The 105,916-nt window shown below is 45.4% G+C and overlaps 4 protein-coding genes across 18 annotated transcripts; 1 reads left to right on the forward strand and 3 right to left on the reverse strand.

Moving 5' to 3' along the window:
* Positions 1-3,312: 3,312 nt before the first annotated feature.
* PERCC1 (proline and glutamate rich with coiled coil 1) lies at positions 3,313-8,347 on the reverse strand. Of its 3 annotated transcripts, none has more exons than XM_083414269.1 (2): positions 8,304-8,347; positions 3,313-4,547 (listed from the first exon to the last, which is right to left on the reverse strand). In XM_083414269.1, the coding sequence occupies exons 1-2, from the start codon at positions 8,319-8,321 to the stop codon at positions 3,636-3,638; spliced, it is 930 nt and encodes a 309-aa protein (XP_083270395.1). In that variant the 5' UTR covers positions 8,322-8,347; the 3' UTR covers positions 3,313-3,635. The 3 variants fall into 3 exon arrangements, with proteins under 3 accessions (XP_083270395.1, XP_083270397.1, XP_083270396.1); XM_083414271.1 differs by lacking the exon at positions 8,304-8,347 and adding an exon at positions 7,386-7,457; XM_083414270.1 differs by lacking the exon at positions 8,304-8,347 and adding an exon at positions 7,161-7,341.
* Positions 8,348-15,709: 7,362 nt separating this feature from the next.
* LUC7L (LUC7 like) lies at positions 15,710-32,974 on the forward strand. Of its 11 annotated transcripts, XM_083414247.1 has the most exons (13): positions 15,785-16,019; positions 17,669-17,739; positions 17,999-18,083; positions 18,745-18,839; positions 19,754-19,852; positions 21,077-21,187; positions 22,580-22,723; positions 23,501-23,677; positions 23,953-24,041; positions 24,573-24,602; positions 26,044-26,214; positions 27,537-27,598; positions 31,027-32,974. In XM_083414247.1, the coding sequence occupies exons 3-12, from the start codon at positions 18,080-18,082 to the stop codon at positions 27,562-27,564; spliced, it is 948 nt and encodes a 315-aa protein (XP_083270373.1). In that variant the 5' UTR covers positions 15,785-16,019; positions 17,669-17,739; positions 17,999-18,079; the 3' UTR covers positions 27,565-27,598; positions 31,027-32,974. The 11 variants fall into 11 exon arrangements, 10 of the variants coding, with proteins under 10 accessions (XP_083270379.1, XP_083270377.1, XP_083270380.1 ...); XM_083414252.1 differs by lacking the exon at positions 27,537-27,598; XM_083414253.1 differs by lacking the exons at positions 17,669-17,739; positions 17,999-18,083 and having other exon boundaries at positions 15,710-16,019.
* A 3,364-nt stretch (positions 32,975-36,338) lies between these two features.
* LOC310664743 (nucleoside diphosphate kinase A-like) lies at positions 36,339-42,563 on the reverse strand. 2 transcript variants are annotated; one of them, XR_014505042.1, is made up of 5 exons: positions 42,407-42,563; positions 39,553-39,683; positions 39,045-39,146; positions 37,821-38,157; positions 36,339-37,780 (listed from the first exon to the last, which is right to left on the reverse strand). XR_014505042.1 is itself a non-coding variant. In XM_083414300.1 (5 exons), exons 1-5 carry the CDS (start codon positions 42,540-42,542, stop codon positions 36,647-36,649), a joined length of 603 nt encoding a protein of 200 aa, XP_083270426.1. In that variant the 5' UTR covers positions 42,543-42,562; the 3' UTR covers positions 36,339-36,646. The 2 variants fall into 2 exon arrangements, 1 of the variants encoding a protein (XP_083270426.1); XM_083414300.1 differs by having other exon boundaries at positions 36,339-36,767; positions 38,045-38,157; positions 42,407-42,562.
* Positions 42,564-47,491: 4,928 nt separating this feature from the next.
* XPO6 (exportin 6) lies at positions 47,492-91,001 on the reverse strand. Of its 2 annotated transcripts, XM_083414104.1 has the most exons (26): positions 90,084-91,001; positions 80,193-80,283; positions 78,277-78,389; positions 77,225-77,422; positions 76,019-76,178; positions 75,627-75,704; positions 73,717-73,778; positions 73,574-73,604; positions 71,255-71,288; positions 70,980-71,106; positions 69,913-70,022; positions 66,684-66,792; positions 66,151-66,243; positions 63,667-63,736; positions 61,681-61,840; positions 59,809-59,901; positions 58,860-59,004; positions 57,937-58,083; positions 56,979-57,168; positions 55,557-55,712; positions 52,825-52,939; positions 52,430-52,601; positions 51,644-51,805; positions 50,069-50,167; positions 49,018-49,248; positions 47,492-48,207 (listed from the first exon to the last, which is right to left on the reverse strand). In XM_083414104.1, exons 1-26 carry the CDS (start codon positions 90,084-90,086, stop codon positions 48,106-48,108), a joined length of 3,051 nt encoding a protein of 1,016 aa, XP_083270230.1. In that variant the 5' UTR covers positions 90,087-91,001; the 3' UTR covers positions 47,492-48,105. The 2 variants fall into 2 exon arrangements, with proteins under 2 accessions (XP_083270230.1, XP_083270229.1); XM_083414103.1 differs by lacking the exons at positions 71,255-71,288; positions 73,574-73,604 and having other exon boundaries at positions 73,717-74,170.
* Between the last annotated feature and the right edge of the window lie 14,915 nt (positions 91,002-105,916).

The raw sequence follows: 105,916 nt of genomic DNA on the forward strand, positions 1-105,916 counted from the left end.
TTCTATGGTCCTCCTTGTTGGAGAGGCGCTGCTGGCGGGATGCAGCGAATCCGGTGGCGGTCAGCAAGGCTAGGAGGATTTTAGAGCGCTCGGTGGCTCGCAGAGTGGCTGCGATGGGGGGTTGGGTCATTACGCACCCAGGCATCAAGTTCAGCAATGAGGCCCTTTACCGTGGGGATGGCGTGCACCTTTCCGATGCCGGCAATGACTTATGGTTAGGGGATATCTTTCAGGGGATCAGGGATTGGTTACAGGTCTGAGGGTATTGGCGGCGAGCTTCAGCTCGTTGGCGGGTAGGCATTGGCAAGGGGTATTGTTATGCAGATGAGGACGGGGGGGAGGAGCGCCATCACCTCCCCCACATCACGAAGGGTAGTTCGTTAAAGGACTCCGGGGGGTGTCGCCTCGTCCGAAACCTACGGAGGCTAGGGCCTAAAGCGCGCCCCCGAGCGGTAACCCCGGGGGGGGGGCACCTACGGATGTTCATCTCGGGGGGCTCCCCCTGTTGGTGCTTAACCCTTCCCGGTTAGACCGGTTTATATGCTAGGGCCAATGCCTACAGCCAATACCTCTCTTACCTGTAATCAATAAAGTTGTGGCCATTTACGCCCATTAACCTTAATTCTTGTGTCTGTCTCATTATTTCTACACTGTGGGAGGGGGCGGGTATTGCCACGCAAAGCCACTCCCGATATCAAGAGGGGGTGGGGTTGCGGGCACTCGTCCCGCGACTGCAGTCTCGCGGGGCTGGGAAGCCCCGCGGGAGTCAGGGGATTCCCTAGGCTCATTAGTATGTACCTCCCCCGGGGCCAGCCAATCAGCTGGCGTGAGGGGCGGGCCTGCCAGGGGTAATTTAAGGTCAGGGCACCCCCGGCTCGCCCCTTTTCTCCTCTCACCTGGCACCAGGTAGTTTTTCCCGCCCACCCTCCCTTTAGGCTTGCCCTTGGACTTTGCTATGGGCTTCGGCTGGTCGCCGCAAGGGGCCTGGTAGGAATTTTTCCATTTGGCTAATTGGCTGTGTTTGGAGCCACTTGGTTTTTTCGCCTACCTCGTAGCAAAACGTCACAACTTCCGGGTTTTGGCGGGTAGGCATTGGCAAGGGGTATTGTTATGCAGATGAGGACGGGGGGGAGGAGCGCCATCACCTCCCCCACATCACGAAGGGTAGTTCGTTAAAGGACTCCGGGGGGTGTCGCCTCGTCCGAAACCTACGGAGGCTAGGGCCTAAAGCGCGCCCCCGAGCGGTAACCCCGGGGGGGGCACCTACGGATGTTCATCTCGGGGGGCTCCCCCTGTTGGTGCTTAACCCTTCCCGGTTAGACCGGTTTATATGCTAGGGCCAATGCCTACAGCCAATACCTCTCTTACCTGTAATCAATAAAGTTGTGGCCATTTACGCCCATTAACCTTAATTCTTGTGTCTGTCTCATTATTTCTACACTGTGGGAGGGGGCGGGTATTGCCACGCAACCGTCTCTTTTTGTATGCAATTTTGCTCAATATACCAATTTTTGCTCATTATCCCCAATGTGTTGCGTTTTTGTATTTCATTTTTACTAATGTACACCGGTACCTCGGGTTACATATGCTTCAGGTTACATACGCTTCAGGTTACAGACTCCGCTAACCCAGAAATAGTACCTCAGGTTAAGAACTTTGCTTCAGGATAAGAACAGAAATTGTGCTCTGGCGGCGCGGCGGCAGCAGGAGGCCACATTAGCTAAAGTGGTGCTTCAGGTTAAGAACAGTTTCAGGTTAAGAACGGACCTCCGGAACAAATTAAGTACTTAACCCGAGGTACCACTGTATTGCATTTCTATGTACACTTTGCCCTATATTGTATGCATTTTTGTGCACATTACTTGGCTGGAGAACTGCATTGCAAAATGTGGAAAAGTGAAGCTTTCAAAGGGTGGCTGAGGTTTGGTTTGTGTATTGTCTTGGAAAGTGCAAATTAGGTGGGTGAGGGCAGGCAGGTTGGTGGGGGCATTGCCCCATTTGCCCTAATGGGTTGGCCTCCACTGAACATGCTGGGCACTTAAATAGATGTGAAGATCGATCAGGTTGCCTCCTTTTCTAGTAAAAGAATTGATTGATTGGCCTAAAAAGAAGGCATGGAAGAAGCAGATAAGAGTCTCTTTTTGTGCAGACAGGACAGGTTTGCTTAGCAGAAGACAAATGACTTTGCTCTCCAGACACTGCTATCATTGCACCATTTATTGCACACACGCATACAGACACCCTTCCTGATGTCATCTGGATTTCAAAATCACTGCTTCACATAGTCCTCTTCATTGCACATATGGAAACTGGATTATTATTATTATTAAAAACCAATGTTCATCCTCCTCAGAGTAGGTCCGTTGAAATTAATGGATATGACCAAATTAGAACTATAGAAGTGTACAGTTGGATAGGGTTCCTTCAAAAGGTAAAAACCAGGACACCCTGAATAAAGCCCAGAAGACCCCAAAATTGTTGTTGCGCTTTAAGGAAACCCCCAAAGTTGTTGAGCTTCTTAAAACAAAAACACTACCAAAGGGTGATTTTCCTCTTGACTTGTTTAAGATCAAGGACAAAGCGCCACATTTCACCCCGGACATCAATTCCACCTTTGAAATCCCAGTGTGGCAGTCCTAGAGTTAGAAGGGCACCAAGCGTCATGTAGTTCAATCCCCTAAACCCATTGATTTCAGGACTTAGTTGGATTCAGCCCTTAGAATTGATGAAATACATCAGTATTTCACGGATTCTCCGTATCTTCTTTCATACCTTTTTATAACAACCCTGTAAAACAGGCCAGTATTGCTTTATGCATTTATTTATTATTACTTTTACAAAACACCTTCCCTACAAAGTGTTCAAGGCGGCACACATAGCTCTCAACTCCCATCCTTACACCTCCACCCGCTAGAGCTGGCACACCTGGTACAAATGGACTTGAGATGAAGCCTGTGCCCTTGCAGATAGTGAGGGACTCCAACTCCCAGCAGCCAGGGATGATGGGTATTGTAGTCCAGCAACATCTGGAGGGCCACAAGTTCCCCATTGCTGCATTCAATCCATCCCAAAAGGCTTCTGCCTCCAGAGCCACCACAGATTGGGTCCGCTTGTGAGCCTGCCGGGGTAACTGGTTCTGACCTCTGGCTCTACCCCTCCTCCCCTAGACCCAAAACGGACAGCAAATGTGAGGGGAAAGTATTGGAGGAGAGTCACATCCCCCCCCCCAGCAATATTTATTTACAGTTATACAAGTTGAGCAAGAGAAAAGGGAGACTCCCAGGTCTCCAATGGGTCAGGGATTGGTGGCACTTTGGGGGACAGCGGAAAGATAATGACATTTTGAGATAGTGCTGGGGGTGGGTGGCATAACACAAAATGGCGGCGGGTGTGTGTGGCATGAGAGAAAATGGCTGAAACAGGGGGCATGGCATAAAAGAAAATGGCTGCCGCAGTTGAAAAAGTAGAAAAAGAGACAGGAACACAAAATGGTGCAGACATTGCTCCCACCCCCAATCTTGTGCATTGTCAATTTTTGAGGGGATATTCATGGGAGCCATGGTGGGCACAGGGCTAATGTGAAAGGGCCGGAGCCCATGTGAGAAGAATTCAGATGTTGCAACCCTTCTGAACCCTCATAGACCACCAAAATGGTCAGTGTCCACCACCCTCCGGTTTGCTTCGCTAGGATGCTCTCGGCTGGGATTCAGGTCCTCCTGGCAGGTTTCGGAAGTCCAGTTGGCCAGCAGGTCACTGAAATCTGGAGGGTTGCCATTGAGTATACAGACAGGGCTGAGGGACGGCTCTTTCCAGAAGGACTGGGGCAACTTCCTGCCATGCATGGGGGCAATGTGGCCATACTTCCTCTCCAGCCTCAGCTTCCTGTTCTCAGAGGAGGCTTGCTGCTTGACGCACCTGACCAGAGCATATTCAAAGAGCTCGGCCAGAGGACCCATCTTCTCTGCATCCTCTTTGCTGCAGAAAGATCTCCACAGCTGCCTCTCCAGCTGTGCTGGGGGCTTTGAGGGGTCAGGGAGGTCACTGCTGTCGTCTTCTTCCCCAATCTGGGAAATCCTGACTAGGTCAGCATAGTACAGAACCTGCCCTGACAGCTGAGGGGAGCGGCGGTCCTCGTAGATGTTGCAGGACTCTGAGCCTTCCTCTTTGCTCTTCCGGCCAAAATATCTCTGGATGTCATCGCTGATCTGCTCTGCGAACCGAAGGAGCTGCAGCGTCACCGCTGTGTTGCTCAAGCTGGAGTCGGCAGAGCCTCTGTCTGGACTGCAACCTGCAGAATTGCCTACAGTTTCCATATCCTCCCTCTCTTCTTCCTCCTCCTCCTCCTCTTCTTCTTCCTCTTCCGCCTCCATTTCCTCCTCCTCCTCATCCTCCGATAAGTCTTGGAAAATCATTTCCTGGCAGGTTGTGGTGGATAGGAACGAATTCCGGAATGCTGTGGGCAGCTTAAATTTGCTTAGGCTTTGTATTACCCCAGCAGCCATTTCCCCCGCTCCTATCTCCACGCTGTACAAGTGGTTGAATCTGGACTAAATAAACAGCGAGGAGAACAAAGCGTCAGGTGTCTGCCAAGGAGAGGGAATGCACAGCATAGCTATCTTTTGTGGTTATTATCATCCTCTAGCAGGGAACTTGAGTGGTGAGTGCTGACAGAACTGCACCCACTGAGAAATTAGGAGGAGGTATTAACATATTCCTGGAGTACCCACTAGTCATAATTAGTACACTGTAATTTAAAAAGGGATGTGGGGGGGTCCAAAAACCAAAAACAAATCAGAACTCCCCTCCCCTCCCCGCAACAGCCCAGGGACTACTGGGTTTGCTCTGTGGCTTCCAAAAACCATAAAACAGGGGTTGGGGTAAACCTTCCAGTCTGAGGGCCACATTCCCTTCTAGGCAATCTTCTCGGGCTCCCATGCTAGTGGTGGGCAAGGCCAGAGGCAAAAGCCACAAATGTACACTCATTCATTCATTCATTCATTCATTATATTTATGTCCCACCATTTTTCCCCTCGGACATGGCTCTCTCCCTCCCTGTTTAATCTCCACAGCAGCCCTGTGAGGTAGGTTAGGCTGAGAGGCAGTGACTGGCCCAAGGTCACGCAGTGAGCTTCGTGGATGAGTGGGGATTGTGAACCCTGGTCTCCAAGGTCCAACACTTTAACCACTACACCACACTGGCTAATTTCTTCATGCACTGGCACAGTCCTTTACATCTTCCACACAAACGAGGCATTATCAGACTTCCAGGGCACATTCCAGCCAGGCAAAAGGAGCTGGTTTGAGTGTTTGTGAAACTGGGCCAGCCGGGGAGGGGTGTATTGAATTAACAGGAAATAATAATAATAATAATAATAATAATAATAATAATAATAATAGAAAATTGACTTCAAAGTTGTTGTTCTTTTTAATGATAAAAGGAAACGGAGGAGGAGCTTAAACTCATCTGCCAACAATGAGCATCTGGACAGCAGACCAGAGCAAGCAAATAGGCCACCTGGTCACAGTTGTCCCTTCCTTGCTGAGGTGATACCTATTCTAATTCTCTTTAAATCACCACCTTCTTCCACTTATCTGCCCCTTTCACATGGGTGGGGTTCTTGGTCCCCAATGGCATCTTAGAAGTGTGGAACTTATTCCAAACTGACTGTTTTACTTCAAACTGCATGTAGGGTGTATGCCGTTTTTATTTAAAACTCCCCCACATCAAAAGCTCCATGCATGCAGAAAGCTCACCTGTTAGGGAAAGGATAGATGAAGGACAGGGAACTTGCAGCCCTTGCTGCTGCACTCGCATCACCCCGAGCCAGGATGGCCAATGGTTGCGGTGTGAGCAGTTGTAATCCAAGAATACTGGAAGTTTTTGTCCCTGAGTGACCCTTCCCCCCTGGTCTGCTAGCGTGCTTCATGCAGGGAGCTTTAGATGTGGGAGAGCTTTCGAAAATAGGACATCATCTGTACACACTCTAGACAACAAGTATGTGTGGCTGAGTGGTATCACCTCAGAATTCTACCATTATGCTTAATGTCCTCATTCTAATGCCTGGCTTATGTGCTCCAAAATAAGAACATAAGAGAAGCTTGCTGGATCAGGCCAGTTACCTGTCTAGTCTACCAGATACCTGTGGGAAACCCTCAAGCAACACTATCCCCTCCTGTGGTTTCCTGCAACTGGTATTCAGAAGATTTGCTGCCTCCACCCATGCAGGCAGAACATAGTCTTTATAGAATCATAGAATTATATTGATTGATAGCCTCCAGAAATTGGTGGCCTTCCCTGCCTCCTGGGGCTCCTTCTGGACTAGGATAGGGGAAACCCAGGTTCAAATCCCTATCTAGCCATGAAACTTGGTGGGTAACCTTGAGCCAATCGGTATTTATTGGGCTAGCCTACCCCACAGGGTTGTGGTGAAGATAAAATGCAGGTGAGAGGAGGGTATTACCAGGTATGTGCCTTGAGCTTCTCAGATAAAAGACAGGCCACAGGTGCAATAAGTCGCAAAATAGTCTCATTCTTGTGCATGTGCAGACCAGGTACACAGATGGCTTCATAGTTTGTGGCAGTTGAAAAGGGGGCGTAGGAAACCACTTTATATTAAATCGCACAGTTGGTCCATCTAGCTCAGTAATGGCTACACTGACCAGCAGCAGCTCTCCAGCGATTCAGGCAGGTGTCTCCCCCCGCCTTACCTGGAGATGCTGGAAACTGAATCTGCCACTGAGCTACTGCTGTTTCCCCAAACACGGAGAGCTATCTTATACTGAGACTGAGTCAAATCACTGGTCCATCTATCTCAGTTGTGTCTACACTGATCGGCAGCAGCTCTCCAGAGTTTCGGGCTTTCTTAGCCCTACCTGGGACCTTCTGTATGCAAAGCAGATGCCCTACCACTGACTTACAGCTCTTCCTTAAAACTTAGAAAGTTTCCTTATACTAAGTCAGACCATCTAACCCTGTATGGCCTTACACTGGGGGTCAGCAGCAGCAGATCTCTAGTGTTTCAGAGAGGAAGTCTTTCCCCCAGCCCTACCTGGAGATACTGGAGACTGGACCTGGGACCTACACGCAAAGCAGGTGCTTTACGCCTGAGCAACAGCCATTCCCCTTGCAAGGGCTTCTTTCCCCAAGTCTCTCCACTTACCTGTCCACTGCAGCTCAGTCCCCTACTTCTCCTCTGCCAACTCTCAGCCCTTCCACCTGGGGCTGAAGTATTTATAGTGGCACTGCGAAACTGGTGACTAGCAAATATTTGGCGGCTGTATTGTAATCGTAGACTCGGTAAATAAAACTCTGGTTTGCTTTAATGCCCGGCAACCGGAGAACACTGTAGACAAGGAGCCTGGGAGGACGGGGAGATAGGGCTCACCTTAATGGTTGACTTCCTGGGGGATTTTCGAGTGTTATTCCTGCCGGTCCCCCTATTAGGTCTGCTGCCACAGCTGCCAAACCTCACCTCTCCCCCCCCCCCTCACCCCCAGCGCACGTTGACAGAGGACTTCTTATCTCCAGTGTTGATTTGGAGACGAAATCGAGCCTCGTCAAATAGGCATAAAATTAAATTTCATGGTATTTTGACTCCAGGAGTAGGCATCATCTCCAGAAGAAAGTAACGCTTATCCGACAACGCCTGTGCAAATAGTTAGATGCCAAGCCAGAAGAGGAAGGTAACTAACTGGCGACCGGGGCAAATCAGTCAGATTCATTTTTCTGAGCTTACTGTAGGTTGATTTCCACATCAGTTTGAATCCCTCTTGGCATTCCTTGAAGACCTGCCTACAGTATTTAGGCAAGCTTTCCACTGAGCTTGAACTTCCTGACCCCACAACTGTTTCTGCTGCTCTTTTAACGGCTTGAAGTATTGTGCTTTCCAACGGGCTTCTTTTATCGTATACAGTGGTACCTCAGGTTACATACACTTCAGGTTACATACGCTTCAGGTTACAGACTCTGCTAACTCAGAAATAGTACCTCGGGTTAAGAACTTTGCTTCAGGATGAGAACAGAAATTGTGCTCTGGTGGCGCGGCGGCAGCAGGAGGCCCCATTAGCTAAAGTGGTGTTTCAGGTTAAGAACAGTTTCAGGTTAAGAATGGACCTCCGGAACGAATTAAGTACTTAACCTGAGGTACCACTGTAGTTCTAATTATGGGTTTTTAAAAATAGTTTTCTTTGAATTTTTTTATTGGGCACTTTGTATGGACTTCATAGCTGGTTTCATACTTGTAAAATATAAATAAAATAATAATTATAGTTACCATTAAACCAATAGTTGTAACTATACATACCTGTACCTTCTTTTTCATGGTTTGGGGTGCATTTTCTCATTTATTGATGAGGCCTAAATGCCCTCCCTCCAGTCAGCACCTCTCCTACCCACCCCCCTCAGTTGCAAGGCTATTCTGCAGCAAACACCTCCTAAGGGCTTCATAAATCAAATTATTACGTTGCTTCCTGTGATTTACCATACAAATTGGTGCCCATAAATCAATTAGAACGGGAGGTGAGGCAGGCTGTCGAAGCCATTATCTTCAACCCATTAGGGATGGGCTTCATTAGGGTGAAGAAGAGGCCAGGGCTCCTTTAAGAAACAAAAACAATTCTAACATATGTCCCTTTTTTATACAGTGGTACCTCGGGTTAAGTACTTAATTCGTTCCGGAGCTCCGTACTTAACCTGAAACTGTTCTTAATCTGAAGCACCACTTTAGCTAATGGGGCCTCCTGCTGCCGCTGCACCGCCGGAGCACGATTTCTGTTCTCATCCTGAAACAAAGTTCTTAACCTGAAGCACTATTTCTGGGTTAGCAGAGTCTGTAACCTGAAGTGTATGTAACCCGAGGTACCACTGTACTCCTTTTCTAACAGCAAAATGTCTGGGGCTACTCCTGGCTGTAGGTGGCCTCAGGGCTGCCTGGTGGGCAAAATATATAAACCCACAGAAGCACTCCTTACACTGATCTGCAGACCCTTCTAAGCCAGGGGTTCCCAGACTGTGGTTTGTGGATCATTGGTGGCACACACACTTCATTCAGAGGGTCTGCTGCATGTTCGCATTAGAAATACACATTGGTTTGTCACTGTATCTTTTATTGCTTTCTTTAATTGCCGAGTTAAACTGTGGAACTCACTCCCACAGGAGGCAGGATGGCTTTAAAAGACGATTAGACAAATTCATGCAGGAGAGGGCTATCAGTGGCTACCAGCTGTGATGGCTATGGGCTGCTTCCACAGCTGGAGGCAGTGATGCTTCTGTGTACTAGTTGCTGGAAGCCATGGGAGAAGAAAGGGCTCTGGTTTCGAATCCTGCTTGCTGGTTTCCCACAGGCATCCGGTTGGCCACTGTGAGAGCAGAATGCTGAACCAGATGGACCTCTGGCCTGATCCAGCAGACACTTATCTTGAGTTTTATTGTATTACAGATCGGAACTCTATGGAACGCAAACTGCAACACCACAAAAGAAGCAAATTCAAAAATAGAGTTAAAGAGCATACATGAACTACACCTTACAATCGCTACAACAGTGTTATGAGTTTGTGGGTACCAGACTTCCAATCCCTGAACCCAGGAAGTGTTAAAAGCTATTTGAGCCTCCTGGGTGATGGGCTATTAAGAGAACAGAGGAAAGGGGGCTCTGTGTTAGATGCCAAATGGGTGGGACACCTCCTCCAGCCCTCAAGATAGAAGGAAAAGCCTGAGTTTGAGAGCAGAGTTACGTGAGCTAGAAGTTGGAGGCAAAAGCTGCAGGCTGCTAAGGCAGAGGGAGAGAACCTTGGCTGATTTGCGTTCGAATCCAAAGCTGTGGCTATGGGAGAAGCAAGATCCTTTTGGGATGCTAGCTCCATGAAGCCCTCCATCACAGGCTCAGGTTGTGTATATGTGTAAATGAACCATATATCCTAAAGATACCACAGTCTCCACTGTGCCTCATTTCCAAAAGGAAACACGAACCCCTGGAATTTTGCAACGCTCACAGACTGGGGTGGCATGCAACAGCAGGTAGGGAAATAATGAAAGCCACGACCCTCTGCAATGGTCAAGTGGTCCGGAGGGCAGAATTTGGGGGCCACTGCTTTATATAGTTTGTGTCTTGCAAAGCCACACTCTTACTATGGATGGATGGATGGATGGATGGATTGTTCATCATCATTGTCTTCATGTTTGTTTGTTTGTTTGTTTGTTTGTTTACAGACACTGCTCCTACACTGAAATCTGAACCCTAACGGCAGGGTATAAGAAGATGCAACATTTTAAAATCCAGGTGTTCTTTTGCCGCACAGACTGGAGGGTGGCTCCCCCTACCTTTTCTCTTCCCTTGCTGGTCTCTTGTGCCTGGAACTTGTGCCCTTTGCACAAGAGACGTGCAAGGACCCAGACCCACATGGGAGCACTTAGACTTCTCCAAACATTCGCGCTGGCAGCCCTCCTGCCTCAATAGCCACTATCTAGCCCATTTGCTGGCTTGACAAACATGTTTAGATACACAGACAGATCGGAGCGGCAACTGATAAGCCAAGCCAGTCATCACCCCTTCAATATGCTCCTCTGACGTCACTGTGGCTGCCTCCTCCTCCTCCTCCTCCTCCTCCTCTTAGGACAAATGTGGAGAGAACTACAGCTAGCTTTGGGACACTTGGGTGGGGTGTATGGTAGGGACATAATTGCATCCTGCGTCCATCACCTGAAACAGCTGCCTTGTGTGACTTCGTGGCAGGGCTGTACTGGACACCTTGCTCCATTCACTTGTATGGAACATAGAAAAAGGCCCGCAATTGAGAAAACCTGGTTAGGGGCAGTGCAAGAGACAGACGGACAAGCTGGCAGGCAGGCAGGCAGGCAGGCAGAGAGACAGACATACATCTGAAGCAGAATACGCACCATACTTTAAACCACATTTAACGGACATGGCTACCTCCTGGAAGAATCCTGGGAGCTGCAGATTATCTCTCCAAAGAACTACACTTCCCAGCACCCTTAACAAACTGTGCTTAGATTCCAGTGCCTCAAGAGGACTAGGATAATAATAAAATCATATGTGGTGGGAATGTAAAGAAATTTAAAAATTTTGGGAAATGATATATAATGAATTGAAGAAAATGTTTAAAATGACATTTGTAAAAAAACAACCCAGAAGCATTTTTGTTAGGGATTGTAGGATAAGACCTGCCAAAGAAAACAAAGAATTTATTTATGTATGCAACAACAACGGCAAGAGTCTTGATAGCACAAGGATGGAAGAATGAGGAAACCCTGACAAAAGAACAGTGGCAAGAGAAATTTGATGAACTATGCAGAAATGGCTAAATTGACATACAAACTGAGAGATAAAGACAACTGTGACTTTAAAGAAGAATGGGAACTTTTCACATATTATTTAAAAAGACAGCAAAACGAACTGGACTCCTTGGCAGGTTTTGAGTAAACATACACAAATCTTTTGATTGATAATGTAGTGGATAGATAATATGAGGATTTATACAATTTTACAGTATGCAGAGAACAATATGAGTTGAGAAATCAGAGAGAGGAGCTGAGGGAATTCTTGTGGGGGAGGGTTTGATGGGGAGGTGGGGGGGAAATGGGGGGAATGATGGATATGAGATGTCAGTGTGGTGTAGTGGTTAAGAGCGGTAGTCTCGTAATCTGGGGAACCGGGTTCGCGTCTCCGCTCCTCCACATGCAGCTGCTGGGTGACCTTGGGCCAGTCACACTTCTCTGAAGTCTCTCAGTCCCACTCACCTCACAGAGTGTTTGTTGTGGGGGAGGAAGGGAAAGGAGAATGTTAGCCGCTTTGAGACTCCTTAAAGGGAGTGAAAGGCGGGATATCAAATCCAAACTCTTCTTCTTCTTCTTTTGATATGTTGTTATGTTGAAATTGTTAATATATATATATTTTTAAGAGGACTAGGATGATGGGGAATCATGCTCCCCTTTTTGAAAGGGCACCTGCCTTCACCATCTTGGGCTTTGCCGCCCTTGGGGAGCTGTAGTCCCACTCTTGGTGGGTGGGTTGGCTGGCAAACGGCAAAGGGGAAGGTGGCAAGAGAGGCAGCTGTGTACCCAACTCACTGAGAACAGCTTCTCTCCTTCCCCCTGTTAAGAGACAGCCACTCCGCGCCACCATTCCCCCAACTAATAAAGAGAGTTTTGACAGCGCAATATGGGGCCACAGAGCATCTGTCTGGGCATATGCTTCCGCAGCGAGGCCTCGGGTTTTCTCATTATAAAAAACAACAACCATAAACACCGTTCACCTTTCTGTGAAGCCAGCTTCTGCCTTATCACACCGCAGTGGCTTCTGGAAAGCAGCAGCAGCCAGGGTGGCTGTGGGTCAGGGGCTGCAACTCCCTGATCCCTATAGGAGGATTCTGGGCCCTCTTCTTGGTCTCCATGCAAAGTGGAGGAAAAATCAATAGCTCCAATATGTCAGCACTCCAAACGAGCTGCAATAATATAACACCCACCATTAACCCCACAAGCACTCCAGCACAACTCTGCCCATTAGAAGGAGCAGTAGGTGGAAAACGTTTGGCGTGCCTGTATTCACCGGGACCGTAAGAGCAAAGAGATAGTGCGCTGGTCTCTGGGATGGGTGCCTGAGGATGTGGCGGAGCTTGCTTAGAGAATCACAGAATTGTAGAGATGGAAGGGACCAACGCTGCAGGTCATTTAGTCCAACCCCCTGCAATACAGTGGTACCTCGGGTTACATACGCTTCAGGTTACAGACTCCGCTAACCCAGAAATAGTACCTCGGGTTAAGAACTTTGCTTCAGGATGAGAACAGAAATTGTGCTCCAGCGGCGCAGCAGCAGCAGGAGGCCCCCATTAGCTATAGTGGTGCTTCAGGTTAAGAACAGTTTCAGGTATAAGAACGGACCTCCGGAACGAATTAAGTTCTTAACCCGAGGTACCACTGTACAGGAATCTCGGCTAAAGCATTCATGACAGAGACCCACCCAATCTCTATTCTATTCTATTCAGAGACCCACCCAATCTCTGCTTAAAAACCTCCAAGGACTCCAAGGTGAGTCCACAAGCTACTGCAGGTGTCTGTTCCACTGTCAAACTGCTCTTACTATCAGAAAATTCAGGATCGGGTGTTTTGCTCTCCCTGTTTCCCTGAGCATTTCATGGGGATCCCTTTTACTCTGGAAAATATGGTTTGTTTCAGATCCATACCATACATTTCTGTAGAGGTAGGGCCACAGCTTAATGGTAGAGCAACTGCTTTGCGTACAGAAGGCCCCAGGTTCAATCCTTGGTGTCTCCAGGTAGAGGTGGGACTCCTCCCTGAATTTCTGGACAGCCACTGCCAGTCAGTGCGGGCAACACTGAGCTAAATGCACCTGTTGCCTGATTCAACGTAGGCAGCTTCCTATGTTCCCTTATGCACCATCCTGATCACTGACAGCTTTTGGTGGAGAATTGCTGGCGGCTTCCCACTTGCCCCTGTGTTTTGGCTGGCCCCGACCAAGCCTTTATTGTGGCAGGTCCTGCCCTGTGGAACTCCCTGCCTCTAGAGGTTTGGCAGGAATTGTACCTGCCATCTCTCAGGTGTCATCTGAAAACTGTACTGCTTAGGCAGGCCTTCACAATACAATCATTTTTCTTTTTAACCCATCAGTATTTACTGAAGTTTTATTGACGTTTTTACTGTTGTTGGGGTTTTTTTAACAGATACTTTTACTGGTTTTTTATTATAATCTTGTATGTTGTAAACCACCGTGATATATTTTTATGAAAGTGTGGATTACAGGTACATATATATATATATATATATATATATATATATATATGATTGAAAGTGCTCTTGTAGAAAAAGAAAAGTTTTTGTATATCGCTTAGTAGTGGGTTTTTTAAATTAATTGGTTAAAGAAATGCTTTTAAACAGACAAAGAAATAAAATTTCATTGCCTGTCAACAAGACCTTTTAGCTGTGTGTAAGACAAACATGCCATTTACTGTGCAATAAAATCAATTGACATAAATCCAGTACTAAAAATGGCAAGATGGAGAAATCCTTGGCAGAATATGTTGGTCCCCAGGCCACTCAAAGCCACCATAACAGTAAGATTTCAAAGGAGATAGATAGGTAGACAGACAAATGGAAGCCAACTGAGGATTGCACTTCTGTTTGGTGAAGTGGGCTCTCTAGGCCGCAAAAGCTTGTGCTGTAATAAAACTCCAAGGTGCTGCATGGAAGCTTGTGCCATCCTTAGTCTTTAAGATGCTACAAGTCACTCTGTTCTTTCTTCTGTTCATTTTTCTTTTGCAGAAAGAGGCTGTTGACGTGTCCAGAATAGAATATGGGCGTCAATGCCCTCTGCTGTCTAGAAGCAGAAATGCACATTCTGGATTACTGTCACCTGTGCTGTCTGAGATGCTGCTACAGCTTGATGCAGTTCATCAAGCCCAGGTTAAGGGGGGTGGAGTGGTGAAGAGAGAAGGGGAATGAAGCATGCCCCAAATTCAATTACAATCTTTTAAAATACTCACAAGATTTGGCACATCTGGAAGCTTTTTGCTACCTGCTTTTCACAAGTAGGGAGACCACTTTTGCATTGAAGAGAAACGAGAAAACGCTTCATCAAAAAAGAGGATGCCGATTTGCAAGTGCATGTCTTGATTTACCATATATGTACAGATGCATCTTTAGGTACAATTACTATAGAGGCAATGTAACTAGATATACAATACGCCTTGCCATAGTGGGGACCCTATAGCCACCTATGAGACCATGGTGCTTATTCAGTCAATTGCCCAGGAGCTTGCAAATTCAAGATGCCTCCTGCTCTCCCTTCAAGTGGTTCTTTTATCTTATTCATAGAGGATGCCTTCAAGTAGACCAGTAGTCCTTTTCAGACTGTCTCACACTTAATCCAAACGTGAATTGCAGGATCCATTTCTCTCTCTGTTGCCTTGTGCTGTATGGTGTACTAACCCACCAGAGGGTTGTCCTCCGATTCCCCCTTCAAATAAAGTGACTGTCTTCTGTTAAGTAGGAGACGTCTCCTGTTACAGAGAGGAGGTGGGCAGGGGAAGTCCTGGTAAGATGTCCAGGCTGAAATGAAACCCCGGCAGAATGAATGCATGATAAGTCTTGTAAGCCGCTAAAAGTATCCGTGCTAGTCACATAAAAGACAACGCTATAGATTGTGCGGGGGATTAATTTGATTTATTGCAAATGGTTATTTCTGGATCTTTCGTAATATATTTTATTGGACTTGCTGGTTCTGAAACTAGATTTGCAATTGCTTTTAGTCAAATACAATAAATGATTGATTGATTGTCTTACACAGGGACTTTCCTTCAAGTCGACAAGGTGCAACGAGGCCTTGTGTTCAAATATCGGAGTGCACTGCCCTGCATGTTTAAAATGAACATTATTTATTTTACTCGGACCAGGTTTGTATGCAGGTTAATCATAAAAAAATATCTAAGAAGTCTGCACAAAACAGTCCTTTGGGAAGAAGGCCAGGATATAAATTTTAAAAATAAATACACACAAATATAAATATAACATGTTCATATTAAAAATACCAACAAAAATCAAAAACATTGAAGATATAAAAAAAACCAACGAGCTGGCGGCGAGTCCAGGCTCCGCTCAGAACCGAACTGCAGCAACCAGCGTGCACTTGCGGGCTCCGGCTCGGCTCGGGACTACAACCCCCAGAGTGCCTTTCGCTCTGGCGGTTGGAGGAGGAAAGCGAATAAGACGGCGGCCGCCTCCGCCTCCCCCTTCCCCTACTTCCCATCGTGCCCCGCGCAGGCTGTAGCGAGTGAGAGGCCTCGCTAGGTCGGTCTCCGCGGCCTGGGCTCGCGCCGTTGTTCCACCCCCCCCACCCCGCCGCACTCCCCTGGTTTCCAAGGAGACGCCAACCCCCCCTTCCCCTCCGCCGCGCTCTCCGCTCGCCTCGTAGCTGCCGCCGCCGCCGCCATGTCGGCCCAGGCCCAGATGCGGGCGCTGCTCGACCAGCTGATGGGCACGGCCCGGGACGGTGAGTAGGGGCGGGCGAGGCGGGGGCCTGCAGGAAGGAAGCGAGCGAGCGAGCGCCTCGGGCCTGGCGCGGACAGAGCCCTTGGGGGCCCCTGCAGTGGCGGGGCGCCGCCGTGGCTGAGGAGGCGACCCATCTCTCGCCGCCGCAGCCGCCTCCGGTGTCCATCGGCGAGGCCTCGCCTCAGAGGCCCACCCACAGCAGGGCCTCGCTTCCCCTGCAAACTGAGGCTTTCCATCCCCTGAAAGAGGCAGCGGCTCTTTCTCTTCTTAATAAATCCATAAGGTTTGAGGGGGTTCCGTTTCTGGGAGGCCAGGGGTGAGTGAGCGCTTAGCATATGCTCAGAGGCGCTCTTGCCCGACCGCCCCGCCCAATCGCCTCGCGCGTTTTATTTCACACGTCCTTGGCTTTGCGTTGAACCCTGCTAGGAAAAGCCCCTCCCTGCTCATATTTGTAAGAGAGGGGCTTTGGGATTATCCTAGGATTATATATGATAAGGGGATAAGAAGGGCGTTTTTGGCTGATGGGCATCTAAAATGCGGAGCAACTTTGAATTGCTTCTTTCAGTTAGCCAGGATAGGTAAGTGGAGCTTCCAAGTCCAGCAGAAGTCTACCTCTTAAAAGCAGAAGTGCTTGTGTATGTTTCAGGGTGGGGTGAGGGCTCCCTGCCTTTGTGGCCTCCTTGTAGGTTTGCCAAGGGGCAGTTTGGAAACTGGATGTTTGAAGGAGTAGATGGAACATTGGCCTGAGCCAATGTTGCTGCTGAGCCATATGGAGAGTTTATAGCAAAAGATAGCTGGGTGCTAGCTGGCCGGAAGTCAAACCTGTCAGGCCAGTTTAAAGTTTGGCTGTGTGGCAAGTTGGCCAGTGTAGTGATTGTTGGTCATGGCAATGTGGGTGGTGAGAGTCACCAAGCACAGCGCTTGGACGAAGGTGCCTAAGCAGGGTAGCTGAGTCCCCAGCACCTGCATTATCATGCCTTCAAGGTGTGCCAGTCCAAATGCCCACCAAAACTGGTGGCATAGTTCTTGACGTAACATCTAATTCCTGGAAACATCTGCTCATTAGCCTAAAACATTGCTACAGATGGTATAAGGGAAACAATCAGGTGTTTCAGAGTAACTTAGGATCTAGTGTGTTCAGTACATTTCGAGGGCACTCTTGGAAAGCATTGGCAAGGAATACATATTACATTAAATCCCATAACTCGGACACTTAAAGCTGCCTGAAACATAAGGCTTTAAATGCCAGATTTGTTGGTTTTAGCTCTGTATCATGAGCTGAAAGCCTGACTTTTTCTGGTCTTATGTGGTGAGGCTTTTCTTTTGTAGACTCGCCTGTAGAGGTAATGCTTCGTGAATAAAAGCACGAAGGTAGGCCTGTTCTGTATGGAAACGGGACTTTAGTGCTAGCCCCAGGACATCCCCTTGAAAAGCTGTGCATTCCTGTCAAGGTTTGTATCTGCTTCCTTACTTGAATCGGCAACTATCTGGCACATTTGCAGAACTCTGCAGATAACTTTTTGCACTTTGTTTCGTAAATGAATAAGTGCTCGTTCTTTCTTTGTGTATTTGAGTTGCTTTTGAATTGCTTCCCATAATTTTATTTCATACAAACTGAACAATTGTGGCCCCTCTATTTTATTTATAAAGGTTCAGTGTATCTTTGCCTGCCTACATCAATCTGCAAGGGAGTTGCAGAAAAGCCTCATGTTCATCGAGCCGTGAGTCACAACCAATTTTTAAAGCTGTTATAACAAAAAAAGTGTTTGCTGCTTTTTTCACAAGTAACTTTAAAAGTGTAGCTTAGAAAAGAAAGAAAGGGAAAAAATACATTTTTAGTAGACACAACATTAATCCTGGATGCTTGCAAATCCTGATCTATAGTCATACACAGACTAGCTTTTAAAAAACAATTGTCACATACCATTACCACTTTGCCTTTACTTTTTATGTATCATTCCCCTGACTTCCTTACTGCAGGTGTGGGCAAGAAAACTTTTCCTTTAAAACTTTTCAACAGCGGGCATAAAAATTCTGCAGCTGAGGTCTTGAAGAAGGCAGATGGGTATAGTATATGTTGGAGCTCGCAGTGTGTATTAACTAACTTCCCTCTTTTTTTTTGTTGGTTTTGCTTGTTTTTAAGTGGCTCCCAAATGTAAAAATGTTTTCTGAGGGTGGGGAAGGGGAGGGACAAAACAAATTATACTCTTCAGGTCAACACCAAAATACGTCTGGTGGCCCTGTGGCACCTCATTGCTTGTTAACAGTACAAGGCAGCAACATTAACTGAAAAGGCAGTGAATTAATAAATGGCTGCTTATTTAAATTCCCAGGTGTTGTTCTGTTTTGTTCATGGTGTTCAGAGAGCACAGGTTTTGATATCTCCAGACCCTTCTCCATGCAGAAGAAAATTCTTTGTGGTCTGGATCCTTGGCTGACTCTACTGTCATTTTACATAGATGTCTGGCTACGGGCATTCTTGTGGTCAGCACCATTCTTAGTAAGTGGTGCATGTGACATTAAATGCTATACTTGCTTCGATTCTCAGCTGTGAAAGAAAAATGAATATTCTGCGACTTAATGCCTTTGTAGTTCTTCAAGCAGTTCTGGGGTTCGTGAAGTATTTGTATCTGCATAATGAGGCGAAATAGAAACTTACCACAGTTTACCTTGCTTAGCATTTTAAATGTTTTTTTTTCATATTTATAATCAAACATGAATTTCAGGAGATGAAACGAGGCAAAGGGTGAAGTTCACAGATGAACGAGTCTGCAAGAGCCACCTTCTGGATTGTTGCCCTCATGATATTTTAGCAGGAACGGTAAGTACCCTTCCTGATGGTGCTACAGAATATATGGTTTAACAGTTAAATCCTGCGTGGAATCATTCTGTGTAGCTATGTGTACAAACTCAAAAAACCCAAGTGGTGTCAAGCTGGCAACCTCCCGTTTCTCTAATAATCAGGATCATAATACTTTGGAGTACAGTGGAATTCTTTGTGATGTTACTTAAACATTATGAAAAACTCTACATGCACACTTAAGTGTTCTGGTTATGAAATTGAGTTAGCTAAGTGGAGCCCTTAATCTTATCTGTAATGGGCAGCAGTCAAGTAGTTACCTGGGCAGCAGAATTCAAATATATCCAGTTAGCTGATGTGAAAGGGGACATCATAAGGTAAAGCAGTAAGATGTTCTCTTATAAATGTTGCCCTTTTATTTGTGACAATTTCATATAAAATGTGGATCAGCAAATAACTCAACCTTCTTTTATTCAACAAAAAATACACAGAGCATTAATACATATAGCAGAATATAATTCAGCCTTGTATTTCAAATGGCAGAATTTTTGAATTGGCATGTTTCAGAAGTGCATAATTGGCCCACAATGGAGTACACCAAATGAATTTTAAGTGGTTAAAAAGAATACAAAACCCTTTTAAATATGTATATTATTTTAAAGCTGTAGGGCTGTATCTAGTGTCATTCCTACTCATTCATTGAAATGAATGAACATGACTTTCATTAATTGTGATGTATACTTTTAAGTAAAACTTAGTTGGATACAACCCATATATATATTAATGTCATCTGACTCAAAATGAACATGTATAAGGTAGGGTTACTTTTTTCACTTTTCCAAACCTGGCTCATGCATTCCTATAAGCCTAACCATATTTTTGCATGAATGTAAAGATCTCAGGTTGTTTTGTCTTCTTTTCCCCCTTCTCAACAGCGCATGGACCTTGGAGAGTGTACAAAAATTCATGATTTGGCACTAAGAGCAGATTATGAAATTGCAAGTAAAGAGAGGGACCTGTTCTTTGAGTTGGACGTAAGTGCTTTGCGTTTTTTTCTGGTAATGAAATGCTGGTATCAGATTGGGCAACAGTAAGTCTGATATTCTTGCTAATCTTGTGACATTTTCCTTTGTAAGCTTCCTGCAAAGGTTAGCAGAAGTTTTCTATACCATTCACCATTTCTGAACTATGTAGAGTTACAACTAGTGGTTGTCAGACAGAGAATTAGAATATTGCACCCTAGATTTTAATGAGCAGTTTGTTACTAGACAAAAAGTGTCCAGGGTTTCTCTTCAGAGCAAAGTTGTCATGCTGGGCACTGGCTCCAAATAATCTCAATGCAACAAGCCCATAAAACTATTGCAAGTTAATCTGCAGACTATGTAGTGTTTATTTTTATAGGAATATATTAATATTGATAATGTGATGTGCTGCTGCTCTGCCCGAAACAGGGGCAGTCACTGAGGCCTGCACTCTGAGATCAGAGTGGAGCCCACTGGTCATGTAATCAATACCACTGAGCTAAATCTAGCTTGTAGCTCTTTAAAGCAGTGTTTCCCAACCTTGGGTCTCCAGCTGTTTTGGGACTACTACTCCCATCATCACTAGCTAGCAAGACCAGCGGTCCGGGGTGATGGGAATTGTAGTCCGAAAACAGCTAGAAACCAAAGGTTGGGAAACACTGCTTTAAAGCAGCCTTTGCCAACCAGGTGCCCTCCAGATGATCTGGACTACAGCTCCCATCAGTCCTATCCAGTACATGCTTAATTGAGCAGAGTTGCCCTATCCTCTTTCTTCTGAGGAATCCAGCTCAATATATCCTCTGCTGTACCTAAGAATTCTATTATAAGAGCAGCGTAAATAGTATTTCAGTTATTTTAAACTTCTACCTAAAAATGTCTTTGTTGCCATTTTGCCATTCTTGGTGTTTGTTATGTAAAACAAAACAAACTAGCATCTCTGCTAGGGTTTAATAATTTGATGTACCACAACAGCATTAGGATATTGCTTTGTGCTCTGAAGAAATGGGTTTTCTAAACACACCTCTGCTTTTATCCTGAAGAAACATCTCTTGTTCCCACCTCAGTTGCTTTCACCCGCCCCTTACTGTTGCTATCAATTTTAATCTGAAATAACAACAAGAGGATCGTGTTCATTTTGGAGCATCTCTTCCAACGGGGAAAATAATATTGAAGTAACGTTCTGTGCGTACACCCTTCCTATATGTGTGTCAGCTTTGTTTGTTTGTACATCTGTAGGCAATGGACCACTTGGAATCCTTCATTGCTGAGTGTGACAGAAGAACTGAACTGGCAAAGAAACGACTTGCAGAAACACAGGAAGAGATCAGTGCTGAAGTGGCTGCAAAGGTACTTCAGTCGGGCAGAATCATGTGTGGCAGCCTCCTTTCTCAAAGGCTGTATCAGCAGTTGCCATCCTATTCTCTTGTTACATGGGGCTCCCAGTCTCCTCTGATTTACCGGACCAATTAGATTCATACTTGCCCAGCTTCAGCAATGCTGCATCCCCAGATGTTCCCAGACAGTTCATTTGACATCTATGTGAGAAGCTAGTCCTACCGTAAAGGTTAAATGCAGGAGCTCTTTAAGTTGGGTGGTCCTTAGTTCAAGCTTCCTTGAAGCTCATGTCAAGGTGTGATATAAAACATAATACAATTTCCCTAGCCTTATAAATAAGCCCGCAACACTTACCAGGATGTAATAAATAAATATTACTAGCCCGATGGGGGCTGGAAAAGGAGGATCAGAGAACTGCAGGAGCGTCTGCATTTCTGCACTGCAGAGGAGGAAGTGGAGGCTGCTGTCCTTTAGCAGCTGCCTTGGTTTCTTTGCTCGGCTTTGTTCTGTCCCTCCCTTGCCAGCCCTTAGGTTTTTTAACTGCCCTTCATTGTAAAATCCCAGGGTAGGTTACATCAATTTAAAACACAGTATTATAAACATTTTAAAACACTGGCATCACAAAGATGGGGTGGGTCTTGAAAATTCAAAGGTCAGAGTAAAGAAGGCTGGTGCTGCAATGATACTGCAATCACAAATTCACTATCAGCCCCTGGGATAGAGTTAGCTTACCTTAAAAGATTACTTGGATGAGGCATTTGCCTTCCAAGCACTTTATAAATTAATAAACAATTAAATAAGCGGTTCATTTTTGTTTCAGTATGTGTTCTGCCTTTCTACCAAAAGGTGCTCAAGGTAGCTTCAAATGCATTGCAAAGTCAAAGGAAATGGGCTTCAAGCCAGTTTACTGCATTAGAAGGGAATACAGTGGTACCTCAGGTTAAGTACTTAATTCGTTCCGGGGGTCCGTTCTTAACCTGAAACTATTCTTAACCTGAAGCACCACTTTAGCTAATGGGGCCTCCCACTGTTGCTGCGCCACCGGAGCACAATTTCTGCTCTCATCCTGAAGCAAAGTTCTTAACCTGAAGCACTATTTCAGGGTTAGCGGAGTCTGTAACCTGAAACGTATGTAACCTGAGGTACCACTGTACCCCATTCCCCATTTTCCCTTGAATGTTTCACGCAAGAACTTTTCCCATAGGCCAGACTTGGCCCTCCAGCTGTTTAGGGACTAAAACTCCCATCATCCGTAGCTAACAGGACCAGTGGTCAGGGATGATGGGAATTGTAGTCCCCAAACAGCTGGAGGGACCATTAAATTCCTTGTGTGCCCAGACCAAAGTCAGATGCCAAAGATGCAATCTATTCCCTTGATCACTGAACACCATCTCTCCTCTCTAGGCAGAAAAGGTGCATGAACTAAATGAAGACATTGGCAAACTTCTGGCTAAAGCCGAGCAGCTGGGGGCTGAAGGGAATGTGGATGAATCTCAGAAGATACTGATGGAAGTCGAGAAAGTCCGAGCAAAAAAGAAAGAAGCAGAGGTTTGCTTTGCTGTCTTCTTATTGATAATGTTCTGTACAAAAGTTACAATTCATTTTTTATTTAGTCTGCTTTAGCTGCAAAAATGCACCATACTAAAGCAAAATGTGGCGTTGTCTCAAAGCAAAACTAGGTGAGGAAATACTGATGACTAATTACTGTCTTTCTTGCCTGAAATGACAGCTTCTGAGTATTTCCTTGTGACTTCATATGTAAATTTTTCTATGTAAAGGTGTGTTAGCATCCTAACACAATATGTGCAGGATTAACTGAGCTGTAGGTCAGATAGTGGCTACTATTTCTAGTATATTGGAGTAAGTAAAAAAGTAAAGGTAAGGGACCCCTGACAGTTAAGTCCAGTCGCGAACAACTCTGGGGTTACGGCACTCCTCTTTCTTTACTGGCCGAGGGAGCCAATGTTTGTCCGCAGACAGTTTTTCTGGGTCATATGGCCCGCATGACTAAGCCGCTTCCGGCGAAACCAGAGCAGCGCACGTAAACGCCATTTACCTTTCCGCGAGAGCAGTACCTATTTATATACTTGCACTCAGGAGCTGGGACCGAGCAACGGGAACTAACCCCTTCCCGGGGTTGCGAACCGCCGACCTTCCGATCGGCAAGCCCTAGGCTCAGTGGTTTAGACCACAGCACCACTCGCGTCCCTATGGTAGGAGTACAGTGTTAATAAGCTGGGAGAAATTGTTTAGGGTGGAGAGATGGAAGCATAAAAGAATAAACACTGTGGAAATATTGAGACTCAGTTGTCTTTTCTTCCATAGGAGGAATACCGTAATTCTATGCCTGCATCCAGTTTCCAGCAACAGAAGCTGCGTGTCTGTGAGGTCTGCTCTGCATACCTTGGTCTCCATGATAACGATCGCCGACTTGCTGATCACTTTGGAGGCAAATTGCACTTGGGCTTCATTCAGATTCGTGAGAAGCTGGACCAGTTGCGGGTGAGAACTCTGGTGTGGGGCAGCTGCTTTGGATGCAGAAGGCCACAGTTCAATCTCTGCTGTTCAGATGCCCTGAGGGGGGATTGTAGCCCTGCTTCATGGCTCCTGTGAAATGTGGTTACATGAGCAATATGCTCTTGGAGCATTGTCCGTCTCATGCTCAAGACATTGGAGAACCATCCTGGTAGAGGATGAATTAACTTGTTCCAAGAGCATATTGCTCATGTAACCACATTTCACAGGAGCCATGAAGCAGGGCTACAATCCCCTCATAGAAAACTGTGGCAGAGAAACAGGAGAAGAGGAATCAGGACCGGTTGAGACGGAGAGAAGAAAGAGAGCGAGAGGAGAGAACGGGTCAACGGTGAGTGAACTCTAGGAAGTATTTGCAGTGGAAGGTTGTGCTGCTGTGTGAAGATCTCAAAGAAATGGTGTGGCAAAGAGCAGGCATTAATCACACTTGGATTGTGGGCAGTGCATGGCACGTCAGGGCCATATATTCTGGTTGCTTCCCCTCAAATCAGGAGAAAATGTCAGGTGTGGGCTTTGGAAGGGGGCAGAGAGGGAGAAATGGGCATGTTGCTGCTTGGGGAAAACTAGCAGGCCCTGCAGGCAAGCAGCAAATGACACAACTGTCCGAACAGCTAGGGTTTTTGCCCTGAAAAAGGTGATTAAACCTGCCCTGCTTTATCAAATAGCCACCCTATGTAATTGTTTCATAGCCGTTTTTCTGATTCAGCTTTAACATATTTATCATCCACGGCCTTTAAGTCCTGATGTTTAGAATTCTTTTCCTAAGTATTATTTTGCTCTAAAATAATATTTGTCCATTTGAAAGATTACCACAACTCTGTCAATCATTAACTTACCTGAAACAAATGTTGCTTTTTGCTAGGTCTGGATCCAGAAACAGAGATCGCAGAAGGTGAGTGTTTTAAGTTGGTAATGATGGTTCTTCATTCTGGGTAAGGTGACTGGCATTCCTTTGCAGTTATTTCTCTTTCTGCCATTCTGTTTGAGCATTGGACCAGAGTAGGAAGAGCCCTGGTGCCTTTTCCAGTTTGTAGCAATTGCTTGCTTGACCAGTCCCTACGGTGGTTTCAAGGAAGTGCATTTAGGGTGGGTAAACCACAATTATTTGAAAGGTTTAAAATATTGGATTGCTCCACTTGATACATACTTGCCTTAAAGTAATTGCAGCATTTTCAATACATACTTAAAGGCCTTTTCATGCAACCATTCTTTCTGTATGGCTGTTAGGTTGGCAGTCTCAAGATGGTGGTCTCATGTTGAACCAAAGCCATCTAGACTCTGAGAGAAAGCCAACCCCTTTAATTTTGCCTGGATTTTTGTAGGAAACCATTGTAGCTGCTGAGACCCTGGGAGAACAGGCTCTTTGTGGCTGAGAGTAAAAGTGGAAGAATGACCGATACATCTTTGCCGATAATTGCCTTGAATATACTGTAGCTGTTCAGGAGCACAAAACACCACCTTCTTCTCCACATTGTCCCATCTGAAATGGAAGCTTTGCATCTTCCTCAACCAGGAAGTGCCCAGACTCTTGGGGAAGAAGTGCACAATCTGGGCAGAGGTGATGTAAAGGCTGCCTTTTCAGCATGGTGCTGTGGAGGAACTGGAAACTGAGGGAGTACTAAATGTGCAGAAGAGGAAGAAACTGTTCCTGTTCTGCAGTAATGAAATATAAAAGAGCTCAACTTAATCCAAGTAGTAGCTTGCTTGAACTAAATGCACAAAGGATTAATCCACATGTATTAAGTCATCAAGAGATGTTATAGGACAGTGAGTGAAATGAAAGTACTGAATGTTATTGTGTTAGGAAGCATACAAGGTCCTAAAATTACTGGAATTAATGCTTAATCAGCGAGTCACTCTTATATAGAAGCATTTTAGCTGTTTATTAATCTTAAATGTGATTGGCAAATCAGACATTGCTAAATGTTCTGGACAGCATAAGGGGCTGAGGAAGCCTGTTCAAAATATTTTCATGCAAATCTGAAGCTATTGGTGTTCTGCGAGGTATGTCTTTTTCATTTATGCATTAAGACAAGCATATTTTTATGTAGGATGTTGCAGTCCTACATTACTGGTCAGACTTAACAGTATTAGCCCAGGTTCAGTTTCTTCCCCTACCAGTCATTAAACTCATTGGGTGGCGTTGAGCAAGTCACTTTCTCAGCCATAACCTACCTAACAGGGTTCTTGTGAGGATAAAATGGAGGAAGAACCCTGAATGTAATAAAAACTTGAATTTCTTTGCAAATGCAGCAGTGGGGAAATCCAGCAGCTGTTCATGTCAAATTCTCTATATCTCTGGGTTTTATGCTGCTTGTTCCTGGTTCTTGCAGGTCTCGCTCTCGAGAGCGGAGGCGAAGACGTTCGAGGTCCATTTCCCGCGAGAAGCGAAAGTCTCGCTCCAAGTCCCGGGAACGAGAGAGGCACAGGCGCCATCGCAGCCGTTCCGGCAGCCATAGCCGAGGCCACCGGCGGGGATCCAGAGACAGGAGTTCAAAACACAAGTAGGCTTGGCTTTTGCAACCTCTTGGGGAAAGGCTTTTTGACTTGTAGTTTAGCCATGAGAAACGAGTTCAGCTGACTATTGGAGAAACAGTGAGAAAATAGGGATTGGTTCAAACTCCTTCCCAAGGCTGCCATGGGGTGGGGTTGAAGAGAGCTGGTTCATGTGATACAAATAAGCAGGGAATGAAGTTGAAGGCATGTGCTGCTTTCTCCCATTGTCATCCTAGAAGGTAGGGTGTTGTAGATGTTGTCCATGAGCTCCAAAAGCCATTTGGGACTTACTAGATTTCTTGTGGACTAGACCTGCAAGGGTGACTTTGCACATCACCTGAGAAGGCTTCCCTACTTCTTTGCAACACTTGCATCTGCTCAAAAGCATGCTAGTTCTTCTGTAAGTAGCAGAGAGAATTCTCTCAGACCCAGAATGTTCGTTTGGAATGGTAGGATCTACTGGATTTGAGACAGGCACATACATTTCTACTTGAGAGAGGCCCAAATCGCTAGCGCTGATCTCTCAGGTGCTGTGTAGGTTTTGGTGGCCTGGCACACTGTGGTTTAATTGCTTTGAGGGTAAACAATAACCCAGGATTACTATTAGGGAGGTAGGCTTGATGTGAACAGGGGCAGTAACAAGCTGCATGGCCAGAAGTGCTCCCAGATTTGCTATAAATGCTTCAGAATTGCTCCACCACATGGTTAACTGGATTCTACTTCTTTAAAAATACAGTGGTACCTCGGGTTAAGTACTTAATTCGTTCCGGAGGTCCGTTCTTAACCTGAAACTGTTCTTAACCTGAAGCACCACTTTAGCTAATGGGGCCTCCTGTTGCCGCTGCGCTGCCGGAGCACAATTTCTGTTCTCATCCTGAAGCATAGTTCTTAACCTGAAGCACTATTTCTGGGTTAGCGGAGTCTGTAACCTGAAGCGTATGTAACCTGAGGTACCACAGTACTGTAGTTCTGATCCTAGGAGAAGCTTAACAGGAAGAACTTCAGTTCAGATCTACTGCATGCAAGCATGTTAACCAAGTGGCCTCCTGACATACAGCTGTACCTAGTAACGTCCAGCTGCTGGTAATCCATAGCAGTACTGCAGGTAGCCTGGGGAAACCTAGTCTCTGTTCACCATGTTCACTGGATTGATAATGTCAACAATAGATGAGCAAGTGAGAAATGAAGAGCATTTACAGTTCTCTTCTCTATGAAGGGAAATGAGTACTGGAAAGTAGGTTGGCTAGAAATGGGGTATGTGGAAATTATTGACTCATGGTTGAGATACTAAATTCATTTTTTAAATCTGTCTTGAACATGAACAATAAAGAAAAGAAGTTTGGACAATTAGGAAATGAGGAAGACCCTGTAATTACTATTGCTAAAGAGCAGGTAAGGGAATGCTTCAGAAAACCCAAATGTACAATAGCCCATCTCAAAGTGTTCCCTTGGCGGGGAGGAACTGTATCCGTCATGTTTTCTGGAACAGTTAAAAATTAAAAATGAGAAGGCACAAGAAGTCTCAAAAGAAAATAAGTGTTTTATTTCTTCCAAAATAGAAATTATACTTTGATATGTTGCCATCCCTTAAAAAGTCAGCATTTCAAGAGTAGATACTGAAGCTTCAAGATGTAAAATGATACATAAGAGACACTGTTGGGTAAAAAGTTGAATAATTTGCGGGTGTTTGGGCTATTCCCACCTTCTGCTTTTGCATTGTTTATCATTTAGATGCCAACTGTTCAACTACTCTTAAGTTGTTTTGAGTTGCTGTGGCAAACATGTGACTAATAAATTTAATTAATAAATTATAAGCTTTATAGTGTTTTGATGTAGCATAGAATAATAAAAGCATTGTAGGAGAACTGATATTGACACACCCCCCCAATTCCGTTGACCAAGTCCACTTTAGAGAAGCTCCCTGTAAAATAAAGCTCTTTGTGTTTGAGTTGCTGATTGTCTTTCTCAGCTTGGTAGAAGCTTAGAGCCTAATTTGTTGCTATCCTTAGTTGGTTTTTGGTATTAAGACTGAATTCCTCTGCTTCTTATCTGACAAAGTTGGCATTCACATTGCAGCTTTGAATTTTTATAAGCCGCTGTGTGTATGCAGGTCCCCCACCCCTTTAGCTGATCACTTTTGTCATGCTTAGCGTTTGTGTAGTCCCTATCCCAGGGTAACAATTTTATTTCATACATTTATGTTGTGCCATTCTTCCAGTGAGACAGGAGGTGCTTTTAAGGTGCACAGTGACCCTATGAGGTGCAGTAAATTAGGTAAAGGGACCCCTGACCGTTAAGTCCAGTCACGGACGACTCGGGGGTTGCGGCGCTCATCTCGCTTTAGTGGCCGAGGGAGCTGGCGTACAGCTTCTGGGTCATGTGGCCAGCATGACTAAGCCGCTTCTGGCGAACCAGAGCAGCGCACGGAAACACTGTTTATCTTTCCGCCAGAGTGGTACCTATTTATCTACTTGCACTTTGACGTGCTTTCGGACTGCTAGGTTGGCAGGAGCAGGGGCCGAGCAACGGGAGCTCACTCTGTCGTGGGGATTCGAACCGCCGACCTTCTGACCGGCAAGCCCTAGGCTCTATGGTTTAACCCACAGCGCCACCTGTGTCCCGCAGTAAATTAGCCATGACAAATAGAGAGTGAGAGTGTATGCACATATGCATATGGTGGGTGGGACTCCCCCTGTAGAATGGGGTGCCAAGATCACCTTCACAGGTCACTGTCAGAGACAGTATGTCTCTGAACGCTAGTTGCTTGGAAATACAAGTGGGGAAAGGTGGCTGTTGTGCTCAGGTCTTGCTAGTGAGCTTCCCATAAGCATCTGATTCGCCATTGTGAGAACAACATGCTGGAGTAGATGCGCCACTGGCCTCATCCAGCCTCAGGGTTCTTAACTTCATTGCTAAGCCCACCGCTGTACAAGAGTGGCTCTCTGTTTTCACAGATGGTGACTGTAGCAATCGGGGCTGGCATCAGGGGCCAGTATCACTGGGCACTTGCTCACACCATAAAGAGAGCTGCTAATTAAAGAGCTGGCAATATGTCACCTCCACGTTTTCACATCAAATCTAATAGCGATGGGCATTGTGTCAGGTTTGTTGGTTGGATCAATCAATCTCTATCCCACTGTTCCTCCCAGAGGAGCCCAAGACAGCAAAGCAGGAAAAAAACCATAAATTTAAAATAAAACACCCTCACAGCTGAACAAATCATACTTGTAAAGCACTTGTGTAAACTGGGATTTGGTGGGAGGGAGGGGGAAACAGGCCAAATGACTTAACCCTGCATTGTGCTGGCTTCAGGGTGTATGGCACAGTTGAAGGAAGGAAATATCTAGGTATAGGATGGACTGTGGGATAAAACAGGAGTAGATATGTGTGAGAGATGTATAAAAAACAAGTTGTCAAAAGAAATTGGTTACTAGCCAAGAGGGAAGCAGGGGAACTCCCCGAAGCACAAAGAAAGAGATTTGTGACAGTGTAGAAGCATAGGAAAGAGCCTTGTTTAGTATTGATGTCATTGTTGATTTTCTAGGTTTGATTGAACAAAAGAATAACTGAACAAAATTCATTTTATTGCAAACTTGTATTGTTTACTTCTCTGGGCCTGGGCAGATGGGCTCAGCAGTCATTGCACTGAGTTTATTCTTCTATGTTGCTAAGCCTGGAATTTGATTGACTAATCTCATCCTAGAGAGCCATTGTGGTCCATTCCCTAGATCCGGGGCACGGAACATTTTTGGCTTATCAGAATCTAACCTTGTGGGCCAAATTTAAGAGGCAGTTGAGGCTGCACACCCGTCAGTCACCTGACATCACAGGTTGCCCAGTGCTTTGAAGTCTCAAAGCCGGGAGTTCAAAGCACCATGTGCACCCCAGTCATCTGGCGCATTTAGAGTTCCCTGCAGGGAGCTTCCTAGCACACCTGATCCAGCAAGCTTCAGCTCTATTGCACATTCACCAGAGTCCATTTGAAAAGAATCAGGGATCCTGGCAGACCACTTAAGAAACATCATTTTTTCTTTTAGAAATCAAAGCATATGCATAATTTGTCTTTCTAACCATAGTCCTGTGTTTTTCAAATGGGGTGGGCATGCTGTTTCTGTGAGTGATGTTGATTGGAGAGCTTGTCAGCTTTTTCCTCAGGTCAGCCTTCATCCTGTGTTTGGACTTAAGAGTAGACAGGCCATTCAGGACCCTTCTTCAATGGATTGATTTGGGGGGGGGGGGGAGGAGTTGATTGCACCAGCACCATATTATGAAAATATTGGCCCTTAGCCTGTTTGACAGTCTAGTCTTGATCAAAATAGCACTGCTTCTCATTTTTTGTTTCCAGCAAAAAGGGCTGTGCACAGATATCTATAGCCCAGTTGGTAGAGCATGAGACTGGTTAATCTCAGGGTTGTGGATTTGAACCCCACGTTGGGCAAAAGATCGCTGTAGCTGCAGGGGGTTGGACTTGGAGACCCTTGTGGTCCCATCCCACTCTACAGTTCTGCGATATTGTTAACTGTTCTATAGTCTTTCCATGGGCAACCTGATTGCAGCTTGTAGATTTCAGCTTATGAACCTCTGCATCTAGTGCTTGACCTTGACTCTGGATTTAGGTAGTACCTCACCCTGTGCTTAATGTCTACCAACCCTGGAGGGTGGCTCTTCCCGCCCATCTGGGCTGTCTTTCTGCCCATGGTCCAGAAAGGAGAATTGGTAGGCTAAGTCCACAGTTCCCTTTTCTGGTCTGAAATGTTTTCACAGACACACACACACTTTTCATTCTAGAGCCCTACAGTATGCTCTGGTTTGCTCTCCAGATCCTCTAGAGATCGGTCTTCAAGGGAGAAATCACGGGAAAGAGACAAGAAAGAGAAGAGCTCTTCTGAACGGCGACACGAAAGCACGAATGGCAAATCTCACCCTAAGAGATCTGAAGAGAGGGAAGCCGGCGAGATCTGAACTCCGGACGCGATCTGTATTGTACTGTATATATAGTCTTGAGAAATGTTCTACACAGCCCAAATTTTTCTCATTTATATTAACTGAATACAGCACATCTTTTGTAGTTCTGAATTTCTATTGTTTCTGCAGGTAGCAAAGCCAGTAGTGTGACAGTTTCCTATACTGTTGACTTGAGACTTTTGTCTTTTAATTGAAAGAAACAAACTCAGTCGCTGGCCTTCAGTGCAGTTTAGCGACTTAAGCAGAATGCAGCAGAAGCAGGCAGAAGCTGTGGGGGTGGCAGGATCATAACGTGCTGTAAAAACTCATGCTCCACCTGCCTATGTTAAAACATCACTTGCCTTTCTATTGCAGACTTGAGTTCATAACATACTAAAGAACCTCAGCAGCGCTGGTACCCTCCCCCCTTTCTAAATATGGCAGGTTCATGTAATGTTTCTGATATCCAAGACACTTAGCTAAATATGAACAAGCCAGATTGGTCAAAAGTAACCTACACCACAGCCTAGCTTAATAAAGTTGTTTTGGGACAGCTGTACAACATGGCACAATATCTCTTCTTTTTTGTTGTAGTAGTTGTATTTAGAGCTTGGTGAAAGTAGCACAGCATTTAAAATTTAAATGGATGTTAATTGGATTATTTTGTCAAGTTATGCAACTCATCAGTGTGAATTTTGCACTTCGGGACTTCCATTTTTCTGTGTCTGCTTCCTAATTTCCAGGTTGCCAGTATTGATCCCACTGAATATAAATAATGTTGTTCCCTGATGGAGAAGTCCTGGTGTAAGTGGGATGGGATTCCTCACACTGCAGCCTCAAACCGGAAGGCACGTTAGAGCAATTCCATTAAGAGCAGTGTTTACAGTAACACAGAATGACTCTACCAATTTGGCAGATGAGGACCTGGCATGGGGAGCTCTGTCGTGGGACAAACAAACAACTCCCACATCTAGATTGATTCTGCAGTTACAGAGGGGTGGGGTGGGGGAGCAAGATGCACTATTCTTGTTGGCGGCAGTTAAGCAGATTGCAATGCTGCCAAGACTGCATTTGCAGTGACAACCTGAAACACAGCTGGTAGGGGTGTGTCAAAGAAGTAGAGGGGCATAATCATAGTCATGTACTTCAGGTTCTTTTAATAACTGCTGATAGCAGCAGAAAACAGTCAAGGTGCTGCTGCAGAGAGTGGTGTCCAGGGTACTAGGAGTTTTTGACTTTTTATTTGTATAATTATCTAGTAGCTTACTGACCAATTCCTGTGTGCCTCTTCTTCCCTCCAACTCCCTTTTTTTCTTTTTCTTTTTTGTGCTGCAGAATTGTGTTCATCAATGCATGTTTAATCAAGTTTCTTTTCCGTTTTATTCTCACTGCTGAATTCTACCTTCCCCCCCGCCCCAAGAGGAGTGGTTGAGTGTGTGTTCTCTCAGCCTTTTGTGTGTTTGTGAGTGACTACCAGGAGAACTAATGAGCCAGCAGAAGGAGCAGATGTGTTTCCTTTGGGGAAATCGGATTCAGACCTACAGCTGCCATTGGGACAGGTAATATCTGGGCATACTCAGACCTAGAAGGTGTTGCCCTCTGGAATGTCAGAGGGCGCAGTGAGAAGCCAGCAAGGCATATCGTATTGAGTGTATAAAATATTAGGAATTCATCCCTCTGTGGGGTTTTTATGTTTAGTATGAGCAGTTTGATCCTTAACAGCACCTTTGTTTGCCTTTGAGGGATATTGGTCTAAGTAACAAAGATGTAAGTAAAACGCTCTTCTCTTGCCAGTCTTATTCACATTAAAAGCTTATCTTTGTGGCTCGGAGTGAACAGTCTGTTTTGGTGTAACCCTTAATGCTTGAAATTTCCATGAGCAACTCAGCCCTGTCTCTACTGTCAGGCAACCGAAGAGACTGGAGTAAGTTTAATTACAGATGTTGCAAAAATGGGAAGGAAGGACCTAGGAATGGGGAAACCTTTCTGTGGACTAATGCAATAGATACCCTGGGCACATGAAGAAAAACTTGACATTTATATGGCACTTTTCAGAGCACCACTTTAGTCATCTTTACAGCAAATGTTCAGGGCAGGGCTATACCACAAATGGGAGCTGCAGCAGAATGTCGCAGTGTCCCACGTGAGTGCGGATCTGCAGTTCTAGTTGTCCAGCATACTATAAATTCAAGCTGCCCAATTTCTTCCTCCTTAATCCCTTTCTGTATTTCTTTTCCAAGGAACACATGACATTCAGTTGCTCCTGGAGGTCACTGAAAACGCTCCATTTCCTTTGAGCTATTTGGTAGGAAGGTGCTGTTCCTCCATTTGGGACTTCCAAAATGTTTTGCATTTCTGAGTTCAACCAAGGAGAGCCCACTATCGTCCAAGGGAGTTAGTTCCACTTGTCATAGACAGCTCTTGCTGTCAGCAAGTTCTTCCTAATGCTACATTGGAATCTCCCTTCTTGCCATTTGAATCAATTTGTTTGGGCCCTCCCTGCTGGAGCAGCGGAAAACAAACCTGTTCCATCCTCCGTGTGACGGCCCTTCAGATCTTTGAAGGTGGCCAACCACTCAGTCTTCTCCATGCTGAACATACCCAAGTCCCTCACCCATTCCCAAATTACCCCAAAGCCTCTGCATGTTGGGGTGGGAGTAAGACAGGAGTGTGGAAGCACAGGCTTGGGGGCTAAATGTGGCCCCAACTCTTTCCAGCTCACATGCCTGGTGATTCTGTGCTGGGCCCTTGAGTGCTTTTTGCCAGGCTGTATTGCATCCTTGAACTGTGAGCAGGCCTCTTGCTTGGCTGGATAGGGAAGGGAATTGTTATTCCCTAAAAACAGCCAGTTGCAGCAGCCACCCAGGAGCAGACAGCATGCTGAGATTTCCAAGCCATCAAGACTAATCACTTGGCAACCAAGGTAACTTGAAACACAGCTTCTTGTTCCCCATCTTCAAGGGCCCAAAGACCTGGAGAGCAGACTAATGTCCTGTTGCTAGGAGGGGAAAGTAGCAGTGGAGCAGAGCAGATTATTAACATTTCATGCAAGCTGCCCTGTCTACATGTGGGCCCTAGCTTTCGATCTTTTGCATTGCTTAGGCATATAGTTTTGTCTCCTGCGGTAGGAAAACCTAAGTGCCCTCAAGTTGCTTAAAAAAACAACTGTTTTAGAGATGTGTACATTGCAGTCCTGCGGTCTTTATATGGGAAGAAGCCCCCATTGCAGACAGTGGGACTGACTTCAAAGAGCAAACGTGCCTAAGATTGGGTGGCTATTTACCTTCTGCCCACAAAAGCGTATGGTTTGCTCTGGAGAATTGGGCCAGGTTCATTGCCCCTCAGAATCTATGCTAAAGTTCATCACTAACCACAAGGCAGCAGTTTCTGCTGAGAAAGTAGCCCCCTCTTACCTACCTCTGGGCTTTAAGATCTTCACATGGCTAGCAACTTTCCTTGTGCGAATGTCATAGGATGCCAGATCCCCAACAAAGGAGGCCCTTAGAAACACGTTTTCATGAGGCAAGGAATGTCGGCTTGAATACAAACTCAGTAAGATTTGTGTCATTCTGGTCCTTGCACCAGATGGAAGCTCAAACAAAATCACCTAATTCTGTTAAACTCCTGCTTGGGAAAACAGCAGCCCTTATTCAAGTTTTCTGTTGCAATTGACCATGTTATCCAACGCAAAAGCTAGCAAAGCCTCTGGAATCTAGGTGCTTTTCTGCTGCGATGTGCCCTTTATTGCTCTGACCCAAACAGAAGTGTTTAGGCCAAGGAAGCAACATTTCTGCCTTCCTCACTCTCCCCGGAACAATTAATGTAAATAGGAATGAGTTACAAGACTCACAGGTAGGGCCAAGGTCATAATTTTCTCCGGCACAACCAAGGTACCCACAAACCCTCCTTTAGAGAGGACAGTCTTCTGTTTGAAGGACTGTCCAGTATAACAAAGAGAACCATAAGAAAGGTCCTTGAAGGTGCCAATCAACATTTAAGCACATGAAGAAAAGGCTAAGCAGGGACACAGGGTCACAGTCCTCCCCACTGTGCTGAGAGCTTTTCTACTTAAAGTATAGGACTTATTTCTCCATTGTGCACATACTAATTAGCATATGCAAATTGCATGTGAATCTGTCGTTTGGTTTGGGAGCCTTTTGTGGTGATGCTTGTTTTTATTTCATAAAGCTGATACACAACTTGACTGTAAAAAAACAAAACAAACCCTCAACACAGTTTTTGCAGAAAGAATAAAATAATGAATGATCAGCTTAAAAAAAAGGTAAAAAGACCTCTTTAAAACATTAAATAATTACAATCGACAAGAAGCTAAAAACCAGACTGAAATACACATTGACATTCTACATGTCTGGATAACCTTACCTAAACAATGTTTATAGCAGGTGCTGGAAAAGACTACAGAAAAGATGCCTGCCTGATGTCAACAGGCAGAGTTTCAAAGTTTAAGGTAAAAGGTAAAGGTACCCCTGCCCGTACGGGCCAGTCTTGACAGACTCTAGGGTTGTGCGCCCATCTCACTCAAGAGGCCAGGGGCCAGCGCTGTCCAGAGACACTTCCGGGTCACGTGGCCAGCGTGACATCGCTGCTCTGGCGAGCCAGAGCCGCACATGGAAACGCTGTTTACCTTCCCGCTAGTAAGCGGTCCCTATTTATCTACTTGCACCCGGGAGTGCTTTCGAACTGCTAGGTTGGCAGGCGCTGGGACCGAACAACGGGAGCGCACCCCGCCGTGGGGATTCGAACCGCCGACCTTTCGATCGGCAAGCCCTAGGCGCTGAAGCTTTTACTCACAGCGTCACTAGGTGCTGCCATATTAAAAAGATTGATTTCTTACCAATGGAGAACAGGTATGTGTACCAGTTGGGCATATTGAAGTGGTAAATGGGGCATATATCAGGTGAGGCAATCTGCTAGGTGATGCATCATCACCTAGTTCCTGCAGTGTTGAGGTGCAAAAGACCATCTTTACCTAAATCCTATTTTCCTGCATTCTTCTCTTACAAGGCTGTCCATTCACAATCAGGTGGCCACTCACACATCACCTTAAAAACAGGAGCAAAATGGCTAGCTTCATTAATGTAGAGATGCAAACAGAGAAAGGGATTACAAGTTAATAACAGGCCCAAATACAGACTTCCAATTTCCAGGCACAAAGAACAGAACCAGGTTTGTAGAAACAGTTTGGTTTTTTTAATGTGAGACCCGTAATTCCATGACTTCTGCCACGGATGTAAATCTCTCCAATCAAGTAGCACAGTGAGCAGAGAGCAAGGTGTGGCCTGTGCAAAGGGGGTGCCTGCTCCTTGCCCCCTCCCAAGAAAAGCCAAAGTGGTTGAAGTGCAATAATCCCACCCTCCTCCAAACACACCCCATCAAAGCCCGCAGTACACAGACTGGAATGTGAATCGCTTCAGAAAGGCAGTCCATGGGCAGAGGTAGTAGGTCCCATGCTGGGGTGTGGATCAAGCCAGGCCCTCAGTGTTCATACAGGATTTTCTGATCGCAACAATCCCAGTCTATCAGCTCGTTGCTGCGAAACCAAAGGCTGATCTCTCTCTGGGCTGTCTCCAGGGAGTCGCTGGCGTGGACAACGTTCCTGTTTACAGGGGAAACCTCACAATGAGGGCATATCGTAGGTTAAGGTCCTATCTATCCTACAGCTACAAAAACAACCCACCCAATTTTATATCCCTTTTAACTGTTACAACCTACTTCCCCCAAATAAGTTGTAGATGGATGAGGGGACCAAGAACTCTTTCCTGAATTGCTACAGAATTCCCGAGGAGGAACAGCTGGGTCTGCCTACAGTGTGGCTGCCCTAATGCAGCATCTTGAGCTATCCTTACCTGGGGCTGAGTCAAGAAGCCACTACAATGCAGTAAAATGATGGAACAAGAGTTTCCCTGCAGAACCTCCAGAGGCAAAAGGAACTTCCCAGGGGACAATCTAGTATCTAATACCTGTTTTAGGCATGAAGGAGGACTTTTAGAACGCTCACTCAAACAAAAACAAGGAAAGAACGAACACATTGGGGAACGAAGGTTCAGCCCAGTCTACTCTTGCTCTGCAAGATTTCTATTAGCAAGGACATTTTTTAAAACGCCAAATTAAAACTTGATTCCCACAACCCACCCCCCACCCCCGAATCTGTAGTTCCAGCTAGCATAGGCCATTCGGCCATTTTATTCCACTGTAAATGTAGGCAGTAATAAATACAGATCACAAACTAAGGGAAGAGGATTTTTAAGCACACACATGGAAAAGTGAAATGGAATTTACAATAGAATGGAAAAACGAGAAAGCAAGGAAAGATCATACAACGCAAAGTGTCGGAACTCATACTGACATTTCAACATCTTGATTGGTTCATATAAACACCCTTCCCCTATTATTCATACATGGCACTGTTGAACACTGGTTTCGTTTGACCCAGAAAGCTCATTTTCCATACTGACCCTCTCAGGTAACTACATAATGGCAGGAAGAACTATTCTGCAGCGTACTTAAACGAATGATTCACCAGACCAGGAAATGGGACTTAACCAAGAGAGTCAGCGTTTTGCATTTTCCTTGGGTAACCAGGCCAGAGACTCGTGTCAAAGTTTGAACCTAGAAGCACCAGGCCAGAGACTCGTGTCAAAGTTTGAACCTAGAAGCACCAGCAAATCAAGACCGGCCTGGTCAGAGCTCAGTGCCAGAGCACCTGCCTCGCAGGTAGAACATCCCAGATCCCATCTCCAGCAAGAGCTGGGAGAGACTTCCTGCCCGAAAAACCTGGACAGCCACTGCCAGTCTGTGCAAACAATACGGAGCTAGATGGACTCTGTGCAGAACAACTGCCTGCATTTCCTGCTATTTTGGTCCCACTCCTACCTGCTGACGTGGACGCTGAAGTCTCCCCGGACGGTGCCTGCCTTGGCTTCCACAGGATTTGTCTCGCCCACCATAGCCCTGGAGGTTTTGACGACGTTGTAGCCTTCCCAGACCTGAAACAGGACACCATAGAAAAAAGGGCAAAGGCCAGTGGTTCTGACATTCCTGCTAACAGCTAAACAAGGCAATATGTCTCTATCAGTGCCTTTCATGAAGTACAGAGGTGCTCCCCCAACCAACATCACAGAGTGCCTGATATGGAAGGGGTGTGGGCAGAGGGGCTTTAATGCATTGCAGCTGGCTATGGGCTTGGTTTGCACCACGGAGCCCAACCTGGAAATTTGCAGTGGGGGGCGGAATCCTCTGTTGAAGCACACAGGAGCGTCCCTTCACCCTTATGCCTAATACCTATGCAAAACAGTTCTTCCCATATCCAAGACACAAGAGCATCCTCAAAGCAGTACCCAGATTTGCATCCCACAATAATAGTGGTGGACCTACATTTCTGGGGTCTGGAGATTGAATTGTCACGGGGGGCCCTGTGCAACCTGCAACGAGGTCTGGGTAACCCGTTATCTTCTTTGATGGGGCTATTCCATGACGGATCACAACATGAAAAGCAATTAACTATCACATCTCAGATTTCGATTGTAACTGCTGCACAGTGTCACTGGTGCGATATAAAATGTTGTAAGCAACATGGACTGAAGTCACTTCTGGGACCCCTCTGGGATTAGGGTCTGGGAGTTTAAGCTTCATTAGTTTCATAGTAGATCTGCCCCTGCACAATGGCTAAATGTTCTCCTTCCTCTATCAGAGGCAGCATGCCTACGAAGGCCATTTACTGTGCATCACCAGAGGGGAAACTGCTGTTGCACCCAGAGGTCCCATTTGTCTGCTTCCCATTGGGGCTTCTGGTTGGCTGACGTGAGAAGAGATGATGGACTAGATGGGCCTCTGGGTATTGGTGAGAGGGGATGGGGAAGAGAGACTGCCTTACCATGGCAACCACAGGCCCCGAAGTCATGTACTTGATCAGCTCGTGATAGAACGGCTTTCGGCGCAGTTCGTGGTAGTGTTCTGCCAGGATGCCTTCATTGGCCTGCCAAAACAAAGGGGCATTTGACGTTCAAATGGGCAGAGCCTACTGCTTATGAGACCCCGAGGCACGTGTTGGCATGGGTAGATTGTCTTTGGGTCCAAGGGATGGGGGCTTTTGTGGGTTCGTGAACCCCTTGCCCCAGAGGTGCACCTTGAGGAAGGGCTACCTGTCCGTGTCTTCTACCTTGTTGAAGGTGGCTGATGACAACATTAACATTTAGATCCCTGGGAGGGATTGAAACTTCCCTCCCCACCCCTTCCCGGAGCAAGGCTGTGGGTCATGGATAACTCTCTTCTTATTCGCTGATCCCTACAGAAACAGGAAGAAGCGCTCCAACCTACCCCAATGTTTCCTGAGTGCTTGGCAAGCCTTGATTGCCCCCCATTTCAGCACCCAGTGAGCGTACCTGGAGCAACTTGAGACCCACAAGCTTGAATCCACGTTTTTCAAAGCGTCTGATCACATCCCCCACCAGCCTCCTCTGCACCCCATCTGGCTTCACGGCTATCAGTGTGCGTTCCTGCAGCCCAGGGACACCTATTGGGCAAAGAAAGGGTGGTTAGACTGTTCAGTGTTGCAGGAGCCAGCCAGGGTACTCTTTCATCCTCCCTAACCCCCCCCCCCCCCCGGTTTTCTGTAGATTGTTTCCCTGGGCTTCAATTCAAACCTTTTGGAGCCCTATGTTTAAAATGACAGGGCACCAGATCTCGAGGTGATTCATCATAATGCCCTCATTTTGAGATGGCACTAAATTTCCACCTGTTTAGGACTATGGCTGAATTTGCCATCGGCTGAGGATAATATACATTAGAACACTGTTCTATTTCTGAATGAGTTCTGCAACAGTTTCCCCTCCATTTAGCCAAAGTAGTAAAAAAATAGAATATGGTAGAAATTGTGATAAACACACAGAAAGCAGCCAATTTTGGCGGCAGCAAAATGTGTCGCGGTTACTCTGACCCTCAGATAGTAGACTGCAAGCTGTAAAACTAATGTTGCTGTTTTACAATGTTTGTTTTTAAAAAGTATTTGCTGGGTTATTTTGTAGGCACGATGGCTGGCAAATCAAACTGAAGATCCCTAAAAGTGAAGGGAGTAAGGAAGCATTATTGGAGGGGCAATGGAAAGCTCACCCCTCTTTTCCACTCCCTCTCCTGCAAAATTTTGGGAATACTCCAAAAAGGCTTTGATGCCCAGTGGTGCATATCCACCTAGCCCCTTTCCCAGAGGGCTTTGCTTTCTGCAGGAGGAGAGCGACAGCCCTGCAAAGCAAGCAGGCTGATTAGTCACTGGGGACCTACCTAAAAGCAGGTGGATGGGACTGCAGCCTCAAGGCACAGAAGCAGCAGACGCCAGCAGGGAGGGAAATGGGCAACTTTTAAGCTAATAATACTTAGCAGTCATATCATGCAGTTAAGTGCTCCAAGCACCTCCTATACATTAAAGACAGGATATTACATTTAAAGCGAAATCTGTGCCAGGAATCCCAGCAGCTGCAGTTGACGCAGTGGGGCCAACTAGTCCACAAAAGCTTTATGTCACAATGAATCTGCTAATTAGTCTCTGAGGACGCCACTGCCAGGAATCTCTTCTGGGGCATTTGCTATAACAAGCTGAAGTGTCTCCTTCTCGGGAAATCACATACACTGACTGTGCAATCCTTACAACTGTCCTGTACGGTAGGCCAGAGGAGTCCATTCACCTCTAACCAAGCTCCTTTAACATGTAGCAATCTGGGGGAAGAAAGGGAGCTCCCCCCTTCCCCCTCCAAAAGGAGAGTGTGATGTAATTCAAGGGCTCTGTTTTCCAGAGAGAAGAAAAAGTAGCAGCTCTATCTTCTTCCAATACGTAGGTCAGTTATGCTGCTCTCTGGGGATGAGAGATCCAAAAGCCAAAGCAGGGGGCCACCTTTATTGGGAACAATTGAATCATCACCAAGTAGCGAGCCAGCATTCTCCGGCACACGTCTTGAAAGCAAGAGCAGGGTGAGACAAACAGCTGGATATGAAGGCTGAACCCCCTAGTTGGCAATTTATGTACTGATCTTTGAATACAGAAGGGTGGGCCTGGCAATGTGGACCTCAGGTCAGCCCTGCTTGCCAGTGTATCAAGGAGAGGGTTTAGGAATTATCACTGCCCACAGCTAGATTTTTCTTCCCACCTGGTGTGTGGATACTAGTTTGCATGGTAAAACCATCTCAGCCTGAAAGAGAGATGAGTGCTGCACCCCATTGACTGTAATTAACCGTCCAGGGGTCCTTTACCTTTTTTTACTAGTTTGCATGCTAAAAAAGGGAACATCAGCTGGGTTGAAACCCTGGGTTGTTGTTGCTACAATGTTGACAGCCGGCTCCTATAAAAGCAGGCCGGCTGAGCTGTTTGCAGTTCAGTCTGTCCAGCTTACAATAAAGAGCGGCTCTGGAGAAATCATTGTGTCGTCTGATATGTTCGCCCACAACTTAACAAGCAGCATCTGACCACCACCCTGGGAGTCATTGCCAACCCAGGGGCCTGGGAAAGTGGGGCCTGGGAAAGTAGGGCTGGAACTCCCAGCTCTTCACCGTTTCAAGTCAGAGGGAACTTCACCTTAAGCTACAGCTCTTCCTAAGGCACCTGTAGATGCACCCCAGAAGATGCCAAGCTGTGCCAACAGGAGAATTCAGGAATATTCCTGAATTGCAGGGAGTTGGATTGGATGATCCTCGTGGTCCCTTCCAACTAGGATGCACCAACTAGGATGCACTTGAAACAGACCACCCCCCCCCCTCTAGTTTGCACAGCCCAAGGAAATGCCAAGCCAGATTTCATAACAGCCCCCCATGCCAAGCTAGCAAGTACTAGCTTGGGTGGGTAAGCAAAGAAACGAGGGCCAAGGGGTACAAGTCTTATGATTCCTTCCAGTAATACCCAATTCCTCAAAGTTGTGTGCAACCAGGGAATGCCCTGCTGTGTTTCTCCAGGAGTAACGCCTGATGGCGAGATAGGACCCTGCAGGACTCCGGATCGGCCAATGGTCAGGGACGATGGGAACGGGAAGCGTTGCGGACTGAAGAGAGTCGGGGTAGGTGGGTGGAAGGGCCTTGCCCGGCTTTGCCTAACTCGGATTTGCCCGCCGGAGCCACCACGCGGCGAGGGTGAAAGTTGCGCGCCCATCCCGGGGCGGAGAGGCGCTTCGCGGAACGAGTTCTGCAGCCCCCTCGCCGGAAGAAGAGGAGCGGAGGCGGGATCCCACCCCGAGGGCGCTTCGCCCCGCAACTCACCCGCGCTGTACAGCCGCCCCCTGGGGAGGCGATCGCAAGGCAGAGCCCCCCACGCCCCGAGGGTGCCCGCGCCCCGCTGCCCCGACGGCAGCAACAGGCGGCAGCTCCGGCCCACGCAGCGCTGCAGGAAGCCCATGGCGGCTCGCCCGGCAGAAGGGGGCCGGCCCGGCCGGGTTTATAGGCGAGGGCTTGGGGGTGGGAGAGAGCCCGGCTGCGGGGCCGCTGCTCCCCCACCCCACCCGCCGGTCCGCCCCCAGGCTAGGCCGAGCGAGGCGGCCCCCCGGGGGGGGGGAGAGGCGTGGGAACGAGGAAGATCACGTTACAGGGGGGCGGCCCCCTTAAAGAGACCCGCAGCCCCCCCAGCCCCACCCCGGGGGCGGGCGGCGCGCTTCAATCGGCCGCCTCGTCTGCTAACAGGGTTTGCAGCAACTTTCGGCTCCGGAAGCTGGGGGCGCCTGTTGCTGATGGGCCAGACGAGCAGAGACCACGAGGGCGAGCGCACTTGCTGATCTCGGGGCGCCGTCCGTAGCTGCTTCCGCCAGCAAGGAAGGATCAGGGAAGGCGGGCGGGGGAGAGAGGAAAAGCTGGTTGAGTGCTCCTAGGCAGGAATGGGTGGGGTTTTGGGGGGGGGGCGCAAAGCAGCTGTTTCTGAAACAGCAAAAGGGGAATAGGAAGTTGTTTTATGAAGCCGGCTCAGACCATTTGACCATCTACTAATCGGGTACTTTGTTCTCGCTAAAGTACTAAGTGGGTACTTTAACGGGGGTTATTAAAATACTTCCACATTAGCTGCAACACGCATCAACCCAATAAATCCCAGCGACTAAACTGCCGAACCTAGGCAATAAAAATATGTCCCAGAGGCCAGCACACCTCACTGAAACAACTGGATGCACCTTGCCTGCCCCATCGCCCCCTCCGTTCCCCGGGATTAGATTGTAAGCTCCTAGCAGCAGGGACTGATGCTCTGTTTTGTAAAGCGCACTCTAACGCCAGCCTCCAGCAATTTGGCACCCACGCAGGTGTTTCTTGCTGCAGCTCCCACGCTGGCTGTGGCTGATGGGATTTCTAGTCCAGAGGGCACCCGGTTGACAAAGGCTGATATGAAAACAAACAGCAACAAGAAGTTACTAAAGGGATGAAGCGATGGGCTATGGGACTTGCCCTCTCACACAGTTGAAACGTTCTTAGTTTATGGGATGGGTTCCTGTAGCAAATAATTAACGTTGGTCTTTATAACACTAAGATATACTGCTCTACTTCAGTACATGCTTGGAGTATTAGAACAGTAGTTCACAGGCTTTCCCTGTGGAGCACTTGAACATTGATGAGGGACTTGAAGGACCAATTGATTTTTGTCCAAGTTGTGGTCTCAAAAATCTGTGTGGCCAATTGCTACTTTCAGTGAAGATTTTTATATGTATAAAAAAACCCTCTGCCTTTAGGAGTGTCTCCCTCATCCTGAGAGCGGATCGTCATCCTGATGAACAGGGAGGGAGGTTGGATTCATGGGTGCTGTTGGTGATCTTGCAGATAATATACAGAACATCTAATTAGAGGAGATTAAGAGGAAACACGAGGCCTGTTTGGAGAGGGGCCACCCTCCCTTCTGTCAGTACAGCTGCAGCCAAATACTCGCAACTTGTGGAAAAACAGGAGAATTTAGAGACTTTAGAGAAACTTTGCCCTTTAAGCTGAGGTTGTGTCCAAGAACAAGCTATTTTCCCTTGACAAAACAAACCATTATGTAGCTGGCATCACTGGCCTTCCCAGGTGCTTTCTTCATTAGCTTTCCATCCTTTAAGTGGTGAAAGGTGCTGCCTGATCACAACATTCAGTCCTATATTTCTCCCTGGACTTGAACCAAATTGGCTGAAATACTTCCCTAAAACACAGAGAGGCAACTACCAGCCCCTGGGCCAAATGAGGCCCTGCAGGGGTTGCCAGACGCTGCTCCAGCCACCAGTCAGATGGAGAATCTGTGCAGGGGAAAATCAAATGCTGGACTTAAGCCTAGGAAAACCTAGAGGTCCCAATGGGAGACCTCCAGTGGGGGGCAGAGCAAGGGCATTTCATTTACCATTCCTTGCTCAGAAGTCATCTGGATGCCAACCATGTATTAAAATCGCAAGTGCTTTTTTTCATAAGCAGGAGCTATGTTGTCTAGGACCATCTTCATACTTGTCCCCATCCCACCCCTGTTGTTCCAACAACCCTGAACTGGCTCCAATTCAGAAGACAAACAATGCTGTTCTACCTGCTGGAAGTTCGTAGCTCCCAGAACAGTGACCCCAGAAAAATACTGGCAGAAGCATCAAGGACAGAGTGTTGTTTTTCCCTTACCCCACCTGCTCTCTGCACAACTGAACGAGTCCTGCTTAGTTCTCTTCTGGTTCCCAATCCTAACCTCCGATTCTCCAGATGTTGTGCCACCTGGATCCAGCAACCTTTTAAATGTCATGGACATGTTTAGACTGGGCACCAAGAAGGAGCCATGTGATGAGCACTAGGGCACCAGTAGGTTGTATAGAGGGGCATTGGAACCTTCAATACTACGAGCTTTTGAGAGCAAACTAGACATGCATTTGGTTCAACTAAACGCAGGTGGACTCAGTGTCCAAGGCAGATAACCACTCTTGATTTTTAAAGCTCCTGAGTTTTGCCCCCCTTCCTGCCAAAAAAAACCAGTTCACCTTTTCTCTTCCAACTCTACCAATATTCACTCATCTGACCACATATGGTCACATTTCACGGGAACAACCCTGACTCCCTTGCTACTCCTCATGCCTGGAACTCTTCACCCCCAAAAGGTCCACAACACAGCCTCCCCTTTCATATCCCTCCTTAAAAGCCCACCTCGCCCATGAACCCTTTGATTTGAATCCACAACGTTCTGTCCCAGAAGACCTGGCTAGCATCAACTGAACTGCAATGGCTTTTGGAAACCAACCTGCCAACTCTTGTGCCTCATGTGCAAACATCCAAACGGCATTCATGAAGAGGAGCTGTGGTGGGGTTGCTCACTTCTGAGGAGCCTCAAGCACTGAAATTCCCAGTTTATGGAAAAGAAGCCAGTGCACTTGCCTGCTTGAAGGCTATCTGGCCATGGCTATCGTTTGGAAGCATATGATGTAGCAACTGCGCTGGAAGCTAAATGAGTCTTAGGGTTTGGTCAGTTCCTAGTCAGATGACTGCCTGAGCACCATGATGGAAGAAAGACTATTGTTGCAGACCATCTGCTTTGAATGCAGAAGGTCCCAGGTTCAAGATCCTCAGCATCTCTAGGTAGGGCTACCTATCTGAAACCCTGGAGAGCAGATGCCCACCAGTGTAGGCACTACTGAGCTAGGTGGACCAATGAACCAGAGCTTCCTACATTCCTAAAATCAAGCAAGCTTCACATTGGAAGAGTACATGCTCTGGAGAAATGGGACAACCAGTTGTTCTTGGCAGCAAGATTTGAGCATCTTCCAAAACTATGACCGTTGACCCATTGATCTGGACAGAGAAAACATGCACTTTCACTCTGGGTAAACAGTATTGTGACCGATGCTTTCACAAGGATGCTGACCCCTGGAGCAGGCCAGGGACAGGCAGAGTGTCACTGTGGCCGAAATCAAACAAGACAAAAAATTAGCAGGCAGAATTTGTAACGTGTCGTCATCCAGCTCCCAGCCAGGGCTCCTCCCTCCGACGATAGTCGCCATAGTGGATTTTGAAGAACCATTCTGGCCAGGGGTGGTGGTGGAAGCAGAAGATCCAGCCTCCTCTAAACAGCGCCTTCTGTTTTAATGCAATGTTTTAATTGATGCTTCTCTCACGCAAGCCTCTTTTGGGAGTGCTAGCCTCAAAAGCAGTATAGAAGCACCTTGAATGAAATGAAGACCCAGCAAGCCACAAAGTACAATGGGCAAGGAAAGACTGGGATATCTGAAGAGGTTCCAGGTATCTCTACACAGTTCACCCTCTTGAAAACAAGGTCAACAGGCAAGAGTGCAAGTGTCCACAAGTTCATGCTGTTCTGCTGGCGAATCTGCTCAGACCATGTGCCTCCAATTCAGTAAAGCACAACAGCAGGCTCTCATACAGTTATTGATATGTTTTTCTAAAGATTAAAGGGCCAGCATAATGCAATAATTAAAATGTGGGAGTGGGACTAGGTGCTAGCTTAAGGTGCACACAAAAGCTAGAGTTCACTAGGGCCCACCTGAGGTCAATCGCTCGCCTAACTTACCTCAAAAGGTTGTTGTGAATAATAAAGTAGCCCATGTAATGCCATCATGAGTCCCTTGGAAAAGCAGGCTCTGAGCAGATATGAAAAACCCTATAGAAGCATCATTAACTATCACTGAAAGTCATGTAGCACCCATAGAAATCACTCTTCAGGAATGTGCACAGGACCACCTGCACAAGCTGAACATGAGTCAAGAGGGTGATGCAGCAGCAGAAAAAAAAAAAAGCTAATGCTACTCTAGGCAACAGAAGTATAGAGTCCAGATTAAGGGAAGTAATAGTCCTGCTCTGTTCTGCCTTGGTCAGACCACACCTGGAATGCTTGTCCAGTTCTGGGCGCCACAGTTTAAAAAGGACGTTGACAAGCTGTGTAGAGGAGGGCAACCAAGATGATCTGGAAACCAAGGAACAGTTGAGGGAATTGGGTATGTTTAGCCAAGCAAAGAGGCGACTGAGAGGAGATATGATAGCCATCTTCAAATATCCAAAGGGCTGTCACATGGAAGATGGAGCAAGCTTGTTTTCTCCTCCTCTGGAGGGTAGGACTCGAACCAATGGCTTCAAGTTACAAGAAAGGAGATTCTGACTCAACATCAGGAAGAACTTTCTAACAGTAGGAGCTGTTTGACAGTGGGATGGACTCCTTTGGGAGGCTGTAAGCAGGGGCTGGGTGGCCATCTGTCAGGTATGCTCTAGCAGAGACACCTGCATTGCAGGGGGTTGGACTAGATAACCATTGGGGATCCCTTCCAGCTCTATGGTTCTATGAATTGGTCTGAAGCCCAGAGTTTATGCCCTCCCCAAGACTTCCCAAAAGGCCCTGAAGATACCTAAATAGATCTCAAGCTCATCTAAAACAACAAAGTAAGCACTTTTTTATTTCCATTAAGCACATTTTAGTATCACAATGGAATGATGAGAAAAAACTTTTCTTTAAAAAAACCCCACGAAAACAGAGCTCTGTCTGTCTGTCCGTCCGTCTGTCTCCCCACCGATGGCAGGGGAGGCTTCAAGGCAATTAAAAACAAAAAGTTGATGGGATGTTCCCCTCCCCAACAGCCAGGTGCAGGAGGGGAGGGAGGCAGGTGGAATGATGTGAAGGTGGGAACATCTGAAGTAGTCTTTGGCGTTTCTGCCTCATGATTGATGCACAAGACCAGTCACCGGAACCTGCAAATGCCACAGTATTAAGACAAAAACATCCAGCTATAGAGGAACGGCCTGCAGGTGGGCCTCGAGACACCCTGTAGGACACAGAGCTGCCACAGCTCAGCTGCGAGGAGGAGCTGGAAGGGGAATGGTCAAGGGTGGGGGCACAGCGTGCAGCTCCCCCAGGCACGGGGGCCCACGGGGGAGGTGCTTCTGTATCCAGCCGGCCTGGTGAGATCGGGGAGCGGAGGCAGCGGCGACACGAGGAGCACAGGTCCGCTCACGACAGGGACTCGAACCAGAGTCGGTGCCGAGAACTATAGCTTCACGGTCCCAGGGGGCAAACTGTCGTTGCAGAGTCTGTAGTAGCGCAGGTCGTTGACCAGCCTGTGCACGTTCTGCGTAAATGAGGGCAGGTCCTGGAAAAGGGGTGGTGGGGAGACATGGGAGACAAGAGATAGCCAACGGTTAGGACAACAACAACAACAAGATTAACCAATCCTTCCAGTTCTTTGCCCCAAAGGAGTGTTGACACTAGGGTATGCAATGGCACCGACCTTGCCCATACACTTCCAAATATCTCCTGGCTCTGTTTTCAACAATCGGGGGCCATTTTATTCAGCTAATTTCAACTAGGTTGTGAGACGGCCTGAAATGTCACCATGAAGTCTTATGAAGGAAGAGCCAAGTTTTTAAGGGAAATAGAAACCTTTGTAGTGAGCAGCCCCGGAACAAAAGCAATGTCACCCCCCAGAAGCTGCCTTATATCGACAGTCAGGCTGTTGACCCATTTTGCTCAGTACTGTCTGCACTGGCTGGCAGCAGCTTTCCAGGGTTTCAGGCAGGAGAAACTCTCTGCATGAAGCCACGAGAAAGTGCAGTCTGATGGGACACACAGTCCCGAACCAGCCATTACTCTGAGAGCTTCCCTTCCTTTTTGAGACCTCTTTAAATGTGTAGTGCAAATGGGACGTATCACCTTAAATAATCTTGGCTTCCCCCAAAGGACCCTGGGAACTGTGGCTTGTTAAGGAAGGCTATGGTAAGAAGATGATGCTGAGCTAGATGCTGAACCACTTTGGTCTGATTCAGTTTCAGGGTCCTTCTTATGTTCTCATTCAATAATAAAACATTATAGTTCAAGGAAGTTCTATTTGGGACACAGGTGTGTGTGTTGTCAGTCTGTCCATACAGAACAACCCCACCTGAAAGCTCCAAGCCAGCCTCACCCTGTCCATTTTGAAGTTCCTTCCAAGCACGTTTTTCTGGTTGGTGTCCACACCATCGCAGCTGCCCAAGAACCCCGGGAGAAAGGCCGAGTAGAAGCTATCAAAGTCCACGGAGGCCATGTTGTAGATGGCTATGCCAATTTCCTCTTGCAAGAGGTCGTGTGATTTATGGACCAGTACCTGAAGCAAGACATTCACAAACTGGAAAATCATGGCTGTCCGGAAGATCTTCTGTGGGGAAAGAGAACAAGGGTGTTCAGCAAGCTCCTGAGGTGCTCAGAAAAACAGCAGCTCTGGGGGATCAGTGAAGCTGCGAGGTGCTCTGCAAAGGACCATCTGATAGGCCTTGTTTCAGTGGCTCATGGCAGCTGAATTATGCCACACCTCCAGGGTCCAGTGCAGGGTTCATTCACCTCCATGGATGCAGAAGTAAGTGAAAACCCCTGGCAACTTGGCATTCACCACTCCACCAGCTGAACACACCTGCCCTAGCAAGCTTGCACAACATTTAAAACGGTTAGCTCTTGTGATAATGTGGCACTCACAATGAAAATGTGGGTAAAATCTGCTATGATTAAACAATGACAAAGTCCTGTCACAATGCCTACAGTGTATCTAGGGGCCCAGTTTTCCTGGGTCTCTGACATGCTCATTCAATGTACCTGATCCTCTGCAAGCCACCCGCCACTGGGCATTTTGGGCAGTGGTTTTGGGAGCAGCGTATTCAACACAGGCATTAGAAAAAAAGCTCTTGCCGTTTCCCTCTCCAAGTTGAAGGAGAATTAGTTTCCTTGTTCTGCCTGAGCGAAATTCTTGTTCCTCTCTGCACTGGCCAATTTAATTTATGACACAAGCCAGGCCTATGCTCTTCCAACACGTAAGCAACAGCAACTCCAGCGAGGAGAGCACCCGAGTGTATGGACCACTAGGGGGCAATAAAGCAGGAAGAACCAGACTTGCTAGCCTTCTGAACTGTCCCTCTTCTGCCAGAGCTTTGTGTAAACAAGATACAGAATGTACTGTTGTATACATTGGAAAGCAGGGAGCTTACCTTGTGATACAGCTTCTGCTTTGTGTTCAGAGTCTCCAAATAGAACAAATTCTGTTTAAAAAGGTGTATGTCAGGCTGCAGGAAGGATTGGCCAAATGCCTATGGAACAGGGGAAAAAGCCTATCAGGACAATAGACATTGAAGGCGGTTACCAAAAACTAGAAGCTCTTTGAATAGCCATTGGACCAGTGACAAGGAACCTGATATTGTCTACCCTCCATCATCCCTGCCCATTGGCCACACTGGTTGCGGCTCCAGTTCGACCACATCTGGACGGCTCCAGACTGGCTACCTCTATACTGGACAGCGATGTGTCAGGGATGATTTCTTGTTGTAAAATCTCACCTCCTTGAGACTGTCTCGCATCAAGTTATGAGATGAAGCAGGAATGGTTGGGATTCAGTGGCCCTCCTCCAAACACAGACTGAGGCTTTGAAGGAAACAGGGCCAGGCAAGGAGCTTTTCCTACTTCTCAGGGAGTTAAACAAGAATTTGAGAATGGCCGAATAGACTAGAGACTGGACTTTAACCATGGTGGCAGCAGCAGCAAGCAGACAACTCCCCAGCAGGATGCAGACATCCTGGGCCATGCAGAACATTCAGAGAGCACTAAGCAGAAGCGCCTCTCCCAAAGAGCATGAGCCAACTGGAAGGCCAACAGCCAGAAGCACTTGGCTAGAATCAGCCACTACTGAGCTGTCAGCTCTTTAGCAATCTTCTGCTTACAAATTACCAGTGTTCAGCACTTGGAATGAGAAGGGAACCTGAGCAGGAGTTGCCTGGAATGGCCCCAAACAACTAACAGGCTCTCAGTAGACAACAGAATTAGGAACACGTGTGGGTACAGAAGGAACAACGGTGTATTGAGAAGAAACTTCTCCAGTGGGTTCAGTGAGTAACTCCAGGGTTCAGGTGAGGCCTCCACAATAGCTACTTGGTAAAGCAGATGCTAACCTAGCAGTTTGAAAGCATCCCCGGGTGCAAGTACATAAATAGGGACCGCTTACTGGCTCGCCAGATGCAGCTTGTCACGCTGGCCATGTGACCCGGAAGTGTCTGCAGACAGCGCTGGCTCCCGGCCTATAGAGTGAGATGAGCGCACAACCCTAGAGTCTGTCAAGACTGGCCCGTATGGGCAGGGGTACCTTTACCTTTACCTTAAAGCAGATGCTAGAGATTTGCGTGAACCTCCAGACCAATGAGTTAACTCGCTTTTCTTAAAATAACACAGGCTGTTCCCATCACATCGCCATCCTCCACACCTCTATGAAGTCGCAAAGTTAAAATATGCAGTTGCACTGCCTCTTTTGAAAAGGTCTTGAGCCTTCAAAGTGTACAAGGAACACAATGCAAATCAAGTAGGTCCTTCCCTTAATGTGTCAGGGCAGCATTGGACTCATGGGAAAGCCAGGGACTGTTGTGTTCTTGCAGCCGGTAAGCCGTTTTAACTATTTTGCTGTATTGGAACACAGCCCCATTTCGCAGTGTTACCCGTTTCCTACAGTTGCCAGCCAGAGGCACCTGGGCCCTCACAAGCAAGGAAGCGACAACACCAGCTGACTCCCGTCCAGATACCTGCATAATGGCGCTGAACTGTGCTTCGTTCTCCATCTGCTCGTCAGCTACGCCTCTCTGGACACTCGCCAGAATGCTGGACTTGAAAAAGTACCGCCAGTTGTGATGAAGGACCCGGAAAAGCAGCTCAAACAGTTCAGCTTTCACATCGGGAGAGGATCGCTTGGGGACAAAGGGAAAGCACGCAGGAAGTCACCACACGCCCATCGCCAGAACGGCTCTCATTACCAGCACAGCCCAAGGCGGATGGTCAGAGAGGGAGGCGTTTGCTATGCAGCAGAAGAAGGCAGCAGTCATGGGTTAGTGCTGCAGTTGCACACCCTTTAAGCACTGGCCCTCTCGAAAAGAAAGTAAGATGACCATCTGATTTTCAATCCCTATTCCACCCAATGAAAGTTTAATGGCAGCTTATTTCCATGCAATATTCAGTCCTCTTCTTTCCACGGGGAAGCAAAATAATAAACAGTGCCATTGCTTTCCTGACAATTTTAATTCCCGCGGATAGTTTGGCTGCTGCCTACCTCCTCCCTGCCATTGGTCTCGCCATGTGTGAACAAAGCACCCGAGGACAGATCACTTGGCAGTGTCTGAAAAATGGATCCTTTATAAAGGAGTCTATTTGTGCATCTGACTGCAAACCACCAAGTGGTGTACATCTGTTACAGAGAAGCCCTAAGGGCTTCTCAGGGGTGTGGCTTCACTGCTGTCCCATGATTCGGACCCTGCAAGAGCTTCTGCCTTGCCCCATCCCCTTCTGTCTCTCACCCAGCCCCAGGATGGCCCTACCTCCGCAACGATTGGGTAGACTTGCTCCATGCAGAGTGAGATGATGTTGGGTAAGAAAGGCTTGAAGACTTGGCCTGGCTCTTGCACCACCACCTGAAGGATCCTCAGAAATTTCTCTACCACTCGGCACCCGGTGCTCCCGTCATGGAGGATGCTCTCGGCCAGCTGCTCTCTAAGGGCACAACACAAAAAACAATTAAGCTTTCAGGAAGACTTGGGTCTAGCTGTAGAGCATTTGTTTGCAGGCAGTAAATGCATAGAGACTTCCCCGTCCCCTCTAAAATCTGAGCTACATACCAGTCTCAAAAGCGAGCTCCATCCTATTATTACATATTCATGTTCTGTGTCAAAGAAACAGCAGCAAAAGATTAGCGACAGAAAGTTGAGCGGGTTACCTGGTGAACATGTTGAGGAACGTCTGTATGACCTGCTCGGTGAAAGGCACACCCATCTGCACCCTCAGCCCTTGAAAGAGGGTGAGGAAGAAGCTCAGCATTTCATCTGTCACATCTGGAAATGGGAAGGCGGAGGAGCCAAAAAGGAAAGCGTTAACAAAAAAAGCATTGTTTTGACATGTGACTGTTCTTGGGCAGGAGCCACCTTTGCTATTTGACACTGGACTGGCAAAGTGAATCCTCCCCTGGCACCTACTGCACAGCTAATGCCAAAGGCTTGACATCTTAGCCCTCAACCAGCAGGTTCGAGAAATGGACAGCTAAGCAGCTGGTGACAAGGCTCTGAGTGTTATCAGTATAATAGCATGTACAGTGGTACCTCGGGTTAAGTACTTAATTCGTTCCAGAGGTCCGTACTTAACCTGAAACTGTTCTTAACCTGAAGCACTTTAGCTAATGGGGCCTCCTGCTGCTGCTGACGTGCCGCCAGAGCACGATTTCTGTTCTCATCCTGAAGCAAAGTTCTTAACCTGAAGCACTATTTCTGGGTTAGCAGAGTCTGTAACCTGAAGCGTATGTAACCTGAAGTGTATGTAACCCGAGGTACCACTGTACAGCCCCACAGTCAATGGCAAGGCACTGGATTAGTGCACAGAATGGTTTAGATTGAACTCTAGTGGCTGGCTGCGGAAACGCAGGACTGTAAAAAAAAAAATCTCTGACACCTGACCCTAATCTCTGTTAGAGGGTGGCCTATATACATATAGAAAATAAAAAACCAATAAAATAAAATAAATACTTGAAATGAACAGTAACCGCAAGCGAACAACCATACTTAGTGTTACAGTTGTGCACCTTCTCAAAAAGAAGTCATGCTGAACTCAGGGAGGGCTCACACCCATTACTCACTTTGACATTTACAGTCAAATTTTTGTCATGTTTACAGGTATTTGTGATTTTAGATGCTCTGCTCCTCTTGCGGGCTCACACCCTTGCTCTAGGTTGATTTTTAGCACCAATGTTGGACCACAGTTTAGGGTTGGATGCGAGGTTTTGTGTGACAGCAATTAACTTGCTCAGCCACTATGAAACATTTTATACACTTTTTAGTTTTTGTACCATTTGGTATAGTACTGACATGCGGTGGCTGCTGCTTAGCTTGGTGCTGATATATGATTGCATTGGAATGTTTATTTGTCATTAATTGATCCGTTTTAACAATCAATAGCTTGTTTTATTATCATTTTTAAATATTATAACATTCAGATAAATCAAGCTATTTATTTGATGGTCATGTTATGTTTGAAATGACAGAATTTTTGATTGCTATTGTAATGAAGCGTTGTATTTGTATTTTTGTTACTGCTTTCAGTAACAAAGCTGCTTTCAGCAAATTTATATGGAAAAGCAACATACAATTTAAAACAAATAAACAAATTACAAGTGGGCTATGGGTCGTAATCTAGAGTTGTATCCTTGGGTTGCAATCCAACATGTTTTCTGTAGGTACACAAGAAGAGGGCATGTGCTGGCTGGAAACATACAGAGCCAAGTGCTAAGACTTAGCAATGCAGGATCAAAACTGAAGTTCAGCACCGCATGAGGCACCTGAGCAAAAAACCACAGACCTCTTACATATGTAGGAACATAGGAATCTGCCTTATACAGTGTCAGCCAAGGTTGTTTTAAAGTTCAGAGGCATAAAATAATTTACACACAATATATTTTAGCTCTTTTCGCCCTTCTCCACCCAAATTATTGCCCCCTGACACCTTGGATCTGAGGGAACCTGGACGACTGAGCAGGTGAGAGTTATTTCTCCAATTTAGTGATGGCCACCAGATAATAAAGACTCCTACTGGCTGAGACAAAGCAAGCATTCCTCCAGAAAGAGCGGATCGTGACCGGTTGGGTTTAAGCCGGTACAGCTAGGAAGTTGAATTCTTGGATCCCCTGCATTGCAAATTCCCAACATTTACCTGGGCACAATATGATAAGCATTTCTTGCTTGTAGCCACAGGCCATTGTAAGTACAATAAAATACAAAAGACGAAGCAGAAGCAAATTTAATCCCACTCAAAATGAAATGACAGTTAAAGTCAATGTAAAAAACCATTTGGGGTTGCCCTTAATTTCTGCTTGCTCAAATTAACGAGTCACCTTTGCAAACCACCCACATTTAGTTCGAAAGCCTCATTCAGATTTTCTTCACTGCAGTGAAACCTGCTAGGACCTGTGTTCAAATTGTTCCCTGTACAGTGGTACCTCTGGTTACGTACTTACTTCATTCCGGAGGTCCGTTCTTAACCTGAAACTGTTCTTAACCCGAAGCACCACTTTAGCTTATGGGGCCTCCCACTGCCGCTGCACCACTGGAGCACGATTTCTGTTCTCATCCTGACGCAAAGTTCTTAACCCGAGGTACTATTTCTGGGTCAGCAGAGTCTGTAAGCTGAAGCGTCTGTAACCTGAAGCGTATTTAACCTGAAGCATATGTAACCCGAGGTACCACTGTACATGGGAAAGATCAACCAGTTGGGACAGCCCAGTGCCATGCATAGTGCCATCTTGATTCCTGATGAATATTCTCAACACAAGTGGGGGGGGGGGCAGGAATTAATGTGGCGCCGGCAGCGCCTGTACAACCATGGCAGCCCGATGGGACTTCTTGCCAAGTACAGGTGAGAGCTCCTGAATGACCCACGCCTGGAAAGGCTGCCCTGTGGTTATACCTGACTGATGAATGAAAGCTGGGAAGAGGGCTAGTGAGACCTGCACAGACTCCTGTAGTGACTGGTAGCAGAGCTGGCGGGACTTGGTGGCTTCCCCAGAGATGCTTTCCACGATATCTTCCAAGACGCTGAGAGTCTGATGGATAACTGTCTTGGCTGCAAAATCAAGAGAGGATATTCAAACCATCAGCCCAGGGCACCAGTGGTGGTGAAAATAGATAAGTGTTAAGAGGTGGTAGCCCAAAATTCCCAAACCATTTGCTGTGAGAAAATGGCTAGGTTTTCCATGGGAAATTACAAAAGGTAGACCCAAGACACCCATCCCAGAGGTGCATCTCTGTAAGATTCCCTACGCTGTCCTTGCCTCCTCCTAAACAGCTTCTACTGAGAATGGGTCAGTCTGTCCTGTCTCTGAAGAGACGCAGCATAATCACCAGAGTTGTGCACCCTGTCTGGGCAAATACAGGATCCCAAACCAAATTGGGCCATTCCAGGATTTGTCTAGGCAGCCCCAAACTGCTCCTGGTTGGATCCATCTGAAGTGATCCAGGGCTGCCAAACGAGGAAGCAGCTGGTTGGTGGAAGAGGGAGGCGGAAATGATGGCGGTAGAGACATTGCCTCCTTATTCCCTCCCCACACCGATCAAGGCTTTAAACCCCTGATTAAACATGCGGTTGCAAAAGTGCCTAAATCATTTCCTTCTCCCCCTCAACCACCAACCACAGGTTGAATTAGGATTTAAAACCTTAATTGAAGTGCTGCACAAGGTCTCCCTCATTGGGTTTGGGTAAGTGGGGAGCCTGCTGCAGTACACACTGCTTCCTGCCAAACAGCTGTTGAAGGGGTACCATGGCATCCGCGAGAGCTCCCACATGCCATTTTGGTGCCCTTGGAGTATTTTTTTTCCTGGACTTTTGGCTCACTGGCATCCTTTTCAGGCTCTGAGGAAGGTTTCCTTGCGAGCCACAAGGACTTTCCAGCTGTCTCTTGCCATTTCAGGTTAGGAATTGACTGCCTGGTGCCACATGTATACAAAGTCACACACAAGTGGGGGATGACTGTATTTATATAGTACCATTAGTGAACACAACACTTTACAGAGTACGAGAGATGCATTTGTCTAAACCTCGCAACCCCCAGCACCAATCCCCTTATTTTCCCCAGTAGGACCAGCTGGAAGGGAAACAAAACTGATAGCAACCTCTCCTGGACTTAGGGGGACTTCAAGATCTCAATGTTACTCACAGCTATAAGTAAGGGTTAATTGCCAATGGACCATTGGGAACTGAGACATCAGTTATGCAAAGCTGCTATGTGAATACTTTGGCCAGAATGTCAGAGAGGTTTACTGATCCTTCTGTTCCGACTGTGCTAGCAGTTACTCTGCCATTGCTAACAAGGCCTGTATTGGGGGAACTTACTATCGTCCTGCTGTATTTTCCTCTGGGGCAAGATGGCACTGGATTTCAGGCTGCGGTAATCCCTGGTAAGGGCGGAGATTAGGCTAGCATGGTTAGTCGAGCGAATGGCCCACTGCTGTTCACTTTCTGGGAGGTTTGGCCATGGCAGCAGCAGGATATTGGAGAGCGCTCGGCACACGAGTATCTGAGCCTGCGGAGAATAAGACAGATCAAACAAAAAGAAAAGAGGTAAGGAGGGAGATAGAGGAGGAGGAGCTGAGGAAACACAATCAGCAGCTCCGAAAGGGAAAAGGATGCTGGTGTCCAACCATTTATATGGGGTTGCCTTGACACTACACTGCACAGACATGCCAACAGCAGAGCCAAAGAGCTTAGAGTCAACTGGCTTACTGAGCACTAAAAAGAAGAGGAGTTTGGATTTGATATCCCATTTTATCACTACCCTAAGGAGTCTCAAAGCGGCTAACCATCTCCTTTCCTTTCCTCCCCCACAACGAACACTCTTTGAGTGAGGCTGAGAGACTTCAGAGAAGTGTGATTAGCCCAAGATCACCCAGCAGCTGCATGTGGAGGAGCGGGGAAGCGAACCCGGTTCACCAGATTACGAGTCTACCGCTCTTAACCACTACACCACACTGGCTCTAAGCAAAACACACGTGCGTGGTTCAGATGCATGCTGCTCCTCTCCCCTCTCTTTATTGGAAGCAGCTGTGAGATCGGAAGCAGGCCACTTCTAAGCTATCCAGAATTACTTCTTGTGTCTGAACCATCTACAGTCAACGGACGTGCAGTGGTGTTGCTCCGCTATCCAATAATAATAATAATAATAATTTATTATTTGTACCCCGCCCATCTGGCTGGGTTTCCCCAGCCACTCTGGGCGGCTTCCATAGAAACAAAAAATACAGTAAAATCCAAGCCAATACAATGGCAGCTCGCTCACTAAGTCCCACCGTACCTTATCAGGGAGGCGCTGAGCAGAAGTATCTGTGATCCTGTTGAACATTTTCTGGACAGCTGGGATGCTGATAAGAAACACTGGCCGTACTGTGGTGGCCAAGGAGACGAGCAGGTGGCAGGAGGACAACAGTAACTTCTCTTGTACCTGAGCAGGGCGGGAGGGGGGGCAGGAGGACAGAGATCTTCAGCCTCTTTTGTAACTGAATCAACAGAAGGGTTTGATCCAGAAGATTCAGAAACGGTACATAAGAGTGAACAGGTTTGTTGTGGCTGCTACTCGACGGAGGGGCAGCTGAAGGACATGCACTGGTCTTCTGGAACCTCTTCAACAGCTTATGAATGGGGAGTCAACCAGCAGCAACAATAACCTAGCCAGAATACTGCTTACGCTGCTCTTTCAGCCCATGATTACAAGAGGCAGCAAGAAGTTTAAGACCTCTCAGGAGTTCTGAGGGAGAGCAATTTATCAAAAAGCTAAGCCAGCCTCCCCAATTGGCGACAAGGAAGACAAAAGACAGGAGCAGCCAGAACCCAACCTGAAAAGTTTTGGAGAGGACTGCAGCTCAACCACTGCTCTAAACAGCACAGGATGGACAGAGGAGAACCAGGTTGGAGGCAAAGTTTTCATGCTCTGGTTCTGTTTTTTTGAATGGTGATCTCTAGTCTTTTGTTCTCCTGAGCACTCTCTTTGAAAGATCACCTTCCACCCAAGAAAGGGAAACTCATACTGCTGCAAAATGGTAGGTCAACCCAGCAGCAGTTCACTACTGACAGTTCAAATGAGGCAGCTTCCCATTATACACATTGACCAATAATTTAGGTCCCCTGCACAAGAATGGCCACCTTGCCCGGCAAAAGAGGGATAGTTTCAAGGCTTGGTTTTGTACACAATGGCTGATGCCGCTGGGTCATGCATTGTACCTTAGAACTGATTAGTGGAGTGATTGCTTCCAGGGCAGTAGAGACGAGGGAGACAAATTGTGTGGGGTTTTGCCGATGAACTTCACCATAGAACTGTGCTAGCCAGTGACAGTAAGCCTGCAGGGCTGCAAGGGATTGTGCATGCCTAGAGGAACAGAGAGACACAGAATCTCAAATGTAAGATGAAGGGAATAGAAGTACACAAGACCAATAATCTTCAGGTCTACTCATTTCCAGTTGTGTATCTGACTTGAACCCTGGCTTCCTAGGTCTAACATGCTAATCCAGCCTTTCTCAACCTGGGTCCCCAGATGTTGTTGGACTACAACTCCCATCATCCCTGACCACTAGTCAACCCAAGGCTGAGAAAGGCTGCATCATGTAGGCTCTGCGAAACTGGTTGGTTGGGCTCAGGTCATAGCAGTCCATGACATCATTTGGTTGGGGCAGTTGCATCATGAGGAAGTGAGCAACACAGAGGAAAGGATATGAGACACATGAGCTGGGCCTATGGAGTCAAGGAGTGAAAACATCTGACATTCCTAGCAATGCCATAATCTATTAAAAGGACTGTTGACAAGCTGCTACAGAAGCTGCACAGACCACAGTGGCACTCTGACCGTGCAACTCCCTCCCACAGGACATGGAGAAGCAAAACTTTGGGCGCATTGTTTAGCCTTGGGATAAGGAGGATCGCCAGCTGGGAAGGGACGTCTGGTGGGGCTGGGCTGTGGTCATTCAGACTCTGCTGGGCCCCTCTGATTTCCTGTGCAGGAAAGATCTTTCGCAACCCCCATCACTATCAACGACTGCAGGGTGAAGAACTCTAGAGAGTTCCCTTGCATAGGTACAAAACATGTCTTTTGGCTTCAGTAAGGAACCAGACTTCAAGTGAGCATTTCCAAAACACTTTCTAACACTGCATTTTTTATTATTATATCATACTCACACATCAATAAGGTCAGGTTTCAGGACAGATGGCACAGCAGTTTCAATATTGTAGAGTTTAATCTGGGACCCATATAGAGTTACCTTGACCAGTCTGTGGGAGGAGATAAGAGGCAAGGAAATGAGGAAAAGTGGGACGCAATAATATACAGAATCCTCTGCTATCTTGAACATAAACCCTGCTTTAAGTTGGATGCACAGAATCTATGCACAAAAGGGAAAGGATGGGAACGTGTGTCCCATTTTGCCCATTTATAAGTAATGCTGGTGGAAGACATTTTGGGGCCTGATGTTGTGATCAATTGCTTTTAGCAATTAAATATTTAAAAAATGATTTTCATGTTTATACATTTCACTAATTTTACAATCATTTTAACATTTCAATACTTGACTTCCTTCCCCCTCTTTCTGCAGTTCCTTAATTTTTAAAAAATATCTTCTGCATATCCAAATTAACTTAATCTGCTCATTTATTCATCTACTTTAAATATATACTCTTATGAAACTGCAGGTTATTACGCTAATCCTGCCAATGTTCTTATCTGTTTACAATTTATCTGTAAATATTCAATAAACCAATTCCATTCTTTTATAAAAAGTTTGTTATCTTGATTTCTTATTCTTCTGGTAAGTTTCGCCATTTCTGCATATTCCATAAGTTTTTGTACCCATTCTTCCTTTGCTGGGACTTCTGCTTCTTTCCATTTTTGGGCGAGTAACATTCTTGCCACTGCAGTAGCATACATGAATAAGTTTCTATGCAGTTTAGGTAGTTCTGTTCCTTTAATTCCCAAAAGAAACGTTTCTTCTTTTTTGTTTTTTACAAATGTTTATTTGTTTCTAACTTCTTATTGAATAGCTACTTTGAGCTATTCAAAGGAAAAGTAGAACGTCCTTTTTGGATACAGTCCTTCAGAACAAATAAGGAGTCTGAAGACATCTGATCTAACCCTCATCCAGCCTGCCAAACTTTACAAGTAATATGTTCTACTGCAGGGGTGGGAGGCTGGATCTGACAGGTGGGCAAGATCATGGCATCCCCATCTGCTGTCGGTGACTTTGACAGGTGGGCAGGACCAAACCCAGCACCCCTGCGTTTAGTGCTGAATGTAAATATCGCTTGCTGCGGGTACAGATCTACCTTGGATTGCATTTCACAGCAAATTTACAAAGGTGCCAAATACAAATTCCAGTTGCAGATAAACAACCAGAGGTGAACTTTCCGGCTCATTAGTCCTTTGCAGCTGGCTTTGCCTGAGGTCATATCACATCAGTGTGGGACAGATGAGGAAATAGGGCTTCCTGGGTCAAATCAGGATCCTTGCCTGCTTTGGCCCACAGGTAAGAGGCTTGCATGCCTGTCTTACCACTTCCGCTGTCACTGCCAGTCAGTGAAGGAAATACTGAGCAAGACAGACCAGTGGCCTGATTTGGTATAAAGCATCTTTCTATTTTCTACATTGGAAGCACAACACCCATAATCACGGCTGAATATTGTAATCACTGGTGTTTATATTTTGGCGCCATAATGGGTTTGCTTTATAGTGTATTTGAATTATGGTGGGTTTTTTAAAAATTTCAGCATTTTAACAATGCTGTGCTATTGATTTCCATGTTTTATTTATTTATTTTATCTATTTAACTGCATTTATAGGCTGCTTAATCATTAGCATTTCTAAGCAGTGTGTGTAAACTGCTCAGGAGTCACCTTGGCATTTGGCAGCATAAAGAACAGCAGGATTCTCTTAGGACTGCACGTAAAGACCTACAAAAGGCGTATCATAAAGACAGACAGCGGCTGGAGCTGAAATGCCAGCAGCTATTAGCAGGCCTGTCCCAGAATCCAACTCTACAAGAGGGTCACGCTGCCTACCTCTCCACTACAGTATGAGCATCACTGAACCTCGCGGCAAACATGTCCCCCGTGAAGTACTCGGCTAACCGACCAACTGCTTGGAGCAAGGAGCTGAGGTCGCGCAAGGAGCAGTGTAAGCGCCGGCAGTCGTTCTCTGCAGTGATGTTCAGCCTGTGACCTGAAAGGACAGCATGAGCCAGTGGGAATAAAAATGCAAGGAGAAACTGGAATGCAAGTGCTTCTGCTAATAGGGACAAATTACTGCCCATTAAGGTGATTTAAAGAAATGGCTGTCTCCTGAACAAACTCTTCATAGAATTCAAATACAAAGATTGTCCGAAGCCATAACCTTGTAACACACAAGGCACTCATAGGAGAAATCTAATTATGCAGATAGCTTGCCAGGAAATGAAACATTTACCGTAATTACATTACATGCATTTGCTCTGCATTAGCTGTCTTGCAGGTCACAGTTCAAGCGCCGAATGCAAGCAAGATTGCTAAATTACGCAGCTTAGAAAGGGGCATTGTTAAAGAGGACATTGGGATTTTAATCTTTACTAATTATTTGCAGCTCTTTTCCTCCCAAAAGGCTAAAATATTTTTCAGAACAGCGTGGCCCCGCTTTACCACACAAGCAACAACAGGGACCCAAACAGCAGAAGTCAAAGTAGTTTAATCAGAGATAGAAAATCCTGATTGGTTCAAGGGGGTGGGCTCTATACAACTGCAACATAGAGAAGCTGCGCGTTTCTAATATCCGCTGCTGAAGAGCACACCCACAAGAAAACACACCGGCACCCTCAATCCTCTTAAGAAGATGGCACCTCTGGCCACAAAATTAATATTGCTTTGACTCCTGCTGTTCAACTGGAAGTACTAAATCCCAGTGTGTTTTCTTGTGGGTGTGCTCTTCAGCAGTGGATATACTTTGGTGGGGAAGGAGTCGAAACTGCCCCAGCCCCTAGGAGTTGGCATGCCTGTTGTTGGTGGTTACCAGCCATTTTGACCTTGAACATGCCTAGCCTCTACACGGGGCTGCCTTTCAGTCTGTGCAGAATGTGGCAGCCAGATTCCTAACTTGTCTGGGTGTTCTCATCTTCTCTCAGACCTCTCCTGCATTAATTGCAGAGGTTCTTGGTCTGTTGCTGGCCCAAATTCAAACTGTCAGTTTGACCTTGAACATCTAGGGGTCCAAAAAACAGCCCATCTCCAAATATACCTTTCTGTACCTTAACATGTTCAGCAGAAGGCTTTCCACAGAATGCCCTCACCATCTGAGGAGAGGTGGTTGGTTGGCAAGCAGAGGGCTTTCCCAGTGGTGGCATCCCAACTATGGAACAGCCTCACCCTAAAGAGGCTTAACCTGGAATCATTTTTGTTATTTTGGTTCCAGGAAAAGGTCCTTTATATTATTTTTGTAAGCCTTTGTAATCTTTTTTTAAAAAAATGTTTTACAGTCTGTTAACTGTTATATGCTGCTTCAGTTTTACTGCCTTATTAGTTATACCTGTATTTGAAAGTTTACTTCGATTAAGACACTTCAGAAATAAAACTACTTAGGTGTCATACAAGGTGTTTATCCATACAAACTGTATGATTATATGGAATTTTATTAAAGGGCATGAAATAAAATACACCCCCCCCCAAAAAAAACCCCAAACTTGAGACAAGTTATATAATGCACATGTTTAAACACGTTTTTTTTTAAAAAAGTGCATATAAAAGTCATATTTCTGTAAGCCAAAAAGGAATATACAACAGGTAGAATGTATTAACCTCTATATAATGCAGATTAATATAGTTAGACACCATACAGAGTAAGCAAATTTTAGCTACTGGGATGTTTTTGCCAGTAAAAATTGCTGTTTATGTCCGTATGAACGTGCATACTTAAAGCAGTTTTCCCAAGTTAAAGAATGCCAGCTCAGTGATCAGCCCAATATTATAGAAACACAAACAGCACACAGACATGAGATTTCAAACACTGGTAGTTTGCCTTACCTGTTCCTGAATTGACTATGAATTGTTGGAGTCCCAGATATACATCTAGATTTTCCTGGAGAACTGGAAACTGCGAAGAAGAAAATAAGCATAACTACAAGGTCTTCAAATATAGTAACCATGTATAGTTCCCTGCTGTTTAGAATCTGGACCTAAGGACAATTCATCTGTCACCTAAACCTTCATGGACAGGGAAAATAAAAGTTTGGGAGTTCAGGGGTGGTTCAGTATCATAGCCTTACAATGAAAAATGATGTCAATGGGACACTGCAGGAAAATGGTTGCCCTGGGAAAGAAGCTTTTCCAAAACAGGACTTGCTTTCTAATGGTCTGCAACAGGATCCATAATGCTCTTAAATACATGTTCGCAGAACTGCACGGGTCCCAGTGGTCAACAGTAACATCCTCCATTGCCTTTACCCGGCATTCAAGTGCCCCAAAGGCTTCACACATGTTACTGCGGATGTTTATGAAGATAGGCAAGCACCAGTAAAGGTAATCACTGTTCCCATTTTTTGTCCCACCTTTATGCAGTGGCCGCCAAGGTAGCATATATGCAACAGTGACACACAAGAATACACAAAATAAAGCAGATTAACATAAACAGTGTCAGCCTTAGCAACAGGAGGGAAATAACCATGAACAATTCCATAATGATAACCTGCCTGTAATCACCACCATCATAATGGGAGGACTTATGCTGAGAGTGCAGCTTGCTTTTAAGGTTCCCTAGTCAATTTATGGTGAAGGGAGAGCTGGATCAGATTTACAGCACAGCATCCTATGGTCAAAACTACGTGGCACTAAATATATCATTAGCAACAATGCCTGTGTTTTTAAAGACAGTATTAAGACGTCACTCCTCACACCTTGCATTTTTTGCCGGAAAAACTGTACATGAGAAAGGGAGGTTAAACCCTTCCTTTTCCAGTCACATTCCTGTCATAAACTGCCCTACACTGCTCTGCAATTACTCTTAGAAATTGTTCCTACAGGTACTAATGTGACCCCCACACTCTCAGGTTAAATATTGCAATGTTGCCAGGGGGTGGAGGGTGGGGTAGCAGGATAGTGGTACGATCCCGTTCCACTGAAATCTGCCTCCCCCAGCTTAGTATTTTTTTAAACCCAGATGTAATGGCAAACAAGGCATACAATGTCACATGCTAATATTGGCCAGGAAGGGAGGGGTTTAACCTGTCTCCAGTCTCTTGCAAACTTCCCCCAACAATGCACGTAGCACTACATGTGGTTTGTCACATTGATCATTTACAGCTACTGTTCGGCTAATGTACAGGTCAAGGGTCAGAGGATGAAGTGCTGAAAGACAGAAGTAGCAACACCAGCTCCTAAAATGTGAAAAGCCTCACAGCAGCCCCCCAACTGCAAGCCTTTAAACACACACCATGCTGCTAGATTTGCAATGTAGGTTTAAAAATGCACCATCTGTTGGCAAACTGCAGCACTGAGTAGCACCAAGAGATGAGCAGGGAATCCCTGCCAGAAGTGTCAATCTCACACCCAGGAATTCTAAGTGCTAATCTAGCACCACCGGACAAGGAGATGGCATGCTGTGTTACTAGCCGGCAGGTATGTCACAGCTTTGCAACAGGGAAGCAAGATGGGAGACACAGGGAAATGATCAGATGCCTTGGCTGCCATCCCAGGAGTCAATGTCACGTGGCAGGATTTAAACCGCATAGTTGTTCCAGCTAGGTCTATGAACTCAAAGCCTACCTCCTAGTGGGCAAAAGTTTAGCAGAGCCATCTCACACTACTACTAACTTGGCATGCTCCTTGTGGCAATAGTCGCAGAGAGGATGTACAAGATGCGATTTCTGCCAAGGAGGTGAGAAAACAGATATCCAGTCTCGAACTGGAACCCAAGGTGGAGGTGTGCCCATGTGAACGTGTATGATCTCATGACATGCGCATGCCAGCATGTCGCTGTTAAAGGAGTGGCCGACCCTCAAAATGGAACCGTCAAAAAAAGGTTACGCAACATCCTGTGGCACACAGGAACACAACTGCCACCAAATACTTTCACTTTACTTTCGCTTGCCAATTGATTTTAAGATTCCTTGAAAAGGTGAATGACTGAAGCACTGCTTGAAGTTAAGCTAATGCCTTTCGTATATGAAAGAAACTTTGCAAGTGAGTCATGTGTACTGGGTATTTATTTATTTCTAAAGTTAATATTACTATTATTATTTGAGCCTCCATTCTAGGTCAGAAGGACCACAATCCTCAAACTCAAACATCTTTTCCCACCACCACCTACTTATCTGGCATGTTTATATCAGGACAACAGAACCTTGGGGTCAGGCTTTCGGTGAACTCAGTGGAGTGAAGACCGCAAACAGGCAATTCTTCTAACACCAGGAATTCCTGCTACATCTCACATCAAAAAGCAGGTCTTTGAAGTAATGGCATGGATCTGAAACTCTGAAGGACAGTGAGAGGAAAGCTCCCACTCCCACTTACCAGGGTCGAAAAGGCATGCGTTGGCAGGAGCTCCATTACTTTGGCCACTACTTCCAAGCTCTGGCGTAGGTACCGCTGCCACTCTGTCTGTTGCTGTGAGAAAGAAATACCATGATCAGCTGTTTTATTTGCCTTTGCACCAGGGCTGTTGGAACGGATTTTCCACAAGTAGAAAAATGAGGCGACAGAATGCTGAAGTGGTTAGAGTGGGCAATTCCAGTTCATGCTATGGGTGAAGAAATGCCATTTAGGAACACTCTGACAACTTAAAAACAAATATGCAGGTAAAAATGTTAAAAACCTGGCACACCTGCAAAAAAGGTTCATAACCCCCACACCACACTTCCCAGGCTTGTAATCGAAAGGCACAAGACATTGGAGGTGGTGCAAAGTCCTGTTAGCCTTAAAGATTTCAGCTATGCTATTCTGCACATGCCTTCAGATTCCATAATGCGCAATGGAAGCGGAATGTTTTCTACTTTCCACTTTCACAGTTATTACGCTTCTCAAGTCTACAGTCTTCTGTTTCTTACATCATCATCCAGCGTCTCGTCATCCAGCTCTTCCAACTGGGCCTGGTTGTACCTGAACTGTATCCGATTTAATACTTCTGTCAGCAGCAGAACCAGGGCATCTTCGTACCTGGGAAAGAGCAAAAGGAAAACCCCAATCAAATTTAGAACCATGATTATGGAAGGAAATGGTAATCCATGGGAAGTTATACCAAAGTTACTTCAACTTAAAGAGAAAAAGGCATGGCACACATCTGACATGAGACATCTGAAAAAATGGTTTCTTTGTTTTTTTTAAAAAGGGTTGCAAAATAATAGTAAGTATGGGGTGATGTTCAGCTAAGTTTTACTCAGAGTAGAGCTACTAAAATTAATGGAACTAAGTTATAACCACTAATACCAATGAGTCCACTTTGAGCCAGACCTAGTTGAATTCTGTTCATTCTAGTAGAGTTGACAATATATGGAATATATGGAAAATGAGCTTTAGCACCATTTGGTCTGACACCACATCCTTATTCAAGATAAGTCATTGCTAAACGAAGCATGAGAGAGGAAGTTCTCACTGAGGCCTTGGCAGAAAGCAACGTTTCATTTAAATAAGAGGACAATTGAGCTACTCAGAAAGGAATTCCGTTATGCATAATCAAATCTGATTGCTAAGTGTGTACATACCCTGGTGCTGCCTCCCCTAACCAGCTGTGCTCCAGATGTTTCCAGACCAGCCACGATGGCCAATAGTCAGAGATGATGGGAGTTTTAGTCCATCAGCACCTGGGCTGTACTAGAGTGGGCAAACTGCCCTAATATATCATCTGTTCATTTTCTCTGTCTTTATTCTTCTGCACATACTCTTCATGCTTCTGATACCATCTTGAAGTCTAAGATTCACTGTGCTACGTCCATATACATTATTTCTCTCATTTATTTGTCATCTTAATTTCCATTTCAAATCCAGGCTACACTTCCACGCCTGTTTCCCACAAGGCTAGTTCAACCTGCACAGTCACAGGCCTGGACACTTTTAAGAGGGTAAGAGAAAGCACGTGCACACACACATACACACACACACACACCCCTCTTTAAGAAAGGAGTAATATGGAGTGAAAGTTTGCTTGTATATTCCGGGGGGAGAGAATCTATGTTTTAAGGTCAAACTCCAGCTGCGAGTGCGCAATGCTGCTGGTTTGAATTTCAAAATAATAGTGCTCCCTGTAACTTGAGATTTATCTACAATCCTGATGCACCATACTCACATCAGATATTTATCACCTTGAGATATTTAGCTTTTCTTGTTAAAAACAAGCAAAACTTTAGTCCTCGGGGGCTTCAAAGATATGCTTGGAAAGTGCGTCAATGAAATCTCAAGAGGCAGAAGTTGAACTGGATTATTAGTTTCTTAACAATGCTTTCCACTCTTCCCCACAGCCAGAATATGTTATGCAAATAAATACTATGAAAATTGGTTTGGCTTGCTTAACTTATACAGGTTGCAGAAGTCTGCTTCTCCTAGTGCAGGACCCAAATACAGATATGCATTCTGTATTTTTAAATGCTCAGAACCCCAATCATGCACAAGGAACTGTTGTCCTTTCCTACAAAACCGCAAATACCGTTACAACATTTCCAGGTATGGCTTCATTTTTAAGACTGCCCTTCTTGGAAATGTGGTGCTTACTGCCTGAACAAATGCAGAACTCAGCCTATTTTCTCACGAAGCTCCCCAATTGCAAAACCAAAAGAAAAAAGCAACACACCGCTGAGTGACATCAGCCCCAGCAGTGACCTAGCAAGTTGCAGGAAGTACTTGCTGTCCCACTATTCTTTCGTAAGAAAAATGCATTGAGAAAAAGCTCCCTCCAGCATATGCAAAAGACAAGTGAGCAAGCTAAAAATGTATTTCCCCCACCTGCTTTGAGGGAGTCTGTCGACAGCTTATTTTACACGCTCTCATGCTCTTCTCAGCATGCTTAGAAATGAACTACTGAAGGAGAGATCCTGTGGTTATTTGAACATGCAGTCTGGGGAGATTTAAACCCCAAGATCCTGTATTCGAACCAACATTTCCCTTTTGGGTCATTTGTTTCCTCCTCCACTGAGGGGACCGAGCATGCAAACCCAAGGTGTGCTCCCAAATCCCTTCCTGCAGACCATTTCAAGTGACAAGCAACTACACTGAATATCTTAAGCATGTGGAGAGTCTGAGCAAGAAAGAGGGTCAGGCCAGGATGTCAATTGAACTGGCAGGCTGGTAGGAGCACCCAGACTAGGTGATTTGTACATGAGGCTCTGCTTGGAAGAGGCTTAAACTACAACAGACAGGAAGCCTCAAATGCTGCTCCTGTGGTGTAAGCACGCTTACGCTTATAGGTAAACACTTCCTGTCCCTATGACAGCTCTACAACTTCCTGTCCCCATGACAGCTGTAAGAGTTGCATTAAAAAGAAACACATCCAGAAATAATGATGCAACTTCCCTCTTCTTGCATTCTTACAAGTAGCAAACCAAGGTTTGGAACTCCCTCTGTGAGCAACTAATCCTTTCTGGCTGCTAATATCCTTAATCCAAGCCAGTGAGACTTGGGCTGAAACTGCTAAGGAGTGTTTCATGTCCCACTATATAAAGTCTGCATACGCAGCTGTACAAAGCAGCAAAATAGTTTACCCCTTTTCATATAGAATGGGACGTGAGGAGGGGTGTTACTTTTTCTGAATGCCCCTATGTGGGGGGAAAGGTCTAAAACTAGAAAGCTAGTCTGAGACAGAACTAATATTCCTTGAATGCTAGTTTGATTTTTAACTTTATGGTGGAATAAAACAACAACAACTTATATATGTGGGTGAGTATTCAAATTAACCCCCCCCCCCACTGACATGGTACAGTCCATTCTGGCACATCATTCTGCTGCAAGTTTGGAAGATCAGGTTTTCCTTTCTAGCTTAGAAACATATCTGAAGGCATGCTTCTCTCCACTATGCCCAGTGCAGTGCACCCAAATGGACTCTTGTGAGAACAACAGCAAGGAAAAATAAAGCTGGCCTTTTCCGCTGCAATCCTGAATGCCTCTGCGCAGAGCAAGAGCAGCCAGAGGATTATACTCCAAGTTGCTAGAAAAAGGACAAGCCTTTTTAAAAAACAACAACACCCTTTGTAGCCTTCAAAATGATGCCCAGTGGAGGAAGGAAGCAGCAGGAAAAGCTGTGATACAAATGAGCAAGGGATCTTCCACTGCGCTGCCAATCTTGCTTACCTGTTGAGAACTGCTTCTTTATCTGCCAGACGACTCTTTATCTTACTGGTTAAGTAATCCAAGAAGAGAGTCCAGATGTCTAAGCAGGAGAAGTAACCTTCATGGGTAGGCTGAAACATGGAAGTCAACAGACAATTTTTAACAGTAGCACAAACTGGATATGGAGAGAGAATTCTAATAGCCACTTGATAGACAACGAAGCTTCTTTTCCTTGCCTTCCTCCTAATGTCACCTTAGACCACATTCACATCATACATTAAAAGCAGAATCATACCACTTTAAACAGTCATGGCTTCCCCAAAGAATTCTGTGAACTAGTTAAGGGTGCTGGGAATTGTTTGGAGACTCCTATTCCCCTGCCAGAGCTACAATTCCCAGAGTTCCCTGGAAGAGGACTTGATTGTTAAACCACCCTGATAAGTTTTTGGGTCCCAATTTTGTTAGGTCTTTTCATTCTTATTTTCATGACCAGTTGCTCTGAGAACCCCTTGGGGTTTGAAGAGGGAGTAATGCATATGTTCTTTTTTTAATTTAGGTTCTGTTTTAAATTCTCTCAGTACCCTTGACCTGGAAAACAACAACAACAACAACAATGCAGAGACAAAACAAGATACGCGAACACAGAAGCACAGAAGCATCTCATTCCGCACTCCTTTTCTTTGAACAAGCCCAAGAGATTCAAATGCTTGTATCCTGCATTTGAAAGAAAAGCTGGTCCAAACAAAAGATCCATTTTTAAATCAAAACTAAATACTGACTCATAGGCTCCATATTTTTGTTTTCCTGGAAACCAAAACAGCTACTGAGATTTGATCTCGGTCAAGACCTCTGTGCTGTGTGGTACCCAATATAATATTTCCAGGCATGCCAGGAAATCACTGAAACATGCACCCAGGGCTTTCAGCGGTCAATCTGGAGACCAGGATTGCTGCTATTTTGCAATGCAAGAGTAACATTTTAATTCGAATGCAGTAAAAACCTGACAACGTGTTTTCACGTGAAACCTTATAGGATAATCAACTCTAAACAAAGCTGGATTAAGGAGAAGAGACATGCCAGTGTTGTACCTGATGAAACGTGTACTTGAACAGCAATGCAAGGAATTCAACCACGGGAAACTGGGAGTAGGACTCGATCCTCCTCAAGTGGACACTCACAAAGAGGCGCAGAAAGTCAGTAAACTTCTCTATGTAACTACAAGGGAAAGACAAGAGAAAACCTGAATACCGACAGAAGCAACAGCAGCACTGAAACATTTAAATTTACTTCATACCTCTTTCATTAAATAACACATTTTGCAGCCATTTTAAAAACAATTAAATTAAATCCCTACATAAATTACCTACACGGCGGGAAACCCTTCATTCCATTATTACCTGAAACATAGCAAGAAAGAGATTCTCTCGTCAACGGCAACTTTGGCTTTTGTCAAAATACCAACTCAAACCTTCTGCTAAGAAATCCCATTATGTATTTCACTGTCACCTACGTTAGCTGAAACATAGTTGTGCATCTCAAGCCACAGCCTGCTATGCCACATAGCATGCCAATTTTGAAACCAGAAGGACTTTCAGAGCTGGTCTTGATAGGGAATGATGGATGGGGGAAAGGGGTGGTGCTTCTGAAAACCAAATGATCCCAGTGGATCCATCTATAGCACAACTAATATATTCTACTATTAAGGTATTGATTTATGAAAGAACACAAGGCCTTGGCAGCGAAGAACAAAGCTGTTCTCTTCCCCAAAAACTTTATAGTCCAGGGATTCCCGCTCCCATTGGCCCTGGTAGCTGGGATTGATGGGAGTTGGAGCCCAACAACATTTGGAGGGCTGCTGGTGCCCCTTCACTGTTCAAGTCAGGTCTCCACCTGAAGGCAGAACAATCACACAGCTGCAAAACCCTCCAGTTCTTGGGGGAGCGGAAGCATATTAAAAGAACATTGCAAAACAGAGATACACACTCAAGGTTTTTTTTCCCTAGCCACACACAGCACACACTGAGGCCCTGGACAACTTTACTGGTTGTCTTAACGTCTTCTGTTTTGTACCTTAAGTGCCTCTGAAAGAGAGACAAAATTATAATAATTGTTATTTGCCGAACATTTCTTTCACACGCTCAACTTGCTTTGTGTCGATTATCCTGGTGATCCTTAGATCAGCCACGAAATATAGACCAGTACTGTGACCCTCCAAGTATCAGATGTGAGGGAAATGGATTCCTTCAGGCCACCAAGAGAATTCAAACTTAGAATCGTCATTTTAACTCAGAAAGGCCAATTCACAGCAGCTCTCTACACCAGGATTGGGTAAAGTCTGACCTGCTCCTGAAATATAGAGTGCTGGGTGGTGGTAGTGGTAAGAAGAAATGGGCAGGTAGACTTTTATGTAGTGAATGAGGAAAAAGTAGGGCAGAAAGTCACAATAGGAAGACTTTCCTCCCAAATATGGAGGAATTTTGAGAGGCCTGCTCACATTTGATTTGCTGCTCAGTTAATCCTCATTAAAAAAAAGAACAGCACAGCATAGTTACTAGTGACATGCAGGACCTAGAAGATGTTTTACATAATATGCCCTCTCCTTTGAAGCAGAAGTGTCTACTAGGAAAGAAGGAAGATATTAGGTAAAAGATGGAGGTGAGTGGGTGTAGAAAAAACTGGGAATTGGATAAGGTATGACTAGGCTGGATGCCCTCCAGGTGCTCAAAGTCTAAGAAAAGTCAGACTAGTGCTGACTTATAACACCACTACTTCTTGTTTTTGACGTTAGCCTTCCAGGAACATTCATTTGTAGAAACAAATGATATTGTCAGTTGCACCAACGGATAGCTTGAATCCCTCTCTGGCAGCAATTTGAAGCACAAGGAGTGCTGAATCCTATAACCATCTCTGCCAGTATCTACTTCAGCAGCTCCTCTAGAAAGCCAAGGTATTTTTGCTTTATTGTCAAAAGTCATTGAGAAAAGCAGCCCAAAGTTTTCTCAGTACAGTACGTTTCTGTTTAAAAAACAAACAAACTTGACTTCCCTAAGGGCAGTTCCCACAGCATACATTTAATACACATTCAGCACTCATCTAAAACACATGGCTTTGCCCAGAGGATCCTGGGAACTGCAGTTTGTTAAGGGAAACGGGAAGTGCAGCACTCCAGGGAGAAAACCAGTTCCGAGAATTCTTTCGAGGGAGTCAAGTGCTTTAAATGTGCATTGAATGTGCATTAAATATATAGTGTGGATGTGACCCAAGGTGACTAGTCTCTTGTTTAAAAAGAGTACAAGTAAATCTATATATATTTAAAGGAACAGAAAAATAAACCGACTTGTTTTGCATAGCTGGTTCAATAGCACAAGCCACTGCAGCTCTCCTAAGTTACTTTAAAACCTCTAATGGTTCTGCGTGATTTCATGCCTACAATTAGCATCCCCATCTGCTTGGAATTAGACAGAAGAGGCCAGATAGAAAAGGAAGACCCTTTTACCTCACTCTGTCTCTTTGGCTGCTTTCAGCAACAACCGAATGAAGGCAAATTCAAATCTTGCACAACCTCAGACCTGCAGCCAAACTGGAATGAACGGAAGGGGGGAGGGGAGGAAGAAGGAATGCAAACACCGCAGTCGCTTTGCAACGTCAGCCTCCCACAGCCAACGTACCTGGTCACACCTACCTGCCCACCCTTCCTTCTTCGTCACAGGACTCTGAAAAAAGGTGATTAGACACACCATGCATGACAAGAAGTCAGTAAAGACCGCCTTGCAGTAAACAGAAAAGATCAACAATATCGATTTGTCTGGGCTGGCTCTCCCTTACCTCTCGTCCAGTTCCTCCAGCCGACTCTTCACCGTATGGGCATTGTTCTCCTTGGTGATCTTCTGCAAGAGGTAAAACGTCTGCTGGAACATCCGCAGCAAGTACTCCTCAAACTCCACAGGCACACAGTTCTTTGACATCAGTTCATTGATGCAAGACATGGCAAGCACCCCAAGCCGGCCACGTTCTGGATTCAAGACAGAGTTCTGGCTGCTGCCATTGAGGGAGGACATCTTCCTGGATCGGGTGTCGCAGCCAAAGCGGGCAAAATGGAAGATGGTGGTGAGGAGGGAAGGGGTGATGCTCGTAGACAGAGGGATCCAGCTGAAGAGGTGGGCTAGGCACTCCAATGCCAGGGAACAAATGTACTCGCTCTCTGTGTCAAGGACGGGGATTGGCTGGTTCAATAGTTTGGCTGTGCTGGGACTCTGCAACAAGCTACTTAAAAGGTCACCTGGGGAAGGGAAGATCAAAACCAAGTCTACTTTGCAGAATTCACATGGATCAGAACCAAGCTCCTTTTGGTTGCAGAGCTTTTGGCCATTTTGGCACACAAACCAGGAAATACAGATCTGGCAAACTGTGGTCAGGATCTACCACCACCTACTATATTTTTATCCATGGAGCTCATGGTGACATCTCACAAATATATTTGTTTGACACACCCATCCACCCACCCCAATCACACACGTATAAAATTGGAAAAGTATTCTTCAACAACAAGCTAGTGTAGAGAAATGATAAATGGAAACCTCAGCATTATCATTCATACTTCTGTCACTCGAAATTCTTATAGGACAACCCTGTCCTTTATTCTAACAGACTTGTTTTTGCCTCCAGCCGCATCCCTGTGGGGTAGGTGAAACAAAGGGATAGTAGCTAGTCCAAGATCACACAATGAGCTTCACTGATCATAGCAAGCCAGTCTCCTAATATTCATACAGAACACTTTACTGTTCAAAGCAGTTCGCATATTTTCTCTTGGTGATCCTAACAACACTAAACCAGACCAGTATTAGCATTCCTAAATTTCAGAGTATGTGTGGGTGGTGGTGGGGTTGCGTAACATCCAGCTAGTCAAGGTTCTAGTTGAGGCAAAATTTGAATCAGGGACATCTCAACTCCCCGCTCACATTTTTAGACACTATGTTTTATCATTTCTGACTTTCCACCCACTATTTCACAGACTGAAGTCTCAGCTGTCGCTTACAGCAAGCTGCTCACAAGCATGTATGTGCCGAGAATCAGATTGAGGTTCCCAAACTTCCCAGTGTTTTTCAATCCAGGTGCATATATTCTGAGCATCCATTCCCTTTTTCTGTTTGAAAGTTATGCTGAGGTTTAACTAAGTATGAAGGAGGCCTACCAAGCTTCTCCCCATTTACTGTAAATCATGCATTAGTCTGGACTGAATTTATTCAGCAAGATTAGGTTTTTTTAGTTACATCAACTAAGTTGTACTACTCCTCTCATTTTTTTGAAGTGAGCAAGTATAAATTGCCATATTCTGGCACACACTCATAAGCATTATGAGTGGCACATCTGCCAAGAATGAGATGAATGAATGCATGTCATCAGAAGGGTTCATTACAACATTGCCCAAGCAGCCAGAGTGCCACTGCAGCATGGCTCCTTGCCACATTGTTGGGTAAGTGTCAGAATCCCTGGATCATAAGAAAGGAATTTACAATAAGGTTCCTTTCCAGCCAGGAACTCGGACAATGATTGCACACACCATGGACACTTCTCAATATGGTCCACAGTATAAAAAGGTGTTGTACTGCAGCAGCTCCCCTACAGCTTGAGAAATGAATTTCTTTTCTTTAATGGACAACACCTCATAGTTCTTCCCACGTAGCTAGGTCTTCATCCACAGTTTAAAAATCATTAATGATTAGTTCAAACCTTACCACTTTCTCCCGAAGTTGGAGATGGTGGTGGAGTGGCAGCAGTGACACTGTACTTATCCCAGATGCTTTCCAAAATACCTATCAGAAAAGAAGAGCAAAATCCCCAGCAATTGCATATGAGTTCCCATTATACCACATTAAGTAACAGTTTCATGTAAACTAAGGCTGCTCCTGCACCCAGGGAAAGCATTGTTCCAAGCCTGATGGAGGAACTCAGTACATGCCTTGCAGCAGAGAGCTCCATTATCGTTTGCTTAGGCATCAATTGTTCTGCTGTATTCTTATGTCAGAGGAAGTTATGACCTTTGTCTCATCAGGGTCGCCTATTTTGTACTGCTTTAATACAAGGACGCTGCCCCCTCCACCACCACATGTCTGTCATTTCCACTAACCTGTGAGAAGCCCAAGGACAGTCTGAACCTGCTCCAGGAGCAGTTTGCGCAACTCTTCCTTCCTTGCTATGCTGAGGTCCTCCCGTGGGCATGCCAACTCTTCCGATGTTGTCTTCAGCATGATCAGCCCAAGTGGAGTTGTGGCAGGGGATTGGATCAACTGTTAGGAAAGTCAGGTTTAAGTATTAGCAGACAACAGCTTCTTTGAATTTGGTAGATGAACTAGAGTTCTGGGGGGGGGGGCAACAAATTTAGCCTTAGAATGCAGACATCTTTATCTCTACAGTGTTTCTGAACAGGAAAGCTTCTACATGCCATCTTCTAGTCCCAAAGACATCAGTGGAAAGACAAAGTGGAAAAGGCAGAGCTATATATTTGTTGTAGTAAACAGAAGGGCAAAAATTACCTGGAATATTGAATGAGAGAAAAGAAAGCAAAAAAAATGGTACCAGCATGATACAGGAATTGGTCCTCCGGAGATGCACTCTATTGTAACATGTAAGTGGCACCAATAATAAGACTTTTTTGCTTGGGGGACATCCATTATGTGTAATGGCTACGCAAAGTTGACAGACACTGGCAAGACTGTTCACACATAACACAATACCTGCTTTTCCTGGCATGGAGATGGACTGCCACACCAGAATAAGCAATGTGTGAAGACAGTCTAAGCAATAGTACAGATTTTTAATCATTTACTTGAAAATGCTAGCTTCCGGTGATATGGCAATTCTAATAATACAACGTGCATTTATAAAATGCTGTTTTCTGAGGGCAGTATATATCACATAATTCTAACAGTAACTTTGAAAGGTAGACTAGTTTATTATATGCATATTTACAGATAGCACACTGAAGTAGAGATGGTGAGATTATTCAAATAAGAGCATAGCTACATGAAAATTTTAGCTATGGCACTTGGGTTCATAGCATGCTCTCTTAACCAGCTTATACTTGAACTAAAAGTTAGCAGATTTTAGACAGCTGTGTTGCTGAAGATGATATATTCATGTAAGACAAGCTAGGCTTTAACAAAATGAAAGGATTTTTAGGAAACACATCACAATTTTATCCTTTGGTTTCCCTTCAACAAGAAAACTGAAAATGTACTAACATATTAGGCCATCATTCCCTCTCTCAAACTTTTCATTTGGTCATGCTCAAGAAAGCCGACTTCAGTCAAGGGTTTTCTAAGGACTGTCTTACCTGTAAGATGTTTGTAAAGAAGTCATGGTAGAACATTGGCCAGTCTTGCCGGCCAATATCCACAATGACTTTGCAAAGTTTGTTCCTAATGAAGTAAGGCAGAGTTTTGTGGTGAGTCAAAAGAAGCTTGGGCAGACAGCTGCGAATCTCCATTTTATCTTGTGATGGAACCCCAAGCCACATCTTGTTAATCAGGTTCTGTGGAAGAACAAAAGAAAGTGAGGTGTCATTTTGTACTAAACTTGGAATCCTTGAAATATCTTGCTTACGGCTACTGTTAAGAGCTGACAGTCATGATATTAAACCTAGAGGGCATAATACCAAATCTAGGAAAATGCTATCTGGAAATCTGCTTCAGAATATTTACTTAGGAATGGAATTAAACAGTAAAATATTTGCTTACAATTGAACGATGTATTCCCAACTAGTAAAGAGGGGAAATCGTAACCCTACTAATTAGCACCCAAAGCATGTCCGTGTTCATGGCCAGAGGAGAAAATATTTAACCTTTCAAGACACTAACAAAAAACAGGGGATATGTTTAATGGTGATCATTAATACTAAGGCTAGACTGAATTTCTTGGGAATTATCTCATAAAATGCAATAAATAAACAAGATAATGGAAATCTGCCTGCCAAAAGGAAAACCCATCTGTAAGAATAACAGGTGACCAACATTTGCTATCTTTAAATCAGAGTTACAAAAATCAATTCAAACTCATCATCTCTGCTGCTCTGTATGGAATGGGAAATACTCATGGTGCAAAAAGTTGTCATTAAACAAAGCAAACAATCTGATGGTATAACGGAAGAATAATCTGAGGCAGCTTTTCCCAACCTTAGGTCCCCAGATGTTACTGGACTATAGTACTTATCATCCGCAACCATGCTGGCCGGGGCTCATGGGAGTTATAGTCCAATACCATCTGGGGACCGAAGGCTATCCATACCCCTGGACCAGCTCGAATTATCACCACAACAGAGTTAACTGAGTGAAACGGAACTCATAAGAGGCATGCTTTGAGCAAGTTTACTCTTGCCTAGTACCTTACCTCAAACACTGTCAAACTGTACATCATTACATAGTCATTTCTTGTGCTCGACAGGAAATAGAGGCAGAATCTCCAGGCGCCAATCTGCTGGGCAAAGTTGTTCAGGAGCTCCTCTGGTTAAAAAACCCAAAAAAACTGTGTTAAAATTAATAGAATTTCAAGTCATTTGGCAATTCAATAGCCTGTTCCAAATAAACTGCACCTTACACAGGAGGCAGGGAAGGGCTCACAGGTTATTATGCAATTGGACTTTGGGGCAACCTGGGGTACAAAATGTAGTACCTTCTTGAACATAAAGGTAAGGAAGCTCAGGACTGCTAGCTCTCTGCGTTTATCATCCAGTGGTGGAAAGAAGGCCAAGCAGCTTTCTAAAGGAAACAATGCGCTTCTGAATTTAGGTAACAGACATGGAAGTCTGGCGGGTCCAAGGATCACACTAGACATGATGGTGCTTAAGACCAGTCTCTTTAATTGCAGCCCTGACCTGAGCACATGTCAAGCAAGGAAAGGGTGTGTGTCCTGTGTGCATTCTGTTTTGAGAACAAAGGAAGACATAGGGAAGGGGTACTAATTTCTCTCCATGTCCACTGCTTATGCCGGGTTCATTTCTGGTGCTTCTGGAAGACAAGATTGTGGGGGTGAGGTAACCTGTGGAGGGAGGGGGAGCAATTTCAACAACCCCTCCTCCTCGTGTACCCCTTTCATTCTTAAAATTAGAGCTCCTGCTTTACACATGATTGAGCCAACTGCACGTTTAAAGAGGTGGGTCAAGCTCCGCATCTAAATTTGACTCAAAACAACTTATCCAAAGGAAGTCAAAGGAAAGATAATAGGTTCTCATTATGGTTCATGTCAGACTTGAATCACCTTTCCAATGACTGGATACCTAAAGATAATGGCTCTGAACCTAGCTCATGCCTCCTGGCAGAGAAAATTTCTTTTGAAAGAGTCCTCTGGGGGCATATTGTGGTATGCAGACTATTCCTATGCTGAAATGGATGCAGGAGGCGGCAGCAAGTGGGAGAAAGTAAGAACTTGCAGTTTTGCAGTTCCACAAAAAGCTAAATAACTCACACATACTTTCTGAATTCCATTTGTGCATTTCTGCTTGTGCATCTATTAAGTAAAACAAGGCACAGAGTCTCTATGGCAGGGGTACCTGGCCTTGGGGGCCCAGGGACACATCTAGAAATCTAAAAAGTTGTTGTTGGCGCCATAAAATCCTAATTTCACAGAAGAACAACTGGGAATACTCAGAAGAGTAAATACTCAGAAGAGTAAACCACCCAAACAAGCCAGTCTCCTCAAGAGTCATTTTCTCCAAAAGATAATACAAAACAAAATTAAAGATTGGGAGCAAGAGGGGGGGGGGGTCTTGGCAGTGTCAGAGAGAGGGTATCTGAGGGCACAGTGATGCCTATGGGTTCCATGTTGGAGACCCCCACCTCTACAACAGCACATGTAGGAAATGCCATTATCTACTTGCCTGAAGTAGTAACAATTCCTTCTGAGTGGTTCACTAATTCACAGCTCAAGAGGCATTGTAACACATCCATTCATTCATGTAGGTTTTTGGGGGCTTCTAAACAAGACTTGATCAAGCACTTAAGCACAGATATTAGTACTTTGATCATCCAAATGACATCTGCCCTCCAGTCAAGGGAGGCCTATGTGTTTCTGAAAGCTTTGGTTGCATTCAATGAGCTTTAAGCATGCACTGAAATATGAAATGAAGTGGACATATAAAAAATACACACTGGGTTGCATCCAATGGTAGAACTACTCAGAGAATATCTTAGCTGGATAAAACCCACAGATTTTAACTATGAAACCTGTTGCCATCCTTTCAGGTGTCATGCCTAGCCAAAGGCATTTGTTACTGAGGTTGGAGAATGTGGGAATGATACTGAGCTTACCAATCTCACGCTTCCTTTCATTAGTAGTGCAATTGTGGAAAAACTCTGTCATTAGACTCTCCAAAGCTCGCAGCGAGGCCTCTTCTGATGCCTGACAATGACATTTCAAGAACAGTGTTAACATTACGTTCTCCTAGTTCAACCTAAACACTCCTTCGGCCTTTCTTCTCATGTTCTCCCACCCCAAACATTCTCCTCACAAAAAACCCAACCCCAAACCCTCCTGTCTTATGAGCAAAATTATGCAGCGTAGATCCATTTAAGTTTTGTGTTTACAAGCACATTTGAGCATTCTTTTTACAGAATTTGGAAGTCTGGAGGCAGAGTACACAGAGCCCTTAATGGAACAAAGGCTCTGGTTAAGTATCAAAGCCAGGGTTTACAGATCAAGATTGAGCATACCTAGGAAGAAGAGGGATGGGGAATTTGCACACAAGAGAGGATGGGATGAGTAAGGTGAGCTCAAACCAGCTCGTCTAACAGGGCCTAACGCTGCATGCACAACATACACCTTTAAAGTACAGTGGTACCTCAGTTCCCAAACGCCCCGTTGTTGAACATTTCGGAAGCCAAACGCCGAAAACCTGGAAGGAAATGCTTCCATATCTGAATGTTTTTCGGAACCCGAACATGTGATGCGGCTTCCGCTGAGTGCAAGAAAATTATGTTTGGGAACCGAGGTACGGTACATTCAAATACGGTACATGTCCCCCCTAAAAAGAATTGTGGGCACTGTAGTTTACCCCTCAAAGAGCTACAATTCTCAGCAACTCTTAACAAACCACATTGCCCAGAATTCTTTGAGGGGAGAAATGTGCTTTGAATGTGCTCTAAGTTACAGTGTGTATACAGCCTAGTCATCTTACTAATAGTTATGGATGAATAAGATAGCAGAAGTATGGTTAGAACAGGTAAGAATTTGCTTTTAAAATGTTACACAGAGAATGAAGCCTATTGTTGCATATTAAGTATTAAATGACAAAAGCAAGCAGCCAGAGCTCAAGGAATCCAGCATCGCAACTGTTCTAGGGAGCTTTCCAAGACTATGCCTGAAAAATATTTTTAGCTTTTAACATACAAAACTGCATTTCTAGAGTATCCACCCTGTTACAACTGGATTTCCTCAATTTCCAATGGAAAGTAGTGGTAAGGAAAACTATACTTAACCAGTTCTGAACTCAGAAACACCTTTACAAAAGCTACATTTAGACAGGCTTACACACTGCAGTTTGTATCTTAGCAACAGAAGACTGCATTTTCATATTCTCTTCATAAGCTTAAAATAGAAACCTATCCCTTAAGAATGTTTGTTGAGAGAAGGTTATTCTAATAACGATAAAGAATGGACGGTTGTCAAAACCAATCCTGCGTTTATATGCTCTAAGGACTCTAAGTTATTCTTTAATCACATTTTTGACAGCAGATGCCAAAGCAGAACTGTACACAAGACTTTCTACCATACTTTTTCTTCAGTTCTCTAAGCTACTTTGTATGCTATTACATACAAATATTTTCAAAAAGGTTTTTTTAAAAAAATCCTTCCCGGTTCCATGCTTGGCCAGAATGCTCAGAACAGCTATTCTGTACTCCTTTGCCTTGCACTGGGATTCAAAATCCAAAAGGTCCCAGGTTCTCTACACCTCCAGCATCTCTAAGTAGGGTTGGGAGGGACCCCTGTCTGAAACCGTAGAAAGCTGCTGCCATGCACTGTAGACAATACTGAATTAATTGACCAGTTGTCTAACTCAGGATAAGAAAAGAGGTCGACAACAACAAAAGATAACCTATTGCCAAGTACTGTATTCCCCTGCAGCAGCAGACAAGGACCAGGTACACCTTCCAAGATTACCTTCCGAACCCTATTCTGGCCTTCGTAGACACAATGCTGAGCAATTCTGGAAAACTGGGGTCTTTCCTAGCTTGCCATGGCTCAAACTGTTCCTTCTTATCCACTTTTCTTATCTGTAAAATGGGAATCTCAGCCATGCTGCAATTCTACCCGCAATTCCAGATGTATTCAACTCTGAATCCCATGTGCACTGCCAGACATTTACAAAAAGGATGTGTTTTAATTCCATCAGTGCATAATTCAAAATAAAAGGTTCTCTGAAAGAGGAAGCAAGAAGATTTGGGGGGAAAATTATAATTTCTATATTCCAGTGGGCTGGGTTCCCAGTGAGCTCTTTAGAATACAAAAGAAACTCATTTTTTTTTTTTTTCAGCTGCTATTTCTAAAGAGTAGTGAAGCAGTGTTAAAAACTGAGATATGAAAGCTAGGAGCTAAATGGCACCTTCAACCTAGATTACGGGCGCAACAATGGAATGTCTGGACACGCTTTTTTATAACCAGAATACAAAACTGAAAATGAATGAACTGCAGCTAAAATATTATGTTCATTTTTCACATGGTCTAGTCATTCCCCTGCCCACCCCCACCCCAATATTCTTAAGAGGGTCTCTTCTCCAGTCTTCAGAGAGTAGCTGGAAGCAGGGAGGCAGAAAAAGATCCTCCTTTCCTTCCACTACTCTGTAGTTTTAATTTGAAATCGTAGGCGCAGTTCAGTACCCAGAGCTCAGTAACTGCTCGTGCTAATTCCCTGTCACAAAATGTGCCTAGAGCAATGGGAGTTTGTGAACACTGTAGTGAAGTACTCCCTGCACCCCCAAGCACTGGAACTAATGAATTCAACCTTGGTTCTGTTGGAGCATGTGCTTGGAAATGGGATATTTTTAAAAGCTGTAACATTATGAGCACAAGCTGTTAACCTCATTTGTCTTCAATCAGCAGCTCAAAACAGAATATTGATTGCAACAATACATGAGAGGTAAATATGGCAAATCCTGACCAAATGCTAAACCACATGAAACACTTAAGGCCAAGGGAAACAAGCATTTTCGCTGAAGCTCTAATGCAACGCACAGCCCCAAACGACTAGTCTCTCTCTGTCTCTGAGGCTGCCTAGAAGGGCACCAATGGCAAAAGGGGGGCAGTCAAGAGAAGAGAGTGTGCTGTTAAGAGTGGATGGTGGGCAGCACGTGGGGCCAGTCTCTCTGTGTGTCCGCACACCTGTTAGTTGCCCTCCCCATCCCCTTCCTCTCCCTTCAGCCCAACTGCCGTTTTCTCCTCACGCCACCTTCAACCTCAATAAACCTATTTTCGCGCGGCATCATATACACCACAGAGCTCAACAATTTGGGGGCTGTTTTACTTTTTGAAATATGGCAAGCCTAGGTTAAGTCCAGTCAAAGGCAACTATGGGTAGCGGTCTAAACCACTGAGGCTCTTGGGCTTGCCAATCAGAAGGTTGACGGTTCGAATCCCCGCGACGGGGTGAGCTCCCGTTGCTCTGTCCCAGCTCCTGCCAACCTAGCAGTTTGAAAACACGCCAGTGCAAGTAGATAAATAGATACTGCTGTGTCAGGAAGGTAAATAGTGTTTCTGTGCGCCAGAAGCGGTTTAGTCATGCTGGCCACATGACCCAGAAAGCTGTCTGCGGACAAATGCTGGCTCCCTCAGCCTGAAGCTAAATGAGCGCTGCTCCCCATAGTCACCTTTGACTGGACTTAACCGTCTAGGGGTCCTTTACCTTTTTATCTATATACAAAGATGTGAGCTTGCTTTATGCTGGGTAATCTCATTTATATTAGGTCTAATTTAAGACAAACAAATTTTCATCTCCTCATCAACACAAATAAGCCTTTCTCTTTTCTGGTCTTCCATAGTTGTCAAACTTGAAAATCCTTGTTCACAACAATATATTGTGCAGAACTGCAGAAGAATAGGCACGGGTGTGAGGCACGGGTACTACTTCTGGTTGAATATATATATATATAAATTATTTTGACACTGTACTATACTATATTACAATGAAATGTTTAAATGTTTCTTTGATTGCCCTTGAATCTTCCTGCCATCCTCTCCTGCCTGCCACACCAGTGTGTGGTTGCGCTGTCACACCCTTTAAGAACCACTGATCTAACATATTTGATGTGTGCATGGTAATCATTTACAACCTAATCTAACCACATTTTCTGCCTCATGCTACAATCTCTCTCAGATCCTGAAATAAATTTTACAGCACTTTTCAGCAGAGTAGTTCACAACTCTGGCTTATTTTCAGATGAAGCCTAAACTATAAATAAGGAAGTCACACTCTGTTTTAGTAGGGCCAGCTCAGCATGCTTTGCAGCTAGATGAGAATTTATCCAAATCTGATATTCTAGCCCCTGTACTTGTTAGGTTCTCACCTTGAGTCATTCTGATAGGTAGCAAACAATTCCACAAGCTTAGACTACCTGCCAGTGTGAGGTTTCTTAACATAGCTTGAAATATAGATTTAGGTGTTCTTGAATCAGCCAGCCTTCTCTGAACAAGTCTGCATAAATTGGCATGATTTATTCTGATAAAAATAATGGTATTCAAAATGAGAAGCAGACAAGGATGGGGGGGGGGAGAGAAAGGGTAGGCCTGATGCACTGTGTTTTTACAAACACATAATATCTTCCTTTTAAGCAATGGAGCAAAGGTTGCTTTTTTTAAAGGAGAGACCCAAGTTTACTTAGAAGTGACGTGGAAGCGGGGTGGGGGGTGTACGCACACTAATCTTCAACTAGAGAATCACGATCTGATCCAAGGTAGGTCACAACACGAACACTACCATCATGCAAACATATGATAAAATAATTTTTAAAAGGGCCCCCAAATGAATGTTGGGGTTAAAAGTGGGTTTGAAAAGATTGAAGATACCTGTCTTATTACATTCTTCTTTTCCTCTCTCCACACCCCCGTGAACTCAAGGGTTTCAGGCACAAACCAGACTTGCATATGCTTAGCTTTAGCAAGGTAGCCACAGAATGTGCCTTCTGGCCACCCCCCTGGGATACTCAAGTAGTCAGATCAGGTCAAAATAAATCAAGAGTACATCCAGCTTTAGTGGAGTGCCCTCCACTAAAGAAAGGTGCTAAAGTCAGCCTGGCCAGATTTGAGAAGATTGAGGGAATCAGGTTTCTTACGCAGGCATACGAGCATATCACAGCACAGGTAATTAGTTGTTAGGGCAGTGCTTTGACAAGTACTCAAATGTTCTGGGTCAAGTTCTTAATTGACAATCACACCAGGGGACGTAAACTGAACCCAGCTCTCTTCTGGGGTTTCTTGGGATAGTTAGAACAGCATTCTTCACACTGCTCCTGGCAAATACAGCACACTCAAAAGGTTATCCAGCCAGCTAATAGAAAACAAATATTAACAGGCATTAAAGACATCCTTCACCACCTCCACTTCGGCATATTTCCCCAGTTGACACATGCCAGAGCCCAACTACCTTTCTAAATCAGTGGCAAACAACATAGAACTTGAAAAAGAAAGACATAATAGACTTCCTACCAGAAAGATCAATGACAAAGTGGGGACCGAAAACAAAGAATTGCATGGAGTTTGTATTAAATTACTTGGACAAGAAGGAAAGCTGTCTTTGATAGCAGAGAGGAGAAATACTGAAATAACAGACTCCAGTGGTTTTAGATGTGTGTCAGAGTGAAGCTGTAATGGAGAAGAGCAGTGCCCTCTCATTACACACAGTACACAAAATACACCCAATATGTTTCCTCAGTTCAGTCTGCTTGTTCCACTATTTCTCCCTATGTAGATTCTTAAGCTACATTTGAGGAAGTGGGTGGAAGATACACATCCGTCACTTCAATAGTCAGACATGTTCAGTGAGAAAAAGCCTGAAGAAAAAAGCTGAGCACCTGCCTGTGATGAAAACGTCAAATCTGGTTTTGCGCACACATTTTAATCAGGGGCCCATCAATTTTGACTGGCCTTGGTAGCTGGCCACATTTCTGCTTGCCCTGATCCTGCACCCCCTGAAGTGGCTTGTATGGCAGCTGCTCAAGGTCCATTGCAAGTTGTGGGGAGGGAAGGAGCAGGGTTCTTCCTTCTTCCACAATGCTGAACTGCAAAAAGGTGACAGTTCATGCCCGTTGTGCTGAGTATAGACATTCCAGCAATCAGAGAAAAGTCTCGCGGCTCTCAAAGTATTTGCAAGGCTTAGGAAATCGCCAGAGAGATTCTCCATCCTTCTCGGTACAGTAGTGGTATAGGAATTCTCCTTAATATTGCCCTCACCAGGTTACCTTGACTACAGTGTTAGAAACTGGGATAGAAAAGCTAGGAGCCAAATGGCTCATGGGACTTGGGTTGTGGGTGCCAAAACAGAACGTTTAGTTGCCATTGGGGGGGGGGGGGTCAGTAACACTTTCTTTTTATTTATTCTGATAAGCATGAACTACTACACAATTCACATAAGTGGCACATTGTTAATATCACATTTTTAACAGAAATTATTAATACGTGTTTAATTTGGTGTTTACAATAAAAATACTGGTATCATACTTCAGTTTTCAAAACACTCTACTCTTTATTGTTTAAAATACTGTCTATCTTTAACATATACTTCAGGGCTTCAAAGCACATATATTTCAGTCAGCCAGGTGCAAAAAAATGGCACCCAGACCTTTTGAAGTGCTCGCAAATGGAGAATCTTTAGGCACGAAATGCTCCTGGCGTCCTGCTAATTTCGAACCCTGCTCGTCTAATAGGTGAATGCGTTTGTGGACCTTCAATGTTAACAATTGTTACAGGGGAAAGTGGCATGAGAAGCAGGAAATAACTTGGGTATGACTTATGGGAAGAAGTGATTGCTCTCCTGCACATGAGCCTCTTCAATAACTTATCCCACACCCAAGACCTTTTCGTCCCCTGCATTCAACAGAAACTTTTGAGTGGCACATGCTTATAAAGGTGAGACATAAAATTTCATTATAAATAAATAACTTTAATTAAAACTTTTAGAGTTAGGGTACCACAGGTGTTAAGCATACAATGAACTATACACAAAGAAGTCATCAATTCTAGTCTCATCTCTGCTATGAACCTTATGGGTGTCTTTAAGCAACCTATTAACCTTTTATCCCTGCTTCCTCTCCACCACTGCAATGTGAGGATAAGAATATTGACCTATATATAAGGATTATTGCGATAACATGGTCTAATGAGGCACAGGTTAAAAATTCCTCTCTGTCATGAAATTCAGTGGGGGACTCGGAGAGTCTTTATCTCACATCCTAACCTGAGAGGGCTGTTGTAAACTGGGATAATCCTTTTGTACACCACCCTAGGCTTCTGCAATAATGTAAGCACTCTAAATACCCTGCTCAGTGCTCTGCAAATGCTATTGTTGCCATCAACAATATCAGGATTTCACAATTCCGCTTGCCATGGCAAGCACTCTGCTGCCCTCTGATGAGCCCCCAAGCTTCCTCCCAACCTTGGAAATGGAGAGAGGGACTGGAAACATTCCCACAGTTGTGCTCACCTTCTAGTGATAATTCTCCCTCCATCTCCCTCCCCAAAGTTGATAGCATACCTGGCACTTGGGTTTTGGTACTGCACCTTCAAAGGCATACCACCCTCTTCATGGTGCATTCAGATGCACCATGTGAGGTCAGCGACAAGACCATACCCCTAATGTGAGAGTCCTGAAGACCAAAAACTTTTGGTTGGCTACCAAGACCAGTCAAAGTTTGTGGACCCCCAATTGTCACCACCATCATCAAAACACTACCTGTGCCAGCAAGTGTTTTAAGCATACATGCTTCTTTCCTATGGAAGATGGTTCTAACCAGTGGCCTTTATAGCAGCAAAAAGCTCTTTGGTCAATGATCAAAACAGCACTCTGCTGCAGAATTATACTAAAGACACAGCATGCTCCTCCTCTCACTTACAACTTGGAGAAAAGAATTCAATAGATCAAGCCAGTATGACTCAAATTGCTCAAAGAGAACAGGAAATAAAGCAGCAATGAACAATTCTAGCTTTGAGTCTCATGCATAGAAGTGCAATGATTAAGCCATCCAATTTATGTAAGAGTGGGGTGTGTTTGGTGGAGGAATGTCCGTGTATACATGGACTTTTCTCTTGGATAGAATGCTTAAATAAGAAGGAGAATTATATGACTGTAAACATTCAAGGCACCCAGTAATCCAAAGGCACCTAAACATTTGAGGCCAGGTCTGAAGAAATCATTGAAAAATGTGTCATCCATTTTTCAAATGACACACAATAGCATCATTTGCTGCAGAGCCTCTCCAACTCTTATTACTACATCCATGCCTCTACTAGCTAATATGAAGGGTTGGTTGGTTACTTGCTTGCATTTTTAAAATTCTTTTGACACAAATTTTTCTCATCCGCTTAACAGATTGGGATGGCCTGGCCTCAACTGTTCATGTTCTGGTGACCTCCCACCTGGAGGACCACTACAATTTGTTTTACTATCTTCGCAGTCCAGAGACTACAGCTAGTGAAGAATGTGGCTGCTATACTGTTAAGTGGGGTAGATCCTTAGAGCACTGCACTGTCCATCAGTGAACGACTGGGCGCAATTCAACATATTAGTACTAGCAAACAAGGCCCTAAATGGCTCAGGACCCAAGAAAAAAGAGTTTAGTTTCCAGTATCAACCACCTTGGGCCTTAGGGCCACCAGAGGAGGCCACATTAGTGGTGATCCATGTAATGGCGTTCTTGGAGGTGGTTCCACATTTTTTGAGGTTTTAACTGTATTGCTTTAGTATTGACATGTTTGCTGCCCTGGGCTCCTTTGAATGGGCAGAAGATACTTTTAATGAACAAATGAGCATTTCAATTTACCCATACCCAACTGACTGTACAACCATGTGGTGGCCAAGGTAGAACACACCACAGCAATGCAAATTTATAGACCTCACAAACTCAACATTTACTATTCTTTGTGTAAGTATCTCTAGAGACGCACAAAGGCAGCATGGAAAGCTTAGTTTCCATAGGCAAACTTGGCCCTCCAGATGTTTTGGGACTATAACTCCCATCATCCCTGACCACTGATCCTGTTAGCTAGGGATGATAGGAGTTGTAGTCCCAAAACATTTGGAGGGCCGAGTTTGCCTATGTCTGGCTTAGTTAGTCATACCACCTACATGCCAACTTTAGTGGCAAGATGCTTGAAAGCTGTATTCTTGAGTATATGAGGCATTGTACATTTACCTAGGACAGATTCCAGTCAGATGCTAAATTGAAAACCATGAAAATCAAAACATGGATTTTCAGTCTGCAACATATAAAACTTCCCAAACCCTTGTCTCCAAACAAGTCAATACAACTGCAAGATTACAGGTCTTAAGACTGCAGTTTAGTTAGCGCATCCATTTCCACATGTCAACCCTTTATTTCATTTCCAGAAGGGTTTCTGCAGCTCTGCAGATGCATGAACTGGTATTCCTCCTTAAGGCCCTGGCTCTGCATGAAGCACTCTTCCTTGATGACAACCAGCTACCTATGACAGCTGACAGGGAATAATATTAGAACCCAAAGTTGCAAAGTTCACCAGCGTCCAATATGCTTTGTTAGCACACTATTAGGCTCTGAAGCCAGCCCTTTGAAACACGACTTAACTGCAGGTACCCAGGTACCTTCCAACAACAGCATCTTACTGGAATACTTTTAAATTCCTTTAACATACTTGGAAAGACATCCATCAGCAAAGCATCCACTAATTGTTACTAAGACTGATGGCTAAGATGAGATAACATGCAACCTTAGGCAAATCTATCTCTAGGCCTAAGCACCACACCCTCCAAATCTTTACAATGAGGATACCACTTTCTTTAAAAAAAGAATTGAGACAAAATGTTCTGAACACTTGAAATGCACAATATATTCTAAGCATTATTATACTTCCAAGATACACATATGACAGTACAGCACATATAGCAGTGTATCACACATAACAAGATATCACACATGATCACACTATCAGAAACAGCCCAATAGACTAAATTTAAAACTTACCATCGTGGCTGGGAAGGCGTCTGGGATGATTTGGGCTCTTGAGAGCTTGGCTTCTTCCCCTCCCCTAGCTCATGTCATGGTCCAAGAGGTAGCTTCCTAGGAGGACCATCTTCCTCCATTAGGGTAAAAAAAATTAAAAATGGGAGAGTGGGAAGAAATCACCCACCCTACCCTATCTTTTCGCTCCCTGCCTTTGGTTTCAGGAACCCATCGGAGAGCAGTAGCTAGCAGAAATATATATTTTCTTTTAAAAACACCCCTAACTTCCCCGTTTTCTAAAAAGAAGGTCTTCAGAGCAGGGTATTTATGCAATGGGTTTAAAAACGAGAGATCTCCCAGACAGACACTCCAGTGCAAGCAGAGGCCTACACGCCGTGTATTTTCTGGGTGGGAATGAAAAGGAGGATCCTTTCAGAGGGGGGAAGGTCCGAGGGCCTGTGCTTGGTGCTGCCTATCTCTTGTGGGGGGGGCATTGGGTGCCTCTTGGGAAGGAAGTGGGGCCTTCCTGCCTGGTGGGGCCTGCCTGTCCCTAGGAACCCAAAGTCGCCCCCTTTCCTAGCCCCCTCCTCCCTTCAGCTCACACAGCCCCTGCGCAAGTCACCGCCGAGCCTTCCTCAGAGCGCTCGCCCTCCTTTATCTCCGGGTGGGTTTTCCTCCTCCTCCCTCCTCCTCCTCCTTCCTCTCAGTCTCCGGGGTTGGGGGAGGGGAACCACCACCACCAACCAACGCTGCTGCTGCTGCTGACGCCCCGCCCACGGCCCCGCCCACCTCGCGCACGGCCCCGCGACCACAAACTCTTTCTCTTCCCACCCAGCCCGCGCCGACCTCGGCCTTCCTTCTGTGACGTAACAGGAAGCGACCCGCGAGGGCGGATCCCGACAGGCGCGAGCGCGCGCGGCGGAGCAAGCCCGCGCCACCGACCAATCCCGGAAGGGCAGGGTGGTGATGCCACGGCGCGCGCGCTCGGCAAAACCCCAAGCAGCCGAGGCGCCGCATACGCGCGTGCGCGTGAGCGAAAAGGTGGAGGCGAAAGTGGTTTGTCGCCTCCTCCTACTAAAAAATTAACCCTTTTAACCTGCTGCCTTGAGGGTCTTCCTCAGAAACAATAAAGGCGGAGAAAGAGCTTCTTCCCACCAACCACCAGTCTGCCTTCCTCGCTTATTACTTGCCACCCCCCAACCCAAATGAGATGCCTCTGCTCTGACAGATTTAACTTTCTTAAGTGTTTGCGTGTGGAGAAATAAACAGGTCTGTGGCGGTAGCCAGTGCTAGTCCTACTCAGAGTAGACCGCTGAACTCCCTGCTAATGAACTTCCCCCAAAGAATCCTGGTGGGAACGCTAGTTTACCCTTCACTGAGCTACAATTCCCAGTACTCTTAACAAACTACAGATCCCCATATTCTTTGGGAGAAGCCATATACTTTAAAAGGCATGGTGTGTATGCAACCAAAGGTCTTTATAATCATATTTATTTTGACCCTGAGATAGTATGTGACCTATACTGCCCTGGGAGCTAACATGATTAAATGTCCGTCCTTACCAAAACAACCACAACCCCAAAACAAAAAATAATTTTTTACTTTTTTACTACTGACTTCACCTTTACTGTGTCTAGTGTAGAGAGAGAGAGATAAATCCCCGCTTTCCCTTGTAGTACTAAAACTCAGAGAAATCCAAGAAGCTGAACCCTGGAAGACTCAGGCCAGACGAAATGATGTATTCTTGCACGCAGTGCATAGTTAAACTATGGAATTTGCTCCCACACAGTGTAGTGATGGCCACCAACGTGGGTGCCTTTAAAAGACTATTCTCTAAATTCACGGAGGATAAAATAAGGTTATCCGTAGCTACAAACCACAATGCCTCTGCTTTGCCCCCACTGGCAGAGACTGTATGCCTCTGAATATCAATTGCTGTGAATCACAGATGGGCAGAGTGCTGTTGCACCCAGGTCCTGTCTGGGGGCTTCCTATGGTTGTCTGGTCGGCCACTGAGGACAGGATGCTGAGCTTCCTGGGTCTTTAGCCTCATGCACTGTAGAGCTCCTCTTCTTATGCAAACAGTACCCTCTGCTGGAAGAAAAATGCCATATCACCGTCATCAGTGCCTCTGTACCACTGTCATCCGTGCCTTAGTTTGGTCTTTATTGGATGTGTGGGGAACCACTAGTAGGTTTCAGCCTTACCTTTGCAGAATATAAAGAGAAATGGCCTTAAAATGGGCATTTCCCTGCAGTATCGAATGCATCATTGCCCCATCATTGTTCTTAAGCATGTATGGCAGAATTTCACATACACCGCAGACATTTGTGCAACCAGCCAGTGCCTCCAAGCAGGGCATTCCAGCCTACCCCCATTATTCCAGTTTTCTTTCCCATTCTACATTCCGTGGCTAGTGAGCATGTTCAGTTCTCACTGGGCTGTTGGATTCCCCCCTCCAAAAAAATGTTTAAGGCTGTAATGCTGCAAATATTGAGGTTCCCCTGAGAATGCTTATTTAATATATTTACAGTGAAATTCAACTAACTAGTGCCACTAGTAGAAGCCTGTGCAAGGATCTCTGCTAGTGCAACAGGACTCCTCCCCTCCTCTTGTGCCCCCAAAATGACTTGGGAGGAGTCAGGAGAAACCCCAAAACAGCACATGGAGGGGAGGTTCTGTCAGGCAAGCAAAAATGCTTGCTCTGGTGGAATATTTGTAACAGTGCAACATTGAATTTATCCCTTGTTATGCTATACATTCATTATTTAATAAATGTATGTACCATTTTTCAAGAAAATGTGGTTTGTAAGGCACATACCAAATGTACAATAAAATACAAATTATAACCATAAAACACCACAAAAAATCTCAATTTTTTTCAAATAATATATTACTAAAAGCTATGGGGAACATTCACACTGATATCCCCTTCTTGTTTCTTAGTTGCTTAATTTTGATGACAGCCCTGTGGCCACTCAACACCTGAATTCTCCATTAGGAGGAAGATTTCAGGGCAGTGAGCAAACCCAATAATAAAATGACAAAAAAAATTTGAACTGAAATTATAACAAGCCTGGGTAAAACAATTTTTGGGGCAGGCACTGAAAATACGATAGCAGAGTCTGCAGGAAAACCGCTTTAGGCTCATCTTCTAAAACCTGACAGTGCTGAGCTGTGCAGTCAGTCTTATGTTAATCTTCACACAAAAATGACATCATCAATGCCCATTCAACGAACAGCCTGCATGTGAGTGACTGATCAGAATAAAGTGGGCTTATTTATCATGTTATTTGAATGGAATAAATCATGCATGCAAATTGTACACCAAGTCATAGCTAACGAATGCAACTGGAAAAACAACAACAAAACAAGTTGTAAAAACTGAGGGAATGCCTAAGACTCTTCTTGCTAGGGGTATGTTTTGGGTCGGTACTGCTTGTACCAGGCTGGGGTATTGATCAGGGGGGTAGACCCCTGAAGTTAATGAAGATGACTAACTAAGGTACATTGATTTTAATAGGTCTACTCTGAGTAGTACTTATTTGAATACAACCCAACACCTCCAGGGATGATGAGAGAAACAGCCACTCCAGTGGGAAGAGACCAATTTGTGTTCCGGACACTTTTTCTTTTCTTCTAGATGTGGCAGTCATTTTGTGTTGTGCCATGTCCCCATGACAACCATTTTGTTAGGCCACATGCCCCACAACTGCCATTGTACGGCTGATGCACACACAGCATTTTCTCAGCATTCCACATGTGCCCACTGGCCCCCAAAGGTTGGCTACCCCCATTCTAGATTACATAAAGGCTTTATTTAAGTTGAAAAGCAATGCATTAAAATGGTTAGAGCAACCAGTTAGTGTGCATGCTTGCTTAGGAAATAACAAGAATTTTAGAAAAGGAAACTTGATTGAACTCAACATGCTGTATTCTGGGTTAATCATATTTCGAGTTTGCCCATTGGAATGGATGGATATGGCTATCTTAGGTTCACTCATCTCAATGGGTCTACTCTGAGTCGAACTTGGTTTGATGCAGGCAATTGATGAAATCCCTCTCCCCCCCCCTTGATGATTTAAATAAATGATTTGCATCGACTTAATTTAAATTCATCCACCTTAACCCATAGCCCTTCACTGTATGCAATGCCGCATAGTTCGCACATAGGGGCTTCCTGTGCCGATGATCTAGGATGGAAAAACATCCAATGTGTCTTCTGCAGGTCCCATGAAGAGTTAACTTTTTCTAATCCCCTAAGAAGCTAGAATTATAAATCTATAAAGTCTTTCCAAATCTGTTTCTGAGCTCTCCAGCAGCTCAAATTTAGTTAAATGGATTAATATGCAAATGGGGTATAAAACTTGCAGGAGTGCGAAGCTGCCTTTAGCTTTGATCTGATCAGCTTTTGGGAAAGGGGGCTGGGCAGGATCCCCTCTGTATCTCTGGGCAGAATAGTGCTGATACTGACATCTGTTTGCCCCCCCCTCCAATTTCCCTGGCCGCAGGCTTATCTGGTGGTGGAGACCTGTTCTGGCAAGCCACCCCTCATGTTAGAGTTCCCACAATGGCCCCTGAGAGCCCACTAAGAGCAGGCACTCTGGGCCAATGTAAGACCACAATGGCTCGGTTCCACCTCCACAGTTAGAGACAATAAGTGGGGACAGTGCTGTTGTGCTCATGTGCTGCTTGCAGGTTTCCTGTGGTTGGCCACTGTGAACACAAGGCAATGGTCTATATAGTCTATATAGGCCTTTAAACATAAGAATATAAGAAAAGTCTGCTGGATCAGCATCCCATTCTCACAATGGCCGACTGGATGCTTGCAGTAAGCCTGTAGCCGCACTCTGCCCACCTGCAATTCCCAGCAAATGATCTCCAGAGGTGTGGTGCTTCTGACTGTGGAGGTACATAGGACATAGCCATCGTGGCTAGGAGCCGCTCAGCCATGAATCTCACTGGGTCACTCATTGTCTCAGCCTAACCTTCCTCGCAGGGTTGTTGTGCAGATAAATTGCAGGTGGGGAAACTGCGCTGCGTGAAGAAGCAATTTCTTTTGTCCATCCTAAATCTTCCAGTGTTGGGCTTTGCTGGGTGTCCATGGGTTCTAGGGGAATGGAAAACGATGCCCTCTTACACGTATGCAGTTAGTTGCCTTGCAATATTCCTAATGATATGTGTGTACGAGATTTAGGTTTTCTTGTATCTCTTTACATGATGAATGCACACAATTTATCAACAAATTGGTCGTAACGCTTAAAAAAAACCCCCCACTTCTATCCAAATCTCATAAAGAAAACTCAAGCGGTGCCATTTGATTCAATCTTGAGTGCATCAAGAAGCTAAGAATAGGGTTAACAAAGAGCAGCCGGGGGGATCAAAGTAGATAATTTCTGACTTGCCAATTAAAGATCTTATTGAATTGAAGAGGGATTATACACATACACACACACATTGAATTATAAGAAGTCCCGTCATCAAAGGCACTTATGGTTTTGCTTGAAGGAACACGCCATTAAATCAAAGAGCCCTGTCTTGTTTTGGAAACTGGTTAAATGTGGCTGTCAGATGTAGAGCAACCTTTGATTGGCAAGCGATTCAAATGGAGCCTGGGAACATCACTTCCTTGCTATTTTTAATCAAAGTGGTTTCAGATCCAAGCTCTGAGCTTCACCATTTGGGGCGGTGAACTGCTTCTCCTTGATCCCTGACCTCCCTCTCATCTGGGGGAGACGCCAGGTCTTTTCTGCACCACCAAGGCAAGATGCAGAGATTGCAGAATCAACTGTGTAACCCAGAGATGGAAAACTGCAGGCCTAGAGGTCTAGTGTGGCTCTCTAGGGCTCTCTGTCTGCTCCCCCTGGACTCTCCCCAACCCTACCTTGCATCCTCCTTGAGTGTTCTTGCCTGGCTGCAATGCGTCCTTGACCTCCCACCATGCCTCTTGCCTATCCAGATGAATGGAACATTGATGGTGGCCTATAAGTGTGCATGTGTAGACTCTAGCCTACTGCACGAAGGTGAACAGAACACTCCTTGCACCTCCTGACTTCTAACATCATGCACCACGTAAGCATTATCCCCTGGTGTTGGTAATATAAAGACTACAAGTTACTCTTTATTTTCATGTCCCTAGGGACTTGTGTGTTTCTTTTTTCTTTTAATATGGTTTTTATTGATTTTCAGAAATAAAAGAAAAAGAATTAAAGAAAAAGAACAAAGGAGAGAGAAAATAAAGTTACATCATAATATCATGAACATTCCATATATTGAGATTACTATGAATCTCTTGACTCCCCCCCCCCCCCATCCTATTCATGGGTCCTATTAATTCTACTTTCAACCGCATATCAATACTTCTCCATTTTTTCATATTTCTAGATTATCTGTACTTTCTGTTACCATACAAATGTAATTAAAATCCTCTTAATGTTTTGACCCATTTAAAATGATTTTTATGTACATAATAAGCATTTCCCCTTCCTTTTTTTTAAATTTATTGTCTTCTTGATTCCTGAGCTTCCCAGATAGTTTTGCCATTTCATCATAGTCCATCAGATTGATTTGCCATTCTTCTTTAGTTGGGTTTGTCTCTTCCTTCCACTTCTGGGCTAACCACATCTGAGCAGCTGTTGTAGCATACATGAACATTTTACTCTGATCTGATGGGATCTCTGTACTGGGACTTGTGTGTTTCAATGAGGGCTTCAGAACAAAGTGAGCAATTATGAGATTTAATATTCTAAAACAAATGGGGAGCCGTCAATTTTGTAAACTATGGAACTCTTTCTCACTCTCACCGGAGGCAGTGGTGACAACCAACTTGGATGGCTTTAAAAGAGGACTGGACAAATTCATGGAGGACAAAACTATCAATGGCTACCAGACATGATGGCTATGCTTTGCCTCCATGGCTGGACATAGTAATACCACTTGCTGGGAATCTCAAGTGGGCACTGTTGCCTTCACGTCCTTCCTGTTTGCTTCCCATTGAGGCAGCTGTTTGGCCACAGTGAGAAGAAGAAGAAGAAGAAGAAGAAGAAGAAGAAGAAGAAGAAGAGTTTGGATTTGATATCCCGCCTTTCACTCCCTTTAAGGAGTCTCAAAGCGGCTAACATTCTCCTTTCCCTTCCTCCCCCACAACAAACACTCTGTGGGGTGAGTGGGTCTGAGAGACTTCAAGGAAGTGTGACTGGCCCAAGGTCACCCAGCAGCTGCATGTGGAGGAGCGGAGATGCGAACCCGGTTCCCCAGATTACAAGACTACCGCTCTCAACCACTACACCACACTGGCTCTCCAGCACACTGGACTAAATCAAGCCATTGGCCTGATCCAGTAGGCTCATCTTATGTTCCTTTGTTCTTTCTTTCTCTCTTTCTATCTCCCAGGGGTCTGGATGCATCTTAAACCTGCCTCTTACCTTGAAAGTATGGTCCAAATATGTCTGAATAACTCATCCTGCGTTCCAGCTCCAGATTATTAGAAATTGAGGAACTGAGAAACAACCACATCACACCTAGCTTCCCCTCCACCTGCTTGGTTTAACTTACTGCCTGATAAAAGAGTTCTGTGGAACTCAAAAGCTTGCTCGCTAATTTTTTTATAAATTAAATTTCTCATCTAAGTATGCAACTTTCAAGTTGGGGATGTCAGATAATTCTGACGATAACAGAAGTGGGAGCAGATATTGCGTATGTTTGCTTCTTCTTCCTATTTCCAGAATGTAATAGAATCCAGCAAACTCACAGGCAGTATTCACTGTTGTTGCTGCTTTCAGTCCTGTACTGTAGGACCCAGGACTACCCTAGATTGTTGTCTTTGCACTCTGTTTGTAAGCCGCTGTTAGAAAATCCAGGACTAAATCAGGGATGGGGAACCTATGCCCTCACTCCAAATATTGCTGGATTATAATTCCCATCATCCCTGACCAAGGTCCACACTTCCTGGGTCTGATGGGAGTCCATAGCTCAGCTGGTAGAGCATGAGACTCTTAGACTTAGGGTCACATTGGGCAAAAGATTCCTGCATGGAATCACTAGGGATCACTTCCAACTCCATGATTCTACGATTCTAACATCCAGAAGACCACAGTTTCTTCTCTTCTAGACTAGATAAAGGCTTGGTCTGATCCAGAATAGGTCTCCTGTTCTTATCCACCCCCTGCCACCCTCTTCTTAAATTACACTTAGCCCCAGGCACATTCAACCAATCCCACCATCCCTACTGAAATTCCTGCCACAAGTGGTGCCCCCCCCCCAGCAGTGCTCTGTGTCTGCGAGATGGCCTAGAAACTTAGCACTTGGGGGCGGGGAGGGAAATATCCCAAATTATTTAAGTGACAGTGCATGAAATAAGCTGGCTCAAAGCCAACAACCAGGCAAAATCAGCCACCCGACTATTAAAACCTTGCAATTTCTCTGAGGCTGTGATCAAGCTAATGGGTTTTTATTGAGTTCTATATTGTATTTACACTGAAGGAAAGGGACGGGGAGGGGGAGAAATTAAGCATGGGCAAAGCCAAAGAAAGGTCTCGGATCTGGACACCCAGAAATGTGATTCTTCCAGGACTCTCGGTTTTCCCAGAACTGCTGTGGTTTTAGGAGTGACTCAGGCTATGTTTATGAAATATCATTGATGCATGGCGGGCCTGATGTCCCCAGAGAACAAGGACGCTGCTTCCAAGTTCCTTGCTACCAGCAACTATACGGTGCCTTTTGGGTTAGCCATCTATCGCTTCCTGGAACTCATTAGGGGAATCCCAGGAGCCCTGATGTTTGTCAGTAGACTCTCTCTCTTTCTTTCTCTCTCTCTCTCTCTCTGCACCCCATTAGCTGACACATTAAATTTTTAAGATTTCTTTTTGTGGATGTGTGTTTGTACTGCCTGCAGCAGCTTGGACCGGTCCTGGAGATTAAGCCCCTTACATTGGTGCTAGGGCTGCATCAAATAGGGGAAGTTTCAGGATTGGGGTAGGGGGGCCTGATAGGGATGAGCTGATCTGTCAAGTCTTGGTTTCTCTCCGTTTTTCGTTTTTCCAGTCTTAATTTCAGTTCCTCACATTTGCACATCAGTTTTCAACGTGTTTTTTGTTTGTTAGGCAAGTTTTTTGTGAAATTTAATCAGTGTTTTACTGCAGATTTCTCCTGATATGCACAGTTCTGTGTGAATTTTGCATAATGTACAGGGTTGTTTTTTTTTTTTTTTTTGCAAAGCAGCCTTCCCTAATAAAGTGCATTTTTTGCATGTTATTTTCACAAACATATGCATTTTAATGCACACCTTTGAATATGCATTTTTGTACTCATTATCTGGCTTGAGAGCTGCATCACAAAATCCAGAGAAGGGCAAACTTCAAAGGATGGCTGTGGTTCAGTTGGTATGTTGTTTTGGAATGAAGTACAACCCTAAGTGTTATATTTTATAGAGGACAGTCCTCTTTTTGAGGTCATCCTCCATTTTGAAAGGCTGCCTAGTCCAACTCCAACTGGCATGTTGTGATTTAATGACAGCTTGCACCTGACAATGGGGATGTGAAACCAGGCCTTTCTGGGACAATTCATAGCTTTCTGTTCAACATACCACACTAATGTCGCACAAAGTCTGCCATTTTTGCAAAGTCTAATCGGCAGCTTGATCTTGATCAGGAGAGAGTATAATTTATTATATATTTAAAATTTTCATTCTACCTATTTCTCCAAGGAGACTCAAAGTGGCTTTGTACAGAATGAAATGCTGTGAAAAACTTCCTTGGCTGATCCCCGCAGGTCAAGCTGCTGCAAAAAGCACAGGAGCAGATCAAGACAAGTTTGTATCTAGTCAGCTGGCAATCCTAACAGCAATTGTACTCACTGCACACATCTGGATGCAAATTCATGGTTCTGAATTTGCAGGGGATGCTTTGATTCCCCTCTAAGCCTGATGCTTACAAAGAAGCAGAACTGAGATACTGGCCTTAAATTTCACCAGCATCAGAGACCGTCCTGATCCCATTTGTCCAGATAATACCATTATATCTGCCTATCACACAGCCCCAAGGCTGCCCAGAGGTTTGTTCTTTTGGAACCTGTTCCAAGCTGCAGGGGGGAAAAACAATTGTTCCATTCTGAGAGTTTGTTGTTTTGTTCTATACGCTCCGGAGAATTTCAATATCATCTGAGAACATCAAGGCCTTGAAAGGCCTTCCACTAATGGGGATGATCTTACCGTCTAGGAGGGCCCTGGGAGGCGTCTGCAGAGAAAACCGATCTAAGTGGTTGAATGCAAACACTGGGGCCAAAAGTAATGCTATTCTGAGCGTACTTAAATGTCTTACCCAACCCCTAAAGAAAACTTTTAAAAGTTGGGTTCCACTGAATGGAAACAGGCCCTCTTTTTATGGATTTACAGTGGTACCTCAGGTTACATACGCTTCAGGTTATGTATGCTTCAGGTTACAGACTCCGCTAACCCAGAAATATTACCTCGGGTTAATAACTTTGCTTCAGGATGAGAGCAGAAATTGTGCTCCGGCGGTGCGGCGGCAGAAGGAGGGCTCATTAGCTAAAGCGGTGCTTCAGGTTAAGAACAGTTTCAGGTTAAGAACAGACCTCCAGAACGAATTAAGTTCTTAACCTGAGGTACCACTGTATATCACATCTTCAGAGAGCTGCACATCCCATTAACTTAGTCATTTTTACAATACTCCTGTAAAGTAGGTCTGATTATCCCCATTTTGCAGACAGGGAGACTGAGAGTGACTTGCCTAAGGCCACCATGTATATATTGCAAGGTTAGAGGCTACTGCCCCTGCTCCTCCACACACCAACCTGTCAACCCCTTTGCCAACCCTCCTTCCCCACACCTCTACACCTGCTCAAACCCCTCTTCCTTTACACCTCACCTATTCCTTAATAGCTTGCCCTGAGCCCTTCCCCTTACAGCTCACCTCAACCCCTTTTAAAGGAGGGGGTACGCATTTGAGAAAGCATTTTTTAAAAAATTTAAATGCCTCCCCCCACGCAGCCATGTTCAACCTGGGATGGGTGAGGTAGGTGCATGGATCACAGAGTGAAGTGCTTTCCCCCTTCCTTTAAATAACTCATCTGGGCCCCCTGCTGGGCCCCTGTGTCATGCTGGACTTGGTGGTGGCAATAGGAACTGCAGCATGTTGACAGCCTTACATTTTTATTATACGGGATGATGGCGACAGAGATGGCCTTGGTAGTTCTAGCAGAGTGACTGTACGATCTCCCTTTTGTCAGGGACATTGGCTGAATGGTGACAAGAATGAGTCCTCTGAATGGCTAAGAAATACCTGAGGAGGAGGGCTATCTCCCCTCCCCCTCAACTAAGGATGATGTGATCTAAACATCCTCCTCTGAAGAGAAACTGCCAATTGGGCCAGACTCAGAGTTTGGACTCTGTAAGCATCTTATGGTGCTGGACCCTAGCCGTTTGTCTATGATGTCAGGTGCCAGTGTCAGCTTTGGATCTGACCACCACTGCTGGATCTATGTTCTACCACCACTGTTGGAGACAGGATGCCTCTGAATACTTGTAGCTGGGAATCAAAATTGGAAGAGGGTGCTGTTGCGTCCAGGTCCTAAGCTTCCCATCAGCATGTGGTTGACCACTGGGGGAACAGGATGGTAATCCAGCAGGGCACTTCTTATGTCTGAGGTAGCAGAGGTAGGACTCCTACCAGAGACAGGACCCGGAATGATGTGCAGATTGTACATGTTTCCCTCTGGACCTTTTGTAGGACACAATGTTGGCTGGGGGAAGGAGGAATGTACCCAGTGTGCATCACCTTAGGTTACTTCCCTTCTTGCCTGCTCAGGTTCCCTCCAGAACAGCAGCGACATCCCATCACTGTCCCAACGGATTGTGCCGTCCGGCCAACTGCTCTTTACGAGCTGCATTCGAAAACCTCCTGGCCCCCATAAATTAATAAGCGATTGATTTTTCCCATTAGCGGGGCCAGGGCTAGGCTGGGGAGATGCATTTCAAACTGAGGAACACTAAATAATTCAGAAGGAGAAATGACAAAGCCCTGTGCTGGGGGGGAAGCCAGGAACCTGTGCCCACCACCCGCTGCACTCTGTGCCCCAGAACGCAAGGTCATGGCCACGACACTCAGCCTACCTACAGGTAAGGATGTCAAAACTGTCTAGTTGAGGCTTCCTCTACGGGCAACAAAGGGTGCTCACCATGAGGCCGCACCAGCTTTTTCCACACAGAAGAATTCCGTGCAACTCCTCTAAAGTCTGCACTAGTAGTTCTGTGTACACATTCCTATGCCAGTGTGCACATTCCGATGCCAATCTAAATGAGTCCATTAAAAAAGAAGAAGATTCAGATGTGCAGCTTCCATCCTTTGGGAGCCATCGAGGGCCCACTGCTTACTAAGGAACACAGAAGACGGAGCAGATGGAAATCTGGGATTGATCTGCTGAGAGCAGCAGAGTGTGCTGGTCCCGGCGGGGGGGGGGGGGGGTTACCGTGCGGCATGGTCTAAGTCCGGTCCTAGGTCGAGGGTAAGGAGGCTGTCCGTCAGGGGTGAAGCGAGGAGTCGGGCATGGTCAGGAACTCAGGAGAGCAGGTCAGGGTGCCGGCAGGAACAGGTTGCCAGTGATGTTGCTCCCACAACCTGGGACTGAGCTGACTGGCCTTTATCTCCTCTGAGGCCTAGGGTGGTCCCGGCCCACAGGTGACTCACCTCTCCTGGCCTTAAGGCGAGCACTCCTCCTGAGAGAACTTAATTCCCTCTGCCTCTCTGCCCTGAGCCTCTGCAGCTCAGGAGAGGCTGGAGGGCTACTGGACCCAGAGGCAACCTCACCTTCCCCTGACAGGGCTGGGAGAGGAGCACCTGCAGGCAATGGGTCCTCAATCACCTCCGGAGCCAGAGTGGATTCATCTGGTGTCTGCTCCTGAGGATCCGGCACAGGTGCGGGCCCTTCAGATTCAAGCCCCTGCCCCAGCTCAGCCGGCCCTGGAGGTGGGGACTCCTGTGCAGGCTGGGATTCCTCAGGTTCAGCCTCTGAATCAGATTCCCAGGCCATCACACAGAGGCTGGTCTATTGGGGCAATGGGGCACTGCCCCACCTACCTCAGTCTGTCCTCAGTCAACCCCTACTCTCCTGTCTTCTTGCTTACAACCAGCCCAGGAGATGGCTCTGGCTGTCAGCTCCCCCCCTCCTCTCAGTCTCTGTTTTGCCCTGGTAGAACTCAGCAGGGAAGACTATTGGGAACTAGTTGGCTCTGCCTGCCATTAGTTGTGGCTCCTCCTACTGTTGGGCTCCCTGCCTTCTGACTTACCAGTCCCAGTGGGCACAAGTCACCACTGGCTGAGAGGTTTTTTAAAAGAGCCAAATGTACTTTTTGGGCCCTCTGTTTAACCCGTCCCATGTGCCATTTTATCTGATCTAAATCCCCCCCCCCCACTGCTGCAATTTGCCTAATGAAGAAGGTTGGTTGTCCCTCTATCACCCATTCAACGAATGGTTAAAAAAACCAAAAACATTTGGAAGTTTCTCCCAGTTTGTTTTTAGCAGACCACAGCATCACAGCAGGATGTCTTCTCTGTTGCTGACACAGTCTCCAATTCTTTCAGGCTGGCTCCTAAATTCTGTGCCCTCCCCCAGGCACAAGGCAACAGCTCTCCATCTAGAGGTTAGGAAAGGCTTTCTGAGGACATCATAGACACACAGAGACCGAGCAAATAAATGAAAAAATAAATGTCCGAGCCAACTTCATTTGCTCCAGGCTTCATCATAGAACAGCAGCGCGAGTGCAGACCACCCAACCAACCCCAATCTGAATCCTCCTTCAGTCCCACAAAATTGTAGTCTTTTCTCTTAAATGCTAGGAAGGGAATATCTCATGCATTGGTTAGTGTGTGGTGGATTTTAATCGGTGAGACCTCGATTCAAATCCTTGCTCCACTATGGTGGCCTTGATCTGCTTCCTCTCTTCCTGCCTAGCCCACCTCACAGGGTTGTCGCAAAGGTTAAAAAAAAGATGGCCTGAGTTCATTGGATGGAGGAATGCAAAATCAAATGTTTCTTAGCATCGCTTGAGCCAGACCACATAAATATTTTTGGTATCCTTCCGTTGCAAGCAGGTGTGAATTCCAGATGTGTGAAAGATGACTTGTGTGACAATGCAGATTAGGCACTGAATTTAATTATTGTAATGACTAGTTCGCACATATGCAGAATGAACAGTGCTCCGTTGACTGTGCACACTTGGAGAACAGCAGCTGAATGTATGGACTGACTCCACTGAGAAGCATTTGGGGATGGGCTATAACTTGGCAGTGGGGTACATTTTTCTCATGCAGAAGGTCCCCATGTTCAGTTCTAGCCTTCTCCACCTGAAGCATCTCAAGTAGCAACCTTGGGGAAAGAAAGCCCCCTTCTCCAAGACCCTGGTATGCTACTTCTAGTCAGAGGAGACCAGAATGAGGCCAGTGGACCAATGGTCTGCTGTGATGAGCATGGTCTGCATGAGAAACATCAGAAGCAATGGATTCAAATTACAAGAAAGGCGATTCCAACTAACCATCAGGGGGAACTTTCTGACAGTAAGAGCTGTTCAAGTTGGAGCAGATTTCCTCTGAAGGTGGTGGGGTCTCCTTCACTGAAGGTTTTTTAAGCAGAGGTTGGATGGCCATCTGTCAGGGATGCTTCAGTTGAGATTCCTGCGCTGCAGGAGTGCAAACTTGCTATGAAGGACGCATGAAATCCTTTATAAACCACTTTCCACACACTTCTTAGTCCAACAACTAGTGAGCAATAGGGTGGCCAGGGGAAGCAAGCTCCTCCTGTGCTCTGCTGAATTAAAAAGTGTATCCAGTAACACAGAGAGCAGCTTCTTCACATGACGAAGGCACAGGCAAGGATTTGCATGATGTTGCAGAATATATTACAGACACAAGAGGGCTGTACTGCAACACTGGAGAATGAGAAGAGGCCAAGGCCCGAGGCTGTCAAGAACAGGAGAGAAGGATCAGTCCATTTCAGTTCTCTCAATTTCTAACTTTTTCCAATCTTAAATCCTGTTCCCCACCTTTTGCAGACGTTTGCACTTTATTTATTTATTATAAAGAACCTCACAAATATTCACCAGCACTTTTGTGCAAATTTCTGAACACAAAATGTGCTCATTTCTATGTGCAGTTTTGCCTAATGTGCACTTTGCAAGCCATCCCCTCTAATATAATGCATTGTTGTGCGTGATTTTCACCGGTACATTCATTTTTATTCATGTTTTCCTGTTTTTGTAAACATTGGCTGGTTGGCAAACTTGCATAGTGAAATTTGGGTAAGTGTGATTTGTTTTATGGGTAACCGTGTTTCAGTTTGCATATTATTTCGGAAGGTGCAGATTTGATAGATTCAGCTTCAAGTGAGACCCGAATCCAATTTCTCCATTCCTAGCACGACTCAACTTTCTGCCTGTCCTTCTCCTTGGGCTCCAAGATTAAACAGACATATGGGTCTGTGCTGCATGTCCATATTCTGACATTCCCTACTATTAAGGGACTGGCTGGCTGTGTGTGTCCTCAAAGACTTAGTGGGGTACACCCATCTTGGTAGCTGTGCCCCTAAATAAAAGGACTGCACTGGGGCTCAGGAGATCTGATCCACACTGGGGATTCTACTGCCAGCCGACCTAGCAGCAAAATAATACAAAACAGAGAATAAACGAGATGCGGTATTGATGTAACCTACTTTAATGCACAATAGTTAAGGGGAAAGGTAGGGAGAGAGGAACAGCTTCCCCACTGATCCCCATCTTTGAAAATCAATGCAAGCTTTGGCAGGGAGCTGCTGGCCCTCCTCAGGGGCCTTCTACCTCCTCCTTGGGC

The sequence above is a fragment of the Podarcis tiliguerta genome (assembly GCF_965153285.1).
Source record: "Podarcis tiliguerta genome assembly, chromosome: 14".
NCBI classification, from domain to species: Eukaryota; Metazoa; Chordata; class Lepidosauria; order Squamata; family Lacertidae; genus Podarcis; species Podarcis tiliguerta.

Coding starts and splice junctions, on each gene's coding strand:
- LUC7L (XM_083414246.1), top strand. CDS start 15,959: ATGTCGGCCCAGGCCCAGATGCGGGCGCTGCTCGACCAGCTGATGGGC. Junction 19,853..21,076: donor ACCTGTTCTTTGAGTTGGAC/GTAAGTGCTTTG, acceptor GTACATCTGTAG/GCAATGGACCACTTGGAATC. Junction 24,603..26,043: donor AGAAACAGAGATCGCAGAAG/GTGAGTGTTTTA, acceptor TGGTTCTTGCAG/GTCTCGCTCTCGAGAGCGGA.
- LOC310664743 (XM_083414300.1), bottom strand. CDS start 42,542: ATGGGCTTCCTGCAGCGCTGCGTGGGCCGGAGCTGCCGCCTGTTGCTG. Junction 39,684..42,406: donor GGGGCGGCTGTACAGCGCGG/GTGAGTTGCGGG, acceptor TTTGCCCAATAG/GTGTCCCTGGGCTGCAGGAA. Junction 39,147..39,552: donor TGGGTCTCAAGTTGCTCCAG/GTACGCTCACTG, acceptor TTGTTTTGGCAG/GCCAATGAAGGCATCCTGGC.
- XPO6 (XM_083414103.1), bottom strand. Junction 77,423..78,276: donor ACAGTTTGACAGTGTTTGAG/GTAAGGTACTAG, acceptor GTTCTTCCACAG/AACCTGATTAACAAGATGTG. Junction 59,005..59,808: donor AAACCTGACCTTATTGATGT/GTGAGTATGATA, acceptor CTGTTCCTCTAG/GCATGCACAATCCCTTGCAG.